Source organism: Limanda limanda, chromosome 4 (genome assembly GCF_963576545.1).
Source record: "Limanda limanda chromosome 4, fLimLim1.1, whole genome shotgun sequence".
NCBI classification, from domain to species: Eukaryota; Metazoa; Chordata; class Actinopteri; order Pleuronectiformes; family Pleuronectidae; genus Limanda; species Limanda limanda.
The window spans coordinates 12608370-12729430 of record NC_083639.1 but is presented as its reverse complement, the minus strand read 5'-3'; the positions used below and the strand labels follow the sequence as shown (position 1 = coordinate 12729430).

Sequence of the window (121061 nt, the reverse complement as noted above, 5' to 3'; positions counted from 1 at the left end):
TCTCATCCTCTTGAGCAGTGATCCCACAGGATTTAAGTAGTAAGCAAGATTATAACAGCCACAAGGAGAGGAGCTCAATGAATAACTCAGATATGGTGCCACGCTTTATTTTGTTTGTTTGTTTGGCTTTGATTCAACTGCTATTGTACATTGGCAGTATTTCTACTTAAAATTTTGAACTCAAGGTCCAGTTGTGTAGAATTATGAGGGGTCTATCGGCAGCAATGGAAGATGACGTTCATATATTGTTTTTAGTTATGTTTTTTTATACCTTTAAATCTACATCAGGAGTAGGGCTAATGACTCCGCCATGCCACATCACCATTATTCTTTTTAATGGCCCAGAACAGACAAAGCAAACATTAGCTCAAAAGAGGAACATTCATATTTTTAAGTTTCCTGAAATCCACGAAAGGTTCTTCTAAACCCGCTTGTAAGGTGAAGGTGAGGTGATGTGTCGTCAGTTGGTTGCAATATGGAACCCCACCACTGGACGGCACTAAATCCTTTACACTGTGGTTTTAAGGGAGAGATGGCACTATTTTTCAAAATAGTGCAAAAGACAAAAGAGACAAAAAGCAGCCATACACAGCCGATTTGCAGTAATTGCTTCAATTTGGCATCGTCGTCTTGAGCATGTTAGCATGTGGATGTAAGCTTTTAGCTCAAATCAACTCTTTCACATGAACTTTTTCTAAATCCCACTTTGACTTTTTCCATCTTTGCCGTTGTTTCGCAGCAGCCATCGTTCTCTTAATTATTCCCGCTTCCCTCTGTTGGGTTTACGAGATGAATCTTGTTCCCCTCACTCGTGTGGAGAGTAAACAAATGCAAAAACAATGCTGCAGTGATGATAATGGACTGTAAAAGCTGAGAGAGGAGGCAAGAGCGGAAATAATCTGCACTGAAAAGGTAAAATTCAATGTCTAATGTAGCAAACTAAAGGCCTTAATGACATGAGAGGCAGTCGCTCCATCTCATTTAGTCCTGTATTGAAAAGCAGTTCAGGTGGAGAAGCATGGCTCTTAAGTGTAAGACGGATGATTAGTTAATAGGTTAATGGTCAAAATGGAAAAAGAAGCAATTTGCTTGTATTTGCTAGTAAAGAGTAAGAGAATAAAGACTTAACCGTGAAAAGATAAGAGTGGATTCCTGTTAGAATGTAAAGTGTGATGATTTCAGCTGGCTTTACATATGTAGATCCCATCAGCACTTTATCCTCGAGAGATGTGCTTGTTGTACAGCCTATCTTTGATATATTTTTGGGAATATTACTGTATTGAAGATATCTATTTATTTATTTTTGGAGTGTGTATGAATAAGCCATCGCTCCTTCTGTCCACGACAGTACGGTTGCTTCGTCTCCTCCTAAAGCCCGGGTTTATTCTGGCGCGATGGATCGGCTGCATGTCGTGCAATGACAGTGTCGTCATCTCTAAAATAGTACCAGCGCAACCAGATAACATGCATGTCAGTGCCAAACATGGCAGTGTAAGCTCTGTGGACAATTTCTTCTCTCTTGTGCCTGGTTCTGCAAACATTTTCTTATTTCACCATGTGGTTCAAAAGCTGTAGCTAATTAGCATGTTACAGTTAACACATTTCTTTTCTTTCTTTGTTCTACATTCATTCTTTTCTTAGTCTAATCCCCACTTTGTTGTTTCTGTCTCCTGAGTTTTCTGATTTGCATGACTCCCTACTTTCCTCCAAAGGATTTTTACTGTTCATGATTGTTGTCATATGGTGGGTTGTGAAATGCTTTGTATTGGATTGCCTTAAATGAAAATGAATTAAAAAATGACTACTTTTATAAAAGTCGTTGTGCTTTGATTTCAGCCGTCTGTTGTAACATGTGACTCCAAAGACGAAATGATGAGGTTATTTTTAGGCTGCTGGCTGCTGATTCGCTGAGAGGGGCTGAGCGCCAACAGCTCGAGGGAAACTCCTCATGAATATTCACATTATTGTCACTTTCAATAGGCATTTGCTTTAGGAATCCATCATCATTTGAGTGTCATACCCACATACCACATGAAAGAGTTCTGTTTTTAGAAGAGAAGGACAAGAAGATATTTTGGTTTCCCTTTATATGACAATGTTCATTCAATTAAGATTAAAATAAGTGTAATTTCTCTGCTTGATACAACTCAATATTATCCCATAAAAAGAAGAAAATGTGGGGAAACTCAATAACAGCATGGCTTTCATCAACTTATTTTTTAACATGTTTATGTTTTCACCAGGATTCTACAAAATGTATTTTGGATATCATCATTAAATCAACTAACAAAAATGTAAAAACGTTCATTCATGTGAGTAATTCTTTCACTGAGAATCACAAGATCTTTCTTCTTGCTTCACAAGGACCCTGCCTGTTGTTAATACTCAGACCTTTAACAAGCTGCAGTGTAAAAGTATCATTTGCTTTGCACCATAATAAGATGTTGATTTGAGCATGTCTAAGATCTGATAATGAGACCACAGAGTGCAGAGGATATTTTGCTAACAGGTCATTACAATCAGCGTAAAACAGAGTGATCAGGAGTAAAGGCACTTTGTCTCTGAACTGTAATCACTGAGTGTTAAGACTCTGCAAACATCTCATCATGAGATTTCATGTTTGCCTGCGTCATAATTAGTCCTTATCCAATCTATCTAAATCTGCTTCCAGACTGATTTATGCTGTTGTCACACTTTGAACCTTGATTAAAATGGACTACATGTCCCCATATTGCAATTCACAAATGACTCCTTATTGTTGAAGAGAGAATGGAGGCTGACACAGCCATAGTGAACATTTTTAAAAGAGGGATAATAAATCCATAGAAAGTCCAAACAATAGAAATACAATGAATATATAGAGTATTCCACAAAGAACAGTGTTTGATCCCCTCAATTCCACAGGTGCTAAAGCCCACTGGAGCAGCCTTGGCAAATCATGCTGGACGATCACCATAGTCAGACAAGGTAAATGTTGAGTTTTTTTCCTCCATTGGTCCAGGCCATTATTCAATGTGCCCAGAATACTTTTGTATTTACATGAATAGTCAACATACTGCATATTAAGCAGTGTGGTCAATATTTACTAAATGAAATAAAAGTCAAAAGATACAAACAAAGTGACGTTCTTTAAAAAAAAAGCAAACAAAGGTACTTTTCTGAAACTGAAAATGTATTATTTATCATCGCTCTTCCCCTGACTACACGGTGTCTTTGATGGATGTAATGTATTATAGCACAGTGTAAGTATAATACAGCACAGTCTCAGGGGACAGCATGTCCCAGGAGGTAGAGCGGCCATCTAGTGGTCAGATGGTCTGTGTGTGTGTGTGTGTGGGAGAGAATGGGTGAACGTTACAGTGTAAAGCACTTTGAGTGGTTGACTGACAGGAAAGGTGCTGTATGAATCCAGTCCATTTACAGATTAAACAAGACTGGTAGATGTCCAACTGTCCTCCATGATCCTCCAACTTTGTGAAGAAACTTGGAACTTGCATTCAGTTTCTGTTCCACCTTAAAAAAGTTGGACCTCCTCAAATTATTCAGTTTGCATTATGTTCTATGTGCATGTCTTCTCTCAGTCTATACTGGGGGTGGCATTGGTGACAGCTGTCATAAAACTGAATCAAACCCAAAACTGACAGCAGCCTCTCTCTGCAGTAGAGCACTGCTGCTCTCAACAGCAGGCAGTGTATGCTACCCTTGTTAAAATTAACAATGTACCACACACTCATCCCATCAACTTTAAAAAAGAAGTAGAAATATCTGAAAAGTGTAATACTTAAAGGGATAGTTCAGTGAAAAGGAATGTTTTGTGAACTCAAACACTTCACCCAACCCTGGTGGGGAGTAGATAATGAGTGAATTTAAATTTTTGGGTGAACTATCCCTTTAACAGCCACTATTCAAGTAAAATTTACAGTCTGAAAGGGACACACCTCAACGCACTCCAGAGATTTCTGGAGTATATTTAGTATCTGGGTCAAGAAGAAATAACAAGGCAGTAGTGGGGGAAAAGAAGAAGTTTTTGGGTGCAGTTTTTTTTCACCTGACAACTCACTTTAGCATTTCCTTCCCAGTGAGAGAATAATTCATACTGAGGCAGAAAGGTTATGACTGTCATTTATCGTTCCAGTGTGAATGCCACACCTGCTGGACAAAACATTTGTATGTTTAGTTGTTAAAAAAACACTTTAGGATATGAAATGTAAAGAACTGCCAAAGTAAAGACTAAAAAAATGGAGATTTGCTTATTCCCTGCAAATAAACCGTCAGAAAAAACAGTAAAACATTTACTGTATGTTGCCGGTGTGATTTAGAAAGCAAATAACTGTTTAAAATGAGACCATTTTTTAGCATGTATGTTGCAACTTGGAGGTTGCAGTTTCCCATTGAGAAAGGGGATTTTTTAAATGGCAACATAGTGGAAACTGAAGAGGAGGAGAACCATGTATCAGATGCATTGTCAGCCTTATACCCAATACGTTTGAAACTATACCACACTATAGGGACAGATGATTGTCACAGAACTGCAAAGAGTAGTTTCACTTTTGGAGTAACACATTTATTTGCTTTCTTGAAATGACAGCATTTGAGCTTTCGAAGAGCTGGAAGGTGAATAGAGTGATAAAAACCTCATATTAATCTTAACAAGAAGGCTAATAACATAATTTCCCAAATTACAGGGTACATTACACAACTCTAGTCTCTGGAGACATTCACAACCTCACTTTTTATTGCAATATTACCCAACAAAGTGATACATCCTCTCGTCGGTGGATTGTGTAACATCTATTTCAGGTTTCATGTTTTCTCATTTAAACTTAATTTATCAGTTCAGTGATTTCGGTTTATGAATTTAATTGCTTTGAATTAGCACCCTAAGTGTTTTTATGTTTCTTGTGAAAAAATATGCCGGACCAAATTAAGTTCCTCTGTATTATTCAGTATGTGATACCTAGTTAATCAGCATGTATGTTAATATGGGGTCTGAATAATAAAGGACTTGGATAAAGATTCTTTGTTTTCAATCTGACGAACAGAAAAACTCCAAAAAGTCAAATCCAACAGGATTAAGTATTTACTACATCAAGAATGACAAGAATGTCTTTTCCCAAATTTATTATCAAGGCCCCTCCAAAGTCAAAGTCTTCCCCAAAGCCTCCTCTCAGACCACCCGCGGGCTCTACAGAAATTAGCACCTCGAACAGTTTCATGCATCTATTTCAGGACATCCACTCCCACTTATTGTCCTCAGTGTGTGTTTGTGCATTAAGCAACACTTGTAGTTTGGCACAAGACAGCAGATTAGCCTGTTAAATCTCTCCGCAGTAGTTCTGTGGTCGATTCACTCGGGCTTCCTGAGTTTCTCTCACATGAGATGACGGTGACAGAAGCAGCTGGAGCGTTAACAATTATTTGACAACTGCCAGAAAAGCAGTTTTATGATTTGGCAGTAAGAGGAGTCATGGAAAGAGGGCCTAATATCCCAGATGTTCATCTCCATTAAGCCCTGAGCATCTTAACCGAGGCCTAAACACACACTCAGCAGCCAAAACTCTGACATCAGTACGAACGTCAACCCACTAAAAATGCCACACTGCAAATGTCTCGGCATAAAAGTAAATACAACTTTTTGTTTGGGTTGTAAACTAATCTCCATGATCATTCAGCTGGGCAGACATCTTTCATGTCAGAGATGGAGGTCAAACCCTGAGCATTTAAACCAGCCATTTTATTGATAACCTGTGTAATAAGTGTATTTTCAATGGTTTCCGTCAGGCTCTTGGTTTTGATTCCACTAAAACACACTTTCAGACGTCATTTATCAACTGTGTGCTATTGATTCAAGTTCAACTTCATTGCTTTCACTGATCAATTTGAGACTTTGTCAGCCATAACATTCTTGCATCATCCTGACAACTAATGTTACCGTCCAACAGCTGCTGTTTTTATGCCTGCACAGTGGCCAGCGGCATTATGTGGTTAGGTTGTCAATCAGAACGTCGGTCCCATCCTTGTGAACATTATGTTTTAAGAACGCCTTGAGGAAATCTTGTGGTCCAAATTTTCACTTGGCCTCGATGAGGAAATGATTTGATTTTGATTTTGCCTAGACAGAATCCTTTTGAATTTGACTCACAGATTAACTGATTCAATTTGGGCAGTCAAAGGTCAAAGGCATGGTAGTGATACCTCAAGTCGGCAAAAGAAATTCTTTACATTTTGACCAGTTGTCTCTTGGACCCAAGGATGAACTGATAAGATTTCAGTGGTCAAAGGTCGAGAAGACCTCATATTATTGTGAATGTCACAATAATAATAAAGACATGCTTAGGGTTATGGAATACTCAGTAAACCTACAGCAGTCTTCTGTGTCAAGTGGTTTCTTTTATATCAATCCATGCACCCGGGCCCTCCTCACACAGACTTTCTGGCTCTTGATACCTGAATTCCTCATTTACCCCTGTTATAATAAAATAAATGGCAGCTAGAAGTCACCGAACAGTTACACAAGTCTGCACAAGGACAGTCTCTGCAGAACATGTAAATGTGTAACAATTGTTGATTAAGAGGAATAAATAGTCATTGTGTTGAGTAAGATACGAGCCAGCATCAAGTTTACTCTTCTTCTATTCTGGCCAAGAGCAGACGACATTCTTCCTAATTGTGTTTACCTGGAGATATTCAAATCCCTGGTCATCATTATGATCCAATACACTTTTACTTTTAACACATTCAGTCATACAACAACATGTTTTAACAATAATAAGACAGCAGCCAACTCTGACTAAAGTAATATTCTGATCAAGTATGTTGACAGAAAGTAATAAATCCCTCCATTAATCTTTTTTCAACACTTGAGCTTTCATTAGCACTAAGTGTGCTGAAGGTGTGTTGCTAAGAGCGACTTGTTTGGTGCCCCGGTCTGCCCCACGGCACTTTTTAACTCAGTATGGATTCATATCTGCCCTGGGACCTTCATCACTTGTCATTCTTGTCACAGTGAAGCGTCTTCCTCCTCCCCTTCACTCCACTGTCTCTAGTCTGTCTATCTTGTGCTTGTCTTTAACAATCCAGTTGGTCCTTGTTCAATGTCCTCAGAGACATTCAGCCCCCCCAGAGAGGTTTGGAAAATGGAGGGATAGATGGAGGTTCCATCTTAGATGACAGTCACTCCCAGTCATTTGTGAGGTTGTCTGTGTTGATGCATGTCCATCACAGACTCAAAATTCAATCTTACATTTATTTGATCCTGTCTGCAGTGTCCTTCGTTTGGACCTGAACAGTGTATTGATCCCTTCCTGGTCTACATGAGGGTCTAATGAAATCTCAAGGTCACAACTTTTTGGACAAATAAAAATCTAAATCAGGGTTTATGGTTGTGTGTCTTTGCAAGACAAATATATGAAAAAAGGAAACAATAGAAAAAATGGGTGTGATGTAAATTATATATACAATTTGACCTATGTAAAGTACAACCGTTATTGGCCACGGAAAGTTAAAGTTTTACAGTCACCGATGAGGCTATGAATGCAGTGGAATTATTGTGTCCCGGACCTTGTTGATGAGGCCAGCACCAGTCAGTTCTTGTGGCGTGAAGCTTTAGTCCTTAAGGTTACGGTATGAGAAACCAAACAAGGATAATTGGGAAGCACAGGCCCTGAAGGGATTTTCTGTTGTATAGAGATGGGTGAATTACAGTATTCAGTGCAACTCCAGAATGTCCCTCTCCATGCTTCTGTTGCTCTGACTATGAGAGTAAAAAAAGATTTGTCCCTGCAGTAAAAGCCCCCGGTTAGCGGTAAAAAGAAATTGCAAATCCAAACTACTCGAGGTCAGGCTCCTTTCTGCATGATATGAGGAGCAGAGTTCAGGGGTTTCATGCAGCTGCTCCCCACACAGTCAGAATGTCAGCTGAGGTGACTTAAACACCTCCTATAAGGATGTGCAACCTTTGAAGCATGACCTACATGGAGAGGATATCAGGTAGACCCATACCCAAGTTGGTAATGGAGTGGAATTCCACAGAAGTTTTGATATCACATTAAATTAGCGAGCTCCACAAAAAAAGCAAAATGTGTTCGACCATCCAGAACTACAAGCGAGCTGGTTTCTGATTTAACTGGTGACCTTTGTAGTTATATGTCATATTATACTCATAGTGGTGGAAGATATAAATAATCTTTTTGAATCATGTTATATTAAATATTTCTCTCATGATGTTTGTTGAGTAAAAGTGATCTCAGAATGAGAAAGATTTACCTTTTCAATATTGAGTAAAAAGGTTTATGAACTGGTATCATTGACGATGTTTCTTCTTTTGCAGCGAAATGACAGAACCCAATGAAAAAGATAAGGAAAAATGTTTTGATCTGCCATTTGAAAAGGGCATCGGCATCCAAAGAAAAAGGGCAGCTACTAACTCCATGTGGGACTAAATATCATAAACAACATATTACATGTGAGGTGACACAAGATACAATGGTACAACGAATAAGTCACACAGCAGCACAACTGTCCAAAATTCCTCAAAATAAACAAGATTAGATACAGAGTTCAACAACAGTTATTAGCAGAAAGAATGAAAACCTGAGCCACGCGTGGTGTATCATTTCCCAACAAGGCATCTCCGACTGTTGTGCAGCATGTAATGAACTTGATAAATCTAAACATGGTAAAACACCCAGTATCCTCAGCAGGCTAATATGTGTCAGATATGCAGAAGATTTCAATCACACGAAACACAAAAAGGCAAGAAATGTCATGCTCAGCAATAAGACAAGGCCTGGAGGAGACTATCACTTCTTATCAAACAGTATATAACAGGAAAAACTGTAGTACATGAGCTCCCAGTTAACACTAATCTGCTAATAATGTTAATAACACAGCTGAATATAATGTGTGTATAGGAAATCCAAACTCCCACAGAGGTTGTGTTGAGTTTCCAATATGGACTAAATAATAAAGAAACGAGGATGTCTCTAAGTAAAGTATGTTTGTCTGCACAGGCCCAACATTCCCCTTATGAAACCACATTTAAATTCACCAGCTTTTTAATTGGATTTGCACCATATTATACACACTTACAAATACCAGTCCCTTAAACATGCCATTTTCATCATTTTCATCAAGATCCATGAATTATTCTCTGAGAAATGAACAAAATTGTTGAGAAACTGGGTTTGCCCCCTGATCCGAATCCTCACCAAAATGTAATCGACAGACAAACACAGATGAAAACACCCACGTGAGTGTAATAATTATGTAAACAGTGTGTTCAAAACAATAGTTCATATCTCTAAATTCAATATGAAACGTTAACTTTGACCCAAAACCTGAGTTTTTACCGAGCGAACAGAAATTCCCCTACAACAAAATTGTCAACCTGAGAGGAAAATCAGTTCAGCCCATTGACTCCTCTCACAGAAATCAAATGTGAATATTTATATTTCTCTGTTAATTAACAGCAGGGAAACTTCCCGATGAAGAGTCACTTAAAAGTCTTGAATTGCCAAACACAGCTGCAGCACTACAAACACTGCAGCAGCAAATGAAGACATCACAACCAACAGGCGGTTTTCCTGCTCTGCCTCATACTACTGTGGACACTGAGCTCAGAGAGACGACAGCAAACACCCTGCCAATGAGAAGCACTGCATTTCTCAGAGGATTAAAAAACCTTTGGCGGGAACCGAAACACTCCAACTTGTCAAAACACTACAGATATGTCGTTCTTAGACCAATAATGCAGCTGCATCATGTGACAAGAGAGTGACAGGGTGATATATTTTGATATATTGATGTTGAACTTGACCTTTGACCCTTGGCCGCTCAGCTCCGAAAGGTAATCATCTGGATCCAACCAGGTGATATCCCTACCAACTTTCCTTGTGATGCTACGTTATTTTGTTTCACGGACACGCACGCACACACACACACACACACACACATACATACACACACACACACACACACACACACACACACACACACACACACACACAAACACACACACACACACATAGACAGATGACAACACCCTGCTCATGTGGTGCACAGGGTAATAAGGTGAAATTATTGAGGGTGACATGCTGGGACTGTAGTGGCAGTATTAGAGATGAAAAAACATTGACACTGAAAAGCTAATGAAAAAGAAACAACACCTGCAGCTATTGATCAGGTATTTCATTACTTGGAGCCAAATGAGAAGATCCCAGCTAAGCTGAAACGAATCGAAAGCCTCTGTGGCTCCTCTTGTTCTCATCTGTACTGATTCTGAATTTTCAGAAATGACTCCCTTTGGTCCTACTATCACGTTCCAAGAAATCAAAGTAAAGATGGTGATGCTGCTGCAAAAACATCCGCAGCCTCATTTCATGGTGACAGACACACACAGTCAGGCCCCCCCGTCGTTACCACACAGCAGAGGCACTCCCATTTTAGATGATACTCCATGAAGTGCTGATAGACAAGACATCTCTCTCTCTCCTTGTTTGTCTTTTGCCTTAGTTCGGATCATAGACTGTATATAAAGATTGACGACGTCTCTCTACTTCCTCCAGAAATATCCTGGATACCAACGCTGCCATCTTGTGCATTTGGAACCAGAGTCAGCGGCAGCGCAGTAGTGATCAGGGGGATGGAGCCGGGGTAGTAAGGTCCCTTCGAAACCCATGCTTGACCGGTCATGAGCCAGTCTCAGCTGTTAATCTTAACGTTTTTATAGCTTAAAATAACTAATTAAAACCAAGCCTAAGGGGACACTTAAGACTTGGACATACATTAATGGGATGAGAGCTAGCCAAAATGAGAAAAACCATCAATGAGAAAAAATGATTTGACTTGTAGTTTAACTTTTTAATTTGGCCCATGTCCCATCTCCTAACATGGATGAGGTGGGATATATGTATACTGCAGCCAACCACCAGCTGGCGATTGAAATGCTTTTGCTTTACTTTTGGGGAGCAGTCATGTCGTCCATCTTTATATACACAGTCAATGCTAACGTTGCCTCTGTCTTACACTAATAGTCGTCAATATTATTTGGTTCAATTACTTATTTAAGTCATCTTTACCTCCTCTGTTTCATCACCCTTCCATCATTTCTGACCTGGGTTTTCGCCTTCTAAGCACAAGTCTCCCTCAGTGGACTTCCCATCACCGCCAATCACAGATCACAAATATAAGATCGATATATCTTTACAGTAGCCCAAACTGGACAAACTAAACACCTTTTGGGTTTTTATGAAAACTGAAGTCTACCACAGGTTCCTCCTTCACGTTTGGAAGGGGAGGCTGAGTTGAGGGGTGTTCAGCTGCAACATGCAACTTCACCACTAGATCCTTCACACTGAGCCTTTAAAACATTGTTCATTCGCGTCTTCTCGTCATCTACTCTACAACATCCACATGCTTTGGGAATTGGAAAACTAAATCAGTTTGGCTGATTATTTGCTCTGTAACTTGCAGAGAAACCAGTGTTGTGTGTGATGTGTCAGACAGCCCACAAGTGGCTTAGACATCCCTGCTGATTTCACTGGGGCACGATTCCTAATCAATTCTTTATTCTCTCCAGACCAGATGTAATTGCATGGGCGACCCAATTTTCATCTCATCTCCTGACAGAATTCAACTTGTAGAAACTCAAGCTCTTTTATTGTTTCCATCCCCGGGCCCGGTCCTCATAAGCAAGGCAGCCGCCACAAAACGTTTTTCAGTCAGCAGCTCTTTTTCGAGAAAAGAGAAGAACTCTTGGATGTAAGTTCTGAATAATGTGTTTTAATAAAATGAAGATCAGATTGTGAGGTTTCAATCATCTGATAGTACGTGTGTGTGTGTGTGTGTGTGTGTGTGTGTGTGTGTGTGTGTGTGTGTGTGTGTGTGTGTGTGTGTGTGTGTGTGTGTGTGTGTGTGTGTGTGTGTGTGTGTGTGTGTGTGTGTGTGAGTATGTGTGTGTGTGATCGTAAGGGTGGGGCAGCGCGTCTCACAATGGTCATTAGCTGGTACATGTCGCCACCTTCTGGAGATAAAATGTATGGAAGTAGTCTCATAATAGAGTGCTTTTCTATATCTTAACCGTGCTTTCAGAAAATGATGAATGTTGCCTTGTGCGAGCAACACAAAAATATGCATCACTAGCATCTGATACAGTTTATTATTTTTCTGTGGGTGTCACCCACACTGTGAATTAATGTTTCCATGTTGCAGCATCTTCATATGCATTTAACCAACAGAATAAACCTATACAAAGGTAAAGTCTGTGCACGATTCCCAATTCCCAAGCCTCCCTAAGCTTCTGATTTTCATTCAGAGCTATAGAACTTACAGTAAACGTATTTTGACTGAAATGTGCTTCTTACTGAATTTCGAATATTGCATTAACTTTAATTGGGAACTTCCACATCCATGAAGGTCTCACCCATCTGTTGAATCATTAGCATGAATTTAAAGATACATGCTAAGTCTAATTGATCCCAACACAAAATTGAATTAAATTAAATTAAATTAATTAATTAAATAAAAAATAGATTAAATCAAATTAAAAACAACAAAAAATGTATAATAACAAAAAGCCAATTCATTTGCCTGAAAAAAAAAAAAAATAATAACCAGGATTGCTCAACCCTTGAAAGTACCAACTATAAAATACAATTTCTAAAATTTCTAGGACTGCAAAGCAGCACTGAGTGAGCCGAGCACATGCATTTGAAGCGTTGCATGCGTTTTGCAAAAATAATAATCCTTACAATTTCAATAGGGCTCACTGTTTGTCAGTGCCTGTCAGTGCTCAGCCCTAAATACACTTATTTGGTTGCCTTCCTCTTAGTTATCCTGTGTATATTCATAATCTTTACATTTTACACTCAGTAATTATTTATCCTGAATGATGGATTTATTTATTTGAACATTGGTGTTATTCATTTGAACATTGGTTTCAGGATTTAACACTTTATTATTTTATAAAGTTTATTATTTATAGCGTAATTATATCAAGTATTCATATTGTTATTTGTTCTTTTTGATCATTCAATTTGCTGTGATACCAGAAGCATAATGTTTTGTCCACGTGTTTGTCAGCGATTCAGTGTTCAATAAAGGTCTGATAAAAAAAGAGCAGGTACCCGCCTCCTCTTGCTTGCGGCTGCGCCTTCACGTCACCTCTCGGCCGGGTACAGTGAAGAAGATGGCTCCAACCGATAAACACACGTTCGAGTGGCAGACGAGTGAAATTATTAAATGTCTGCTAGACGACGATGAGGCGGGTTCGGCAAATCGATCATTCGATTCAGATTGTGGTTTGGTGACTGACGGTCCAGGTTAGATTAACTCTTGTGTTTCCAATGTTAATGTAGCCTAAGCGTGTGTGTGTGCGTGTGTGCGTGTGTGCGTGTGTGTGTGTGTGTGTGTGAGAGAGAGCGTGCGCGTGCGTGCGTGTGATGGTTGATGCAATGTAACACATACAGGAAGACGTCTTACTAGGAGATGACTTGCAGTTTACTAAACAAGAAAGAACTCGTAGTGTAGCTGATGTTAGATAACACACCCTGACACACATGCATGCACGTCTCTCTATCGTTGTGAGGACACTCAGCCCAACCTCTAACCTTAACCATCACAACTGAATACCTAACCCTAACCTTAACCTAATCTAAACGTAATTCTAACCCTAACATCAAGTCTTAAAGGGATAGTTCACTGAAAAATGAAAAATGCACTCCTTATCTCCTCACCACAATGCTGAAGGAGGGGTGAAGTGTTAGAGTCCAAAAAACACTTCAGGAGTTCAACAGACATGAGCACTCACACGCTGCAGGTATGTGAGTCAACCGGGTGTGGTGTTTCCTTGTCACACAGTTTATATCCACTATTACTTTTGTTTCTGAAAAAAACGTAAGTCTTAATCACGAGCAGCTCAGTGGGAAGAAAACATTCAGTCTAGACTTTGAATTTCAGAGTCCTGTTACTATGTGGGGTTCAGTTTTAGTGGCGAACAGCTGCAAATACACACACTACAAAACCTGCTTTCACTAACTATAACTGACTTAGGGCGGCTGTGGCTGAGGGGTAGAGTAGTCGTCCTCCAACCTGAAGGTCGGCAGTTCGATCCCCTGTCTGACCCATCCGCATGCTGAAGTGTCCTTGGGCAAGATGCTGAACCCTGAATGGCTCCCCATAGAATAACAAAGTGCTGAGGATAGATGCACTGTATGAATGTGTGTGTGAATGGGTGTGTGAATGTGTGTGTGAATGGGTGAATGTAAATCTGTACTGTAAAGAGCTTTGAGTGGTCATCAAGACTAGAAAAGCGCTATATAAATACAAAACAATTTACCATTTACTTGGGAAGATGTAAGCTTCTCATCAGTTGCATCTTTTTTTTTTAAATAATCATAATAATAATAATTTAAATCTTATTATATAGTACCTCTCAAAACACAGTTAAAAAGTGCATGACAAATATCATTAAACAACTTAAAACTCACTTATAATAGATTTAATACACCAAACGTGGTACAGAAATTTAAACATGAGTTCCTATCACAGTAATTAACACTAGAATTAGGTAAAATTTTGGAATGCTGTATGGCTGTGATTCAAAGGAAGCTACTGACTCAGCCTTTTGTATCTCCTCTGACAGGGTGTTCCTGAGCTTCTGGGCTTTTATTTCAAACGCTCTGGCGTGCGTAGTCTTCAGCTGAGAGTCTGGAACAGTTAAACGGCTCCTGACAGACGATCTTAAAGTGTGAGCAGGGTTTTTGTTTTAATGTTTTAATGTTTGTCAGTTTCAGATGAGTTTGACCCAGTTCTGATAGCTGATAAACTGAGAGGAGTGGCTGATTCCCTGAATGATGACATGACTTTTAAAGCTGCACTCAATGACCTGAAGAAAGCAGCAGCACAAGAGGTACACACACACTCACACACACACACACACAAATTATGCAAAATAAAAGTAATGCAAAAACTCTTAAACTAACCACCAAAACTAAATGGTAAAATATTTTATTCTCATTTTGCACTCTATAAACATATGTGATTAATATAGGCTGCTTCTCAATACATTAATTGATCTGCAGCATAGACTGTACATAAAGATGGAGGGTGCGTCCCAACTTCACCTTAGTTTATCCAGAAATTAAGCCAAAATATTGGCGCTGTCATCTGGAGCCTGAGTCTGCACAGTAGTGATCATGGCGTTCAACACGTGCTCGACCAATCATGTGTCAGTCTCAGCTGTCCATCTTAAACTTTTACCCAGGCTCTATATCAGCAAATAACTGATAAGAAAATTAATTTGTCAAAAAACCCTTTCGTTGGAGAAGTTAACTTATTTGACTTTTGTGTAACAATAAGTACAACTTTTCTCTTCTCTTCTCTATAAGAGCAATAGTAATTATAACAGTTTGAATATCTCATTATCCATAGGGGAATAGAGTTTGAATCTAAATGCCATCAGGACCTTTACCTACATGTCTACGGTGTTGATAAACTGGCTGTATTTTTGGATTTCCTGCTCAGTAGTGTCTTGATTCTTGTCTCGGGCGTCCCCAGGCCGCAGAAGCAGCGTTTAGCCACGGCGTGGAGGCCTTGTGCCAGGTCGCTCAGAGGTCTGACTTGGCTCCAGAGATGCAGCTCATCAGGGCCTCTGTGGCCTTGGGATGCTACGTGAAGAAGTCTTGCCCAGAGCTGAAAAATAAACTCCAAAGTGCCATGACGGCGTTCCTCAACCGGCGTGTTGGCACATGGGTGGATCAGCAAGGTGGATGGGTGAGTGTTTCTTTATTCTTTTCAACTGCCTGTTGGATTCCTATGAAATGAAACAGCTCTGAACTTTGAAGTTGTAAACAAAGAAGAAGTGTCTGATAAGCCTTACTTGCGGATATATTACTCCGGATTTGCTGAATCATGTTTTAGTGTATCACCAGTACATGAAACAACACGTCCTCACAGATCAGGCCAACTTTGGTCTGAATGCACATGATTTTTCTGGGCCAATACTGATTTTGGGGAGTAAAAAATATCAGATCAATAATAACCAATGAATACAATTTAAAAAAATGGCCATGATTCCTGTCATGTCGTTAAACTGTTACGACAAAGAATTGTAATTGATCCTTGATGTTTTACAGTTCATCTATAAACCTTATTACAGGCAACCATAAATCCACCGAAAACACAAATACAGCCAAATACATACTTGAATTACAAAATTGAACAATGTTTTTTACTTGAAATATAAATATACATTCAAATAAAAGTTTACATATCGGCACATGTAGAGGTCGATACCAATTATGTCTGTGCAAGTCTCAAATCACCCGGTATTGTCAGCCAACGGATGCATTGTTCGGGCTCTAATTATACTGCAATACAAAACCTTTGTGTTGACAAACATCTGTAATCAGCACCACAATCACATTGTTGTTACGTGTTCACACTTCACTCGTATGTCCATTTTAATTCTAGGCGACTGGGGAGTCCCATGGCAGTTTGTAATTTTGCTCGTGTGTGTGTGTTTTCAGGATATAGTATCTGGCCTCTCAGCCTGAATGACCAAGTCCCCCTCTTGTTGGTGAAGCACATCTCCTTGAACAACCTTATTTCACCGGGTGACATCATGGTACACCAATCTCTTCGGGTTTCTCTCTCCAGCAGATGTCTCATCATTACATTACACACAGCTTCTTTATTAGACTTGAGAAAACATTGACACAGGGAATCAGGGGTTAGTAATGGCAGGATGTTAGTGATGCAAGTGAACGTCACAGGACAAAGAGCTGACTTCCTCCTGACTACTGCTCTATTCGCTGCATTGTTTGGCAAATGATGGAGATTCAAAACTTGTAGATCATTCTAAAGTAATCAGTCACTTATTGAAGTTATTTAAAGTCTCATTAAATAATTTGAAACATTTAATATCAGAACATGACACTACTATATTTTCTATCACAACTATGTAATTTCTCCGTTGTCTTAAGAGTCTTAAGCGTTCTCTGCTGAGTACTCTGGCTTAATGGTGCTAAGATGGATTTTCAATTTGATTTATGTGGGTTATTCTCTTGGACTTGGGCATTTGTCATTAAAGGAAACGTTAATTTAATGTTCATTTAAATGATTCATTCTTGTTGATGCGTCTGTTTTCTCTTACCTTGTCATGTACAATACACACTGCCAGCAATGTTGTAACGTATTTATTTTCCATAGTTACAGCAGTAAAACCACCACTTTCCTATCCATATGTATGTAAACTGTGTGTAGAATAGGACATTTTGGAGCCTCAGTCAAGCTGTGAAACAAATTTTTTTCCAAAAGAATACGGGTGTACTTTTATCTTAGGCTATCAAATTCTGATTTTCTTTATCAGCTAAATGCAGGATTTCCACAGGGTCATACTTGATGTAGGTCTTAAATATAATTAATTGAAGTCTTAACTTGATCAATCACAAAGTTAAATTCAGTTTCTACCTTTCCATCTGTTTTCACAATGTGTGCATTTAAAATGTACAAATTCAATCCCAGATGTCCACGTGTCACTGTTTTTAGGTGTTCGTTCCCACTGAGGTGGAACTATATTAGGATCCTTCATGAACTTTGATATTTTACCGACAAGTTTTAGCCTTTGATGCTGGTGCAGTGAAAACACCACATCATTTACACAGCCGGATTGTTTTACAGGCTGCCGTGTGTTTTCCACTTTTTGTAATGATTTCAATAAAAATGTGAAAATCATTTGTGTATCCGTCAATTAATTTTAAGTGTGCTATTTTATAAATGTTTGCAATATTGTTATTATATGTATGATTAATTTAGCATTAACCAAACACAATTTCAATGTGCTTTCAAAATCTAAGCACATGGAGATCATAACTATTAAAATATTAAAGTGACACTGATTTATTTGTGTTTTAGCAATCTAGAATCCCCTGTATCAAGCTCAGTTTCCAACAGTGACGTCATATCATCGGTAATATGTAATGTGTAGCTCCGCTCAATGGTACAAGTGCATTTCTAAGATACTTGTACATAACATGAATATTTAAATATCATCCTATTTAATACTTTTACTCCGACAATTCAGATGACAGAGCCTGTTTTAAATGATCCACTGTAATGAGCATATCAAACATGATGCACTGTTACATAGTTAATTTAACCAGCTCAACCAAGTGCAACATTAAAATCCTATTTGCATTTTAATGCATCAGTAAAACAAATCCAATAGCGTATAACAATTTTGAATTAAATCACTTTATTTGTATCTAACTCTGTTAATTGTCAATATTATGCTGTCCCAGTGCTCAGTGGTTGCTGATGTACAACCTGTCATTACAGACCAGACTCATTTAGGAGAACTTGGGCCGCAAGTGGGTCTTTTGTTTATCATTGTGAGAGCTTTATGTTCAGAGGAGGAAAGAAGTAGGAGAAATGAGAAATGCCTGACAAATGGATTTGTGATTGTGTGTTACAAGGCAGTATTTGCATTACTTTCTTTCACACCTACTTGTATATTACACAGATTTGAAATATTTTGTAACAATGTGTTTTTGCTTTAAGATTTCTGTGTCGCCTCGTGTGTTATTTCACTTCTGAGCACTAACCAGCAGAGAGCAGCATTGAATACGTTCAATATTGACAACAGTGTGAAAAGCTGGCGAAAAACAAACCCAGGTCCAATGTTATGTGGTGACTGCTAGTTTCTTACCCTTTGAAACCTCACTTTTTTTTATTATCAGATCTTAGCCAATTTCATCAATCCTGAAAATGTATTTGGGATCAGGAAAATGTGGAAGATGTTGAAGTCCAAACACTACAATAGAAAATGTAAGGACAAATTAAGCTGTAAAGTTAAAAACAGGAATTATTAATCAATGAAAAAACTTAAGACACAAACTGACTTTATAGTTCAGTCGCAGATCAGGAAACAAACCAGTTGTTAGTCGTCTCTTTTTCTCTTTTGGGATATTCACACAGTTCATACTGTGATGTGAAGGCGTGTGACTGTAGATTTTCACCAATGTGGGAAAGGAGGAACATCAAGGATGCACATGAATATGTGAAATTCTTGCTGTCAGTCTTGACACGCACACTGAATACCTTCTTCATTTCACTCTGAAACTATAAGATTTTGCCTCTATGCTCCACTCGGACAAATCTATGACTCTGAGTGTATCCGATTTGAAGTATAACAAAGCTTCTTTGAGCCGATATCCACTCCCAGTTTACAGTAAAACTTCTCCCTGCTGCAGTTTGAGTGAATCCATGAGATCTTTGGTTTTCTGCTGATAACTGACATGTCGCTTGGAAACTTAGCACATGAGCACTTATCTTTTCACTAAGTTGAAAAATATGGGACACTGAAATCCCAATGGCATGATTATATGGTGCAGTAAAAATGCAATTAGTGGGGCACTTACCACAGCGGTGGCAGATGGGGAGGGTGTCTCCCCCACCACTCTCCGAGGCCAGCCGTCCACTCTCTGAGCTAAAGGCTTTTAATTCTTCAGGTGTACCAGGATACAGAAAGTCTGACTGACACTTTCACTGGCAGTTAAACCTGTATATTGCTTTACATGTTGCAGGTGTTCAGCATTTAAACTATTGGAAATGGGGAGGGGAGGAGGCTGTGCTGCAGTTTCTTCTCGACGGTTGAATTACAGAAAAAATCACAAATATATTTGAAAATCATGAGGTCGGCCATTTTTACCCAAAATACTGAAATGCTCTTTGAGAATTTCCTGCACTTGTTACCCTTTTGTCATATATATAGGGGTTCTGTGGCTCAGGTGGTAGAGTGGGCTGTCCACTAACCAGAAGGTCGGGGGTTTGAACGCAACACCTCCCTTGTATGATAGAGAGAAAGTTCTGCAGTAGACACACTGTATGGTTGTGTTTGTGAATGGTTGAATTGCAGAGTAAATGTGAAGCACTTCATTTAACTCATAACTAGACCGATTTTAATTTAGAATGCTTAAAAGATAAAAAATGTAAAAGCCATGGGTGCATGCTCATACCTACAATCTACCAGAAGATGGAGACATCCTCATGAACTCAAAACAGACATTTTATTCTTTATTATCATGTCTAATTTAAAAGGATATATTTTGGATTTCCTGTATATTTTGCTTGATTTTCAAAGTCTCCAAAGCCAGAGAATCACCTTCATGGCATTCGTGCCTTTTAACTAAATTAAATTGACCAAGACTGCACAGTGGTGGACCTGTATGAGAAGAAAAAACTACTGATAGTGTACCCCCTACACCAAGGGACATACTGAAGACAACTCTACTGATACTTCCCAAGTAACAACCTCCACAAATGGATTTTTAACCAAGTTCAGTCATCAAAACCAGAGATCATAACTATTTACCTATCTTTACTACAGGAATAAGACACTTTTGTAACAAAGCATGTCATTTACGCAGATGCTTAGTGACCAAATCAGAGATAAAGAGGATGAACAGGGAAGTGAAAGTAAAGGAAGGAAGATAAATTTGGAGAAGAACTAAATTCAGGAACCCTGAAAATGACCACAGGGATGAGTAAGGAGAAGAAAACCAAGATGCCAGTGTGACAGATGTTATGTTTCCTGAGGCCAAGATGCAGCTCAACTCTTCATTCCTCACCGATGCTGCAATAAGTGCTGGAGCATCAGTCAGAAATGAACCTTCTGAACTGGATGTTTCTTTGCCTCAGGAGGGATCTAGGTTCATTGTCATAGTGCCAACAGGTTATTGCCTTCCTGACCTACTGGCATCCTTTACTGACCCACATATGAAGAACACAGACTTATAGATCCTGGAAGAGGGGAAAGCCTCCACCTTCGCTGTGTGACCGCGTCTACAGCAAAAGTTTTGTGTGATAGGCTCGAGCTGTCAGGTACTTCCCACTGCTTCCCCCTCGTTTTTGGAAGAAGCTCTGAATGGTACAAGTGACAGCAGTGTGTCGGATAGTTTGCTGCACTACGTCTCAAAGAAAGACAGGACATTTCTCTTGCACCGAAATAATTTGCGTCTATTGGCGAAGAGGATCTTATGCTAGAGATTCACATAACCGAATCTTTCCTCTGCTTCTGCACAGAAATCTTGTTTGGACACCCCATCATCCTTCAGTTCACGGAGACTTCTGCATCACAGTGTGGACCTCAGGCTCATACACACGTCTCAAAACTACCCAGATCTTCTTATCTAGAACTGTATATCTCATATGACTACCAAAACTCATATCCACTCATTTCCATCTGATCTAAAAACTCTACGCATATATTGATTAATTAACTTAGAATATTGTATTTTTATTACCAATTAAGAAAGAGAACAGTAGTTAGAGTATAACAAAATTGAATTACATGAAGATGCTTTTAGGTGGTGTCCACTGTCCGCTGCCATTTTTTTGCATCCAACGTCCACAGTGGCATTGGAATCCAAGACTGACATTCACGTGTCCATTGAAAAGAGATTGGAGCTGATCCTCATGGTGAAGAGCTTCTGTGTTAGCTTCCCCATTGCACATTTTATTTGATGAAACATTTTTCAGCACAAGGAAAAGCTCTCTGGGTTAACAAACTTTTTAATACTACATTAGCACATTCAGTAGCGTCGCACCATCCATATCTGATCATCTGATCACAAGGATTCCATCGAAATGGATTTCACTTGAACGTTTTACTGTTTTAAAAAAAAACACACAAGAGAGATCAATAAGGTCACATTCAGAGGCCATATTAGTCTCAGTCTCATCTGCTCGTTTCCTTGAGACCATAATAATGTTCACCCTCACCCCCGGAATCCTTCACCCTCCTCACCCACACACACTTACTCAGGCATGAAGCTGCTCTCTGCCGACTGACAGAAGATCCATGTGTGCTCCGACTAAAATGGAGGAGAAGCACCAGTGGTAGAAACAGAGATGCTGTTACTGCCAAAAAGCACAGGGCAGATTTTGATGCCTCTACCTGCTATTGCACTTTCAGCATAAAGAATTCAAATCAGGCCTCACCATATGTTGTGGCGTGTCGTCTGCTCACTGTTTGTCATTGTCATAAAAAATGAAATGCGGTGCTTGGAGGTTGGATTCCCCAGTGTGTTCACTCAACCAACAGCTGTCAGAGGACAGATGGATCCAATCAGCTGTTTGCTCAGTGAGGTGAATTTTACGCAGATGTAAAAAATGTCCCATTACTATTTACACATACATTAGTTACATACAGTGCACATTGTCAGTGTCAGCAGTCCTGTGTCATTATCAGCCCTGTAGGAAAAATGACAGAGAGGATGTGCTGAAGCTACACCATCAAACCAACTTCATCCCAAAGAGTCCAGAGAAGAGGTTTGAAAAAGTCACACTTATGTGTAGTGGATGTATTGGATGCAGGGACATCCTTTAGATTCACAGTCTTCTACTGAACAGCTCTGGTGTAGCGACAGAGTTACAATACGATGCTGTACCATTGTCCATATCCACAGCATTTTTGTTTCAGCTACAACTATTCAGTGCTTCAAAAGATAAAAATAAACCTTCACATGTGGTAACGCGCCACAGGCCACATGTGTCTGATGAGTAACTGCTTAACTTTATTGGGGAAAAAAGCTCTGCACAGTGTCTTTTGCAGAGATTTGTTTTGCAACGTTTTGGTACGAGACCAAGACTAGCAATAACGTTTCTCTCACACACTAGTAAATATCAAACATCAATAAGCTACATCACAGTCTCTAACATGAAATCAATAGCTACACCTTTAGACAGCTTTTAAACCATTTGCCTGATGAAGGCTTGGTAAACGTTGCAAATAAATCTCTGCAAATAAGAAATCTAAGTAAGTCGACTTACTTTTCTCCGACACACCTGACACTTAATAGATGTGCGTATGATTTTTCTGTTATTGCATAACTTTTCCATTAACGCAGATGAAATATACAGTCCTTTTTTTGGTTTTTAATCCATGATGCAGCCAACATTCATATCCTGAATCCTGGAGACTCTCACAGCAGGTTGTGCCAACTTTGTGTTAGCCCACAATTATTAATAAATTGCTGAATGTTCCTCAAGCTTCTCGTCTTTGTTTTTCTTTCCTTAAGGCCACAGAAAGTAGCAAATGTGAAGCAAACATAAGATGCTTAACGATGTGAGAGGAATCCCATGAAAAAGGCGAAAAGAGTTTTAGTACAGAAATAATGAGCAGTTCAGGATCCACTGCTATCGTACCATATGTGCTACAGATATACATTACACTTACTGAATAAACTCATGAGAAGCCCCATATCCCGTAAGACATTGTCATCATTTATTCAGCCGGTGGAGTCCTTAGTAAATCGTACTGATTTAAAATGTTGTTTGTCTCCATGCTGATTTGTCCCTGTCCTCTTGAAGCATGGATGGAGGAAATCCTCCCCCGTCTTTTTAATCTTTCTGACATCCCTCAATGCGCTTTTTTTTTACTGCTATTCCCTCAAGTTTGAGCATAAAGTCAGAGTGCTTTCCATTCTGTGACCATTTGAGTGAAAATTCACAGTTACACAGCAACACAATTAGTTGGCGAAGATCACACATCATCATCGTCATCATCAATCTGCCTCAGCCTCCTGTCATGACTCTGTCCTCTCTGGCTCCCTCTTTGAGGAAGCCGGCCGACCGGATCCTGACAAAGGAAGTACTGTTTCCAGATTTTCCGGAACGCTGTGCGGAATTTCTTGATGCGGAAAGCATAAATGATGGGGTTGACGGCTGAGTTGCCGTGGCTGAGGATGATGGCGATGTAAATGAGATCCTTTGGCTCGACGCGGGTCTGACAGAAGAGGGTGACGCAGTTGAGGATGTGGAGGGGAAGCCAGCTGACTGCGAAGAGGAAAAGAACAAGGGCGAGAGACTTGGCCAGCTTCAGCTCCTTGCCAAAGTAACGTCTCGGGTCTGTGTGGCTTGCGCTCACCTACAGAGAGATACAGCAGGAGAATCGTCAGCTTATGAATTTAATTTCAGTCTAATCACTTCATTTGCATTTGTTTTCATAGCAAACTGTCTTTAGATTGTTTCATGTCAAAGAGAGTGAGCAGGTTTGTCCTCACCTTCTTGTTGAGCTGCTTGTGGATCATGTAGAAAATCTCTACGTAGATGGCCAGCATGAGCAGCAGAGGGGGCAGCACCCAGCCGAAGAAGTTGAAATAGACCATGTAGTCCATGCTGATGACCGTCTCGAACTCGCAGGTCACCAACAGTTCATCATTGATCAGGGAGCCGTTGTCACGGAGACGCTGCAGGTTATTCCAGCCGAACATAGGGATGAGGCCCACTATGAGGGAAACCAGCCAACACAACAACACGGCCGTGCCTGCTCGCCGAGGGGTCACGACCTGCTTGTAGCTATGGCAACAAGGGAGAAGATAAAGTGAAAAGGGGAACAAATTAATCTCTCTCTGTTTTACAATCAGCTCCATCATCTGCTCTTTATTACATATTATTGTTATTTATTTTATTTATCCTTAATTTATCCATAGAGATTCAGTATCTCCCCAGGGCCCTGGCAAGATGGGATGAATAATATGAATCATACAAGTAGAGAGAAATCACCATCATCATAATATGTTCTTGGCTGTTTTGGAGTGTTGTTTCAACTTTTTAAAGTAAGACTGTGTAACTTCTGCATCAACAGTTGCAGCGTGTAACAATGATGAAACATTGAGCAACAGCTCAAATTGAAGTGAGGAAGAGTGATGAAGTCAACTAGAAATGGGATTTGTAGCCTACAGCAACATTTTGTTGAAGTTTACTAAGATTTCGCAGCAGCCATAAGTTAATGCTTATCCAAGATGGGTCAAAGATTTAAGAGTTACGGATGAAAATGTTTGCTTGCCTGAAGGAAGAACATGTTATTTCTATTTTCAAAAGTTACACAATTCAGCTATGAGATGGCAATTTGTGATTTGTGTGTGACTGATTTATGTCACAACATGTTGTAGTTATAACAATTACTCTTTCTGGACTCTCTTGCTGCTTTCAAACACACACCACACCCTCAGATATTCTCCTGAAATTTCCCAGAGCGGCTGTATGTGGCAATGCAAATGTCCGAGGAGTAAGTTGCTGTGGTGCTTTTACTGAGGTCTGGCATGAAACTCTTCATCGGGAGAATTCACTGTGAATTATGAAAAAGACGAAGTTGACAAACATGGCAACCTGGACAGACAACAAGATTCAAGGGTTTTTGGCAATAAGGGCCGACTCCTAGTTGATTTGCTGTAAACAAAGGCATGTGATATTCTGCAGCATAATACTATAAACCATGTCCTGCATCCTCAACCCAGACGCTGGCAACAGACCAATGCACTACCTGTTAAATCCTTCTCTGGAAAATCTCTTCTGCTTGTATCTTAGACAAATCCAAACATGAAGGAGAATGTAGAGTAAACTCTGTAGAGTAAACAGTTGAAGTTGTTGCCTAACCGTCGGCAATTCTTTGGTATTTCAATAAGACGTCATAACCACTGTACCACCCACACAATAGGAAGTTCAGATATTAAGTCATTGTTGAGGGGCTGATGAACTGCTGAGTTGTGAATTCAAACCTCCTGTCTAAACAGTGCGAGCTGACTCAAAGCTGACGAATGGAGCTTGTTCTTCCTCTCGCCCTCTTTCATACGTCAGGCACATTTTTTCTCTGCTCTTATCAATTCTGCTCGCTGGATGACAAACAAACACTGCTGAGATATGTACCAGATCCAAGCATTCATATTCCTTATTTTTCCCTTACTTTGATCAATGTCAGCTGCTCTTGCCTCGCCCAAACTCTCTCATGTAAAGTACACACACACACCATAGACACACACTCCTCTCATAAGTCTGTTTGTACTCTCCTCACTGAGTTTGTACAGCTGAATACAGATCAGCTGTTCATCTGACAAAAATTGTTTTCTGCTTAACCGTTGTCCGTCTGTATCTACCCTTTCCTGTGGAATTCTGATCCCTGTGCGCCCAGACTGCAAAGCCTGCTCTCCAGCTGAGCTCGCCGCTGATATTTTTAAATCTCACACAGACCACTCTTATCATGAGAGTCTGCTTCCACACCACCTCTGCTATAAAAAGCAATTGGGGCTTGTTAAGCTGTGTCCCTCCAGAGTCTCAGGGGTAGTTTAGGGGGGGATCTCATCTGGAGACACAATTTCTGAAGGTTGTACAGATGGAAATGGATTCTTGGTGAGGTGGAAAAAAACAATCTCAGATTTTATGAAGCTATAAAATGTGCTTGTGTTTTTTTTTTTGAAGAACCCATACTTGTTCCGCTGCTAATGCCAACCCTGGAGAGAAACATAAAAGAAAATCAAAGATGTAATGCAGCCTTTTAAAATGATAAATGAAGTTCTCTTGTTCATCCTGTTTTGGAAATAGGAAAAAGTTATCTTTAAAAAACAATCAGTCGATTCCCTTGTGTTGTAGCTGTACAAGTTGACTGTATGATTTTAAAGAGCTGAGAAACACCACATTACACTGATAAGTAACAACCTGTGTGTATCTATTCATATAAACTCATGTGTGTTCATATAATATATATTAAATGATTCCTGTGTAGCGTCACTGTGTTGTCTCTCTCCAGAGTCTAGTGAGTGTGCATGCTTTTGTGTGTGTGTGTGCGTGCGTGCATGCGTGCGTGTTATTTGCCAGTTTACAAAATTATGCAATCCATCAACCATCCACCATGAGCCCATTGACCAATCATGCATTCTCTGCCAAACTGTGCAGGCTCATTGTCACATGAGCCACCCTGAAGTGGAAACTTTAGTTTTAAAGTTAAAGTATGCGAGAGGTGTCATAAACACACAGAAACAGATTCACAATTTTAAAATCTCCTACTTGTGAGATCTGTTACCACACCAGTATATCTCACTACCCACCATGTTGTTGCCTCTAACCAATTGAGAACAGATGGCAGAAAGATCAAGAAACATGTGTGACTCCCACATGTTTCTATCTATCTATCTATCTGTCTGTCTGTCTGTCTGTCTGTCTGTCTGTCTGTCTGTCTGTCTGTCTGTCTGTCTGTCTGTCTGTCTGTCTGTCTGTCTGTCTGTCTGTCTGTCTGTCTGTCTGTCTGTCTGTCTGTCTGTATGTCTGTATGTCTATCTATCTATCTGTCTGTTTGTCTATCTATCTATCTGTCTGCCTGTCTATCTATCTATCTTGCTCCTCTGCAAATGAAATACATCTTCAGATCTCCAAAAACATCTCAAATCTATTTGAAGGAAATATTTTGTTGTTGTAATTAATATAATTTTTGGTCTCTTCCTGCTGCTTTTCAGCTATGATATTTGTTTGGTTTTAGGGGAAATTATGTGCCAGAAATGGCCACTTTTTAATGAAAAGGTAAGTAATGACCAAATTGATTAATGAAAAAGTGATTTTTTTCCTCTATGTGTAAATCGTTTAATCAGGTACAGGCTAAGAAATGTGTCAGTGTTAAACAACAGTGATTTCTCTGCTGTCGTTTCCAGATTATCACGGATTTAGATGTCAGATTATAATGCCAACATTAATGTGACTGTAAATCAATTCAAATGACCAGACAGCCTTTAACCCAACATGTGCTGTCCCACGCCGCACTGCTGGATGGACGTTTAGTTGCATGTATGACTCGTGTCATTGGCCCGAGCAGCGGTCCAGACACAAAGGCTTCCTGTGGCCGAGACAAGATATTGAAAACTAGAGGAATTCACCTTTAGGCCTACCTCATGGGTATTTTCACTCTCAGGTAGCGGTCGATGGCGATGGCCAGCAGCGCCAGGATGGAACTTTGCGTGAGGACGAGCACCGTGCAGGCGACCAGCAGGCAGCTGTAGAAGTGCGTCTTCAGTCCGATGCTGATTGTGATGGCGAGGGGGATGACCAGCGCGCCCACCGCAATGTCAGCCAAGGCCAGGGAGACGATGAAACAAAACGTGGTGTCCCTCAGAGACCTGTTAATGCGCACGGCCCACACCACCATCACGTTCCCGATGACCGAGGACACGGCGATCACCGCCTCCATCCCGATGTAGAGGGCTGTGGTGGGCGTCAGAGCCGAAGTCATGGTCGCGGTCGGGTTCTGGATGAGTGTGCGCGCAACGGAGGAACAAGCGAAGGACGTCGAGGTAGTTCCCTGTTTTAATTTGGTGCCGGCCGAGACCCCCCGACCGAGGCTTCACGTGTTTTATGTCCTGCGAAATTACAGAGACCCGGTCTGTTCCTCGGAAATGTGACGGGATCTGGTCCAGGACGAGGTGCTGTGTGCGCACCAGACGCAGAAGTTGGTCTCCAGACGCTACCAGGCGGTGATTCCGAGAATGAAGCCGAGCTGCTGGCAGGACGCACGGAGCAGGAATACTGAATGAGTCACAGCTCTCCCCAAAGAGCGCACCACCACCCGCGGGTCGCTTCAGTGTCAGAACCTACAGTCTATGGTCAGAATATGTGTCCATGGAAGACAAACAGAAACAGTGCGAACAGACACATCCCACATGTTCCTAAAAGTCCACTCATTGTAATTGCCTTTTTCAGCGAGGGCGTAACTGGTCCAGGACATGGGCATGTTTATCTCCCTTTGCATGATTTGCATTTCAAGGGAATGAATCCCAGTTTAGACCCGTGCGTAATGACCACAGACAGTTGAGATTACTATTAAACCCTGTGTTATCTCCCTGCGCTCACTGCACAGTCATGAGTTGGATGAACATCCGTCCTTTTCATGAATACTTGTATGTGACAGAAATACACTTTCACTGTATTTACACAAGGCTCAAACGGTTCTTTATATAAAGAATATTCTGATATGTGATATTTCCCATGAATGGGTCAAGTATAACTATATCACTCCTGAGAGGGTGCACAGAGAGGAAGCTGGATGAAGACAAATGGTCACCTGCTTCGTGTTGGAGGGCAACAATAAGACAAGAGCGGACTGCAGCTTTGGTATCGGTGGAAAACAGCAGGACAGATGCACACAGATACCAATTAGACAAAAACAACCCAGCTGAATAAAAGCAGGAGTTAACTGTGCACATGCCCACTGCCTCCATGTCCTTGATTGGAACAGGGACTGCACCTTCACAAAGTATAGACTCTCAAACTCAATGTCGAGACCCCCTCTCAACTGAAGGTCTTTCCCCTGAGAGATTTATGACCGCCTGCGACGCCATCAATCATTAGTTTGTTAGTCCTTGATAAACTTTATCCAGATTCTGTCCACTGCTCTAGTTGAGCTGCAGGGACAGTGAATTAATGGTCAATCTGAGCCTAAATTATACTTTGATAGTGTGCCCTAATTTCTCACTTATCAGTAAATACAACAATTTACCCATAAACTGGAGAGAACCCCCCAAATAGTAAGGGTGTGTTTGTCATCTCTTGCCTGTACAACATCATATTATGGAATCATCTTTAAGAACTTGACTGATTTGGTGGTAAAAAAAAAACACAACATAGAAGCAACTTACTTTCCCCTTTTTTATTATTTTATTTTATTTTCTCTGTGTAAGAGTCGCTATACTTGTCATTTATTACTTAGACTTTCACACATAAGCCTACATTAACATTTGGATATGTGCTTTTTATATTTTTTGATAGTTCACAGGTGAAAAGAGATCTGGATGCCCAACAAGTAACTTGTGATTGACCTTAGAGCTGATGTATGGTGGATATAGGCCATACGGTCTATGAGATTGAGGGGTCTTGCTTTTATTCATGTGGTCAACAATGCTTTTTAATTCTATTACTTTCATGTTTAACAAACCTTTTTTTGCTGCAGCTGCTTTTTTTGTGCAGTCAGTCAAGTCAAATGGATTTCAAATTGGAAAATCCTTTCATAGATTGAACAGCATGCTACAACTGAGAGACAAGACAATACTCTACAAGGCTGAGGTTTCACTAAGCCTCTGATAAACTGACACTTATATTTTTTATTAAATTGAATAATCACTCAATTCTACTGAAGCATATTGCATTCACTAGAAAGCAGAGCTTTTCCCACTACCCTTACAACAACAACAACCACTACCCTAACAACAACAACAACCACTACCCCAACAACAACAACCACTTCCCCAACAACACATTTTTTTAATGTTGCTTTCACATTTCTCATGATGCCTTGTATAACATATGTATGGCACTTAGAATCACCTGTTGAAATGAAATACAATGGAATCCAAATAAACTTGTCTTGCCCCATGTGTAATTATTTGACATTAATGTCAATTAACACTTTAAATTATAATCACGGAATTAGCTTGAAGGACTTCATGCGGTGGGATGTTGACTGACAATTAGTCTGTTCTATTGTCAGCTTTATCGGTTTGCACATATTTTTGGTCACTTAAATCTGAATCATTGAAAAATTAGGCTTATGCAACATTTAATATCAGAATCTGCTGATCATCATAATAATATAGCAGAAATGGAAACACACATGCAAACTCCAAAAAATGTGCTGAGGAAAATTCCACTGACCAGTGTCTAGGGTAGTAGAAGTCCCCTGACCAGGTGTCTCACTGCTCTGATACTGTCTACCTGACAGGATGGAACCCATATTTGGCGGTGTCTCACTGCTATGACCTTGATAAACAGGGTGTAGGCCCTTATTTGGTGATGTTTTCTTCGAACTGGTACAGCGGACGGACAAACACAGCAGATAGACAAAGATGATAATTTCATGTCTTTCATGTCTTCTTTTTTTCATATTATATGTTATGTAACACCTCTAAGTTCTGGCTTTTTTGAACTTGCGGCCAGTTGTTCCATTATGAGCACCCGTGCTTGTTGTATAGACTCTGGATAGCTTATTATTATAAAGACTCAAAAGCAGCTCCAGTCTGAGAATTTCATTATTTCAAATCTCAAGATGAATTTCCATCACAAATGTATTCCAGCGACAAGGGAATCATTCCTTTTTGCACACCTGTCCAAAATGTGTCATGCTATTTTCTGTGGGGTCAGTTTTCTCTCATGATGCGTGAGGCATGATGTGTAGCGGAGTGTGAGTTTGAATCTGATGTGTCAGAGGCACCGACAGTCACGATCCCATGTATTTGGAATTAGTTATTATATTTCGAGCCAAAACCTTCTCTTTCATAGTATTACTCTCCCAGGAGATGAGCAGCGTTGTGCTCATTCCTTGTTAACAGGGATATTTATTTATTTATTCCACAGGATGTTGTATCCACGATCATATAGCACCCCTCTGTGCTATGAGCTAATATCAGCTTAATGTGAGTATGGAGACACAGGAGGTTCATAATCACTGAGACTGGTGGGGCCAGATTATTACCTCTCTCTCTCTCTCTCTTTCTCTCCCTCTCTCTCTCTCTCTCTCTCTCTCTCTCTCTCTCTCTCTCTCTGTACGTCTAATCAAATAACATCCCTTTATATAGTTAATACAGCATTTTTTCTCATTAGCAGCCAGTTACAAACAGTTACAGATGCACTATTGTCCATAATCGTAAATGAAAATAATAAACACTCAACTCAGTTGGAAATTCAAATCAGAGGAACGCTGAGGATTTACAGTTTTTCTCAGTTGTTAACACACAAAAAGCAAAAATTCTGCACAATTTGCACAACATTCACTTCATGTACCAATAGCTTGACCCAATTTGGCACTACTTCACACTCCCTTATCTCATTAGACTCTGACTTTCCTTCTTTACACTCTGATGTAAATTACACATCACCTTGTTGTCAAAACACTACACACAATGTTCAGTTGTTGCACACACTTCTCAAGTAAAATATCAAAGCATCAACCTACAACACACAAATACTCAAATCTCTAAACATTCAGGTCTGTTGAGCAATTTGCAATCAGGACTGCAGCATAAAAGTGCCTTCAGCCTCTGTTTTTTTGATGAACAATGGAATACAATAGAATACAGTGTGCTCACAGTATTTATATTTTGCAGGACTGAAAGAGAACCACACCGTGGAGGAAGAACTCGCATTTTCACAGCCAAACAGGAGACTGAAATTGTAGATATGGTTCATGAGAACAACGCTATCACACTCAGATAAATAAGAACAAGGATCCTGGCTGACCATGCTACATTTAGAAACGTCCAGACCGCCAGCCTCTCTACATTGGACCGTATTCTTCATAGGAATGCCATGCGGATGAAACAAGTGAACAGGGTCCCATTTGAACGGAACACAGACCGCATCATGGAGTTACGGCGAGAGTTTGTGCTTGTTAGTACCGTTAGTATTCAGCACTGACACATGCATGTATTTTACCTGTAATCCAATATTGTTCCTTTTCTACAGTGTCTCACTGTAGCCCACTGTGTTGACCTCTTTGTGTCCATACTGTAACTTGCATTCTCATGCTGTCTGTGTCAGTACTGTACTGTTCTCTGTGTGTACCGAAATAAACCTTTTATTGCTGCATATTTGTGTGCTGTTTTATGTTTGACTATGAAAAAGGTAGTCCTACACTGAGACAGTTTACAAAAGGAGAAATAGCTAATTCTCCAGAGTCAGTGTCATTCATATGGTGTGTTCCATTTTGATTATTGTGTTTTCAATTTTGCACTTCAGTGTGCTGTAAATGCTTGGAAGTGTGCAAGCAAATGCTTAGTTGTGTGTACTCAATAAATGGTATGTGTGCGTCATTTGAAAATATGGCTGTGTGTACCAAATGAAAACACGAGTTCTATTTTGCGAACAGTGAAGAGATTTGATGGCAAAGAGCCATCTTGCAAAGGGAGTGTCGGGTTTAACATTTTGTGTGTGAGGTTTTGAGTTTTCTGTGTGCATTTTTGAGAAAGCCGTTATTGTTTTGAAAAACGTGTGTTAACAATTGTGAAAAACTGTAAGAGGCCATCGTTCTGCCAACTAATGATTCTTGTGCATCATATCAACATATCCATATGAACATGTATTTGTATTTATATATATTTACTGTATACATCAGTGCACTCCACATCCAAACAACACCATGTGCAGTGCAACACAAACTCGTCTCCGTCTTTCCAACAAATTAACCTCGGGCTTGGTGAGTGCGTCCCCCCTCTCGCAGTGAGACCCATTGTGTTGGGTTTGTGTGGTGGCTGTTGAAGCATGAACATTTGGGGAGAGAACGTGCAGCTCCTCATCACCCCTCTCCAGCTCTGAATCGAGGGGATTGTTCGGCCACTTTACTGCTGGGACCAGCCTCATATCACAAGTGCTTTGTTTGCTGACCTACAGGACGCAACACAACACAAGCTAAAACTCAGATGTGCAATATGTGCAAATTTCAGGCAGCAGATTGCAACAATTAATCAATATGTTGAATTGTTTGTTTATTTTAATTGGAGAAAACTACGGAGGTACGACCACATTTTGGATTATTACTTTAATTTATAAACACCCAGAGGCCGACCAGTGGGTCCACAGAGATAATCCGACTGTAGTCAGACATGAACAGATCAACATCTCCTCAGTATTACCAATCCATTCTGTCATTCATTTTCAGTAATAAAATATGCAAGACACTTCTGAAATTCTTAAAAAAAGGTGGTACCTCTTATTTTAACACTCAATCCGGACCACCCCTCACTACTGAATGCTAGGCCAACTGTTAGCATCCTTCCAGTGATGGAGTGCTGATCTGTGCACGGCCAGGCACAAACGGTTGCAGAAAGCACATGGAGACGATAAGGGAACAAGAACAAAACAAAGAAACTCCATTCACACCCTCCTGTTATCTTTAATTTTGTGTTCCTGCTCAAAAGTGACCTTGTCATTACAGCTGATTACAAATCCACAACAATACATATATTATTATTATTATGTAACGTTGCACTAGATCCTTTTATCAACTGAATCCTGTTTGAACACTGCAGGTTTTGAAATTTGATTTGCTATTAATGGCCTTGTATGACACGTTCTCTGTTTTGTTAATTAAATCAGTGTTTTATCTGCTCCAGGCCTCTGCCTTCTGTTTCTGCAATTTGAATCCAAAAGTCAATGCAAATCCTAACATGGTCATCGTGTAGCCTACAAACACACTGCTGTCCACGGCTTGCGATAAATCCTGAATCTCCTGAGGCCTGGTTCCCACGTGTAGACTTGAGTGGGCTCACTTTTGAGAGTATTAGAGACACTTAAAGGAGAAATTTCCCACATTTGAAGAATAGAGTTGTAATATCATGAGAATCTAGTCATAATTTGAAGCTACGTGCTAGAGGGAAAAATCAGAAGATCAGCCTGTATGAGATGAGGAATGTGGAACATATTGATAAGCACCACACTATTATAAGTATCAGGACATGAACATTTGTGTGATATTCAAAGGGGTTTCATAGTTTTGCAATAACATTGGTTTAAGATCTTTGGATCCATAAGGAGTGAACTGAGCGATCATGGGTTCTCCTCGGGCAAATTATGAATTTATTATTTTAATATTATGACCTTTTTCTTGTTAAATTACAACTTGAAATCTTGAAATATTGTGAATTTTGTTGTGAGTCTTACAATCGTACATTGTCATCCCAATTTGTTTTATCAAGTAGTGGATCCAAACTCTTTCAATTAACTTTCAGCCGCTGAGTATATCTTAATCTTACATTAATCTCCATTGTGTATAACTTGTTGTCTATTACTGGAATTCTCACTAACTTATCGCAGCTGCTTGTTGCAACTTATTGCAAAACTATTGCATTAATCGAAGTAGTGGGTATTCCAGAGGGGCACATTTCAGTCTCTTGTGGCTATTCAGTTTTTAGATGCCTTTGTTTCGGAACTCTGTTGAAAGTGTATTTTTTGGCAAACAGTTGTGAGAAAATACCAAGACTACCAAAACATGTTTAACTTATACCAGAACGTACAAATAGTGTTCTCGATGTCTTAACCTTTATAATATTACCATCATTTACTGGATCAACATATTAATGACAAATAGTGACATGAACTAACCTCTTCTTAAGAAAACTTGTGTCCATTTTAAGGCAGAAACTGATGAACTCAGAGCAGATGTTTATTCTCAAAACATTTATCAACTGTCCATGGACATAAACATTGACACTAGATGCTTACTTAATCGTGTTCTTGTGCTCCAGAAAAACAGCGTGACACAAAAAGAGAGAAATTGACTTTATTTTTACCCTCTCACTCTTACTGTGAAGTCGCACGTAACCGAGTTACGTGCGAATCTCGCTAAGAAATTTGTCAAGTACCACTGAGTGACCTTGGCTGTGGCAAGTGCACAAGGTGCCCAGAGCAAACACCATTCAATATTAAAGGAGAGGAGTGAAAGAGCAGGTATAGTTGCATCAAGATGGATTAGAGTGGAGATGGAGACGAGATTGAAAATGGCAGTGTCCGGAAAAGAAAACTTGTGCTAGATTATTTAAGGTGGATGCTGTTTGTCCTCTTACAAATATGTAGAAAAACCAGATCAAGTGAATTGATTATTCATTTGTGAAGAGAAAGACGTTAAGCGTTGGAATGGAAGGTGCGTGCTAAGTATTGGAAACAGAGCAGAAGAGCCAGTGATGTGTGGAAGTTTGTGGAGAGGTTTGATAATCCTGAGGTATGTCTGCTGCTGTTTAGGTGATAGGAATGTTCATGTGACTAGAACATATGGGAAGTGCTGGGGTGAAAATAAATTGTCTGACACCAGTGTGATTGTAGCTTGCAAACATGATAACACAGCGCACAGTTGACATTAGATGCTAGTTGAGTTAGTTGAGTTAGAAATTATTTGATTCAATTGAGCTATTTCAACTAACTAACCCTAACCCTAACCCTAACCCTAACCCTAACCCTAACCCTAACCCTAACCCTAACCCTAACCCTTTTTTTAATTATTAAAATTTAATCAATTGATGTTAAACAATTTACTTTATTTTATTGATCATATATATATATATATATCCAAAGTGAAATAATTTTTCACTTTGACATTGTATAGCAACATATTGAACCCAATAAACACAAATAAATAAATCAAATTTGATATAAATGCTCAATTAAGCATTTTCAAAGTAGAAAATGTGAATTCAGGTTGTAAATATGAAAATAAGATTGTAAAACTGATCTAACATCAATCAATACAACTTACAAATAGGTACATCATTATATGTGAGATCCCAAGTGATCAAAAATAACAAATAAAGGTCAAACTGCGACAAAATTAAACATGTTGCATTTTCATGGTGTTGGGTCAATTTTTGTCAAATTTCTCTTTTTTTGTTGCTGACTGTTTTTCTTTCTGTAGATATTCGGGCCGATTTTTGACCCGATTCGGCCCTTCCAACAATCGCAGGGGCACTCCATTTCAGTGAGTGGGGGTAATGCACCTAACAGATGTTTGCCAACCACCATTAAAACACAGAAGCTAACGTTGGGGGAAAATCATCTAATGTGTAGTACCCCCAAACAATCTGTCATGGTTTCTGGCGTTTTTTAAATCTCCAGTGTGAGTCATTTCAGTTTCTTGTAAGAACAACACTGTGTTTTGTTAATGAGTTGCCTGAGAGCAAGCAATGTCTTGATAAAATGTTTTGGTCATGCAGAGCACAGAAGGATTAGGGAGCTCTTCAAAATGCCGATGGCTCACAAGGTTCCATATAGTGTGCTTTTAATGTGGAGAGTCAGTATGTGCAACACAAACAGCCTAACCCCCTTACTTTATTCTATCCCCACAAATGTGCAATATATCTGAAAGCTCATAAATGACGAAAGCTATTACTGTGGATGTTAGTATGATAAACCCATGATTGGCCCAGCATCTCTCTCTACACTACAGGAGTATAAACCATAAAATTGGCCATATCATCATTGGGAAGGGAACATGGCTCAGACCCATCTCCCTGCCCTGCTGGGCTTTTTAAAGACACATTTCAGAACCCGTTCTCTTTTGTATTTGTAGCAAATATGTGGATTGTTCCAGATCCAGAGTTTAGAGTAAAATGTTTATTATAATCAGCTTGTTTCACCATTTAGCTTTGGGTTTCAAGCTTTTCATATTCATTCGTATACACTGAAACATACAATATGTAACTTTGGCCGAGAGGCTGACTCTCAATCAAAACAATTGGCCCAAACGGGCCAACTGGCTAGCTGTTGGTTTTTCCTTCATCATACGGCCATTTGCCCAGGAAGTTATAGCAGTGACAAGCAAAATCCCAGGTAAAGCAGATATGACGCAAATAAAAGGCGACTCACATGAAATATCCAGTTACCTTGTATAAAACTGTGGATTTCTCTTGGTTTAACCATTGTTGGAAACAATTTGGATAATGTTAGGGTACCAGTCAACAAAAAGGATCAAATAGGTCTAGTGGATGTTTGATTTCCTATTTTATTTACCAATTGTAACATATATCTTTAAAATAGGCAAACAGCATTTAGTTTTATACATTTTGTCTGGATGGTCCGAATTTTTTAGCCTTACATTTCCAGATACCCAGATCGTATAGGTTTCTGTTGTTTTGGGTTCATTAGCTGCTTGCATCCATCCATCAATTATCAATGCTGCTTATCCTTTAAAGGTCACATGGGAAAGAATCCAAGCTGGCCAACATACAGAAACTAACCACAACTCTCACAATCATGGTCAATATAGAGACAGAGGGTGTATCTACCTCCTCCAAACAGAAAGACTCCGGTCGAACCAGAATTCAAACCGGGAACCGCCTTGCAGTGTGACTACAGTGCTTACCACCCCCACACCAGCAAGCGGCCCCGGCTGATTGCAAATGAAAACACTATAATAGTTAGACACCAGTTCATCAGTACTGTAGGAAATCAACTATCCTGTGACTGACGTGAAGCCAAAGCAACCCTGTGATCTCAACAGTTAGTCCAAAATAATATGTTCTCATACTATCAAAGCCAAAAATATGAGAACACACTTTAAATCTCTTCTTCCTGTTAAGCAGTTTATTATTTTGCATTCTTTGGAAAGTTTTCATTCTCTTTCACCCACAGTGAGCTATGAGGCTTTGGTTTACATTGGCACTGTGAATCTTTCATTCTGATAAGTCTCTGAAGAAATTAGTTTGCTCACAGTAAGTGGATTCTGAGGATAAGTGGGAAATTGTAAACAGGATTAATTTCTGATAGATTTTTCGGTTGAAAAAACGTCTGGGTTAGATCGACTGAAGTGTGGACGTTAAAATGAAAATGACGAAGGATCAGATTGTGAGAAGTTTGTCTTGAAGATAATATCACACATGTGTTGAAGTTGAGGCATTTAAAACGCAAAACAGACTGTTCTTCTCTGGGACAACAGTTCAAACAAGCAAGTCAGCTACTTAAAAGAGGAATTCAAAGATTCCTTCCATTGCCAAGTCTATATCACTGTGTAATAAGAAGAGGTGAGAAGCCAAGTGGTCTCATATCATGTTGCTGTTTCATGGCTATTTTCTTCTCTCTGAGCCTAAATCACAAAATCGCTCCCTCCCAGTGGTGCACTTTTATAGCCCTGCTGCTGCTGCTGCTCCGACTTATTGCCTCCAGTGTTTGTGTGAAATCCTGCTGCGACCTTTCTCCTCCTGCATTGTCTATTCGTGAGGAACCCTTGGTGTATAGAATGAGACAACGGGCACTATCACCATGCTGAGTCAATATGAGATCACTGTGACAAAACATTAACGAGCTGATTAAATTCCCTGTCTGAAGAATGGTTCAAGGATGCTTATTTCAAGACGGGGTCTCAAGAGGGCACCAAAAAGCTACGACCAAAAATAAACATATCAGCTCCCGATTCTTTGTAATGTCCCGCCAGTGTTACTCATCCAGTACGATATGTTTTTACCCGTGTCCGTATGATGATGTGTTTGCAGGATTGATCGAAAACTACTCAACATACTTCCATGAAACTTTGTGGAAGTATGAGACATGACAAAGGAAAGAATCCATAAATTTCCCCGAAAAACCCGGCCTATTTAGAAGACTTGTAAAACTCGGTGCAGCTTGGTTGAATTAAAGGAGACTGTTGGGCCTAGACGTGGGCGTGCACTCTACTGCGTGCCACACTAGTTACTTCTTGTTTCGTGTCCTGATTTTCATTTTTGGGGGGAAAAAATTTAGCGGCTGTAGCAGGAGCCCCATAGTAGCAATAAATACATCAAAAATTCGAATACACCACAGTGGGACATTTAAACAGGGATAATTGACGTTTTGAAAGGGATGTTCCTGCATCGTGGCAGATTGAATCTATGGTCAGACAGAAGCAGCAGATAATCACAATATAATACAGACAAGTGCTGGCTAGAATCTTTTAAGATTGTTATGGCATGATTACTCATTTCCTCTTAAGTGACCCAAACCAGAAGATAAAAGAGAAAGTAAAAAATGATTTGATTAAATAATTTACTATTCTAGTACTATTGACATTATCATTGACATCTCCATTTTATCCGGTTCCCTTACTGATCCTGATCAATCCCACCAGTAAAAACCTTCTATAGATGCATTACTTCCTTTGTTCAGATTAACAGATTGTCACTGTTACTCAATGTGGATGCTCTCTCTTCTTGTTGTGACTAGAATTTCCTTGGAACACCAGTTTTTTTTTTTCTTTTTGCCTGGTTCCTGCCTGCAGACAAACCTCCTGTTTATGAACTCCTGCCTCTCCTCTTTTCCCTTCTATGGTCTCCCGTGTAGTATCTGCATCAGTCATCGTGTCCAACGATCAGAGACAAATATCCGTTTCTCTGTTGCAGTATCACTGACTTCTATTTTAATCAGAATTGTATGCAAATCGAGTGATGGCACAGATGACATTCTGCTCTGCACTGTGATATCTCTACTCAATCACACCTCACAAGGTCATTCAATGCACACCATCTTTTAGCTGAATGTATAGAGGGCAGCCAGAATATAAATAAATCAGGCACTCGCCAAAAAAATGCTTTAACTTTGAATTCCCCTATAAAACATGTTACAGGAAGGAACTCCCCTCTTGATTAAACATGCATGTCATTAACTTTGATTATTCTTATCCAAGCTGTGTAGTGGTTGGAGCTTTGATTAAATTCTCTACCCTCTGTTTCAAAGACAATCAGACTTCTTAAAAGGAAAACACACATTCAGCAACAAAAACACCACAAATATGAATATTCTGTGTAAAATTCAGTGTTTGATGATTCACATGCAGGTGAAATGTGTTTTTTTCCTTAGGAAGAGTCTGACCTGAGTAAAATGACCGAGAAGGATTTAAGAGCTGTTCAAATTCTCGAAATGCTAAGGGAAGGAGATTCACTTCTCGTTATCTTATCTCCTGTAGTATACACACTGGAGCATCATTTAAGAAAGATAAGAACAAAATGCTGTCCTTGTTGCAGCACCATTTAAAGCGACACAACATTGTAGTTGTTTCAAGGTAGAAATGTAGAAGCATAGGAGAGCCGGGTTTTATTTTTGTGGCACGATGCAAGATGTACGGAAAACCTCACATGATTGTCTGGGTGCCACATCCATAAATATCCATTTCTTTCAGTCCAGACGGGAATGGAGCATATTGATTTTTTTCCACAATGTCATCATCATAACAAAATACTTTTATTTCATTACATCCTCCCCATTGTGATTTTTCTCTGACCAATTGATACATAGAAGAGGTCAAACGCGACCAAAACATTATTTCTCTACTTGTATATGCCTCTCATTTCTTTTATTATTTCAACATTTCAGTCATGTTGTTTATCTATTAGAATTTATCTATTTTGTTTAATTCCTATAAGTAAGCGATAGTTAAATGTTGCATTTGTATTAACTGAAAAAATCCTTTCTCAGGAAGGGTGATGCTGTTCTTGACAGGAAACCTCATCTGAGTCACTACGCTTCTGTCTTCAACTCCTTTTGACTTCTCCTTTTTGTCTTTCCTTGACTTCATGACATTTTCATTCAGGGAGGAACGCAGGGAACATGCTGCATTATGAAAAAAGTTAGATTAAAGGTTTGGATGCCATAAAATGACTTTTAAGCTACTGGTGAAACATTTAAATATGAGTCATCAGAAGGAGAACTGATATACATGCTTTGTGTGTTTGTGTATTGCTGTGTATCTTCTGAATCTAAAAAGACAAGTCTGACATTTTAGGAAACATGCTTGTTCCCTTCACTGACAAACGGTAGATGAGGAGATCGATACCACTCTCAGGTCATGTCAAAGTCCTGACGTCATGCGGGGTTCACCTCTGTTATTCCAGTCTCCTTTCATTCAATCAAACTGCACCAAATTCCACACACTTAGATTTTGTTCCCCTAAATGTGCCAGATTTCTTTCATCAAGATCCATGAATTATTACGTGGTAAAATGATAAAAAAAAATTAACAAATCACACAATGATGAGTGTAAAGTGAAAAGATTAATATATGATCTGCTCCTGATTTGTATCCACATCAAACTTTAGTATGTCCTCCCTTTACCCATAGCACATTTTATTTTCGTGGAAATGCTTCATAAGTTATTGTGTAATCTTACTTAGAAACAAAAAAACATTTGAACCACCTAATTCAACAATCAGACAGGGGTGAAAACATTCACCTTCTTGGCAGAGGTATGAGCAGTTTCCTTTTCATTCTATTCCTTATCTAAATGGAATGAATCTAACAGCAAACTGTTCAGTACGGTGAAGTCCATCAGTTGGTTATTTGCAACGTTAGAAATTGATTTTGAATGAGGTTTTTCTTTTCTGGACAAAACCCCATGTTTTCAGCTTTTCTTTTGCCAAGATAAAGGTGTTTCCACAGCTGAATCAGACATTTTCCTGAAAGTTTAACTATTCCTTTAAATTCAAACAGTAGCAGAATATGTTTGCCTCATGCTGAGAAAACAGTGTAGTCGTGCAAAACTAGCAATTTGGCTCCAGGTCAGTGTCATTGAGAAGTTTGCATGCTTACCTAATATGAACTGCATCAATATGCTGACTCATCACCGTGTTTTGTAACTCTGGTATGAGATTAATTGTAAATTGCAAGCGTCTGGCCGACTCTACCCTAAAACAAATCTCTGCTGTCAGTCGATAGTTTGGAGCCTTTGTTGTGGCTGCTCACTGAAACAGTTGCAGTCCTGTACGTGTATCTGTCTCCTGCAGCCTCCCTACATATTAAGAGCCTGACAGAGCTGCTGTGTGATGGAAGAGTGAACCCAAACAAGATTTGATTGAGGATATTAATTCAAATATTTTTGTTGACAAGAAAAGAGAGAGGTCAATTCATTTTAAGAAAGGATTTAGAAAGAAATTCGTTTGTGAGTATACAGACTTTATAAGTGCAAACAGAAAATAGAGACTGTCTTCCTTCCTCAGTGTGCTATTTGCCTTGTTTTTATCCATAGTCTTTATGGGCGGTGTGGCCTAAGGGGTAGAGTGGGCGTTCTCCAACAAGAAGGTTGCCGGTTCCCATCTGCATGCCGAAGTGTCCTTGGCAAGATACTGAACCCCTAAAACCCCATAAATGTTGAGTGTACTAAAAATGTAAGTCGCTTTGGACAAAAGAGTCAGCTAAATAACATGTAGTGTAATGTAATAACGATGGACGACGCATCTCCTCTTCCTCCCACTATCCATAATTGTCTTGATCCCCGATGTCCCATTGATACACAAGGTCAATTAATCACGAGTCACGGATAAAATTAAGATCCCACCAACTTACATGGTGGAGGCAGGGTTTATGATCTTTACTGCAGCCAGCCACCAGGGGGCGATCAAGATGATTTAGCTTCACTGTAGGCGATTTGTAATCTCTCAGAACAGAATAACAACCCCAAAACATGAAGAAGTAGAAACGATCAATACATGAATAAAAGTCAGATAGAGGGCAAACAAACAAACTTTCTTTCTCATTCTTTTTCCCTTCCTCTACTCAGGGTTTCCAATCATTCCCAGTGTACCTTTTCCTCTCTCCTGCACGACTTCATTTGACCTTTCCATTCCATTCCTTTTAATCTGGCTCAGCAATCGACTCAGACAGACTGAGAGCTGAAGCTCATTCTGATGCGGCACACAGCCGAGTTGGAACACAACCCGTGGCTCTCTCCCCAGACTGCACTTTTACAGTGACCTCCACTGTATCTGGAGTGAATGTAGATATTTGTATCCATTTATTTTGAGTCAAAACACCAACACAGTCACAGGTTCCCTGTGGACAGAGAAGCGTACATGCACTGTGCACACTACAAAGTGGGCTTACTTTATTTTGCAGGTCGGCAATCGTATGTAACAAGCTTATTTTGTATAAAATTATACACAACTAGAAATAATGTAATTAATTATACATTAAATGAACACAGTTGTACTCTAATAAGACGTAACAAGCTATTAGTATTAGTATTATTATTTATTATTATTATTATTATTATTATCAATAATAACTATATAATAATGTTCAAGATATTGTTGGGAAAAAAACAGATATGAAAAAAGGTTTTTCATCACTATTGATGTTTATTTCTTTGAACTTAATTGGAACTGAACACACTCATGCCAGTCTATACAACACATGAGGGGCAGAGTGTTACTGTATGTGTATTTCTTGCACTTGATGCATGTATACTGGTCTTGTTTTCCATCTTTGCAGCGTTTCTTTTTGTTGCTACCTGGTTTGGTCCATTTCCTTGCACCTCTCTCTGAAAACCATGCTGCTTGTGATAAGGGACCACACAGACAAAACAATTTATTTGTTGAATCCCGCCCCAATTTGCAGCTGAGATAGTGTGTGAGAAAATACGGAATGGTTCCCGTCAGACGGAGGTCAAAATATTCATGCGGGGGCAGAGAGGTGTTGGTGCTTGAAATGTGGCAATGTTGTAACCAGGTTGAAAACATGTGCGTGAATAGCAAGTACAGACAGACCGAATTCCCACCGCATGCACACACATATACATTCACTCACACACTAACAGCAGGCCCAGATAGGAGGAGGACAGAGTGAACAATTTCCACACTTTTATTGTCCTCAGCGCCAAAGGATCCAAACACCACATATGTAATATAAATGTTGTGGGATGTGTAGTGTGCAATCATTGGAAATATGTTCCTTCTTGTTGTTCACAGAAAATGAGCCATGGCCAATGAGTCTGAGGTGGAAAAAAGTGTTAATGGCATCAGTTTTCTTTTAGTAAACGTTGAAAACGGATCCCACAGACCCCAACACCACACAAGGGTTTACGAGACTGAATCGTGGAATGGACAATTTACTGTTAAGTTTATGATCCCGTATTTCGAAGGTCAGGTTTCAAACAGCCTGTATTTCCAATGTTAAAGTTTAAAGACGTTGGAAAAAGTAATGGCATTGGCTTCAAGTAGAGAGTGGATATCTGTCACTGGCTTTAAACCATTAAAGCTGTATTCTTTTTCTCATCATAATTCAGCTGTTACGCCGTTTTAGGAACCTGGCTTTTGGCAGGATGCTAGAGAGTGTGCAATAAATTTCTTCCTTCTATTATGTGTCCTAAAGTCTTAAAACCCTTCCCTGTAGCCTGGCCAGTTTGTCTATGGGATTGCTCTTTTAATCTTATTGATTTTGAGGGTAATTCAATCAGCAGAAAAAAACGTATTTGTTCAAGCCTGCCCTCTCTGAACCTCGTCGCCCCACTGGGGTCAAAGCACCAGGGTTGTTAGTGAGTGTCCTCTTTTATGAAGCTTCATGTATAATGAGGCCCACACAACCCAGTGCCCAGTGAACCAAGACTCCCTCACCCTCTCATTTGCTTTATCCCCCCTTTTCTTAGCCTATACCCTCTTTTCTGCCCTCTCCTTCTCTGTAAACACAAATGTAAATGAAAATAATTGTCCTCAGGGTTTTTAACTTCCACTAACGCAAACTAAATGTGAGTTGTGATTTGTTGAGACAGTTTATAAACATCTTGTTAAGTCTTGCGATGACCTAATTCTTGGTCACTATTATCCACTTTCCCTTTTTTTTCTCTCCATCATCTGCAGATGTGTCTGCTCCTAAATGTACCCACACTTTTAATCTTGTTGATTTTATGCACCATGGGTGTGTTAGGGGAGATACAGGTCATTTCCTTAAATACAAAACCACATCAGGGTTTTTATCTACCCAGTAGGACTATATTTACAAAGTTAAATCAACTTGTTATATTCAACATTTAATCTATGATATAGTCTTTTAAGTAACAAAAGAATAATAGATAAAAAAACAAACAAGCAAATACAAAATCTCCATATTGACCGGATGTCTGTAATCATCTAGTAGAAGCTATTTTTAACATAAGGGCCTGCTTGAATTATAACAGTTAAAACCTTTGTAGTATCAGATCATTATATTTCAGACATTTACCTCTTACTTTGACCGCATCATGACAAATAAAATCCTAAAATTGCACATGACATAGTACTTTCAAGATATAAATAAACATGAAATATCATGTGGTGCGACCATCAAGAAATTACCAATTTGGGACTTCGATGATGAAATCCATTCGAAGACAGGAAGTAGCATCATAAACCATTTTGCCAAGGACCCATGGAAGCAGCAACAGGTTTATAACTCTCTCTCAAATTTGGAAAAAAATAACCTTTTTCACAGCTGGTATGTAGTTGCCACATTTGGATATCATGTGGTATGACCTAAAAAAAACTATGAATTCTAAGTTATTTCAAAATATACATATTTTGATTCTAAATGTCATAGTGACCTTTTGTGCTGACCTACGTTGTTTTCTTTATGAGGCCAATTCTGTGACCTTAACTTTTTACTGAGCTAGAAAATGATCATGTTGTTCGACCAAATGTGGTGCGACCATTGCAGAATGTTTTACATGATAGATATATGTCCTAGATTGGGAGTTTTGGGGCTTTTTTAAATTCGATTAACGATTTATACACATAAAGTACTTGAGAGTATTATTTTTTTCTAATATTTCAGAAACGGTTTATGTTAAATTTTTGTACAAAATCATGAATATATACCACCCCAAAAATGTAACATGTAATTTATCTAGGTTATTTCTGAATTTATTAGTAATTTATTATTTATTTATGTGTTTTTTTATTTATAACAGTTTACATTTATTTGACCAGATGCCACTTCCAAGCAAAAATGCAGCGTGTTAATTCTGACCCTGTAACAAGAGCGGAGAACCTTGCTCAGAGAAGAGAAGTATATATAAAACCTTTTTAAAATGAAAACTACAAATAAAGCAACATGAAGTACATATTGCTCTTATGTGTTTTTCATTACTGGACCAAATGCACATTTGCATTAAAATGTTCATCTATCATTAGTCCAAAATATATTTTTGATTTATGGCATGAAATTACATATCTTTTTAAGCTACACGAGAAAATATAACATATAACATATAACCTCTAACATATAACATATAACCTATAACCTAGCAAAATGAAGCAGCAGTTCACCGGGTGAAGAATTGGGGAATATTAAATTAAACTAAAATTTCTAGGGCTGCAAAGCAGTACTGGGCGGGCCTGAGCACATGCATTTTGAAGCGTTGCATGCGTTTTGCCTGAAAGAATTAAATAATGACTGAGGAAATATTGACACATAGAGCTGTTCAGGACTGAACTCTGATCATGAGACAGAAGTTTGGTGGTGATAGGACAATGCAAAGTGGAATTATGACAACATCGTCTATTTTGGCGAAGGATGAACCTACGCCGTACCTCAATGTTTACACGGTTTGAGGAAATGTCTCAATTCTGAGAGAGAGAGACAGAACACACCTTTGTAAAACAAAGATTCCTTTGATATTTGACCACTGTCACTGCAGGAGTGGAGTTGTTCGTTTACGGCTCAGCATCAAAGGATTCATGGTCGATGTATGTACAGAACATCGTGTTTTATTGCCCAGAACATCGTGTTTTCATGGCGTGTAATCAAACTTTGACGCCACGCCACGGTCACACCGTGTGATGAAAAAAAAATCCCTCAGTCAGTTATTATCTCCATCTTGTTGTGATGACACTCATCTCAATTTGAAGTTGATCCGATGAAAGCCCTGGTACAAGTACATCAAAGTAAAAATGTGGAATATGGCCAAAATGGCCACTAAATGCAAAATAGCAGGCTTCCTGTTGTGTTTTTCCAATTGCTCCTAAATACTTTTTTTTTTGTCTGGTCATTATACACCTGTATATCGATTTTTGTGAAGACCGGTCAATGTGAACACGTTGCAGGGGTCTCGGGGGGCTCGGGGGGCTCCGTTGAGCCATTTTGCAACGCCCATTGAAAATTCCTTCAGACTATGTAAGTTTTCACCACTTTCTAACTTTCTGCAAATTTTGGTAAGAACTTGAGCATGGTAAAGCCCTCAAAAAGCCAATTCATTTGCCTGAATAATAATAATAGTAATCCTTACAATTTCAATAGGGTCTCACCTGACTTTTGATGTCAGTGCTCGGGCCCTAATAACTGTAATTACTGTATCAGTCTATATAAACCCCATTCACATAATCACATGGGCACAATTCATTTGTCTATAGTTTCTTTTGCGGGTGTAGGTTTGACGAGAGGGCAGATGGTAAGGGTGGGAAGTATTGGCTGGTTTTTTTCTAAGTGTAGCCTGCTGTTGCTATAGCCTTACTGGAATTACCAACCGTAGCTTTAAAGAGTTTCAGTAAAGCATCATAAGAAGCAATTTAACATGTCAGCAGATGGAGAAACCCAAGATATGACAACTACCATGTTGTTGTTTTTTTGAGCCTGACTGAGATTTTTCAGGACACTTCAGGACACCACCTACATCTATGACCTGCATCCATTGGACGGTACTAGCTGTCAATCACACGGTATCCATGCCCCATTGCTTAAATGGGATAATAATGAATTGAAGTGGACTTAAAACTAGAGATTTTGACCATTAGCTGTATGAAAATTTCCACTGACATCAAATCAAGTGATGAAGACATTTTCCCGTAGACTTCTATACTTCTTTTTGGAACCAGTGGTGCCATTGGTCCTCTGAGTGCTGACAGGTTCCAGGCACTTCCGGGTGGCCTTTACTTGAGTCTGGGTCCATTTGTTTATTGAACAGTCAGTTACACCAGGGTTCCCCGGTATGTTTGCTATGTGAAGTTTAACAAATGAAATTACCAAAACGTTTTTACAGATTATTAGCTTGTTTGCTTTTTTTTAACACAAAACTGTCAAGCTTCAGGAGTGTTTAATATCGTGTGGTTATAATTAGAGCCTGCCATCCCCCCGGAACCACATGCACTATCTAATGCTTATTTTGCATCACTCCCTGTTGATAGGCCATCTGCCAAAGCATCATAAAACCCTGAAGCTGGGTGATTCATTTTGCCACTCAGAGGCGATCACTGCCAGAGGGTGGAAAGACACATATATCTAACCTGGGTAGAGGGACCAGAAATATGACTGTGCTTGTAATCCTGGAGAAGTATGCCCTCAGACAGTACATGTCCAACGTGTCCAGGCAAAGATCAATTTCAGAAAGACCACTGGGAAATGCGATGACAGGCTAAAGAGACGGCTAGACTGCGCTGGAGAGAGACTTAGAGAGGAGGATAAAGTGAAGGTTGAAGGGAGAGGTCGGGAGAGACACAGGAGAGGTGGTGTGGAAAAAGAAGAGAGAGAGTAAATGAGAAGGATATCACCAGTAACATGTGGGGAAAAGAGTATAGATGAATGTGGCTAAAATGAGGAGAATGAAATGATGAAGCCCAGACTCAGATTTGGAAATCAATCTTAACTTTTGTGGCTGTGCATAGAAAATGCTTTGTTAGGATAATCTGACTTTAAGTATTTGTTTGAAATGCATCAATAAGGTTCCAGGAGGTGCTGGTGAAGATGCATGATGCTGCATTCTTGAATTCCTGAACCCATTTTTGTTTACTTTTCATTTTTCTTTCATATTTCATTACTATTTCATTACGCTTTAGGTTTTTCACCTCTGCAAGACTTTTGATAATCTCAATTTCTACAGACCTTACCTAGACCTCTTTCCTGAACCTGGCAGTAAGAGGAGGGAAAAAAGTGAAGAGGTTGATGTACTGGGATATTTGCAAATTAGGTCATTAATCCTATTATGGACAAATGAATTTCCTAGTGCTGGACTATGGATTTTCCAAAAGATTAAATACAGTAATTAGTCCACATGGCAATTGTATTTGTGTAAAGCCACAACTCTTTACAGAGTCTTTAACAGTGCAAGAGACTTTGCTCAAGTTCCATGAGTGAAACACAACCACCAAGTTTTTTAATCTCCACTGTGTGTTCAGTTGCAGTTTAACTGAGACAATATGTAAAGTAATACTGTATCGGTCACGCCACCAGTCTATTTTTGTCGCCTTATCTCTGTGTGAGCGAGGTGGTGAATGAAAGAGTCACTTCATGTGACGTGGCAAATTGCAGAATGGTTTTCTGTGGAGCATCAACTTTGGTCAACTTTGACCTACAATATTTGCTTCTCATTTGCTTATGTGTGGCTGTGCCCAGTGTTACTGTGAAGGACATGGTGTGGTCATTTCCCTGCATTTGCCTAAAAAAGAAAACATTTACTTTTACGTTTACTTTTAAATACTTTAACATTTGAATGTCTAATCCTGCAACTGTTGTGTGTTCACTTAATGTCCTGTGAATAACCCAAAACTTGAAAGACAGTAGAGTGTATACCTCCACTCAAAACTGAATGGATGCATACTTGGCACATGTCCCATCCCTCCACCAAATTTCTGGAAATCCTTTCAGTTGTTTTTGTGTAAACATAACATATATTCCAAGTAAAAGACAAAAACATTAAGTAAATTACACATAACCTATACAACACTTTTCGATCAATACATTTACAAAGTAACTATTGCACATCGATCAAGAAAAAAGCACAAAATAAATCCAAAGCCTGATCAAAGTCTGAGGCTGCCCAGTCACCACATCTAAATCTGCCACTGGAGTATAGACTGGTAGCCAACCTAGCTTCCGGACACAAAAGCATCCTAAAGCCACAAGATAACAGGTAATTATAAGATGAATGCAATATCATTTAACGTCTTCTTGTATATAAGGAGAGATATTGCCTCCACTTATATCGTTCTAATTGATGTCTGTTTTTAGCTTTAATCGGCCAAGTCATTACTTGTCGTGGCGGCGCACCACTGAGTCTACTGAGGAGGGATTACTCATGGAGGCTCTTTGTCACTGGCCGATAAAATCCCTTCAGCTCCATCTCACATTAACTACAGTCCTCCCGAAGTAGTGTTGTATTTTCAGCTAAAACTGGGATCATACAGATGTGAAGAGCAGCTCGATGTGTGAAAGAGTGTTCAGCCAAAAGCTGCAGGATATGAAAAAAAGAATCATTATTATTTCGGCTGACTTGTGATGCATCCTCCCAGAGATAGATGGGAAATGAAAACATCTACAGAGACGTCAGGTCTTCCCACCTGTACCACAGGATCGATTTTTATTTTCACAAGGAAATAACTCATCATCAATCCACCTGTCAAGATATGTATTTGTCCCTAAAAATGTTTAATTAGTAAAACTAGGGTGTTTGTCAATATGTGGTAGAGTAGGGATTTCGAGAGACAGATTATTTTCAGTATAAGTAACAGTTGCCACCGAACTGATATATGATAACAAAATTAATTGAATTTGCAGCTTGTCTTGTGTAAAGGTCACCACGCACCACTGCCCCTTAGCAAATTTATGAAACTTACTATTTGTGCCAGCCTCCTTCGTTATGAGCTGCCATCTTTTCGGAATGCTAAAACCAGAGACCGATCTCCAAATCCTATCTCCCTGTTCACTTAATCAACCCAAAGCTGTCAGACACTGAAATCCTCCCTCGCTCATTAAATATAGATGCTCCCTGCTATTGTTAGATATTAGGAACATGATGATCAATCAAAATGTCTCATCCATGGCACATTAGGAAACCACTGCGTGTTCTTAGAGTCGCTTTGCAATAAATGTCCTTGTCTGTCTAAACTGGCCCTTTTTACGGAATGTAATGCAGCTGTAGTAGAGACTCACAGTAGCTGCAGGGCAGTAACATTTGATTTCTGGTGCTGTTCTCCATTGAATGTTGATTTTTATTATCAATTTTCCCGTTAAAGTCTGGGCAAAGCAACAAATTGAATTTAAGACATAACGGCTCTTTGAAATACCTTTATTTATTTTGCCTCCGGAGAAATCACATAAAACATTACCAGACTGCAGGGACTGGTGATGTGGAAAAGCCAAATAAGATTGCTGTAATCAGTTTGTGTTGGAAGAACATTCCATCAAGAATCAGTCCAGAAGAAAACTGTCCTCAGTGAGACCCACAATGATACTGGTACTGATTTTTCAATGGCAGGTAAAAGTGAATATAACGCCCTCACATTTACTTATCTCCAAATGCAAATCAGCCTCAAGTTATTCCAGAGCAAAATATACATCCATCTCTTATCTATACAGCTAATCCTTTGAGGGTAGCAGGCTGGAGCCAATCCCAGTGGGGCAGGAGGGAGTGTACACCCAGGACAGGTCGCCACCATATTGCAGGACCAATATTTAGATTGATTTACTCACACGTATAGGTTCAATTTAGAGTGTTGAATTAATCCAACCCCAGTCTGAATGTTTTTGGATGCTGGGATGAAGCCGGTGTACCCAGAGAAAACCCACACAGACACAAGGAGAACATGCAAACTCCACGCAGAAAGACTCTGGGCAAGCTGGGATTCAAACCGAAAAACTTCTGGCTGTGAGGCGACAGCTGAGGCAAATGGAAAGGATAAAATTCTGAAAGAAGTATGATTTTTTGGGATGGGCATTTCAAAAGACGACAGACACAGAACCATTTTCTTTACTGTGAGGTTAAAGTCAAATAATATGTGACATTTCTTCATTAGCAAATAAAAGGTGTCAAGACAGAAGAATCAACACTGATGCTCAAACAACCGACAGTGGCAGCTGATTGCACAGCGGGCCAGTGATCTCCCTGTGAGAGCAGAGGAAGCGTCTTTCACTGGGTCGTCTACTAGCAACTGGATTGATCTGCATAAAAGTGGAAGGTTACCACAATAACTTCTGTTTATTCTAAATATATCAGCTACACGTCTCCCTCGGTCGCCTGGCTTAATTCCACTGGACCTCCTGGTCGTTGGTTCTGTGTTGTGAGCATCCACCATATCCTGACACGTCACTGCAAATCCCAGTGACAGAAGGGCCAATGGATTCGATCACTTTTTTCTCATTATTCATGGCTGCTGGCAGATGTAACTTTATTGTCAACACTTACTTAAACAGAATAAATTGTTATGATTGTGATGATGTTCACAGGAATGACTGAGTATTCCTTCACATCTCGAGAGGCACATGGAGACCTCACATTGGAAACATATCGCAGCCGTTGTCAACAATTTTTTTTTAGGTTCCAACTCTTCCTGATGTAGCCAGCTTTCAACCAAATATGGAAATAATGTTTTGCTGCAAAGACGCGATTTTATTTATTTCATTACAAACTATTTGTCTTCTTTTTGTTGAGGTACTAACCCTATTATTAAATAAACGTATTTATGTGGAAAGAACCCCACCAAGTGTTGTATATATGTTACTACAGAGCAACACAGAGTGGACTCTGGCAATGCACCAATAATTTAGTTTTTCAAAATACTTACAAGCTTTAAGCACATGATGTGTTTGAGGACTTGTGTTGACAAATTGAATATTTGTGGGATTTTTGAGGAAGCTGTGGGACTCAATTGCAGTAATTGAGAAAAATGTGCAACTCGTCAGGAAAATGAAAACATCGACAGTAGTCCCAGTAAACCATGCACATTCATGTTTACACCCATGATGCATACCACTGTAACATTTCAAGTTGTCTTTTCCCCATAATATCAATCAGGTCGTATATGAAAAATATCTGTTGCTTAAAAGAAAGAAAAACAGAAGTGTATTGAATTCACTTCAGTAAAAACTTCAGATGTTTTTCTTAATTGATGATACAGCTCAAAATACATGCAGCTTGACAAATCCTGAGGTTCCTGTGATAAGCCCAAAAAAGTACACAGGAGGGTCATGCTTTCTTCAGTCAGCTAAATAAGAGCTGCTCTTGGGATGTTGTATCAGATTCAATTATCATTTTCATTTATCTTTCTCATGAAAACTTCTCTGGAAAACAGAAAACACTTTAATCAAGTGAATGCAGTACACTTTAACAGTCTATTATTATTAATCTCGAAATGAACTTTCTGATGAATGAATAATGGGGGGGAAAGTGAATCTCTACTGTCTATAACAGAGTGCAGACTCAAGTTTCATCAGATCCCTTTCATAGCAAACTTTTAAAGTTGGCTTTGTTCACACACACACACACACAATACAAGGCAATAAGAATTGATACTCAATGACTACTTTATTCAAAAATAACATTTAATATGCAATGATACAACACTGTCGAGTGGAGTGTGTGAGTGTGTGTGCAAGGGGAAGAACTGGTGTCGGAGAGAAGACGTGAAGGGTTGCTGGTCAGCTGTGAGGACATGCTGTAGTCGTCTCATGCTGCATTCATCACACAGGGATGGAGAACTTGGCCAGGATTTGGCATCCTGAGCAACAACTGAGATCTGACACAGTCTGAAGGTTTCATTTTGTTTTGCTCATCTTTATTATAAGCAGGGACTGATTCAATGGGGAAAAAAAACTCCCAAACCCTGAGTTTCTGACTTGTGTGATAGCAGTATTTAGTCAGAAGTTAGTGTATTTGGATTCCCCTTGTGTCATGAATGCAGCTTTAGTCCTGAGAGGAGAAAGGTAACTGTAGGGTCTACTGTTTGGGGAGGGGGGGTCAATCCATGATGGGCAGAGGAAGCACCCAATTCCATCATCAAATCAACCGCAGCGGAGGACAAATCTGAGACCCCTGAAAAACAACAGATATGTTCAACTAATACCGTATGGCCCTAATGTAGAGTGAATGTCTGCATCGTCTCTGAGACTAGTGGTATTTTACAAAATGTCACATTATTTCACAAAATAGTAGAGCAGTCTCCCAAGAGATTTGTCCTCGTTTCAGTGGACGACATGAAGCACTGACGATGTGAGATGGCAGTTTTCAGCTCTGCAACAATGTAACAGCACCGAGAAGAAAAAAGAAACAAACGTAATGACGGTAACAAGTGCGAGATCAGACTCCTTGTAAACAAGTCCAACGTCTAAGGGGGGGCGTTTCACAATCTTTTTTTGTTTGTTAAAATTGCTACATTAAAAACCAACTCTTATTGGCAGTGTTAGACTAATCCAGATAACACACTAGCTTCACCTGCCAATCCTCTAGTTAAGTTAGAACCTGGAGATTATTTCTCAAACAAACCCATTCTTAATTTTAGGTCCTAAAATAATGTGTATGAGATAAATGTCAAGTCTGCAGATTTGAAACTTTGTAGCGATGAAGTGACTGGTTGATAACTGTGCTGGATATTGTTGCATTTCTTAATGCATCTCAGTTTCAAGGCATGTGTGGAAGACTTCATCATGCTAAATAGAAGACTAAGGAAAGGTTATTCAAAAGGCTAGCTAACAACTTGAAATTTGTCTTGGAGATTTAATACTCGGAGACAGGTACAAAATTAAGTAAATGGCGTACTAAACTGGCTAATACAAAGTCTACTGAGGAACTATGGCGTGGAGAAGTATTAGGATAGATTAAAAAAACAATCTTTCTCCAAGAGTTGCAGAATCCCTAGTTCTTGGACACGAGGAAGAAGAAAAAAGCTTCGGTGGCAGCGATTTTAGCTTTTTGTAGAAAAGATTCCCACATCAATATGATTCACAAACTGGGTTTTTCCAATAACACACTTGCATCATTGCCCCGAGAAATATGTTCCCTCGCGACTGTGGGTCTGGAGATGCCTTTTGATTTTGTCAGAGCGGCTGAAGCACTTGCCGCACACGGGGCAGCTGTATGGCTTCTCCCCGGTATGGATCCTCATGTGGACCTTCAGGTGAGCCATCTGCGTGAAGCCCTTCCCACAGATCTGGCACCGGAATGGTTTTTCTCCCGTATGGCTCCGCTGATGCTCCTGGAGTCTACCAGACGAGCTGCAGCATTTCCCACATACACCACAGCGGTATGGTTTTTCCCGCGTGTGCACTTGTACGTGCACGTGCAGGTGGCCAGCGTGACTAAACGCCTCACCGCAAACCTTGCAGCAGAAAGACGACATGTGTGCTTGTAGGGGGGATTTCTGATTTGGGCATTCCACGGCATTGGCTGCTTGGTTGCGCATGTGAGAGGCCGGTGCTCTGCTAGCTCCAGTTCCAGCTCCCTTAGCACCAACCATCTGTCCTGCATTGTCCACGCCAATAATATCAATGTTGTTCTCATTTGAGCAGTTTGGGTTGACCGGGGCCAGAGGCTGGGCACCGCTGTTGGAGGAAGTCGAGCCTCGGTGGCCTCCTCCGCTCTCCGCCTTCACGTGCCTGGAGGGGCCACGGGAGCCGGGATCCCTCTCCCTGTTCTCCACACCCTGACTCTGAGGGAGGTTGGATGTGTGGGGGCCTTCCTGGGGATATTCATTTCCAACACGTGGAGGAGTGAACATGGTCTCCGGTGTGGTGCAAGAGGCGTGCCCCCGAAGCTGCTCCTCTCCTTGGTTGGCCCGGAGATCTCTTTTATCTTTGATCTGAATTGGAATGCGCTCCTCGTGCCCCATGCTGGGACTCCACTCGCGTCGTGGATGCTCACCATCCTCTGCCTCCAGCAGCGCCATGGATGGACGATCTAAGAAAACGACAGAAGGAAAATGTTAACTCTACAGTATCATTGGGGTGTTTGAAGCTTTTAGGTGTTCTGATCCTCTCTGTTCAAACGTGTGACATTTCACTGAACAAAAATGTGTCCACTCAACTCTACTTGATCTACATATGCCACAAGGCCCAGGCACTTCACAGAATTTCATGGTTTGAAAAGAATATGACTATTTACTTATAAAAATGGACTTTGACGTCAACTTAATCGTAGTTAAGCACAAGTTAAGAAACTGTAAATCTAAAGCAAAGCCTCCAAACAAGTGCAGTATTAGGGCTGGGTATTTATTGCAATATCACTTTCAATAGGAGCAGATAGCAATGCATACTGTACCCAAAGCTCAGTATGCATTGTTGGATTGCTTGATGTAATGATGTACAACTCATAATTGGTTTAAATGTTCTACTTCAGACGAGTAAAATGTTTTTTGTCGTCTATCAAGAGCATAAAACTACAACCTTCACTAAGGAGCTAAAATCTGTCTTTAAACTTAAAATAAATAATAACGGTACAATTATCATGATCATTATGGTTATTGACAAAAAAATGCATCATAATAACCTTATATCACCTTATCGCCCAGTCCTATGAAGCATCCTTCTGTAAAACCCCTCTTTATCAATGGAGCAAAGCACTGGACTCACTATCAGAACGTAATAGAAGAACCACAGCTGTGGTGAATCACAACATGTCTAAGCTCTCATGTGCTGTCACCAGGAAACTGAAAAGCAGAGACACACTCATCACACTCACTGTGCATGAAGGCACAGTTCATAGACGTGTGCTAATATGTTAAACGTTACTGTCACTTTTTGAGAAACCCTTAGCAACTATTTGATATGCAACAGTAGTGAATGTCATGTTTACATCTAACATTCACCCGCGTGGACCCATACGTGTCTCTTTACATGAACTCACAGCCTTTAACACTTTGATTTGGACACTGCTAAGCTAAAGGAAAAGTATTGTTTACAATCACAACAACTAATGGCAGCCTCGGCCACTCTTTGGCAGCAGCTTCGGACGCGGGGGGTGTTTTCAACTGAGAGTAACTGACAAACACAAGGAGATGGCGCCTCGGTGCTGCCCGGTGTTCACCAGCATGTGTCCCTGTCAAACTAACTGCGATGTGGACACGATCGCTCCGTCCACACACACGAGGGGGGTCAGGTGAAGATGGACGCTCCCTCTGGTTGCTAGCGAGGGTGCTAACCTAGCTCCCAGGCTAACGAACAAAGGTTGCTAACGCGCTAGCCGCACCACAACAACAGCGGCTAACTAGCTCCCTGGCGGCTAAAGTGAACTCTTTCTGGGGAGTGGACCGACTTTATGTGAGGGACTATTTGTTGTTGCGTGTGCCCCGAGTGCAGCCACTGGAGTTTCACCACCTCACATACTCTGGCTGAGCACACGCCAGCACTGCTAGCTTCGAGCGGGGCTAACCTGGCCAGATCTCGATCCCAGCGTCCCGCAGCCGGCGCCTCAGATGGTCGTTCTCCCGCTCCCGGATCGCGATCTCCTCCTGGTACTCCAGGATCGTGTCCTCCACGGACTTGTAGATCTCCTGCGCAGCTAGCATGAGGCGCTCGGTCAGGAACACGTTCAAAAACTGCAGCTTGGTCATTTTCTTGGGATGCACCGGGCTCCTGCTGGTATCCAAGATGCTCGACCCAGTCACGTGACCCGGACTTTTCAGTTCTTCTTCTTCCTCGTTCTTGACTTACACCCCCCGCCCCCCCCCTTTCCCTCCATCCGTCCATCCTCCCTCCCTCGATGAGGCAGAGATGGGTTCACTCCGGTTGATGTGGACAGGTCAGACAATCTAGTATATTTATAAACCTAATTTATAGATCACACATAGCTGAGAGAATATAGTGTAATATTATATAGATCACACATAGCTCACATAAAAGTGTAATACTTTATAGATAACACATAGCTCACAGAATGTAGTGTTATATTATATGTAGATTACATAGCTGAGAGAATATAGTGTAATATTATATATAGATCACACATAGCTGTCAGAATATAGTGTAATACTATACATAGATCACATAGCTGAGAGAATATAGTGTAATATTATATATGTCATACATAGCTCACAGAATAAAGTGTAATATTATATAGATCACACATAACTGACAGAATATAGTGTTATATTATATATAGATCACACATAGCTGTCAGAATATAGTGTAATATTATACATACGTAGATCACATAGCTGAGAGAATATAGTGTAATACTATATAGATCATACATAGCTCACAGAATAAAGTGTAATATTATATTGATCACACATAGCTGACATTATATAACGTGGCATTATATATAATATGTATAACATGAGACCTACTGCTCTCTCACTGACACCCATGCTAAATGTTGCAGTCATGAAGTTATGAAGTGGTAACATATTTGATCTTATATGTCCTGAAATCAGAAAAAGGTTTTCAGGTTTTCAACATAGGATGAATTTGCTTTGGTGTTTGGTGCAAAACAAACGTATTTGATAGAAATCACATTAAATAAAAAAAGTAGGTGGGGATCTTAATTAAATTAAGAAGATTCAAGATTCAAAGATCATATTGACAATTTTGCAGTTGCAGTCCCTGAGGGTAAAGTGTGTGTGGGGGTTGTTGTGCATGCGTGTTAGTAACAGTCCTTGACCTGTGTTTGTTATGGCTACTCCTCAGTCTTGGGAGGGGTGTTCACCAGTCTTTGCTGTGATGGAGCTCTAGGATAAAAACAAAACTGTTATTCTGTCTCCTGGTGGTGGATCTCAATGTCCAGATGGCAGCAGTTCAAACAGGGGGCGGCTGGGTGTGTGTGAAGAAGCAAGAACTGTAATACAAAAACTGAACTTTTGAACTTGTGGTAACATCCCAGGACAAGAGTTCAAGAGAGATTTTTACTGTCATTTTCCTCGATGACAGTTTCATCTTCAGTAAGGTGTTGAGTTATAAATAAATAAATATATACATATATATATATATATATATATATATATAAAAGCATCATATAGGAAATTTGATCAGCTTATATCAGTCAGATTTTCATTTTATAGATGAACTCACAGCATTCAACACTTTGATTTGGACACTGCTAAGCTAAAGGAAAAGTATTGTTTACAATCACAACAACTAATGGCAGCCTCGGCCACTCTTTGGCAGCAGCTTCGGACGCGGGGGGTGTTTTCAACTGATAGTAACTGACAAACACAAGGAGATGGCGCCTCCGTGCTGTCAGTCAGATTTTCATTTTATAGATATATATATGTAACAGAAGATACTTACAGATAATGTAAAATTATATTTCTAAGGCTATATATTATACTCTTCACCGATTTTATACAAGTCAGTCAACGATGCCTTAAACTTGTTTTTAAACGAAAGTTCAACTTGCAATGTGTGTTTTCACCGCCAGTTAAACTTGGATGACTTGATTTGATGTCAAGTTAATTAAGAATATTATGCAGGGTTTTTTTTAATTTATTTATTAAACTTTCATTATATATAAATAAAATAACAGCCATACCAGCCCCATCACCATCCATAGTTACATTAAAGACTCCAGTTCAGCAGGTGGCGCAGCAGCATCAATAGCAGCACGCATGCAGAAGCGGAAGTGACAAGACGTCACACTCCTGCGCCCCTCCACCACGTGTGAGAGCATTTCAGTCACATTGGCAGATCCTCCGCAGCACCATGAAGCGCCCAAGTAAGTGGACACGCTAAAACAGGCCTTACATTGCTATTTAACCGTTTTGGTGATAAATATTCAGGATTTATTGCTCGATTTATCATCTACATTATAACCTAAGTGCTAACTGCTCTGTTTGGTCTGCTTTAGATTTAGCCAGCTTTTGATTTACCGTGTGTTTTCTCTTTGTGTCTCCAGAGTTAAAGAAAGCGAGCAAACGTATCTCATGTTCCAAACGTTACAAAATACAGAAGAAGGTAAGTGACTATATTTTAACATCCACTTTTCACAATGACCTGTAGATAAAGGTTTACAATTTAGTGGATTTGTGTGAAACGTGTTTTATTGCTTTTAGTTTTTGCACGCAGTTTTATTGTAAAGCCCACAAATTACAGGTCTGTTTAACATTTAGGTCCGCGAGCACCTCAAGAAGCTCAGAAAAGAGTCGAAGAAGAAAGGACCGGGCAAACGGCCGAAGAAGGATCCCGGAGTGCCCAGCAGCGCTCCCTTCAAAGAGGAGGTGCTGAGGGAGGCAGAGCAGCGGAGGCTACAGGTTGGTTCAGGCTTCGTACGGTCATGGAAAACCTGGAAAAGTCATGGAATTTTAAAATGTGTTTTTCCAGGCCTGGAAAAGTCATGGAAAAAAATAATCTCCCCAAAGTTTTGGAAAAGTCATGGAAATGTGTTATATTCATATTTTCATGTCGTACATTTCCGCTTTAAATGTTTTAAATAATTCATATGCTTTTAAAGAAATACGCTAAAAATATAAGCAGGCATACTCGGGTTTGTGTCATTTAAGGTATACTGTATGCCTTGGAATTCTCATTGTTAGTTTGAATACTACATTTTGTCACTTTTTCGCGTATACTCCGAGATTTCATAAAATGTTAGGTCATAGAAATTTGGTTTAAAGTTATTGAAAAGTCATGGAAATTCATTGGTCAAAATGTGTATGAACCCTGTTGGTTCAATCTAGCTGGTTTCACACATCCATATCACTGTCGGATTTTAAATGTTCCCTTTTTAAGATAGACCCTAACCCTAATATCTTATAGATTGAAGAAGAAAAAACGAAAAAGCGAGAAACCGTTAAAGAGGAGCGAGCCAAGAAGAGGAAGAAGGAAAAGTCTGGAATTAAAGAAACTGAACCCAACGCCAAGAAGGCTCGGAAGGTAACAGGATAAGGCAGCAGACATCTGTTAAACCATATTTTAATGTTCACCAACCTAAATTGGTTATTTTATTTACACAGGAGAATGGGACAAAGTTAAAGGCCGGCCCAGACAGGAATTCAAAACAGTTCCTTTGCAAAGAATTAAATAGGGTAAGACCTCCAAGTCCCGGTCAGTGATTTACTGCTCGTGTTCTCTGTAAGAACTCGTCTATCGATGCTTAATGTGACCTCCATCTCTTCAGGTGATTGATGCATCTGATGTAGTGATTCAAGTCCTTGATGCCCGTGATCCTGTGGGGTGCAGGTGTCCCCAGCTGGAGGAGGCGGTGCTGCAGAGGGACGGCAAAAAGAAACTCCTCCTCCTTTTAAACAAAATAGGTAAATGGACATAAGATGGTGCCATGTCAAGTTATAGTTAAATACACACTTGATTAGCAGGCTTGTGGCCTGTTGTTAATCTTTATTGAAACTAGATGGACTGTACTTTTAACTCGTGTATTTCTTGTTGGGTTTTCTGTATTGTAGACCTGGTACCAAAGGAGAATGTGGAGAGGTGGATACAGTGTTTACAAAAGGAGTTTCCAGTTGTGTTGTTTAAAGCATCAACACAAATTCAGGACAAAACAGTGGTAGGACGTTCACTTTAAGAATACGTTATAAAAAACATGTGAAATGCTTTACTGAATTGGTTACTCAGGTCTGAATGCATTCACAAACCAGTTCATCAGAAGATTTTAGTTAAGGTATCCTAAATTCTTATTTAATTATACATGTTTATCCCATCCATATTTTCTAATATATATATACGAAAGTCAGAGTTAAAATTATTTATTCATTTTTTGCAAATGAGTTTGATGTAATATTGCTTGATTACTCATAAATAATGGATGTAATGAATGCTGTGTCTGTTAAAGGAGGACTGAGAAGGTTGAGCAGCTTCTGTTGTGCTGCTATAACTGGTTATAGCCTCCAATAGTAATTTACAAACCACATTTACCAGTTTTGTCTAAACAAAGCTGATGTGTGTTTGTGAACAAAACAAAAATATGTTTTCATAAATCCAGTGTTTATTTTTCATGGTTCTTCCACTAATCTGTCATCTGGTTCTATCTCCATAAGCAAGCAAAGAAGAGCAGGATAACGGCCTCAAACGAAGTCCTGGACAGATCCAGAGCAGCAGCCTGTTATGGAAGCAGCTGCCTCGCTGAGCTGCTCTCAACTTACGCTACCAACACAAAGGAGGAAGCTTCACTCAAAGTGGGTGTAGTCGGTAAGCACAATTTTCGAGTGTCCAAAACTTCATTTTCCGCCTTTTTACAAAGTGTCTTTTTATGATAATAACTTTTATGGAATCCTGTGGATTCAGATGAATGATATTATTTATTAGAGCACTATGACCCCTTTTTGTCTAATGCGCCTCTGAGACAGTCAAACTATTCTTTCTGTCTTTGGCTCTGTTCAATGTACATATCTCAATATTTTTTTGTTTATTTTTACCCTCAGGTTTTCCTAATGTCGGGAAGAGTAGTCTGATCAACAGTATGAAGGGAATCCTGGCCTGTAACGCTGGAGTCAAGAGGGGAATCACAAAGTGAGTGACGGTCATAAAAAGATGAGCTCTAATCGCAACTGTAGCATTTCCTGTTTCACACAAGATGGCTGTAGCAGTAGATATTAGTGCTCAGACACACTGTTTTAAATCATTTTCTGATCAAGTTTCTTAATTAGTAGGACTAATGTTAATAGCAGCAACAGAGCCATAATCCTTTTACAGCTAAATATTCAAATAATCACGTTAACTCCAACTCCGCAGATCCATGCAGGAGGTGCACATCACAAAAAATGTGAAGCTAATAGACAGCCCCGGAGTCGTGGCATCGCCATCCAACCCAAAAGCTTCTATGGCCCTCAGGAGCCTGCAGGTGGAGGAGGGCCAGGAGACTGTGTTGGAGGCCGTCAGGACTCTGCTCAAACAGTGCGACAAGTCACAGGTAGGAAGTGTTTCCATCACAACAGATGTGTTGCATAAGATCTGGTTCTGTCATAACGGTATTTAAAGTAGTCTATTGTCTATGCTCTCACAGATCATGCTTCAGTATACTCTGCCAGACTTCAGAAACTCTCTGGAGTTCTTGACCATGTTTGCCAAGAGGCGTGGTTATCTGCAGAAGGGTGGAGTCGCTAACACAGAGCAAGCAGCTGCGGCCTTCCTTGCTGATTGGACAGGGTGAGTTTGATGCGACCTAAATAGATTTTGAAAGTTGTGCTTCTGCAGTGCATCAATGTGGAAATGAGGACAAAAACGCAATTCTCGATTTTATAATGAAGACTTCTAATCCAACTCTGATCCAAACATGGTGCCTTGAAAAATATATTTACATAATACGAGTCTGGAGAGCTACATGTAATTGTAAAACGTTTGTTGTTCCTCAGAGCAAAGACGAGTTACTACTGTAAGGCAACAGAGAGCAAGAGCCTCCCTGCGTACCTGTCTGCCGCTGTGGTCGCTGAGATGCAGAGTGGCTGGGACCTGACCCAACTGGAAAAGGGAAACAAAGAATGTCTGCAAGGTGAAGACATGTAGTTTGAATTATTCAACCAAATATTTGTTCCAGTTTTATTTAGGCTGACAGAGGTTTGGAAGTGGAGATGATGGATGAATGGTCTGTATGCTGTAGTTTGTCCATTAAGCACACTACTAACAGTAACTACTGCTCTTTTCTTTTAAGCACATTTCATCTTGTCATATTAAGTAACTAAATTGACTAATACGCTTAAACGTATTAGTATTAAACGTGTCAGGTTCTCTAGACACTGCAGGAACACTGTATAGCTTCTTTGTTTAATACAGCAGCACTGATGCAGGTTTTACTTCCATTATAAGACTTGGGTGCAGCACCTAAACCAAATTAACAGAAAAAATACTACGCTGATGTTTGGCTAGTACTCTGGAGAGACAGGAAAGTGGATTGGCTGTGATTTAAGATGTATGTTCCTATTTGTCTTGCTAATGTGTTCAGTGACAAGCAAAAACCTGTGTTTACATCAATATTGCAATGATAATGGTCCAAAATGATGGGAAAACAAATCAGAATTCCAAACATTGTCATAAAGAGTAATATGTGACTCAGGGTTCATCAGTCACTGATGTGAGTGAAACTGAGAACTGTTTTTTTCTCCGGCAGATGTGAAATGTCCAAACCAGGCGAGCAGTATAGGCTTCACGTCTAAAGGGCCGACAGCGGGTCTGCTGAGCGTCAGTGAAGTCAGCGAGGTAAAACCTCATGCTCCAACCACAGAGAGTGAAGCAGTGCAGAATGATGAGGTAACTATAGATGTAATATTAGTGTTTGTTTTGGAGAACTCTTCATAATAAACTGCTATCAGCCTGTTCAAGCATGGAAATGAGGACAAAATACGCAAGTCTGATTTGTTTGTGAAGACTTCTAATCCAACTCTGATCCTGCTGGCTGGACTTTCTTCTTTCAATTCTGTGTATCTTGAGGATTGTTGGCATTTGAATTGAGAAATCTTCTCTTTTAGCCTGAAGAAATGCCCGAGGAGCCAAATAAAACAGAAGAGTTGGAGAAACCAACGAAGACGCCACTCATAAGTAAATTCAGTTTATATTTAAAAAAAAAAAAGTTTTTTGCTAAAACCTGCAGTTGGTCATGTTTACTTATTGCCCTCTCTTTGCAGAAATCCCCCTCAAAGTGCGGTTTCCCATCGACATCAATCTCTCCGCAGCTTCAGCAAATGACGCCTATGACTTCAACATGGACTTTAAATGAGCTTCACCTTTTCACTGCTTCTAAAATAACTTGCATGGTCTGAGGATGTAGACCTGGACTCGTGGCCTCCCCCAACTGCTGAAACCTGGAGGACAGTGAAAGTTTACCATACGAGAACTGACCTTTATTTTAGACAACAGTTTTCATTTGATACCATTGAATTTTGTTTGTCTTCGGTTTATCTGCTCTTCAGAAGATGAAATGCTTGTTGTATGTGTTAATCACTGACTTCTCCTTTTGACATGTCATGGGGTCATTAGCAGTATCTTGTCAATACAGAATCTTGTAAATAGCTGACTTACTATAAAAAGCCCTTTTTCCCCAAAACTGTTTTATGCTAATATTTCAATTCAATGAGCCAGAGTGCTTTACAGTGCAAATCACATTCACTCATACACTCTCTTTCATGCAGAGCATCTATATGCAGCGCTTCTCTATCACAGCATTCATACACTGCCAGACATTTGTGGGGTACATAATGGGGTTCAGTGTTTTCAGGGTAGGGAATTTACATATTTTATTTTACAGTTTTTGCCCAATCCAGGGGCATTTGAAAAAAATTGTGGGCACTTTTGAAACTTATGAAATAACATTTAACCTTTGTTCAAAATCATAAATATACTTATTTAGGCTTACAGCATATGAGCAATTGCCATCAAATGTCAAGACTATTAGGCAGTAGTCTACAGATTCAAAGTATTAGATTTTTTTTAACAAAAAACAAATCAGACAATCCTATTAAATTTTATTTGGATATTACTTTTTCCGGATGGATTTGCAACTTAATAAGTCACTGCTGTAGAAATGTGAAGTGCAGACACTGTTTGCCTGGACACTGAAAAGACCCTAAAGTACATGATAATATCAACAATGATAATGTAAATAATAATTCTTAAAGCTTCACTATAATGTTGGGAATTAGTTTATTAGTGTTATTTGAAAATGTGTTCTATCAAGAAAATACTGTATCCATGCAGTTGAAATTAAATACTGCTAAATTATTGAAGTATTTTTACGATAGTTACTTTGAGTCAAAGTGGCTGGAAACACACATTTGTCATAAATGTTAAACAGCTGAATGTTTTCAATCTGTGTTTCCTAGATAACTAGTGGTCACATATTTGTGTGCCCCCCCCCTAAAAAGTTCATACTTGAAATTCAAAGTTCAAAGTTGATAAACTTATCTTATATTCTCCAAAGGTGTTTGTTTCCATTATCTTATTTGAATCATACGTGTTTTGTGTTGACAGATTATTGTCTACAAAGACACCCAAACCCAACTCAAATTACATAAAAGGACGTGAAGATTATTATATTATAATATTATTATAAAAAATTCACACACAGCTCCGTGGGGATTCATCATGTGATATGCAGCCAAATATTTATGTCCTGACCCATACTGCATCCTTTCTTCAGAATGTTTTAGCAGTCCAGTAGTTTTGTGTAATCCCGCAGACTAACAGAAACACAAACAAAAGAAACAGTATATGTTCGTGCGTATGTCAGCGCAGTGGTGTACAAAGAACTTGAAAGCCATACTTGAGTAAAAGTACAGATATCTTATCTGAAAGTGACTTCGGTAAAAGTAAAAGTCACCCGTCAGAAAATGACTCGAGTAAAAGTCTAAAAGTAGCTAATATTAAAAGTACTTAAGTATCAAAAGTATCTGGTGTTGAAATGTACTTAAGTATCAAAATTAAAAGTACAAGTACCAAAATTAAAAATGCTAAGTGCTTTTTATAGTAGGCCTATACAGACACAAAACAACCCACAAATTGTTCTCTTCAGGATTTATTTCAACTGACTGAAAAATGATAACAACAATATGCATATAATGTATAAGTTTACCAATTTTGAACCCTAGATGCTGAGGTTCAAATAGTAATGGACCAGTGCATCTGAACTTCTAGAGACAACAACGAATCAACTTTAAACAAGTTCCTCTTGTGTCTGCCCAAGAACATTAATAAACCACAGAATGACCACTAAAACATTCTGTAAATATCACTAAACATGGACCTTTCATCAGTAGCAGGAGTGATACACAATGCCCCTTATGCTAACTCAGCAAAGGGAAACTAGGCACACAAAATAAGATAGTTTCTCTTTTGTAAACAGCCTGCACAGGGCTAGTACAGAGAAGAAAAAAATCACTGGACACAGTCTCGTTTTGCTGCCAAATTTCAGACAGAATACTAAAGACTGAACTGAACCGAGCCCCTGCATGAGCACCTGGATCATTCTAAAGGGAATAGATGGATGGGGAATGTGCATGCGTTGATTAAGTCCCTGCCCACACACATCGCTACTCCCCATTGGATGGTTTAGTGAGGTCCTCCTCCGACCGGCCCCTCAAGAGTCGGTCACGGCCCTGGCGGAGCCGATCAAACTGGACTATTCTAGAGGAAGTAAAAGTTAACAAGATTTCTGAAGGTGAACCTGCTGAGGGATAGACCAACCTCTCGCGCTGCCCCACCCCGACGGCAAACACGCGCCCGGACCTGCACATCTCCCGAGGGAGGGGGCAGCGAGTGAGCGAGAGAGAGAGAGAGGTGCGCAGTGCGAGGAGTCGTGCGGCGCCGACCTCCGCTGCTCAAGTAACAAGCCAGTTTTGAGAATGTAAGAAGTAGAAAGTACAGATATTTGTGCTCAAATGTAACGAGTAAAAGTAAAAAGTCGTCAGAAAAATAAATACTCAAGTAAAGTACAGATATGTGAAAAATCTACTTAAGTACAGAAACGAATTATTTCTACTTCGTTACTTTCCACCACTGAGGATCCAGAAGACGGTGAACATGGCCATGAAGCCGTTGAGGACGACAGCACCATAACCCAAGGTGCTTTTATAGAAAGCTGGCCCACATGTAATTTTGAAATGCACTGGTTTAAAAAAGGTGCCTGGGAATGAAAATCACAAGACATAAGTGCTTAAAAATGTATTTTATTTTCCGCACTCTAAAAAGTATTTACACCAGCGAGCTCCATGCTTTTCAGCATCTGTAAAAAAAAACTTGATAAATGATCATGCATAGGCATAGTATGCAAACATTATGTTCTTCCTAAGCTAAGTGTTAAAACACGTCGCTGATATGGGCTTTTGATAGAAATAAAATTCATGACTTTTCCAAAGGGAGTTTTGAGCGGAGTTTCACTATGTGAGGCTTTAGCAAGATTAGTATGATGCCATTTTCAGACAGACATCTGAAAACTGCAGAGAACATTTTTGAAGTAGGTATAATGAACATTGCTGCACGATCAGATCTGAGGTTACATTAAAATCGCATTAAGTATTCAAATAAAAATACAGTTCACCATCGAGCTGCTGCAGGTAAACATACCTACTGAGATTAAAACGAGCAATGTTGTACAAAGTGATCTTAAAGTGTCGCAGATTTTTACTGCTGCATCGGAGTGATGTATTTATGTGTAGTCATGTCACAGTGGTGAGGTGCAACAGCCTAATGTTGCTCAGGGTGAAACCCTGAAAACACAGCGTGTGCCTCTTCAGCAAATCTCTCAGGTTTCAAACGTTAATCTGAATATTTAGAGAAATGAGAGTCAAAGCTATTTCAAGGGAAGGGATAAGGTGAGCTTGGTATAGGCAAAAAGTGGGTACACAGGTTAACATGTTCAGAGGATGGTTTGGCAGAATTCAAACGGAGAGTTGGCTAGTGACAAGGCCGTACGTATTTCCTGAGGTATCACAATGCGTGGTCTGAGCTGATCTGGATGGTCCCGTTTTCAGTCTAGCTGTCCCCCTCGTGTCTTCGCACAGGATGAAATTTGCCCGTTGGGTCTGGAATAAACCACTTGTCCCAAACATCAGTAAAAGACGATGTTCTGCCCCAGGGCTTATAGTGTCCGTTCCAGTGGAGGAGTTTGGCAGTTTTCACAAACTGCGGGGAGTAGCGGTTCCCAGCCCCTGTATTACCTGCAGAACAAAGGTCAGCCATATCATGAGCATTTACATTCATACCATAGGTCAATTGCCAGTACATGTATGTGTGGAGGTGTCCCCCTGACCCCTCAAAGAAACAGTAACTGATTAGGGTTGTCCAAATGTGAAATCAATTTGATCTACTGCCTCTGGTTCGCTGGCTCTTATTGAGCAGAACTCACCGAGGTGCCTGACATGCCACATGGGGTCAATGTTGGAGTGACGTTTGTAGAAAGCAATGAGGAGAGGAGGAGTAATGACGCTCTCTGCCATTGTTTCACCGTACAGATCCTCCCTGCAGAAACAAACAAATGTATATTCACGGTTCCATTTAAATGTGTGTTAAATTAAAGTAAAACCAAAACTGAAATAATATTTTCTACCCCTACCTAAATTCAGCTCCCATCCAACCTTCATTTCACCACTGTGAGTAACCTACTGTGTGTTCAGCTCCATCCAGTGCTCCAGTCGCTGGGTGATGTTCTGGTTCTTCCACTCAGTCAGGTTGGCGATGATGACCCCCGGGTTGAAGGAGCATGTGTTGGCCCTCATGCCCAGCTTCTTTATTGACGCCTTCTTGAAGTCCAGGAAACCCATATAGTTGTTCTGTTGAGAAATATTCATAATCAAGTTTCACCATACTGACTTTAAATCACTGAAAATATTTAGTTCATGCCAGACGTGCCTACCTGGTTCCCAGCCCCTCTCACAATGCCCTTAGCAGAAGCTGAATCACAGTCGTCTGAGAAGGCAGCTGCATGTCCTGATTTGAGGTTGGTTTCATAAAGCTCTTGAATGTTCCCTGAGATCCCAAAGAAACAGGACACAATCCATTCATTAATTCTGATCCAGAGAACATATCTGTTTTTCTCCAAATAATATGGATTTTTGGAAGCTGATGCTGAATTTGGACGATACTGATTCTGATATATATCGGCTGAAAGGTTCCTAAAATGTTGTTATCAAACCCCTCAACCAAAGAAATGTAATTGAGGCTTTATATTTTATGGTGATATTTAAACATAACATCATTATACAGAGCTTCATAAATACAACCAAATATATACAATATGAATTAAGAGAAAAATACATTTTTTACATAGAACTGCATCGTTTATTATGTAAAATAAAAGTTGTCAAATTTGCAAACTTAAACACAGAAACCAAAGTGTCTGTGAAAGGCTCCAGCCATACCATTGAGAATTTTGAGGGTTAATGATTGAAAATAGTGAATAACAAGAAGCTGAACAATACTCATTAGTTTTATTTCCTTGTTTAATCTCTTCCTCCATCCGGAGTCTTACCTTGTACAACGATGTCATCATCCAAATAAATGGCTTTCTCTGCCTCAGGTAAGAATACAGGCAGGTAAAACCTGGCAAAAGTCAACTGTCTGACCAGTTTTGCAGCCTCCGGTGTCTGAGGATCTTTGGATATCTTCCCACTGAGAAGCTCGGGGTTGAAAACAACTATCTTGTAGTTGATGTTTTTCAGCTTGGTCTCACTTAGCCACGCTCTGTCGGGAAAAAAAAATTGAATGTGTCAGACAACATCAATTCTGACCTCCTCAAGGAAGTGGAATACTATGAATGCTTGACACTGTCTTACTTTAGGTGTTCCACTGTGTCATTCAAGGTCACGATGGTGAAGACAACATTGGCTTTACTGTTCTGGTAGACACTGTTCATGGCAGCAACCACGGCACCGAGTCTCTCCTCGGCAGCAGTGATGAGGACAGGGATCTCCTCTCCTTTCCTCGCCGACTCCAGCTGAAGGGCCGGAGACAGCTCGGCCTCGAAGGGAAGAATCGCCCCTGCATCTGGGGGGGGGGGGGGGGGGGGCAGACGTGGTTTTTATGAGAAAGTGGCTTCATGGGAAAGCACAGAATACACACAATAGCAATAGAGTATATGTCCTAGAATGGAGGGGGATGTGGGGGGGTTAAGGAGCAGTAGGCACACAGTAGTGAGATGAACATACCTGGGTTTTCCTTGTGTAGAAAGTCGCTGAGGTTGAGGAGATTTCGTTGGACTATGATCAGGAAGGCCACAGCCAGCAGCAGCAGGACGACAGCGTTTACTGAAACACACGTCCAACAATTGAATTTAAAGGGATAGTTCACCCAAAAATTAAAATTCACTCATTATCTATTCACTGCTATGTCGATGGAGGGGGGGGGGGGGGGGGGGGGGCGTTGTTTGAGTCTCCAAGACACTTAAGGAGTTTCAGGGGTAAATGTCCTCTGATATCCTGCTCTGTAGCCGTGGATCACAGCAGACATATAGGCCAGAAACATGTCTGGGTTTATTACACTTGGATGACACCACAGGAGCAGTCTGGAGGCATTATGTGTTTTTCTCTGTTGTTGTTTTTTAACGTTTGAAGAAGTGCTCACCATTTACTTCATTTGTGTTGGCTGCAACGCTGCTTACCCCTGAAACTCCAGTGTTTGAGTGTGTTGTGGACTCAAACCCTCCATAGGCATAGAGCTGGGTAAATAATGAGTGCATTTTCCATTTTAGGGGGAACTATCCCTTTAATAACAACAGAGCAACAAAATCCGGGACCGAACCGCTGTTTCCTGGAAAGCAATGTTAGTTTTCCACTATTACATTATCAAAGAACTGTTATGAGTCCACACTGTCTCAGCAGCAGTGAGGACATGTCTCAGCGATGCAGATCCACAGACTCACCTCTCCTCAGCGTCATGATGCCCGCCGTGTCTCCAGCTCCTGTGAGGAAGCTGTGGAAGCTCTCCCGACCCGCAGCCTGACGGGACGAGCTCCCCCTGAGGACCGAGGTGAACCCGGGCTGCCTCAGCTGCTGCACCGCTGTGTGGCTCCAGCAGCAGCTCTCAACCAGATGACCTAGATCCCAGACGTGGGTTCGGACGCTTCAATCTGAAACGTGGCGCGAAGGAGTCAGCTCCGCAGAAAAAAACACAAACCCGGCGGCTAAAAGTAAATTACGCTGAAGCCAAAGTGCCAACTCAACATCACCGAGTTCATCCTCCAGAACGGCTGCACGGAGTGATAGCTGCCCTGGTGTTTGCCTGTTTAAAAATAATCGCAATAGTTTGCTGTTTTAAGCCTAAACACATATTGCGAGTTGCATTTAGTGATTCATATATATTCATAACGCAGTACAGAGTAATAATACTGTATCCTTGAAATATAAATGATCATCATACTTACAGGCAAGTTATTTAAGCCGATTTAGCTTTTCACCGACAACCAATACATTTTCTCAACAAAGCACAGCACTGAAGCCTCATCCCGGTACCTTATAGATCTGTGCGCCTGCGCAGCTGACGCAATTTATAGCCTCTACGAGTACCCGGATGGGTCCTTCATAACGTGACGTATCTTTTCTGAGAGCGGAAGTAGAAGTGCATCATTCTGCAGGCGCTCGGACCGAAGTCTCCTCACATCTATCTTTTTCATTCTAAGTGCGAAGATGTTGCCGATATTCAAGTCCATCCCCTCGCACATGGTAAGATCCCGGTGGCTCCTGTGACGTGGAGCTGCGTCATGCTAGCCGTGTTTCATCCATGCTTCTCCGTTGAGCTAACGTAAGCTGGTGGATGCTGTGGTTACACTGGGAACAGATGCTTGATCAAGTTGTGTGTCAGCACCAGAAACCAACCAGCGCAGTCTTCTAACTCAGCGAATGCACGTATTAAACACACAGTTGAACTGGCTGTTCGCTGTTGGGTGATATTTAGTGTGAAACACCGGAAGTTCTTCAGTAAACATAACGGTACTTGTTGTAGTGCAACCACGATATCATGGGTGAATATCACCCAGGTGTTATTTACAGGGCAGCTGAGGTTAGTGTAGCTAGTTAAATAAACCCTTTAAATGTCAACAGCTAATCATTTGCTGAAAGTGACCCACCATGTTTACTGTACTGACCTTCTGTCCTGTGTTTGTTTGCTTGTTGTGTTGCAGGATTACAAAGGCCAGAAGTTGGCTGAACAGATTTTCCAAGGAATCATCCTCCTCTCAGCGGTAACTAACCGGGACACATGCCAACCAGCTGCTTGAATAGGATTGTCTCAGAGAGTTAACTGTTATCCTTTGGTCCTTCTCCCCAGGTGATTGGCTTCGTGTACGGTCTGATCATTGAACAGTTTGGCTGGACAGTGTACATCGTCTTAGGCGGCTTTGCTGTGTCCTGTGTGGTAAGTTGTTGCTTTATGTTGTTGTAGGTCTGGGTAATAAAACAATAGCAATAATTATCGTAATATAATTGTCATTATTAGCAATATTACAAAGATTAAATGTATATATCAATATAATGCTATTATATAAAATAACATTTAATTGTTCCGATTTGTTTATGAAGTGTTTGTCATTCTCTGCCCATAAAGAAGAGTTCAAAACCACCATCACTCAGGAGTGAACATCTGTATTTAAACTTACAAGCAATATCAATTTGTGAGGACATTGATGTGTTTTAAGCCTAAGATGATAAGATAACAAAATGTTTCTGTCAAGACCAACAGGCAACATTAAATCATTCATCTTTCTGTATCTGTCCTCGACTGTAGTTGACCCTGCCTCCGTGGCCCATGTTCAGACAGAATCCTCTGCCCTGGCAGCCGGCATTGCCAGAGATCAGCGGGGAGTCCAGCCAGAAGCCTCAGGAAAGCCTCAAGAAGAAGAAGCACAAGTAGCACAAAAGTGTCCGTGCCCAGGTGTTAATGCATCTTTTTTTATAAGGGATATTATTGGAAGCATTTAGGATGAAAACTTTGTTACAGTGTTTATTAGTCAGTCATGAAATCCTTGTGTCCAAATAATAAACATCTGATACAGTCAACATTTTATAAATGCCGTGTTTTCATTTGTATTTAGTAGAAATTTAGAGACTGGATTTTTAGGGATTAAAAAATCCGACATTAATATTGACGAACATGTTTCATATATTTGTATAAACACACACGTCCACTGGAGGTAACAAATTAAAAAAGCCCAGGATGAAGTCAGTGTTTCTCCACTAGCTGAAGCTCAGTAGCAGTTGGGTTCTGCAGCAGGACAATGACCCTAAAAAATGACGTAAAGCTATTACAGAATTATTTGAAACAAAGAATAGTCCAGTCAGAGTCCAGACTTTAATCCTGAATAGATGCTGTGGACTGAGCTCAGAGCAGTTCGCTCCAGATTAACTAAGAATATGGCAGAGCTGAAGCTGGTCTGTTTGAAGAATGTTCCGAACTTCCTCTTGAACGTTGTGCACATCTGATCCACAGCTTCTAGAAAAACTTGTTTGAGGTTGTTTCTGCCAAAGGATGTTCAACCAGTTTTAAAACCTGACGTTCATTAACATTTTGCACCAGCACTGTGCATGAGTAAGTTCAATTAAAGCATGATAAACATGTTCATGCTCTATTATCTTAATCACCCCGTGTTAATCCATACTTCAATTAATACTGAAAACCAGGTAATTTCTGAGTTCTCTTTCTTGACCCAGTGCATATGTAATATTGAAAGATGGAAAACGTTGATGTTGTTCCTTCTTAGCTTTTTAGTAATGTATTACACAATCGAGTTAGCTCAGCTGTGACGTGTTCTTTGCTTTATGTGCAGCAAAGTGTGCAGAGATTATTGTAAGCAAGGAGCCAGAGTGAGCTCTGCTGGACAAACTATGTAAAGACACCATTTCTAAATTCCACCGAGCCTCTTTTCATGCATTACGTTCTATAAAAAAGTTGTAATGATCAGTGCATACAGCAGGACAACATTTATTGTGAAAATGATGTAACTGATTGCCCTTTATCAGTCTGTATTTATATTTTTATTCAACATGACTTAATATTGTCTTTCACTGTATTATTTGCACAGAAATGTTTTTTCTTTCACAGAAATGCTGGTGTTAACAAAATTCTTAAGATTTGTAGGAATTTATTTAAACATTAATATCTATAAAACATCTACATAACAGTTTCCTGTGTGTATGAAAATACAACAGAGAAGCAGAAGTGAGATCTCATGTCTTCAAAGATACAGTGTAGGTGAAACAATATCAGAATTCTGGTTTGCATTATAAATAAACAAGTGAGTATCGAACCAAGTGGAGAGTCAAGGTGTTAGAGCTTGACCAAAATCTTTGCATAGGCATCCTGAAAATGCAGGATTCAAAGTGTGTTTGTACTGGAATTAAAAAAAAATATACAATTAATTTGACAGGTCATTTCATATGACTAAATTCTAAGGTTGCAATCTCATGATTAAACCTGCTGTCATGTGAGATGCTAGCAGAAGAGGGAAGTGGCTTTATGCCACAAAACAAAGGTGAGGTGTTCTTTTGGTAGGAAATTAATTATCTTTGAGAATGTTGTTGATCTATTTACAGTTGAGAACAACTTTAAATGCTATGTAAGAATGGTCAAAATTCAAAGGTCTCTGCTCCCATAGCCTCTGTGCTCCTACATTTTTAAACCTTGAAGGCAATGTCCTCAAAGAATTTCAGCTGCCTCACCATCACAGCGTATGTTTGGTATTTCTCATCCCCCATCTGGTCACGAAGGCAAAGCTGCAGTACAAATAGAGGAGGGAAAAACCAACTGACGTTACTTGGGAAACAAATTACATGTAAAGTAAGTGCTTGAGTTTTAGGTAAACTGGGTTTTGCTCTTTACAGACAAATGTATTAACACTGCATGGTCAAGCAAGTCTATGATGGGCAGGGAATATTAAACAAGTTGATCTTAACTTCTCATGAACTAAGAAGTCAGTCTTACTTAACTTACAGACTATAAAATAATATGTTCATCCACTTTCTTAACAAATTAATTAAAAAAAATCTGTGCGGCTGATATGTGTGTAACTTGTATACCTGGCCTCTATCTTAATGGCTTCTAATGTACTTGATCTAATGTAATTTAATTTAGGGGAACCATAATATCCCATAATTATCTGAGCATGTGATTAACAAACCAACAAACACACTGCCCCAGCTCCTATTAGTAGTAACTCCTTCTGACCACTTCATAATAGTACTGGAGGTTTCAAGCTATAGCAGTCACACTGAATGGATCTGGTACTAAGGGTTTTTACTTCTCGTATGGTGTCATCCTCCTCCTCCATGATTTCCAGCACTTTGTCCAGCAGCTTGACCCCAAGGCCCTTCACCACATCTGTCCTCAGCTGTTCTATGGCTCTCCTTATCTTGGCTGGGCCGGATGGGGAGCCCTCTGCAAACATAAGGAAGTTAGTGGCTCCCAGACTGCCTGATGGCCAGTGAGTTTGATAATAGTGTCTTACCCATTCGTATTTCACCGATTGACAAGTTCTCTGCTTCCTCTCGGGCCTTCCCGTGAAGCATCAGGGTGTCCCGATATTTCCTGTTCAGTTTAAATTCTGGCAGTGTAGTAGAACCAAATCTGCTTTTGTCCACCTCGCTCACACCATGCCCGACATCCATGCTCAATGTTTGTGTCATCATATGGACTAAATCCTGCATGTCGCTGGACTCGGTCTTCCTGTAGATCATCCACACATCATGGAATACACATCAGGTGACTCTATTTGAAGGGGAGATGAGTTGTAATTCATGTTATTGACTCACCTCTCCCTGCAGTCCCCCTCCGAACGCTCTGTGGAACTCGTGGATGAGCTGCATTCATCATCATCTGATCTTTGCTCCTGCAACTTATCTTGCTGTAATGAAGCATGGAAGACAGACTTATGATGAAGTTCTCTATGACATAGTAACAAATCAGCCTCATGAGGTGCATTCGTATTGTTAACATTCAGAAATTACAGTTTTGTTTCATGGCTGTATGAGTTAAATGGGACAGTGCTGGTGGGTTCGGTACCTTACTGATGATCCCAGCCATAGTGTCTGACACAGATCTACTGGTGACTGGGGCATAGTAGCACTCAGCCTTAGTGGAAGTGACATCATAAGAAGCTCTTCTTACAGGATTGACACCTGGTAACAAGCATTAAAGTAAAAAAGGAAAACATTTAATAACTAAACTCTCTGTTTTTATAGAGCTGGGTTAAAATAATTTCCTTTAAAATCTGCACATTCATGCTTGTTTCTTATGTGATTAAGTGTAAACGTGTCTGTAAGCAAGTACATTCTGGTTCTGGCATCAGTCAGGAAAAGACAGTTAGTACCTGGTTGAATGCAACATTCATGGGACTGTCTCAGTCTCCTTCTCTCTCTGGCGGACAAAGGACGATCCTGTAATAACATCCAGTTCATTTTATTCAAATCACAAACTGTATCTGTTGACTTCAGGGAGGAATTTTTTTAAGGGGGGTATCTAGTAATGTGATCAAATCTTTTAATTGGATAAAAAGTGTATTCTAAAAGAAAACTTGAATCTGTCTTATATACAGGACAGAGGATTGAAATGATGCTTCTCCCACACATATAAACAAAACTTGGTTTAAAAAAAGGTAAAAGAGGTTAAAAAAACAGAGAAAGTCTAAAAATACCACATTGAAAAAATGTGGGTTGAAACAATACCAAAGCACAGATCAAGAACTAAACTCTAATGATAATAGTGGTGTGATGTGTAAGCAATACGTAATGCACATAAGTGATTAGCAGCACTTTCTGTATTATTTATTTTTAAACACAATTTTTCTTTGTTTTCTGAGAATGTGTCTGTTTGTATGATAGATAAGAAGTTCTAATGGCTGCCCTGCTGGACAGGTAGTGGGTGGCATGGGTGGTGGCAGGCTCCCTCTTCAGGGAGGGGTGGAATCAACCAATGCTGGTTGTTTTGCGGGATAGGCAGGTGTAGTAAATGTCCAGGAGGGAGGAGAATGAGGTAGCAGGGTATAATGTTTCAAGGCAGCACAGCCCCCAAACCACACAATGCTGCAGCTGGTCAGGATGCTCTCAAAGAGGCAGCACACACCAGTCGCTGCTAGTTCTCTTGAGAAAACTGCAGAGAGCTATACCGTTGTTGAAGATTTCAGGAATGTTGATAAAGTTTGCTAATTTAAGTGTCTATGAATGGTTTTTGAGCCATGGATACTTTTTTAGCAGTATTTATTTGTAAGGGGAAGACTGTACCTTTACCTGTGGAAGTGGTAACAATCCCTTCTTACTGGAGCTAACTGGTGTGGAAGTCGGCGCCACGTCAGGTTTCTTGCCCTCTATGCTCCTCTTGCTCCTCTTCCTCTCCTCCACAGCTCTGCTCTCAACAGGAGGTGGAGGTAAAGGTCTAGAAGCAGCCACCTTGGCGTAAAAAACAAGATTACAAATTAACTCCTGAATTCATCTACATAAATCTGGAACACAAAAAAAACAATTATATGTAAAAGAAATAATTTCAGCTACCTAATGTTAAATCCTTTACTAAACTTTACCTTGTCCTGATCCCCTTGTGTCCCTCTTGTGTCCCTCGCTCTGAGCTGCTGTTGTACAGAGGGCGGGGGAGTTTGACACAAAGTTGTCGGTCCTGGCTTTTTGACTGGTAAGGGAGTTTGCTCAATCTCGGGCTCCTAAATAAAAACAAATCATCTTTTTTTCGTCCAATGTTGAAAGAAATATCACCACAACTTGTTTTTTGCATTTTTGCACAGTCAGCAAGACAGTGCAAGATTTATAATTCTTACCAGTGTTGGAGTGAACGGCTCTAACAACTTTTCAGTAGATTCTAAGTTTTCCTACAAGAAATAAAAAGAAAAAAATAATGTATGAATGAATATGTTACAGTGAAGATATTCAGTTTGTAGCCTTCCACCTTTAGCTGCAGTATTTCACTTTCTCCATCACGTTTAAAAAAAAACCATGTTTTTGTGCTGCCAAATCATTCCTTATTTGTTGTCCACTGAAGAAAAAAATAAATTAAACTGTAACTTAAATTGAAAATTCCTTCCGAATACGTAAATTTTCACCACTTTCTAACTTTCTGCAAATTTTGGTAAGAATTTGAGCATGGTAAAGCCCTCAAAAAGCCAATTCATTTGCCTGAATAATAATAATAATAATAATAATCCTTACAATTTCAATAGGGCCTCACCTGACCTTTGATCAGTGCTCGGGCCCTAACTAGGGCTGCAAAGCCTAGTGCACATGCATTTTTAAGCGATGCATGCTTTTTGCTTGAAAAAAAATAAATAATGACTGAGGAAATATTGACACATAGAGCTGTTCAGGCTTGGACTCTGATCATGAGACAGAAGTTTGATGGTGATAGGACAATGCACAGTGGACTCTCAGTGTACCTCAATGTTTACAGGGTTTGAGGAAATGTCCCAATTCTGAGCGAGAAAGAGACGTGACCTTTGCAAGACATAAAGTTTCCTTTGATCTAGGAAGACTGACACTGCAGGAGTGGAGTTGTTTGTTTGCGGCTCAGCATCAAAGGATTCATGGTCCATGTATGTCCGCGTTACAGAACATTGTGTTTTAATGGCGTGTAATCAAACTTTGACGCCACGCCACGGTCACACCGCGTGACGAAAAATCAATCCTTCAGTCAGTTTTTATCTCCATCTTGTTGTGATGACACTCATCTCAATTATAATAATAATCCTTACAATTTCAATAGGGCCTCACCTGACCTTTGATCAGTGCTCGGGCCCTAATTAATTAAGACTCATGATAACAGCAGAAACATCGCTCAGTTGTTATCAGCACTTACTTGGGTGTCTGAGGCATGTTCTGTTGGATCCGCCTTGAGAAGATTAATGGTGTCACCTTTGTTGTCCATATTCACTTCCACACCCACTTCGCCAGTTTCTGTTCTAGATGTGTGTGCAGATCTGCTCTCAGAGACAGAAGAAGCAGCCTCTTTCTTGGCTTCTAGCTTTGGCTTCTGCATGTGAGCCTCTTGAAGTAACTCCATCGTATCATCCTTATCACCCACATATGACATCTGCTTCTCCCCAAAAACAGAAAATGTATCCCCGGGCTTTGGCGTGGCCCGTGGCTGAATGTCTAACAATCCGTTGGGTGCCCGTCTCTCGTCTCCTCCCCTGCTGACAACACCTGATACAGACTTCAGAGGGAGCTTAACAGGGGAGACAGGGGGAGAAGGATCTGGTTTCCCTCTTCTCTTGCTGTCTTTGTGCACGCTGCGAGTCACATGTTCATCACCTGCCGACTGGGGCTTGTGCACCTGCCTCTTCGACTGGTCCTCATCCTCCTGCCCTTGGAAATCAATATTGATGTTGCTGATAGTTGCCAGAGATGCATCCGGTGAAGGAGGTTTGGGTGGTGGAGTTGTTGGGACTGGAGTAGAGTCAGTGACGCCATTATTAACTTCAGAGTGCTGTGATTTCTCTTCTTTCTGTGGATGCAGAGTAAAAACAGAGACTATAATAAAACACTGACGATTCCCTGCCTGGATTGAAGTAGACCTCTTCAGCGGTCAATGAAATCCACAAGGCTGTTTCTGACATATTATTATACTGAGAATGAATACACACGAATAGAACTTAGTTACTTTAATACTTAAGTCATTTTTGAGTATTACAAAAAATATTTATATGGTACATTGCTATTGACTCAATATTCATTTATATATAACAAAGAAAAGGACACACTAAATTTCAGTGAGTGCAAACGTATTTCTAATTTTGAATGACTTAGAAAAGACTAATTATTAAATAATATTAGTGATGATGTCAAACATTTAAGAAGTGCTCAGTCTTGCTATTGTTGAGTCACGCACCTGTTTCACCTTGACAAGCGGTTCCGGCTGAGGACTCCGAGGCTGTCTCTTAGATTTTGGCTGAGATGATACCACAGACGATTCACTGTTGCTTCTGCAAACACCAGGGCTGCTGACAGCTTTCCTTCTTGATATTGCAGTTTTCCTGTTGTGGAAAGAAATTAAACAACAACTCAATCTGTTTTATAATGCTAGACCTAATAAATATGGTGGATAGAGACGAATATGAGTGAACAACGATTCCAAAGAAAATGAGAAGATGAAAATAAAAGTAATGTTTTTGTTCAAAATGGTAAACTTTATAGAAATAACCTACTCTTTGGTGGCCTCAAGGAACATGGCAATTTGTCTTTTGATGTAGGGCTGGCGGAGGATGAGTTTGACATCAGGCCGATCTTCGGGTCTCTTGCACAGCATGCTCTTGATCAAATCTCCCAGCTGGGGGTCATATCTACTTGGCATCTGTGGCACCTGATGACAAACCCGAGGGAAATTGCTATGTATTATTGTCAATCTACTTTTCTAACATTTCTAGATAATGAGGTTTCAAAAACACAGCATACTGTCTTCAGCCAAAGTTTGGCTAAAGACAAACTTCATATTCAGATGTGTTCAAAAAGATTGATTTCTGTTAAATGGAGAAGTACAATTTGTTGAAAAATAAAACGCATTGTGCAATTTATTACAGATCAAAGATTGCATACTTCATTTAAAAAATAAAAAGGAAGAAACCCACCTTTCCTTCTACTATGCGATAAACCAGTGAGTTCATGTCCTTGGCGTTGAAGGCATGTTTAAGTGTGGACATTTCATACACACAGCAGCCCAGGGCCCATACATCTGACTAGAGACAAAAAAACATCCAGTGTGAAGCAATTCTTACTGAGAAATAAAGTATACACATTAAGAGCCGACGAACCAAATACCTTGTGGTTATAGGGTTTGTTGGAGAAGAGCTCAGGGCTCATGTAGTATGGCGTCCCTATGAGCGTGCTGGCCATGTCATTCTGGTTCTCCAATACTCGTGCAATGCCAAGGTCCCCGACTTTGATGATATTGGTCTTTGTCAAGAAGATGTTCTGTGTTTTGAGGTCTCTGTGGAGAATGTTCCTCTCGTGCATGTACTGAAAAGCAAAGTGACTTTAAACATGTTGTACTTGTGTATATTAACCTAACATGGACCTCACTTTCATTAGGACAATATACTGTACCTGGAGTGCCATTGCTATCTGGACGAACCACTCCACCACCTGCTTCTCGGGGAGGAGCTCCCCTTTCTGCTGCTTAAGTCTGTGATAGAGGTCACCACCTTCACAGAAACCCATGGCAATGTAGAGCTGGCAGTCATCTCCTTCCCACGATTCCCTGTAGTTCACAATGTTTGGATGTCGCAGCCGGGACAGAAGCTGCGCCTCTTGCTCTGCAGCGCGCCGCTCCCGCTTAGAGGAGGTGGTTAAATTCAGCTTCTTAATAACATACTGAAACAGAAGGAAATTACATATTTACTGTGATTTACAGTCAGTATTAACCTAAGTGCATGAACATGACAAATTCACAAACTAAAGCGCAACAAAGATGGACAAAGGTCTACAACCAGATGGCAATGAACTGATCTCATTATATTGACCGTTGGAGATCTGTGATTTGAAAATCCTGTCAGTGTTAGTTATGCACACATGAATGAGCACATTTCTAAAAGCCACGACACACTGACATTAGTGTGTCTAAGGGATTTATTTACAACAGAACATCTTTCAATGTATCAATCAGTATTAATAATTTAGCAGCTACGATTTCACGGGTACTGGGAAATCAATCATAGCTCTTCAAACCCTTTAAGAACTACTTTAGGAACACTGTAGACAAGAAAAAGCTTTTGTCAACTGTCAAAGAGATGCTGCCCTGCAGTCAACAAAAACAAATCAAAACCCTCCCATCAAGAAGTGCTTTTTATGTGTGATATGGGTATTTTATATGTAAATGTGTGATTAAGTTTGTTTGTTTGTTTAGTTGCGAATGTTAAGAATGTGTTATTGTTTTTGTATTTTAATGTGTATTTATGTGTTTTTCTTATTCCATGTGTCCATGTATGCTCATGATGTGCATTTATATATTTCAGTAACTAGCTCATTAGCATATGTGTGCTTCTCTGTTTTCATTAGTCTTTGAGAACTGTTAAAAGCCCTACATAAATATAATATATTATCATTATAAGTAGTGGTAGTAGTAGTAGTAGTTGTATTATTAGCAGTAGTAGTAATAGTGTTAACATATGTTTATTTAACTAACTGTGATTTAGTTAAATTAAGTCTAAACATGATTATGTCCAACATTATGTCAAACAGCGTAAACAAAGCTGTGAGGTTTTAGTTTGGCTAACTTCAGGCTAGCTGTCTGTAGCTTCGGGTCCATTAGAACATGTGAAGCACGACACACACCTCCGTGAACAACACGTTACATGTTCACTTCTGTGCTTCAGCTCCTTGCGCTGTCGTCGTTTCTCACCTGTTTCCGGTCGGACTTGTGTTTCACCAGGTGCACCTCTCCGTAGCTGCCTTTCCCCACGACCCTGAGGAAGATATAGTTATTCATCCTTCATCAGGAACTCCTCCTAACCCGAGATGCTAAACCCGCAGCACGACCCTCCGAGGTGGGGATCTACGTGTTACTCCGCATCATAGTCCCGCTGTGAACACCAAACAAACAGATCGGTGTGTTTGGGAAACTTGGCTCAAGCTGAGTGGCAGCGACGAGATTTTTTGGAAACGTAGGAAGCCAGCAGCCGTCTGGAGTTGTTCGTCACTAGGCAACTGTCTGCTTGCTGCCAACGATGATGGCAAGAGGGTCCGTCCGGGCCCAAACACTGCAGCGGCCACAGCACAGCGCCACCCAGCGTCCACACCCGCACACTGCAGCAGCTCCATCACAGGGGAAACTGTGTTTCATTTGAAGACAATAACGTTTCTTCTGGGATTAAGGACCAAGCTACTGGTCAGACTCGCAGAACTGGTTGAGAACTGTGTATTGACGTGCATATTTTAAACTGTTATGGCTTAGTTTGTCTTTAGCTCTTGTCTATTTTTGTTGTGTCAAGTTACTTGCCTTTGTATATGTATACATGGAGCTGGGTAGAACACAACTTCAGAGTGCCGTGCACTTCTTGTGTTGTATGTCCATAAAGTTCACTGAATTGACTAAAGCTTAACGTTGAAACTAAGTCAATCACACATACATAAACATGTAGGCTAGGTTTATCACTTCCTGAAAACAGGACTGAATTCTTTATTTACAAATGTAAAAGTGACAACAGGCAAATCAATATTTGCTTGTCCGCCTATATTATTCCAAATCATTTAAAAAATTAAGTAAGTACTCAGTCTAGTGGTTGCATCTGAACTGATCGACATTTTAAATGTGTTAGGCGTCACATAATCCGCTAGATGGCGAACTAAACCACCACAAGCTGACGCCACATAAACGAACTAGTGTTGATTACACTAGTTCCTTTGTAATCACTGAAAAGCTCTCAGTATTAAGATGAATGAACATGGAGAATTCGTGCTGGCAGTCATTTGAGCCTTGTGGGCTTTGATTATACTGTTTTTTCTCTGTTATTCACAATATATACAAGTTACAACAAAGGCCAATGATGACCAACCCATATTTAACTGGTGTATGGGCAGAGAAGAGAGAGAACAAAACAAGAACATAAATAGAATTTATAAAATAAATTCAAATAACTGTATAAAACAAGTAAAGAAGAAGCACGGGAAAGGTTAATAACTAAATATGAATAAATATTGGCCTTAAAGTGTTTCTTAAAGGGATTGTTCACCCCAAAATGAAAATCCACACTACTAGCCACTGCAGACAGATAGGTGGGTGTGTTTGTGTGTTTGAGTCAACTAAACGTTTTTATGAGTTTCAGGGGTAAATCCAATTCAGTTGAATTAAATGGAAACTATTTTATAAAATTTTCTATTTGTTTCTGTTTATTTGTTTGTTTTTTACGTTTGAAGAATCGCTCCCCGGTAACTTCAATTGTATTGGAATTGGCTGAAACCTTGATTTTATACAATGATTTGAATTTCATTAAAGACCATTTATGTCCTTGTTCTGTTCTCTTTGCATGCCCATACTCCATGTATAGTGGTGAGCAGATAATGAGTACATTTTCCTTTTTGGTTGAACTATCCCTTTAAAGTGTTTGTTAAAGGAGTACCTGCAATAGTATTTGTAGAAATTATTAGGCCCTTAAATTAGTTTGCAAAATCAAAACAAAGTTTGTTATAGAAGTTATACAAATCTGTCGTCAAGCTTTTCTCTGTCAATGGAAAACATAATGACAATATAATAATAACAATCTAAAGCCAATATAAAGTGTTACGTGACCATGACTCCAGTCCCATCTGCTGGTTGTCACCCGGGTGGTGCAGCAGTTCTCACCAGAGGCGGAGCGACACTCACCTCGGGGACTCGTACATCAGTCTGCAAGTGCAGCAGGCGGGGAGTCACGCGGGAGGGGGCGGCGACCAATGGCAGAGCCGTTCACCTGGGCGCCACAGCTCGGGCGCTGATTGGCCCCAGCGCTGCGGTGACGTCAGGAGGAGCGCAGGCTGCTGGCGGTGAGGCTGCAGAGGAGAGTCAGTGTGAGAGGAGAGGAGCTGCACACACACACAGACACACACTCACAGACACACACTCACACGCTGACAGACACACACGGAGCCACACCAGCCTCCGGAGCTCCCCGACAGCTCTCCGCTTCTCTTCAGGTAGGTGTCATGACACACACTAACACACACACTAACACACACACACTCACAGACACACACTCGGGGATGTTCGCTGGTGTCCGTGGTTTGACAGCTCGTGTCTTTCGGCAGCTCTTATCAGGGAGTGACACTTCGGGGGGGGGGGGGGTCGTGGTTCAGAGTCAAACGGAGGAACCTCTCTGTCACTTTCAAACTAAACGTCGCGGTAAAGTTGGTTGTGCTACGCAGCTTCACTTTATTTCGCACAGGAAGCGAGAGTGACACTGACATCACTTACTATAGATACTTCGCGTCTGACCCCTCCCCTCCTCCCAAACCCTCCATTATAATTGCACAAAATTATGCAAACCGAGACAAGCTGAACATTGTTTTTGCAACGTGTGGCAGTTTTTATTTCCAGGGAATGACTATGACTGCGCAAAAGACTCACAATTCATATCTCACACAACGGAGCCTCAGCAGACTCCCAAGTCCTAATGTATACAGAGCTGTTTGGAATGTTGTCACATGACAGGAGGCCCAGTATGTCGCTTTGCATCCTTTTTATTCTTTTTATCTTCTATGTTTTGGTGATAACGCAAATTATTTGGTCAAACTTTAGCAACTATTGGACTACTTTGCAGTAATACATTTTTGTAGTTTTTTCTCCAATGGGACAGCTCAATAACATAATGAATATTAAACGTTATTTATATAGCACTTTTCAAAACCCAGTTTGTTAAAGCTGAGGAAACGAGAAAACAATTAAAAAGCAATTAGACAACATTGGAGTACCAACATGAGAATACAAATGTACAAGATGGGAAAGAGGGTAAAACCAAAATGAAGTAAAACATCAAATTATAAAAACAGATCAGAGCCAGATTAAAAGTAAATAAAGTTAAAGATGAATTCACACCTCAAGCACACCTGTAAAAATGTGTAATTAAGAGAGATTTTAAAGATATCATTTTCAAATGACCTCTATTATATGTCTCAGTGAAAGCCCTGATAGTTTTTCTAGTGTTGTTATTCTTTCGAGCAGAAATGGTTGGAAGGATTTCTCAGTCAACTCGAAATGATGTAATTTTCCACTGCTTTCAACCACCGCAAGTTCCTTAAGTATGTTTGGTTTCTCATTTCTCTTGCTCTATCCACTTTCCTCTCAAATCTCTCTCTCTCCCTCAAACACACACACACACACACACTACCTGGGATCTTGTGAGGATCACTCTGCTGATCAATTAATAGGCTCACTTTGAGAGGAGATTTGCTGTGCGTCATCGGCAGCAGCAGCCTGTTAGTAAATCTCTCTCTCTCTCTCAGCCGCTGGGTGCACACAAGCACCATCATGGGATCAGTTGAGGAAACATTGATGCAGATTAGTCGGACCGTTTCTCATACTTGTTATTGTCCATGTTGATTTAATATGTAAGTGAACCATGACTCACAAATGGCCTTTGCACTTCACTGTGTGTGTTCAGGCTTTTAATAACACGCTTCAGCCCTGTGATCTTTGTCTGTTCAATTGTTTGATGAGTCATTTTCATTCCGTGTGTTAAAGATGTGGAATTGGTTGTGCAATTCAACCTAGTTCACATCATCTCTACCTGTTCTACCAATTCCTGACAAACCCCGGGTTTTAATGAAACATTTCTTTTCAGCAGAAGCAGAAGTCTGTCTGTTTGTCTCTGGGTGTTTCCTGTTGCCTAATGTTTTCAACGCCATTGCACTGAATTTCACACTCAGCTACACGCCATTTTCACACATTTAACTGTGGTGGTGTGTTTGTTTGTGTGTGTGTGTTTCTTCTGTCCACTGCACATCACAGGGATGGGAAACCAGTGAGTACAGCGACTCTCTCTTTGTGTTAACCTTAAACAAGGGTGAATGCTGCATGTCTCATAGTACCGGGAATGTGGTTCATGGTATCGTGCACCCCCCCCCTCCCGCTGATCTCCAACCTTATCAGTCCTGTTGCTTCTTGAATTTTAGCAGCTTGTCTTTACCCACCGGCCAACGGTCATGTCATGAGTGGACAAGGAGGGGCTGTTTTTATTTTTTTTGGTCTCCTACATGCTCATCCGATACCTGCATGTGTCTCTCCTCTATTCTTTCTCACATTTTTCAAACTCGATCTCTATCTGCTCCTGCGTGTTTCAAACTTCAACCCTATACTGCTGTCTATCGCATTGGCTGGTTTGAAAAAAACAACTTCCTTGCCTGAATTTGACAAGATCCTGAAAGCTCCAGTAGCTCGAATTGTGTTGTTTCAAATGTGATATGAAGTTGCCCTTTATAAACCATTTCCAGATGTGTGCGCCACTGAATTGTTATGACAGAGAATAACATGTTGGTACAGAAGTTACCTGTAGTTTTCTCAAATGAACAAGCAGCAGTTGATGCATTTTAAAATACGTTGACGTTCGTTATCACCTGTTCTCCGTGCATGAATTAACATGAATCTCCATGAATCTCCATACGAGCAAGGTGAGATGCTACAAACAAGCAGTATGTCAGATGTGTTTACTTCAGCCACAGTTTCCTCAAAACCTGTGCTGTGTCAGTTGTGTCTGACCTCATAGTTGCTTCTTTTTTAAACACAAGAACCGTAACATCCTGCTGAAATAAATCATGTCAAATAGTGGAAATAACCTTAATTCATCCTTGTTGATACATCTGTTCAGTGTATCAGTTCATAATTTGCCTTATAAATTCTCTAAATCACTAATACAACTCCATCATAGTTAACCTGACATAAATCTCCTCAAATTCAATCACTGAAAATGTCCAAACGTCTTTCAGTGTTAAATAAAGTGAAGAAAGTCCCAAACTTGCCACCTAATCTGGATCTGCATCAAAACTGAATGGGTGGCTTCCTTCAACCAAATTTCGTGGTAATGACTCCAGTAGTTTCCGCGGAATCCTGCGAATTATCAAACAAACAAGCTCTAACATTCCCCTCGAAACCACATTTAAATTCACTACATCCTGATTTTTATTTGGATCTTCACCATAATGCAAACACACATAAATATCAGTCCCCTAAACATCTCAGTTTTTTTCATCAATATCCATTTATTATTCTCTGAGAAAACAGGTAAAATGTTGAAAAACAGCCAATCTCACCATGTCAAAGAAAGTGAAAAAATACCCTGGATCCGACCCCTGAAATCAGATCCACCCCAAAATTGAATGAGCTCTTTCCTGACCAATACCACACCCTTCCACCAATACTTACTGATTAATCATTGATAGTTTGAATAAATATTATGACATATCTGTGTAATCCGTAATCGTATCAATTGGTTAATGTCCCCTCCCCCACAAGAGAGACGAAAGAATCCCAGAAATGCTTCAACATTTACAAATCACAGAACCTGTTTTTTGTCTTTTGTTAGTTTTGCAGCCACTGCTGCTGTCACAATCACTCGTATGCCAGATCATTTTTCAGTGAAAACATTGGAGGGGGAAAAATCATGCTTGGTAATGGATCCTCAATTTCCACAGAGAGAGACTGGTGTCAAGTTTAAATTGTATTGGGGAATAGAGTTACAGTCGACTGTGTATTGTTGTTTGTCCCCTACAGTAGTTATTAGACTCCAGGAGGAGCAGAAGCCACCGGACTGCAGATTTACCAGCAAAGCTTTTCACTCATTTGACTGGACTTCCTCTTTCTGCTTCCCCTCAGCACAGACAATCACTTCCTTGTACCTTAGGTGCTTTAAATGGCAAAACACAGCAGAGGAGACAGTGTACTGGACTAGATAAGCATTTAAATGTTATCGGTGTGCTTAACATTGTTCCGGGTGCTTTTTGTTTCCACAGTTCAGTATGTTTAAATCAGATATGCACAAAGTTGTTCCTCCGATTGCACAAAGCTCGAAGTACTTAACAAAACACACTGCCTGTGGATGGACCTGGCACATGAGAACGTTTTCTGTTCTCACACACAGATCAGACCCAAACTTTTAATGAGATCTCAGTAGAGCGTATTTCAGGGAGCGAACCAGCAACTGTTTTTATCCAGGAAGGATAGAAGAGCTTCGGCACAAGTCAACACATACTGTACTTGAAATAGCTCAAAGCAGCCTTGTTGAAAACTGCTCTTCTCATCCAACACAACAGCTTGAGTGTTAAGAGCTAAAACAAGATCTCCAAAATTGTTAATTTTACAGGCAAGGTGATGGCAAGTCACAAAAACAATTTCACAGTATATTTGAAGGTTTTGTACAGAGGAAAATTGCACACATAACTACACATACTTCACACCCATACATGTAGAGTCTGAGCTGCTCTTGTTTGTAGACAAAAAATCTATTGTAGGGCTTTTATTCCTTATACCAGAGATTTCTCTCACACTTCTACTCTACACCACGTCAAAACAAAATACCCCGGGTGTCCACAGACCCCCTTTGCAAACCACTGCTCTATTTCACACTGACATTGAACACTGAATTACGGCATCAGGGACCTACTTGTTATTTAGTATGATTTGTTAACACATTTGCTGGTACCTGTTGTTACTCTATTGTGTATTTTATGTGTGATACATGTCTACTTGTGTGTGGTCATATGTACTGTAATTTGGGATAAGCCAAAGATAAAATAGACAAAACAATCAATGAATCAATTAAAAATCAGATAGTACCGCCTCCATGGTCATCTGGAGGTGTAGATAATGAGTTGCCCATGTAATATTTATCAGAATGGGTTTTTATCACCTCTTCTTGTTTGTGATGTGCTTTATAATCCGATCTGAAAATCCTTTTGTGACATCTTTTCTAACCAAATCATAAAATACTGCAGCCACCCGTCGAAGTGACCAAAATGATACCCACCTTAGCTGCCACCTGCCATTAGACACTGAAGCAATTTAGACTCCGATACCATAGCAGCTCCTTTGGGTTTCCATGACAACACTTATGAAGCCCGACTCCTGACATTAGTAAAGGCAGCCACCGTGTGTGCATGTGCGTGTATGTGCGTGTATGTGTTTGTGTGTGTGAGTGTAGATGCCTCAAAGCAGCTCCAAGAGGCCATGTCCTATTTGTCCTATTAACATTTACTGGGAGATAACAGCAGTGTTGAGCCAGCCCCTGTCTATCACTTGATGCCTCTCATATACACAGCTCAGCATCCAAACGAGCAGACTGTGAACTAACTGGGAGCAGATTAACTGATTAACTGGTGCGATTATTTTGTCTTTAACACAACAGCACTTGTGCCATCCAGAACAATGTGTTACATCATCTCATAGACAGACTGTGAAGTTGCCAGGCAAGCAGCAGGAACAGAGGAGGAGTGAGGCATGCTGATATGAACAGGGCTATTTTAGTCGTCTAGGTCTTGAGTTATAGGCACTTTCTGGGTTCAGACGATGATAGCTGTGACAGCAGGGTCCTCTGTGATCACTCCCACTCTTCAGAGCATGTTGAGGAAAAACATCTGATGTTACTTAGAGATATGAGCAACTGAGACAAAATGTGAGAATGGGAAGCAACTAAAGAATTCACATTGGGTTAAATGCGGCAATGTATTTATACTTGATTCCTGTACATATTTGATTATGAAGCTGTGACACCTTGATTAAAATCAAGCATTATAGAAGCTCAGGGAAGTTACAAACTAACAAGGTGTTACGGTTGTGGTTTAGGGTTAGTTATAAACAGATGAATGTCATAGCTAGAATGGCACTCAGTGCAGCACCTACACCATGGGCCCAACAATCCTACACATTATTGTCTAATTCCTAAAGTAGAATTATACAAGAAAACGTGATCCGTTAACCTGAATTGTTTATTTACCATAAAAAGAGAGACAGAATTATTCCTGGTTCTGCTCCTTAATCCGGATCTGCTCCAAATTTTAATAAAATCTTCCATGTTCCCATAAATCTCGTCAAAAAGTTTTGCTCAATCCTGCCAACAAATACATCAATAACCAGACAGAGATGAAACCAGAAGGGCACTCAGAGAGCTCCACCATGGCTTTATCACCACATTGTATACGTATTGAGTTCAGATACATTTATTACTATGTACTTGTACTTCTTTCTTCAAAGAGTTAACATAAAACACAGTAAGCTAAAATATCTGATATAGTCTGATATAGTTAAATGGAACAAACCTAAAGATTTGAACGTATAGACCCACACAAATATTGCTATGGTTCTTGGCTCTATTTGCTATCATGTAGTAACTGAATTAAGATCACCATTGTAAGATTTTCAACAAATTCACAAAATCTGTGGAATCTAAATAATTATTAACCAAACTATTAACCTAGCACACTAGAATATCATTACTAATTGAAAATTGCGTAATCTTGCCAATAGACAAACAGCAATGGCAACATAACCTCCTTAGTGTAAGAAAACTAAATGCTCCTTTCTGGAGGTGAGGAGCTTTGTTTAGGTTGTTTTTAACAGTTGTTGAGTCATCTACGCCGTTGATGTAGTAAACATGAAAGAACAACACTTAACTGCTGTTCATAGGAATTTATGATCCTGAGTTGTATTATCTGAACCTGTAGCCCTTTGCTTTATCCAGCTCAGACACTGAACTCCGACAGTGGTGTGACAGAACCTTTACTTATTAACCTAAAGTAATCAGATATTGACCATGACTTTTATCCTCCCTGACATTCTTTAGTTGACTATAAAGATACTTGGTCAAAACTTCAGGACATAACTTCCTTACGAGTCTAATTAAAGACAAGTCTGTCATGTTCAAGTAACCACAACGTGTTTTTTATGGCAAAGTTGTATTTAAGAGGAAGCAGGGTTTACCACAATCTTGGGTCCTTGGAGGGACATGCAACTAGTTGTGAAACAGATTGTTGCAATCCTCTGCAATCACAAATGCTGATGTAGTAACAGTTTGGGAGGTTTCCTTTCCTGAAAGTGTAAAATAGAATCAAATAGAGAAATTATTTTTCATCATGAGATTTGATACGGCAGAACGTTGATTACAGCAGTTTTATAAACTGTAGCAGGAGGTGCTCAAATTTATACCCACAAGGCTGATGCAAACCGTAGGTGAGCCACACATGTATAAATAGTCACAACACAACAACACTACTTTCATTTATTACACATGGTTAAGTCCAAAGTACTTTTATTTGCCTATGTATGTGAAAGATTTGCTTCACAAATAAACCTGCCTTGTTTTACAATGAAGGGTTATCTGGATGTGTTTTGCGCTGCAGCTGGCATCACATATTACGTACTATGACAATGTCAACACAAGTGACGCCAAGGAATCCAGCGATGTCATTTACAAATAAATCTCAATTAAATAAAAAGTGAGTGCTATATTTGCTGTATTGTATTTACTGCAGGTAGAAGGCGGTTTTATTAATGTGTTAGTATTAATGAGCACCTCTTCCTTATCCTCTTCTTCCTCACCAGTATTGTATCTGACCGCAACAACAAGAAGATGCCGCTGGGTGACGAATGCCATGAGTGGAAAAAGAAGACCACAGATGTGAAGGAGAACTATGACTTCAAAGAGATCCTGGGAACGTAAGTGTGTCACTGCCGGTGGCAAAAATCTCCTGTGTTTCAGCTTCGCATTACAGCGTTTTCACACTCTGGGAAACATCGCCTTGGTTTAAATTATGGGTGCGTGGCTTTTAGATATTTGATGATGCATATCATGCATATTTGTTAAATATTATAATTTTTTTCTTTCTGAATAGAATTTATCAAATCATTATGAAAGTATTCGTGTGGATGGTTATGGGCGGTAGTTGACTGGCCATTAATTTGATACTGTGCATATATACTCCTGACAAGGTTATTTTTTTTAAATGTGTTGAAAGTTTATTTAAGCTGGGTTACCCCTGACTGTTTGTTTTTCATGGAAGAACTGGTCGGCTATAATGTCACAGCTACTTTTCTGCTGTAGTTGAAACTCAAATAATCATTATTCTTATTATCAGCACATTAAACAATCATTAAACCCATTTAGATGGTCTTTTCAATACTGGTAAACTTTTCTTTTACATTCTACGTTTATCTAGATTCTACAATGTTTTTGAGTACAGGAGTTGTCTGCAGGGATGTGTCTGGAGCATCATAACAGATATTTGTCAGAGTGTCAGGGCCAGGCACAAGAAAAATGGGAAAATGAAGATGTTTTTCTTTAATTTTAAATTTTTTTTATCAAACAAAATCAGAGGAAGATTTGTTTTGCATTTCCAAAATAAAGTGGTTGTAAATAATGCCCACTCCTGGTCCATGATGAAATCAGCTGCCAGAGTTCCATCTCTCAAAGTTTGTGTGATTTGCTTGTGGCACAATCTCTTCAAAGACCTTGTGTTTATGTGCTAAAAAAGAAAGAATATTCTTGTTACTAAAACTGATTCTGAAGAACGATTTCATTCATTCATTTACACAATACATTTAGTAAAGGAAGTCATACGCAGTAACATTAGTAGTTTGATATATTCTCATAAGTTTAACTTAAATTTTACAATCTGGCTGTAAAAATTCCTCTGGTCATTTTTTAAATAGGATTATTTAGTAGTGTTCAGTTTGTGCAGCCTAATGTAATTAAATCTAATATCTCTGTAGTAAATGTTCAGTAGTAAAATAGCACTGCAGTATATCTTCATGAAGCTTGTAATGCTCCACTTTTTGTTTGAACTTTCAAAATTCCTCATAAGGAAATGCAGTTCACAGTGAAGCAGCACGCCAAAATATACAACCTCATAAATTTACTACAGAGTTGAGTCACCACCTCTGACACAGCGTCAACCAAAACTGAGCATGAAACACTCGATAAAGATGAGTTATTGCGGGGCTGCTGCACTGATTATATTAGACTACATTATCATTAAGGACAACATTTAATAAAAACGGTATCACAGGATCTTCAAAGGGCAATGACACATTTTATTAGACATAAGAAATCAACAACATGAAGCTACGCTGATCAAAAGAGTAGTGTCACTGTGATAGTTATCAATGTGAAGTTTTATGATTCAATTCCCTGAGTGGTGCTGATAAGGGGGGGAATGGCTGCTTTGTTATTGTGAGCATGAGTGGAATTTTCGCCAAAGGATAATGAGAATGTGGTTTGGTATGTTGTTTCACACAACCCCAAAAGCCTGACTGGCTTGACTGGGTTTTCACGTAGGACAGCTCTTTTTACCTCTTTCCGTTGTGTGGCTTTTTAACTGGGTTGTGGCTTTTGCATTCGTGTTTTCAATTAAAGGGCTCCTATGAGGTGGTAGTTCAATATAATGACGTTCATCTGTGGTTGTTTCCAGTATTGGGTGTATGCTGGGACAAGTGCTGATCAAAACTTCATTTTGATAAAAAGGGTTTCAACATGGAATTAAATTAATAACCCGTGTGAGACCATGTAAGACAGTGTTTGCCTCATGCAGGACATTTAGCAGGTTAAGTCCAGTATCAGCAGTATTTCTGAGGAGAATTTTATTGGAAAATGCTGCTGAGGTATTTTGCCCGGTGTTCTATGTCTTTCTGTTGTGGCTCCTTAGATGTTGGTCTTCCTTAATCTGTTTACTCAGTCTCAGTATCCATGATGTAAATCCAGACATTTTAAGATTGGGGGTTAGGTAAATAGTAGCTCTGTCTCAAAATGGTCATGGCTTAGTTTTTGGAATGCAATATATCCTTACATCTCCCAAGCCTGACACACTGTATATGGCAGTTTATGCTGTGTGCAAGTGAGTAGGAAAACCATTACTAATTTGGCACTAACAACAATAGAGCACATTCCACCAGCAATACATTTCTGTCCTTGTGACTTCCTGCTGGGGTTAACTTGGTCCGCATGTCTAAATGGTTCCATCCCAAAGTGAAACGTCTGCCCAGTTTCACCATGGCTGGCAGAAGCAAGTTGGATCCTAGTTTGTTCTCTAGGAACACAAAGCACAGATAAATGTCACTTTTAATCCCACTACTCTTTGGGCTATCAGGCAGGATGTTTATCAAAGGTGTCTGACACCAAGCACCCTTTACACACACACACACATCCTTGTTGGTGTAGGATTAAGCTTTGTGAACACCAACTGAATCCAAGATTAAACCCATGCTTATTTTGTGAAGTTGTAAAACCTGTAGCCTCTTAGACACAGATGACACCGATGTATGGCCACTTACCGTCTTTAAACTTCTAACTTCTGATTTAAGGGAAACCTAACACAGACAAACATTTTATATTAAAAGTCATAGATGAACAAATATATAGCGATCATGCTATATAAAAAAAATGACCTTAACTGTTTCTAGCTCCCTATGTGCACAATGACAAAAAGTGGAATAGGAATATAACATCAAATTGATCTAATAAGTGCACACATGAAAACCATCATTCCTCCTGTTCTCCACCTGCCCACGGTTCGGTGCAGAGCTTGTTTATAGAGAGATCACCAGCTCACCGCATCACTCAGCTGCGTGCCTCGTTCCTTTTTGCCATTGCTGGATTGTTGTCTTGGTAACAACAGGAGACACTTTCCATAATGGACTCAAACAGTCACTATGGAAACAAAGTTTTTGATTTGCTATTAATAATCCAGCATCGGGTAAATTGTGCAAGAGATAAACTTGCTATCTTTTATAGGAAAATACTGTAAAAAGAAAGGGACACATGTTTCTCTAGATATGCGCTCATGTGTCAGACCTCCCTCACGGACCATGAAGGACTATAACTGCTATCAATCACCTCATAAGGGACATTTTCATTATCTTTTAAACATAGAACTCCATAAAACTCCTGTCCTGAACCAACACAATAAATTCAGGTATTAATAACCCATAGAGTATTTGTTATGTTTAATTAAGATAAATACACATGGAAAAAGAGCATACTCACATTCTTATATGGCTCATCACTTACTAAAGTATGCTATAAGATTTGTATTTTTTTTCAACAATAATATGCAATGACAAAATTGTCAGTGCATGTTACCATATGAAAAATACACCATTTGTAACAATTAGTTCTCACGTTTCATTATTTCTTTCAAATGTCTTCTGTAACACAATCGTCGTAGATGTTGGCATTTTGACTTGCATACCACTGACATGTCCCGGTTTGTTTGGTGAATCTCCAGCTGCTGCCACATGTCTTTGTAATTAAACCAGATGGGGATTAATAATGCACAAACAGGCGACAGCACTTTCACTGCAATCAACTCAAATCCTCTCTTGCCGTCCTTCTTTCCTCATTTTCTCTTACTTACGTTAATCTGTCTATCCGGGCCCCCCCCACACCTCTCTTTTTCTCTCTGTGTTTGTTTCTGTCTCCGTCCAACCCATCTCTGTCAAAACCACGTCCCTACAGCCAGAAATCCAGCTCCATTCTGGCTCCCCATCCCTGTCACCTGCTCTGTTTCCTGGCTTCATGCTGTGTTCACTGTGGAACAGACATCCCGGTGTGTCCTGCCGCCCTTTGATTTTCAGCTTAAATTAAAGCTTTCCTATCGTACGGGTACACAACTGAGGACACACAACTCTAAGACTGATCCTCCTCTGGGTTATTGTAAATAAGACAGGTGGGTTTATTTTACGAACCAAAGCACATGATATAAAGGACATGGTGCGTTTAGGGTGTGTCCAAATCTACTTTGTTCTTGTTCTGCACTACACGCTATAGATTTGTACATTTACCCTGGGTGTGTTTTGCACATGATATGCAATACAACTCCCACTCCCATAGAAAACCAGGTGTATTTGCACCTTTGCAAATTTGCTATTATAACGGTGGGTATGCCAGGTAGTAAGTGAGATAGCTTCTCTGCAGAAGAAAGATTTTCACTATTTATAAGAGCAGATCATTTGTGTGTGTGTGTGTGTGTGTGTGTGTGTGTGTGTGTGTGTGAAGCAGTGTTTTATGCAACAGAAAAACCAGCTTTTTCTCATCAACGTTAAAGAAAGGATCTAAATTAACCTATTCTATTACTACTTTAATTTTCATACGGCTTTGCTGAACTTTCCTTGGCTTTTTTCCCAATATTGATATACTCTACTCTGTCCGGTGTATGATGTTCAGTGTGTCATCCTGGCTGGTTGGTCACATGATCGGAAAACTGATATTTCCTGTGTAATTGCTGTAGCTCTGTTTATATGTCACCACAAACAGTTATTAGTGTCCACTCTGTCCAATATCCACTGTTCAAATTCATGCTGGGTTTCCATCTGTGAACAACCAGCTCACAGGTCTGTGATCAATGTAGCCACTGTGGATACATAGAATGTCTGTCCTTTAATATTAGTGTAACGATAACAATATAAAAACTAATTTATATAACACTTTTCTAACAATAGAAGATGAAATGATAAAAGCTACTACAAATAATATCAATCAATAATATATCAAAATAAGCCATATATAAGAGAGAAATAAAAAATGACTAATCGTAAAATAATTAAACGAATCTGATAAAATAGGGGTTGCAAGAATGCCATTGTCTGAAAATGAAAGTGCATTTATAAAAAATAAACTTTAAGAGTGATCCGAAAGAAAGAGTTCTAAATTCAATAAAACAATTCTAAGCAAATCGTCTAACCGTTTAATTTGGAAATGTTTTCTAATAAATTAGATTAATGTATACTGCTTATTTGCAAATTCCTTTTCAATCCCTTTGCCCTCATTGCTTTGTCACAGCTGTATCGATGTGGATATTTTTACATCAGGTCTGTAAACAGCTCTTGAGTTTTTCTTTCACTGTTCCCACACTTAGCAGCAGACTTCAAGATTTCTCGACCCATGACATTGGCCATTTCGCCTTTCCTGACTTTTAAATGGCTGCACATGTTCTCATGCCGCGAGCAGTAAAGGGGGAAACTCTCTAATGCTTTAACCCAGAATGCATTTTAAAACCCATTGGGGACGGGACAACATGGGAAAGAGCGCGGAATCATTTAAAATCATTAGGGCTGATGGATTGTCCCCTGCCTGTCTCTGTAAGTTATGTTGACCCTGGTAGCCCAAGCACTCTCGTATGACCAGCTATTGATTTGGGGAGAATAGTGTGTGCGTACATGCATGTGTGTGATTGAGAGAGAGACAGACCGAATGAAAGAGCAAATAAAAAAGATATGTTTTTGGTATTGTAAATTTGTAACTGATTGTTGTCTGCCTCTCTCTCCCCGTCTCTCTGAATGAATCTCAGTTATTTTTGATCCACTGAAGTTTCTCAGACATCACAAGTGAGCTTATCATCCACATTGCCTATATTCAAAATTCATTGCCTCTATTCAGGAGATAGATAAAATAGAAATATTTTTAGAGCTTGATATTTCCATTAGACAAGCGGTGTCTGAGTATAGGTGTTTCCTCGCTGATGGTTCAAATCTTGCGTGCGAGAATCCAGCAAGAGTTTTTGTTGTTTATGACATGTAAACGGTCGTCTGGCTGGAGAACAATCTGGTCGTCAGAAGAGGAACCTTTTGCTCCACTTGTTCCCTCACGCTCGTGCCTCTCGGCTACATTATAAAGGTTTTAACACTGATTCACCACTTTGTCTGAGGGCTCTCTGTTTCTGAGTGGAAGGTTCAATAACTCTCACGTGTGTGTGTGTGTGTGTGTGTGTGTGTGTGTGTGTGTGTGTGTGTGTGTGTGTGTGTGTGTGTGTCAGTGTGCACAAGACTATAGGGAACACTATATATAGGTTTATGTGATGCTGTGTCTGCCTTAGTGTCAAATGCATTTGAATTACAATGATGACATAAACAGTTATTTATAGACCGCACTGAAAGATGTTATAAAATATCCCGTTGCTTTGACAGTTTGTTGAAGATGTTATTACTGTATGAACTGTATTATCTTAATTACAAAGATTTTTCTGTACAATTAGTGGAACTTGCTCTAATACAGATCCTCTGACCAAAGATACTGCATCATTGAAAGTGTTTTAACCACAAAATTTGGACTGTTTCAGAATTTGTTAAACTCTGTTTTTTTTTTTGGTCGAATCGGTTTAAGCAAACTCTCATGTCAGGCTACAACAGGACAAACTTTCACTCTCAGGGCTTTATCACCCTGTCAGACTTCTCTATATGTTACAGCTATTCAACAAACAAAACACACAGTTCATTTGTACATGTCTCAGTAGTGTGTTGATGAATTGTATGTGTTTGGAATACATGAAATGCATGAAAACAGTCAGATGTTACAGTCCGTAAACGGAGGCACAAGACAGAGCAGCGTTTTCTGTGAGTCATCTACAATAATCAGGCATTTAAAGGAAAATTGTAATTCAGTACAGCAGCTTGGGGACGATCTGACCTTTTCTCATTTCACATTTCACTTCATTAAAACCACCATCTACAAATGTCTGGAGTCACTGGAGGGGATCAGCTGAAATTATCCTTCATCTCAAAGTAGAAGTAATGTTTCTCCTGCCAGAGTTTCCAAAATTGTAGGTTTGTGGTTGCAAGTTTCTGAGTGTCATTCAAGTGAAACAAATATTAAGGATTGTGTGGAAGGTTGTATCCTATATGAAACTGGTGTTTTATTACTCCTGCATTTTTTGTTGACCAACATCCCAAATCATCCCCCAAAAATGCACAATAAATGAATGATGTATGGGGCAACACAGTTTTTTTGTATGGAGTGTGCATGTTGTCCCCTCGTTAACATGGATGTCCACTGGGTACTGAGGCTTCCTCCCACAGTTTGAAGACATGCAGGTTGGGGTTAGGTTGATGAAGTAAAGAGACTCTTATTATGTGTGAATGGTTGCTTGTCTCTATCAACCCTGTGATATGCTGGGACCTGTCCAGAGTTTACAACGCCTCCTGTCCAATGTCAGCTGGGATTGGCTTCTGTCACCCCCCCATGACCATTACAGGATAGAGGATCATGGGATATAGATAATCGATGGATGGATTTGCATGATATGTTATGTTTTGAGCTCATTTTAAGCAATATCTTCATCCCATACCAATAAGAAAACCACATTACTCTGCACTATACCCCTGAATGCTTGGTTGCTTTGCTTCCTGATTCCCAGATAGTGAGCGTCCCACTATCAACATGCTTTCATGTCAGCACGCGATTCAAAAATGTAGTTGAGTTGTAGCCACGAAGGAATTCAATGCTTTTCTGGGTGGTATTTTTATTTCTTCTTCATTATTCAGTGCTTGTCTGAGTGAACCAGAATCAAATGAATTCAAAATGATGATGAATATAGTTCGAAAAAAAGGAAACAGCCACCTTTCTGGAGCAGATGAGTCGCTCAGCATGAGAGCTGTCCCACTTCATCTATTTTTCATCTGTCTCTTCCTTAACTCTCTCTCTTTATCTATCATTTAACACGTCATATTTATACAGTTGTATTAGTGACATGTCTTATCACAGTCTCACTTGTCTTCATCCTCCCTCTAATGGCAACGGCCTGTCTAGAAATCTAAAAATAAATACTCTGTCCTTGTTTTCCTTTTCTTAAATTTGTTTCTTTGTCTTAAAGGTCCAGTGTGATCGATTTAGTTGAAAGGGATCTACTGGCGGAAATTGAATATAAAATAATCCTAGTGATGTTATCACAAGTGTGTAATTAAATTGTACGGATTGTTGTTGTCTTTACATGAAAATTATCCCTTTATATTTAAATAGTTTATACTTACATCGTGAGACGGTCCTCTCTAAGGAGGCCGCCATGTTTTTTACAGTAGCCCAAACTGGACAAACTAAAAACCTTTTGAGTTTTTATGACAACTGAAGTCTACCATGGTTCTTCACCATGTTTGGAAGGCGGGGTGAGGTGAGGGGTATTCCACTGCAACATGAAACTTCACCTCTCGATCTCACTAAATTCTACACTTTGAACCTTTAAGGTTTTATTGTGACTGAGCTGTTGGATGAGAGGGAGAGAGAGATATAATACCTCCCTTCATTAGAGCGGAGGAGGCACACACTCCTTTGCGGGAACTCAAAGCACAGGACAACATGTTACTGTGTCTGCCCTCGTAATTCTGTCCCAGACGCAGATAAGACCATACAGGTTATGATTAAGACTTGTGACAGGCTACTATTTCTCTTCCTCTTCCTCCTCTTCTTTTTGATTCAGTGCATAGACATTCGTATGCTCCTCACCATAAAAAGACACATTCCAGAAATACCAATCAACAGAGCCGCTGATAGATTCTGAGAATAACTACACATTCTACACTCTGAGGCTGCAGCGATCGACGGAGTTAAGCTATTCTTTGGAAAAATGACAAGTTGGAACCGTTACCAAGTCTGACCCAATCCTGAAAATCCACCCCTGCTTATGGTACCCTCAGCCCTTCAGCTCTGCCCTGACCTAATTCTCATCACAGCTCAGCTCAGCATGGCATAGCCTGCAGTTCCTCGAATACACACACACATATATTTGCCCACTGCCTGGCCCAATTATGCAACCCCATCTGCACACAGCAATATACCCCTCCCCTAACATTTTTAAGTCAACTTGCAGGCTTATCATGACCATCTTCCCACAGTCTTTATCCATTGTCATAATCCCTTATTATCCATATCCCATACTGGAAAAGGTTTCCACATATCAGCTAACTGTCTCGAAAAGACATTCCCTGTTTTGTTTTTTTAATCTCCACTCACAGAGAGCCTCAGGGAAGCATCCTCTTCGCTTTGCAGCTTAATTACACAAATATACATTCAATAGGGACTTTTTTCAAGTAGATTCAAAACTGAAGAAAGTTTGATTTATTATTTTTTTAGGATTCAGTGCTTTTAGTTGTAATAGCTAAGCTTTGTAAGCAGACAATTTACTGAACGTTCACCACGGAGCAATATTCTCCTTCCATTTGTTGTGTCTGCTGACAAATTCAAGTCAAATGTCTCCACCAATCCCTGAGCAGAATGTTTTTGTTATTATTGATATTAATAATTCAGTCACAGTAGTTGGATGCAGTGAAGTACATTTACTAAATTACTGTACTTAAGTAAATTTTTCATGCACCGGATTTATTTTCACATGTTCACATTGTTTTTTGCATTCTTTAAAGTGATATATAACGAGAGGGGAACTGATCCGCTTTAAGTATATTTGTACTTTTACGCAAATAAATGTTTGAGTACTTCCTCTATCACTGTTCTTTAGCTGCATGGTGAAAACAGCTGCCGGCTGCTGGTAGAAATCAGACTGGTAAACATCGTTATAATGAAAACTGGTGTCTCACACTAACCAAATTCACAGTGTAAAATGTGCTCACAGTATCTCACACACCAGATGTCCAGATGTAAACTTGCCACATTCACACACTCCTTTTCCATACTCTCTAAAGAACTGATCATAGCTGTCATTTTTAAGGGTAATATTTGTGTTAAATTATTTTAATGTTTTTTTTGTAAAAAGAATGAAATCACTTTATTTCTGCTAATGCATCCCCTATTGCTTTCTTAGTGTAGCCGTTCAGTTGTCTTGATATGGTTAAGCAATTTACTCTTGGTGAGCCAAGTGTGGAGTTCACTGAGGACTCCAACCAAAACTCACTGGCAGTGAGTCAAATACAGCAGCACCATGGCAACACTCATATTCAACGATTATTAAGAGGAAAGTTAACGAAACATGATGGTATCAGGAGTTGATATTTGTTATCAGTTAATTAAATAAATCCTTTTTGTATCACGGTTGGGATTTTTTAAATGTCATTATACATGTATTCATCCTGAACCAGTTCATACCACAATTACCTATTGTATTATCATAAACAAATTGAATCATACTAAAGAATATCTCTTGCCTTCATGTAACTGAAACCACAAAATGACAGGATTTAAATTTAGAATCTAATCTAGGTCCAGGCTTTAAAATAAGTTGTTAGGCTCCTGGGGCCATGCAACAGACTTTAAACAACGTTGAGATATCATCTGATGTACCAAACGTGTCAGTAAACATTTGCTGTTTTACATATTCAACAGACGGTGGGGGGGGGGCATTAGCATTCATTTGAAGTATTGCCTCTGGCCTCCTGACAAATCTTAATCCAAATCTTACTTTTCATTTCGCTCAGTTTTTTGTTCCACTATATTCACCAGACATTAAATTAATGTTTGTATGTCAGTTTGCTGGGCAAGGTAGCATACAGTGAGTCGCTGGAGCTTGTTGGTAGAAAACAAGAAGCTTGCAGATTCTGGAAACTGCTGATAAGAGCCGCGAGAGTGAATTGAAACAGTGACGTGGACTTAAAGAAAAAAACAGTCAGCTTCCGAGGATAATGGTTGAGTTAGGTTGATGAATATCTCTGGGTTCACATAGAAACCTCTGTCATTTTACACATGGCCATTTCATCCATTTTAAACATACAAATATTGATAAGCAGCTTTAAGATCTTATACTTAAGATCTCATTCTCTTACAATTCTATATCTTAATAAAACCAGTATCATGCTTACTTATACAAAGCTGATTTGGTTGGGCAGGTCTTTATGTTTGGAGGGCCCACTGGGCAAAGATGGTCTTTTTATGTTTCAGGGCCAGTTTCCCAGTTGGGCGTCTCTCAGCTCTTATTGGACCAGATGGTGCTTCCCTATGTCTCTCTGCCCTTTCCACAGTTACCATTTTGTCATGTGTTTGCATAACTTCTTGACCAATTTCTCAGCAGGACAGATGGCGCGGTTGGTTGTAGCTTGAGAAATGATGGATTTAAAGGAACACAAAATACAAAGTGAAGGGAGGTTTCAATTCTGGAAAGACCACAATATATGTAGCAAGTTTCCTTGCTTCTTTTAAAAAAATGTGTACATGCCTGAACACGGCATTTGTACTGTACATATTTGTATTGGCACAGGCACCTATGTAACAGTAACACAGCAGATGGTGAGAGCAGACACTAAGAGTGGGGACTGAGACCGAACTCCCATTAATACACATTCTTAATGAGACTGTTATAAGAAATAAATGTCATTGGAACTCATTAGCTGGCCTGGTTTTAACTCTGTTCATGTCATTATTTTGCGATCGTCTGTTAAACACTTATATCTATGTTTTATGGGCCTGTGCGTCTATTGTAGTGGGCTTAGCACAAAAATATGCATGATGACATGTGAGATCCTTATTCCTTGGTTTTAATTTCCTTGGTTTTAAAATCTAATTTTTGGCTGGGGTGTGGTCAGTGTGTGAAATCGAGGATGTAGTTGAAAACTGTTTTGTAACAGCAGTTAAGAACTGACATTATTGGGTCATATTCACATTCTTCCTGGAGTCAGCGGGTTTATTTGTTTTTAAAATAGCCATGCTCCATATAAAGCTGTTCTCATTTGCATTTTTTTTCTATTTCGCGTGAGACAACAGATCAAGTGCGAAATAGCGACGGAAACACAACCCATCAAGACTACAGCAGCAACTTTACAATGACATAAATGCATAAATTAAAGATGATGGCACTATAATCTTGGATGTTTTTACAAGCGAAATGTATTTTCTTGTTCAGAGAGAAAGTTAGAACTCATTCAAGTCTATGTTATCTGCCATGAGGTTAAGTGAATTTAACGCATGAAGAGGTTTGCCTGCAGAAGGAAAGACTGGTGACTCTCCTCTACAGAAAGAAGCTCAGGTTTGTTTAAAGCGTTGCTGGATTGGTCTCTAAGTGCTTTTTAAATGAGTTAGTAAAGGGGCATGAAATGTTGAGTGACAAAGGCGCTAAGTTAACAACACTGGCTGTAAATGCTCGCCTGATGTTTCAGAAGCTGTTTGCACAAATTGGAGTGGTGAGAGCAGTTCCAAACCCACTCACACCTCAATCACAGCCCAAAAGATTGTTTGTAGTGACAGAAACTAAGCAACACAAAGTCTGAATGTCTGTATTGTTAAGAGACAGAAACTGGTCTGAAAGATCTGAATACAGATTTTATACACAATGGCGCAATGTTGGCTACTAAAGTTCATGCTGTCTCAATTTCATGTAAATATTTACTCTGTTCGAGGCTCCCCACATTTAAATTTTGTAGCTGCTTCTCCGTGTTTAAACACTTGTGTAAAGTATTTGCACAGTGACTGTCTCTTCTGTGAACACGCCCTACTGTTTGGATAGTAGCAGTGAGCTTGTCTCTATTGTTTTAACTTGCTAATTACTTTGCAGTAGTGTGTTTGTGTATGTGTGTCTGTGTTTGTGTATCCTCTTCCTAGACATGGGCCCCCCACAGGTGACAAGAACATCCTGTTAAGAACAGGAACTGCTCAGTAAACACAGTTGATTACCTTATAATCCAACCGAAACCCATTCTGTCATTAAGCCATCAGCCAACTAACCACATGACTCTGACTCCTTCAAATAGTCATCACAATCATACTCTTTATTTTCTGAGCCTGTGCTGTGTCGGTGACAGGCAGAAAATTCACTTTAGGGATGTTTTGCCCTTGCTTTCTACTAGAGATTTTTCATTTTCCATTTGGACAAGACATATTGAGCAGTTTGTAGCACTTAGTTTACTGTAACATCCATCTTCTTATTGTCTCTTGCATAACTTGCAATAGAATATTATTCTTTTCTACAGGACAGGAATATTGATGAGTGAGCCTTTGGTGTCAATAGGAGACAGAGGACAGGGTTTAATCCTGTTCATCAGGACTGTTTCTCCCTGCAGTGTTTCAGCATTTCTATCAAACATGAAAGATTAGCGTTATTCTCCTCTGCCTCCTTTCAGCTTTTTAGTAGCTTTCGAATCTCACAATATCTCACTTGGATAAACAGTGACTTGTTATTGTAAATAAAAGTCATTGACAGAAGAACTAAGCAAACCAGGTTTCGCATTGTCAACGATTTGTGACATGTATCTGGTTTGTAGCAAGCTTTATATTAATAATTAAAACATATTAGTATTTTATACAAATGGCAGCAATACAATGTACCTTTTTAAATTGGATACACTCAGAGGCCTTCAAACCGGGGTTATTTGGTCTGCTCTGACCAAAGACTTTATATAACGATGGACATAACAGCTCCCCAAAAGTGAAGCCAGAGCATTTTCATTGCCCTTGGTGGTTGGTTGCTAAATCCTGCCTCCTCCATGTTAATGTTGAGATAAGAGATAAAAAATATGGTGTCTGTCATTTTAATTAGACACTGATGTCTGTACAAGTTCTTTACTCCCGCTAAGTTTGCAGACATGGCTAAAAACCAGCTGCATGTCATAACCTCTTTTTTTGTCAATGCAACAGTAACTGGTCCAGAACAGATAAGCAGACTATGCACAATCAAAGACACATTAGTGTTCTCAGATTTTCTCAGGGTTTATGTGAACCACTGTTGACACTTTCCCAGAGCCCCTTGGTCTGTCAGTGGGTGCATGGAGAATGTCAACCAAATCCCCCAGATGCGACAGAGGAATTTGCTGCACTGACACCCTCCTCCACACCGCTGGATTCCTCCCATAACTAATGGTCTTTCTGTGGCAGTTTTTCTTTCTAGTTGAAATGTGACCACAAGGCCTCACTCACAGGGTAATTGCGAGTTTGATCAGTGTTCCCTAAGCTTTGAGGTTAACGACAGAAGAAGCAGAATGTAGGTCAATTTGGATGAGGTGGGTTATGGATCAGAGACTAAAAATGCTCTATGACACCTTTCACTTCTGGATTGAGCTGATCAATGTTGACTTGCAGGTTTCCTTGATGTATAGCTGATCATGAGACATTTGCAAAGACAATATGTTATTACTCTGTATATTTAAACAAAACCGGCTGCAGTGAAGGATAGAATACAAATTGATACAGTAACACAACATTTTGAGACACCCACAATGATTTGATATAGCAAAACTAAAGTGAATATATACATGCACATTGAATTTCATTAAATGTATGAAACATTTACATGCATGTCAGAAAGTGCAGATTAACCAGCTCTGATGATATCTTGTCAAAAAATGTGTTACAGGTTTGTCGGCAATCACAAAAAAGCAAAACAACATGTTCGATGAATTTCGGTCTGGTCTGCTTTTGGCAAACTGTGTTGAGCTGCTGAGACGTGTTTCCACCACAGCGTCACTCAAGGGGATAGATGTCCTGCTTGGTAGCAAGTATCGTCTCCTTCCTGAACAGATGTTTTCAGCAGACAAGTCAGTTGTGTCTTTGCTGGAGACTGCAGAGAAAAAGATTTGTGTTCAGATTAAAGTGCGTTTTTAACACCCACCTGGATCCCAGTGGTTTGGAGTTTAGTTATAATGCTGTGATGTGTTGTTTTTAGAGATCAGCCGTATTTTACTGTCAACTTTTAAATATTCCACAGCTGTGTGCTTGCCGATGCAATCAGAAACGTTTTCTAACGTAGGTATTTACCAAGTTAGTGGAAATGAATTAGTGCTTAAATAAAACAAATCTAATCAATAAGACATGGACATATGTTAGACTATTTGGTCAGGTTAGTTTTAAATAATGAAGGGAGGAATAACTAACAACAGAACAGAGCTGCCGGTGACATGCTCTTATTGTGGTTTGTAATCCTCACACCTCCTAGCCCATCAGTCTCCACTAACATCTGTAGTCCTTCCTTGTTATAATTATAATGACTGTGCAGTCACGGTTGTGGTTCCTCTTTGTCCGCTCGCTGCAGAGAAACTGTACGGCACAAACCGTCAGCTGTCGCCAGTCAACATGTTTACAAATATCTCAGTCTGTCTCTGCCAACATTCTGACTGTCTTGTCACGTAGACCGATTAGATAAAGGCCTGTTCCAAAATAAACATGCATTTGTTCACTGTGCTTTGAGGTAGTGTCTGCGAAGGATGCAGAACCTGAGGAAGTGCATTCATTCAACTGTGGCTTTGCTTAGAATATCCTAAAGCACCCACCCAGACGGTGGCTGTTCAACTAAAACAGCCACAGTTCAACTAAAAAATATATAAAAGTTACTGTAGCTTTAATCTGATTTCAGTATATGAGCGTGTTGTCTATCAATCCAGTGTAATACATATGAAAAACAGAGGTTATAGTATTAAGTGGTAACTTTATTTTGATGAACTTGTGAACATTTTATGACATGTTGATCATATTTATTGCTCAATTATCAGGCAGTTGTAGCATTTATTTTATTAGTTTATTGCACATTGCAGTTTGTTACGTATCTTATCTTCACTGCCTCAGACTTAGTTCTGTAAACTCTATCCATCTATGTTGGAAACTTACTTTACTGCATTGATGCAGATTCAGACAACTTTGTGAATCCCAAGAAGACAAATAATTTCCACAGCCTTGTCCATTCATGTAAATGATACAAAATACAGAATTAAGAACACAAACTAGTAGCAGCACCAAACATCAACATCAGACATCAGCAAGTTTAATACGTCTGCATGATAATAAAGAAGTCTCTTACATTACTGTGACGACTCTCAGAATGCAATAGCCGGAAAGTGTGAGGAATGAAAGAATTTAAGTTTCGGTTTATTTCCTGTAGGGCCGCATATTATCTCTGGCCTGAGGGGCTTACAGTGAACTCCCTGAGTACAAGTTCAGACTGAAGAAAGGTACTTCCTTTTGCCTTCCGGACAACTTGCTTGATCCAGAAAGAGCACAAGTAATGTTGTATCTCAGTTATTTGATTTACAAATGTCTAACTTGTAAATAGCTTTTACACCAACGTCTTAGGTGCAATTAAAACTGTTTAGCGCTTAATAATATCAAAGTGTCTGAAAGCAAACAAATATACTACTACTACTTCTCAGTATTTCTTTCATCTTGAGTGAACTGGTGACTTGAAAGCTTGCAATTCATGGGAATCTTCTTCCATCAAAATCCATCTGTGATGACATGAGCACAGCTTTGAGTGTTGTTTGTTTGATACACATTATACATTGGTTGTAATTACTGGAACATCTCTCTCTATATATATATCTTTATCTTTATATATACACAGTTGAGTGGTTCTTCACTCTTCGTTTGCTGTGTACACCTCAAGGGTCTATTAGCAAAGGTGTGTGTATGAGAATAGAGTAAGCAGATCCCAGTGTGTGGGAGATCTCCCTCTTGCTTATTGTAACAAACAATATAAATTGTGTGTGTGTGTGTGTTTTTTGTGTTATCCTCCATGGACGTGCACACGTATAGTGCACCTGAGAATCTTGTATTACCATCACATCAATGCTCATTCTGCTTTACCTTCAACAAACAGTGTTCCGTCGTCTTCCGGATGTTCATTACTTTCCGTACAGTCTGTCACTGCTGTTGTATTATTAAGCCTAACATAATATTGATTTTAAAATCTATGATTCTAGTCCTTGTACAGCTTTGGCTCTGAGTCAAAAATCTCTTGACAAATGGCTAAAACACCAAAAGTGACTGCCTCTGCTGAATTGTTCACAGGAAATGTGATTTAACTACTTTGAGTTCTGCTGTTGTACTTTTGTTGAATTATTTATTTGGTAGGGAGACACAAGCAGAGAAAACTGAAAGAAGTTAAGTGGTTTTCAATAACATTTAAGTGTCTTAAGTGTCTTTAGATAAATGGCATATGCTCTTTATTTATTTAGAGCTTTTCTAGTCTTGATGACAACTCAAAGTGCTTAACAATACAGTGTTGCCATTCACCCACACATTCATACAGTGTATGTATGTGTCTTTATTAAACATCACTCATACACTGTTGGCCAAGCTATTAACCTTATGATTAGTGGACGACCTGCTCCACCTCCTCCTCCTCTACCTGGCCGATGAAAAGATAATATCACTTCAACCCCAGGAATGTGCAAAAATGGAATAAAGCATTAAGTTAGCTGCTCGGTTATGTTAATAGAAGTTGTGCTAAATGTCTGAACAATTTGAACATTCATACACATACATTCATATATAAACTACTGATCTGGACACACACTCAGACACATTTATGAAACATCACTTATTGTAGGTTTTAGGTGTTGCAGTATTATCATCACTAAAATTAAGTCCATAATCATGTTGAAAGCTAACGTGGCCAGAATGTCAACTGTGGTCATACAGTTGATTGATGCATGGTTGAGACCTTTCAATTTAAATTTAAATGACTCTTTGGCTAGCATCAAAATGTGTCCCTCAGATAAACATCATATCTGTGTTACCAAATCGTTCCACCGCATTGTAGCTTCTCAAAAAGCGGCAGCAGCAACTCAAAGACTTCAGGTGGAGGCTGAAGTTAAAAATAAACATTATCTGGCATCAATAGACCAAAATTCTTCCAACACTTACATGTAAGCAGCCAAGATGTCACGAAAGCAGGAGTTATTTTTTCTCTGTCACAGATCCACATGAAAAGCTGTGTCTACACACACACACACACACACACACACACACACACACACACACACACACACACACACACACACACACACACACACTGTGATAAATGACAAGAGGCTGACCTGTGTGTTTGTGTCTCAGGGGAGCGTTCTCTGAGGTGGTCCTGGCCGAGGAGAAGAGGACTCAGAGGTTGGTGGCTATCAAGTGCATCCCTAAGAAGGCGTTAGAGGGCAAGGAAAACAGCATTGAGAACGAGATAGCCGTCCTGCACAAGTAAGTGGACTTCAGAAATAAATGACGCTGTATTTCTTTGCGATGTAGCATGATGTTAAGTTGGTAACATGTAAAAACTAGAATGGAACTCGGTAGAGAGCATACCTCTGCCAAGCCCCAACAGTCCCACATTAACTCGACTTGATCCACATTTTTATTTGGATTCACATCCAATTTCACACACTCATAGATAAAAAGTCCCTAAGTATTTTCATCAAGATCCATTTCTTATTCCTTTGTCTGGATCTTCACCAAAATCTAAAGGGTTCTTGCTTGGCCCATGTCCCATCCTTCCACCCAGTTTCGTGGAAATCTGCTCAGGGACTTTCTTTCGTACTCCTGCTGATAAAGCAAATGTGGGTGAAAACATAACCTCTTTGGCAGAGGTAATAACCACAATGTTCAGCATTAGCCTTCATCTGAAATACTATCTACAAGGTTCGAGATGGTTAATTTTTCATCACTGTATCGCTGTTACTGCATCAAGTATGTTGTATCACATTACTGGATATGATACATGTCATATATGACTGTTGTAACACAATCTAGTTTGATACATGTAATATGCATCATATTGAACTGTATCTAACTTGACACCTGAACTCTATGAAATTTGCATGTACATGGCTTTTTATGCATCAACACCTGGAAACTAAATTTGTGTGATAACGTTGCGCCAGAAAAGGAGCAGCACCAGAATCTAGGCTGCCAAAATAAAGAAGAAGAATAAATGTGCGCAGAGTCATGTGACCTGGGAGTGAATGTTGATTATTCTCATTGCTGAAAAAAGCCAGATGTTAAGTGTTTTTTTTTTACCTGTTGAAAAGGAGCTCTCGTATACACTTATATTATCTTTCTGAAATCATGGTGTTATATAATCTGACCTCAAACCTGAAGGTGTTTACCTTTAGCCCTTGTTTCTGCAGGGTTATATCATATCACAGTGATAAGAACTACTGCACGCGCTCTCTCTTTCTCCACCTGCACAGGGCATTTAATGTGTATTATATTAAGACAAAGGGAGGTGAGGATAACACAGCTGGTGATTTCGGAGCACTTCAAACTTATTTCTCTTTAGATGTTGGGGAATTACAGGCCACAGTGAAAAGGGCTGATCTACATTGGGTCCAAAGTTATTTTTAGAACTCTTGTTGCCTGGGTTACAGGAGACACACACACAACTCAAGCCAATATACAGCTATGATCCCTCCTGAGGTGAGCGTGGTGGAATGAGGGTGGGGGAGAATGGAGTAAACTGAGCAAAAATTGACCTGAAAAACGTGGCCCCCTCTTCATCTGTGTGAAGTTCATACAGACTCATGATTCTTCATGATTCTTGACGGGAAAAAATCTGATATGTTTAGGTGACTGATATTTATGAGTGTGTGCAATTTGGTGAGGAACCAAATTAAATCTGAATCTAATGAGTTTAACTGTGGTTTCATGAAGGACTGTTGGGCATTGATGGAGGTATATTCTCTGTTATTCTAGTTAAATTACACTTTTCCTTCCTGTGAGGCAAGAACTTGTCATCTTCATGTTATTTTAAATGACTCTTATGTGTTTCCAAGTTGCATGTTCTTTTATTCAAACTCTCTAAGAAGATTGAAATAGAGCACCTGGTGGTTCAGTTTGTGTTGAGACAGATGGAAAGCCAGATGATCCTCAGTCTCTTGACTGTTCTGATTACTGTCAGATTGCTGGCCAGCCTAGTGGTGGTTTGATAAAGCACAAATAGCAAGTGAGATCATCACATTGATTCGCTGGCTGCTCGTCTTCCTCCAATGAATCTAGACCAAACATTTACTCAACACACTGATGTGCAAATCCAGTGACTAAGCTCCCTCTGCTATAGGCATGTGTAGCCATGTCCAATTAGAGAACTTGCTTTTGAGGAGCTGATAAAAGGCCAAGTTGTTCTATCTCAGTAAAGACTTAACTGTGAAAGGTTTGTTTCAACATTTTTCTGACCAAAATTATCACAATTGTCAGGGTATGTTAAAGTGTGCTTAAATGTAAGTTGAATAATATACACCAGGTATTTACTGGGTATTATATTATTTGTTTATTATATTATTTGACTTGCTAACTTTGGTTGATGCTGGAGAGTATCAACCAATTAACCAAGGTACTTACACTTATTCAGGATTGAAACGGTAAAACTATTCATATAACTACCTTAAAGCAGTAACCGTTTCATTTCTTGTCTCCTTTTTGGAATTTTTATGTTTCTCACCACACGTTTCTCGTCAAGTTATTGACTCAGTTGTTAAAAAGTTGTCTAAAGTCTTCTAAGGAAGGAAGTTGTGGAACTTCTTACTCAATATCCTGAGAATGGTAACATTATGTCATTCTGTAAAAGCAGTAAGTAAGATTACTACTACCTGAATGCAGCTGAAATTAAACAACATGTAATGTAAATCATCATTCTAATATGGTTGATGCAGGTTGAGTGTTTTAAATGAAGATTTCTCTTGACGTTTATGGTTATATCTCCTGAAACTTGCATGATCTCTTTTTTGTGAAGAAACATTTTACAGAAACCAGATTTTAGAAAACACTTCTCCCTCCATGTGGACTTTAAGATCCAGGGGTATGATGCATCCATTTGTTCATTCATTAGCCCACTAACTGATCTGGGGAAAAACTCAATCGTGGATGACAAATCTTAAAATTTGAATGTCAAAGTTGCAAACAAAGGAAAATAAGAGTGATGCTAGTTGGCTGGTAAAAAATAAATAATCTGTTACAAAGACAGCCTTTTCCAAAAGGTTCATTAAATGTGTGTGTCATTATGTGAGAACCTCAACAGACTATAGATCTAAGAATTAGTAGATTTGCTGGTTTCACCCACGTGTCAGATACAGATGTTACAGGGTCGACACCGCTGTTCTCTCATTTGCCGACATCTGGGCTCTGATGCCTTGTCAGACTCATGGGTGCTGACAGAGGTTAGCAAATGACTCACCAGCCCTCAACAGACCTTTCTCTCTGACAATCACTAGGGCCACTGTCCACCATCTCTGTGGTCGTCACCCACACAAACACATCTGCTCAGAAATCCATATCAAACACAGGGACTCGGCTGCATCATGCATCTGACCTTCTCTCATTGTGTGTGAAAAGTGCACGCTCGAGCTGGTTTCACATGCGTCTGCTCACTGAGCAGGTTTAATCCATCATTCATCCTCCACTGGGTCCATCTCTAAGCAGATGAATGAAGGTGTCCGTGCATTGTTACAATCTGGATCAGACTCATTGCTGTAATCCAGCATGAGCTGAGGCCGACACATACTGTACCTGAGGTACAGCTCAGACACGTGGCTCTGTGTTGCCTTTCAGCCCAGCAACTGTAGGGTAAATTAAAGACACCGTAATACAGTGTGCATGATGAGGGCAAAAAGAGGATATCATAAAAGAGTAAAAAAAGTTAAAGGCACCCTGCGGAGTTCTGATCTAAATCTGGGGAGTCACCTTCTCACCCCTGTCAATGCACCCACGGGTCTCGGGGGGGCAGCAGCTCACGGAGTTCAGCCAATTAGGGAGCTGCATGCCACCACACAGTGAAGCCTCGCCTACAGCCTGTAAACAGTACATGTGACTGGTGGAGGAAGCTGCATGATGGGTGCATGCACAACCATGTATCTACTCTGAATAATGGAAAATGACAAGTCAAAATGTGGTAAAACATTAGGAGAAGAATCAAATGAACAACTCATTGTCTTTCTCTTCTCTCCCTCCTCGCAGGATTAAGCACGCCAACATCGTGTCTCTGGAGGAAATATTCGAGAGTAAATCACACCTCTACCTTGTCATGCAACTGTGAGTATTCACATATGTGAGGGCTTGTGTGATGTGTGTTTCATCTCCCACACACTGCATGTCACACGCCATTAATTGCACTCTGTAGCTCACTAGCGCACAAACACACACACACACACACACACACACACACACACACACAAGCAAACCGTGTACTATGCCTACTCATGAACACCAGTGGGGAGTTTGCCCTCACACCTGCAGCCTGACAGCCTCCCACCCACCTCAGCTCCTGAAATGTCAGCGAGAGAGCATGAGAGAAAGAAGAGATCAGGATCAGCAGCATTATTCACCCAGAGGCTCCTGACAACATCAATCATTCACAAATTAATCACAGTTAGTGGGAAATCAGAGAAATAAAAGCCGGAGGCAGAGAGAAAGGGGGGTGCATTTATGAAAGAGAAGGATAAGTGGGGAAATTCTCTTCTTTTATATTTGTGTTTATTTTTAATGACTGTTCAGACCCTTTCAATAAAATATGTTGCTTCATAAAAGCATGTGTGTGATCTTGCAATACTTCCCTTATTTAAGGTTTCATTTAACACCCGGTGCCTCTTCAGTTTTATGTCAACATCACAAATTCAAAAACACGTTTCAGTGAGATGTAAAACTAATGAGGGGAACAACGCTGCGTCATGAGGGAATAGAAAGTACGTGGTCAAGGTGACGTAAAGGATATTTTTGTCCTGACTGAGCCTGACACCTAAATGTTCAGTGATACTCAGTTACCCTGCAATATTCCTCACCTTCCCTCTACTTCTTCTTTCTTTTGCTTTTTTCCTTTCCTTTTCTCTGTAACTGTCCATCTGTCTTCTATAAATGTTTTGAAGACGTAGGTTAGGGTAAGGTGTGTGTCTGTGTGTGTGTGTGTGTGTCTGTGTGTCTGTGTGTCTGTGTGTCTGTGTGTCTGTGTGTCTGTGTGTTTGTGTGTGTGTGATAGAGAGAGACAGAAAAAGAGTGCTTACAAGAAAGTTCACTAAATGAGCAGAGCAAAGGCTCCCTCTAGTGGCTGCAAGCTTGATCACAATGTTTTCTGTGGTTTCATTCCTTCTTCCACTTTCTTAATACATTAATTTATTACTTCTGCAGTTTATCCTGGCATTTGGGAAAAGTTTTGAATTAATATCTCCTCTCTGGCCTCTTTAAATACATCTTCAAATCTGTGTTTGCTCCCTCACATTGATGCACAGATGTCTCCCTTTTCTGTGCAGGGTGTCTGGCGGGGAACTCTTCGATCGCATCATAGAGAAGGGCTTCTACACAGAGAAAGATGCCAGCAAACTCATTCAGCAGATTTTGGATGCAGTCAAATATCTCCACGATATGGGAATTGTGCACCGGGACCTCAAGGTCAGTCAGTAGTCATAGATATATATTTTTACACCCAAACAGAAATGTTTTGTTAGTATCTGTAATTTTCCACTATGCTGTACTATTTGCTGAAAGTAAACTCAGGTGTTGTATTTGCAGCCGGAGAACCTGTTGTACTACAGCATGGATGAAGACTCTAAAATCATGATCAGTGACTTTGGTCTGTCTAAAATTGAGGGATCTGGCAGTGTGATGTCGACTGCCTGTGGAACACCTGGATACGTTGGTAACGAAAATCAAAAACTTTGTAAACAATCAACCCGTGTTCCATGCAGTATAAGATGGAAGAACGAATTTGTTGATTTTGTTGATATAGCGGTTAGGAATCCTGGTTTTCACTCTGGTGGCCGGGGGCAGGACATAGAGCGAGCTGTCCTCTAATCAGAGAGTTGCTGGTTCCATCCCCGGGCAAGGCAACTGAACACCACATTGCCCCTGCTAACAGTATTTGATAAAGTGCTGCAGATAGATTCACTGTATGTGTGAATGGTTGAACGGCAAAAATGATATTGTTACATACATAAAGTAATTCAGTATCTAATAGACATCCACAGACTCAACAAATTAGTTATAGCTAATTTTGTTCGAGATGATACATGGATGTTGGTTTTGGTTCCTGTGGACATCTGTAGCTGGTAGTAGTTGATTTAAATAGGTACGGTCTAGATGCACAGATGGAAAATCGTGCATATTTGTCATTATTTTATTTTAACAGTATTACCTTGTCTTTATTCTCTCAGCCCCTGAAGTGTTGGCTCAGAAACCCTACAGTAAAGCGGTGGACTGCTGGTCTATCGGTGTCATAGCCTATATTCTGTGAGTACACTTTTAAGACACCGGCCCAAACTAACTTTCAGACTGAAAAATTCTGCACTGACACAAGATTTGAATAGTTATAAAATCTTTATTTATGTTCCCAATCAATCAAGATGCTTCACCTTAACGTGTAATATGAAACATGACCCTGGGCCTGTGTCCTGTGTCTCAGGTTGTGTGGTTACCCTCCCTTCTACGATGAGAATGATGCCAAACTGTTTGAGCAGATCCTGAAGGCAGAGTACGAGTTTGATTCTCCTTACTGGGACGACATCTCTGACTCAGGTATCAATCCAGTTTTTGATTGTGATTGGTTAATAATGTAACTCTCTTCTTATTGTCCACTACGACTGATTGTTTTTTCAACAGTTAGACACTGAATTATTATTAAATTAATAAACTGTATCCGTTCTTTAACTGATGTCACATTGTAACTCCTTCATGGATAAATAGACTGTCCCAGTTCTGAGCAGCCGCTGTCTTCTCGTGAGTGTTATAATCTTTGTTCTTCATTACAGCTAAAGACTTTATAGTCCACCTGATGCAGAAAGACTCAAACACACGTTACACTTGTGACCAGGCGCTGCAGCACCCTTGGTACTGCTCCTGTACTCAATCATACATTCACATTACAAAGTGCACAAATCTAGTGCCCTGTGTATTGCACTATACTACACTTATGACACTCATTGTTTCCTCTCTTTGTCAGGATTGCTGGAGACACAGCTCTGGATAAGAACATCCACGAGTCCGTCAGTGCTCAGATCAAAAAGAACTTTGCTAAAAGCAAGTGGAAGGTGAGTCAGACCCCCGGTTTATTGTTGACACAATTTGTGGTTGTTGAAGTATACACTGCTTTGATGAAGATCCTATTTGGAAATTACAATGAGATTCTACTGTAATTCATGTTGGGTTGTTTGTGCGGCCTTTCCTCTGCAGCAAGCGTTCAATGCCACAGCGGTGGTTCGTCACATGCGGCGTCTCCAGCTAGGCACCAGTCACGAGGGACCCAGCCCCACCCTACCAGTGGAAGAAGGTATCAGCCATGGCTCAGTTTGGGTCCTCCGCATTGTTTTGCTTATCTCGCCAACACGTAGTTGTGAGAAGTGTAAATATAGCGGTGTCATGTGCAGTGTCAAACAGCAGCACCGATAACGTGCCTTGTCTCTCTCTCGCTCTCTCTCTCTCTCTCTCTCTGTCTCTCTCTCAGGGGCTTGCTGTGAGGGAGGCTGCTCCCCGAACGTGGACGGTGGTGCCGACCCCGTGTCCAGCTGCACGTACCGCTGCCACCCGACCAGCAGGGTGTGATCCCTGCACCTGCTCCGCTCACCTATCTAATCAGTCCCACTGACTTTCCAATTTTAACCCCCACGGTGGAACCAGAGGCACCATCTGCCCCATTATCTGGTTAGGAATACAGTGTCATTCCAACCTGTCGCCTGCAGGGGGAGCAAGCCTGTCCAGCCTGAGAAGGAAGTCATAGAAGGTGAAAGAAATGGAGGAGGAGGAGGAGGGAGACTTGATGACAATGATGATGATGAAGCACCACAGTGAATCGTTTTTACAGACTGGGCTGATAGTTTGGGATGAGTTGAGATGGGGAGACAAAGCTGAGGAGGTGAAGAAGCTCCTCCTCAACCAGCTTGTCAGGTGACATGTTTTTGCTGCAGCAGGACAGAGCTTGTTGGACACGGTTTTTACTCATCATTTTTTTATTCAACCTGTCTCTTTGTTTCTTTTATTGTTCCTTGTTATATATTGTTATATATTTTTGTGTTGTCTCTTTAACCTCTAGCTGTTAGACTTTGTAGTGTAAATCCAGAAACAGCATTTGCATGATTAGAGACATAGATTTCCCCCCCATGCATGTTTTGTTATCTATTGCAGAAATGCAGCACAGCAGTAAAATGCAAGTGATGGAGTGTTGTGCGCAGAGTTTATCAAGGGTTGATAAGGGCAGAGTTTAATATACAGAACTACAGTTTGTCTTCAAGTCACGCTTTTAGACAATCAGTGACATCAGAGTTTATGCAATGAAAACTCCATCCATCTACTATGTAGCCTTTCTTCTGGTGGTATGGTGTTCCCACGCAGTGGTTGTGCATTTTTCAAATTTTCCCCCAATTTCTTAAATTTTTAACCCCGAACCTCTTCGAACACTCCAGCACAGGGATATACCTTCGTATAAGGTGCCTTTAGGATTAATATATATTGTACAATGGGTTAATTTCCAGGTAGCTTCTGAAAGGTGTTGTCTCTTTCTGCAGGGTTCTTGCAGAACAGGCATTTTTCTGTAACTTCAGATTTTGTATGTGTCACATATTCAGCTTTAAAATGCAGTTTGTATGCTTTTTTTGTCTCAAAGTTAAGTACTGTGATCTCAGACAGGAGGCCTGCGCACGTACAGTGCCGGTTGTCATTACATTCAACCGCATATTGTTTTTCACAGCATCTACTTTAAATTAAAATAACATTTAAGCAAAGCACATGAAATTATGTTTTCAAGGCTCGTGAGCTTTACCAAGAGCAGCATTTATTTAGAAAAAAAAATGTGTTCATGTATCTAAATACAGTTTTTGCAAAAAGCAAACAAACCTGCAAACCTGAATAGTGAGCTTAGCGATCCTCCTTTTCCTCAAAACTAGTCCGACTGTGGAATTGTGGAAATCCCAAAATAGAAAAGCAGCAAAAATCTGTTTTCAGGATACAAACAATTTGAATATGCATCTGATTGAACCACACCATCTTAACAATGGTAAATACAGAGTGCATTCTTTTTTTTTCATTCACACTTCTTACAGGTGGCGCAATGTGGGTTATTTTATTGGTATTTATAAAAAATCCTATGCTTTGAATTGTTGTCGTGGAGAAAGGCATGGAGTAACAAATGCAGAGGAGCTTAATGCACATTTGTTGTAGTCCTCTAGGCCTTTTACAGACATCCTGCATGAGGACCATCCATCATCTGATCACTCCATCCTAAACTCTGTAAGGAGAACGGTTTTTTTTTTTTATACATTGATGGATTTAAAGCATTGGTGTGTTCTGGGTATATTTGCATGATGTAGCTTGAAATTTCTTAAATCCCATGATTAATAATGAATAGTGCTCCTCGTGATGATGTTACAGTGGCCAACAGATGCTGAAAGTGATGGCAACAGGAGACATTTTTGTCAGATTGTCTTCAAAACATCATGCAGATGAGTAGAGCAGCAGAAGTGGTCATATTATTCCAACAAGACAAAGTAAATCTTGGTGTTGCTGCTTCAAAAAGTACTTTCAAGCTTTAGTCAGTATCAAGTCGGCGCTGTAGTGTATTTGAACAGTAATTTGACTGGTGACTACAAACTGTAAAGCATATAGTCAAAAGAGTGGTCTCCAGTGTGAATTGTTTGTACGTCCTAACTGTGACAATGAGACACCCAGTCAAACACAGGAAAGCTCATGCATAGAGGCAGCTGTCATCCCCAGTCCTATGAATGTTGAGAGACTGATTATATATATGGTTAATTATATAATATGAGTAATGAAGGCAAGTCTGTTAACTTGATTTGTTGCCACAAACACTGATCATTGGCTGAGTCTCCTGCGCTAGTATTTAGCTCCTGTACCGTTTGGAGATGATAAACTTATTTATCGCAATAAAAACAAAAAGTCTTTACCAACTATAAACACAGGAATGCACTACATCCCACGTAGACCAGATTAGAAATATGTCCGATAAAACTATTTCAAGGTATAAGGCAGGGTTATATTTAAAGATAAACGATTCTGTTTGTTCTTTGCTGAGGTGAAGAACCAGGAAACAGAAAAGTAAAGGTTTTTACATTCCAGTGTGGTGAAACGAGTGATTATGAAATATATAACCATATCCCATGACCTCACCTCTCAACCACCTCGGTATGAAAATAGCAGCGGTGAAGTAGAATTATAGTTGAGCAGAAGTTACACTAACCTTGTCCTCAGAGTTGGGTAACTACAGGGTATATTATAATCAACTGCCACAGCTTTTGCATTAAAAAGTGATCATTTTTACAGCATTTTATCCATGGGTTTTGCAGAGGGAGCAAAGAGATTCTTTGCGTGAAGGCTTCTCCTTTGATCGCTCATTGAATGAACAGTGTCTGGTGAGATTTGTTGTATAAATGAGAATTTTTACCATAAATATGTTGCCTTTTAAATAAATGCTGTTTGGGGCTAGAGTACCTCCTGTATACACCAATGCAATGCATCAGGGGTTTTTGAAAAGTGAATATTGCTCAGTGTGAAAGCCAGTGATTTGTGCTTGGAACATATTTGTAAGTGAGACATTCAATAAAATCCCTGTCTATGCATCATGGAACCGAACAGAGTCCTTACCTTCCATTTGTACTTAATAATGTGTACATATAATGCAATACATGATGAAAGAAATATTGAGCAAATGGCTTATGCACAACCAGAAACGGTGAAAAAACAGATAGCTAGGATTTTAATATCTTTATTCCCTTACATGTTTTTATAATATATATTATTTTACCACACAAAACAAAGCTGTTTAGAAACAAACTCAAGGGAACAACCTGTAAATTAATATTACTTAACTTACACTTCAATAAATTTAAATGGAGAGTTTAATAGGAGGCTAAACCGCAGTAAAATGCAGCTACTTAGCTAAGATACGCTTGTTAAATCAGTCGGGGCTACTTAAGGTGGCTGTTTCTCTTCTTTTTAAGATTTCCGTCACATTTGTAATACAGGAAACGCCAAGAGGCTAAACATTTAGCGTCAGTCAAAGTGGTTTTCTCCGTCTAACTTTAAATGAATCAGCCATTTGATTTTAGCTGTTTTGTTGTAACTGCAGACTTGTTGTGCGTCCACTAATCGTAAAGTCATCAAAGAGTTGGTG

At 39.8% G+C, this 121061-nt stretch overlaps 7 protein-coding genes and 3 non-coding genes across 11 annotated transcripts; 6 read left to right on the top strand and 4 right to left on the bottom strand.

The window, feature by feature from the left end:
* Window positions 1-23353: 23353 nt before the first annotated feature.
* On the bottom strand, window positions 23354-28054 carry LOC133000484 (adenosine receptor A1-like). Its single transcript, XM_061070431.1, has 3 exons — window positions 27714-28054; window positions 24063-24357; window positions 23354-23926 (listed from the first exon to the last, which is right to left on the bottom strand). The coding sequence occupies exons 1-3, from the start codon at window positions 28052-28054 to the stop codon at window positions 23543-23545; spliced, it is 1020 nt and encodes a 339-aa protein (XP_060926414.1). The 3' UTR covers window positions 23354-23542.
* Window positions 28055-53277: 25223 nt separating this feature from the next.
* Window positions 53278-57362, bottom strand: LOC133000313 (zinc finger protein with KRAB and SCAN domains 1-like). The gene is made up of 2 exons (XM_061070211.1): window positions 57134-57362; window positions 53278-55663 (listed from the first exon to the last, which is right to left on the bottom strand). Exons 1-2 carry the CDS (start codon window positions 57312-57314, stop codon window positions 54744-54746), a joined length of 1101 nt encoding a protein of 366 aa, XP_060926194.1. The 5' UTR covers window positions 57315-57362; the 3' UTR covers window positions 53278-54743.
* A 1892-nt stretch (window positions 57363-59254) lies between these two features.
* Window positions 59255-64690, top strand: gnl3 (G protein nucleolar 3). The gene is made up of 15 exons (XM_061070348.1): window positions 59255-59413; window positions 59594-59652; window positions 59808-59948; window positions 60454-60570; window positions 60651-60722; window positions 60815-60950; window positions 61098-61201; window positions 61692-61842; window positions 62076-62163; window positions 62386-62563; window positions 62657-62799; window positions 63006-63142; window positions 63758-63897; window positions 64116-64185; window positions 64272-64690. The coding sequence occupies exons 1-15, from the start codon at window positions 59401-59403 to the stop codon at window positions 64361-64363; spliced, it is 1641 nt and encodes a 546-aa protein (XP_060926331.1). The 5' UTR covers window positions 59255-59400; the 3' UTR covers window positions 64364-64690.
* On the top strand, window positions 61485-61612 carry LOC133000739 (small nucleolar RNA SNORA47). Its single transcript, XR_009678222.1, has one exon. It is a non-coding gene; the product is annotated as a small nucleolar RNA SNORA47 (small nucleolar RNA).
* Window positions 62858-62932, top strand: LOC133000736 (small nucleolar RNA SNORD19). Its single transcript, XR_009678219.1, has one exon. It is a non-coding gene; the product is annotated as a small nucleolar RNA SNORD19 (small nucleolar RNA).
* On the top strand, window positions 63972-64040 carry LOC133000737 (small nucleolar RNA SNORD19). Its single transcript, XR_009678220.1, has one exon. It is a non-coding gene; the product is annotated as a small nucleolar RNA SNORD19 (small nucleolar RNA).
* A 2601-nt stretch (window positions 64691-67291) lies between the features above and the next one.
* On the bottom strand, window positions 67292-71559 carry glt8d1 (glycosyltransferase 8 domain containing 1). Of its 2 annotated transcripts, none has more exons than XM_061069697.1 (9): window positions 71498-71559; window positions 70997-71355; window positions 70284-70382; window positions 69912-70122; window positions 69608-69819; window positions 68993-69105; window positions 68743-68909; window positions 68486-68598; window positions 67292-68297 (listed from the first exon to the last, which is right to left on the bottom strand). In XM_061069697.1, the coding sequence occupies exons 2-9, from the start codon at window positions 71010-71012 to the stop codon at window positions 68113-68115; spliced, it is 1116 nt and encodes a 371-aa protein (XP_060925680.1). In that variant the 5' UTR covers window positions 71013-71355; window positions 71498-71559; the 3' UTR covers window positions 67292-68112. The 2 variants fall into 2 exon arrangements, with proteins under 2 accessions (XP_060925680.1, XP_060925681.1); XM_061069698.1 differs by having other exon boundaries at window positions 70997-71203; window positions 71498-71546.
* Window positions 71560-71657: 98 nt separating this feature from the next.
* spcs1 (signal peptidase complex subunit 1) lies at window positions 71658-73127 on the top strand. The gene is made up of 4 exons (XM_061069811.1): window positions 71658-71795; window positions 72254-72313; window positions 72400-72486; window positions 72856-73127. Exons 1-4 carry the CDS (start codon window positions 71760-71762, stop codon window positions 72979-72981), a joined length of 309 nt encoding a protein of 102 aa, XP_060925794.1. The 5' UTR covers window positions 71658-71759; the 3' UTR covers window positions 72982-73127.
* A 1011-nt stretch (window positions 73128-74138) lies between these two features.
* nek4 (NIMA-related kinase 4) lies at window positions 74139-84484 on the bottom strand. The gene is made up of 17 exons (XM_061069953.1): window positions 84418-84484; window positions 82456-82519; window positions 81162-81428; window positions 80877-81074; window positions 80687-80794; window positions 80267-80421; window positions 79951-80095; window positions 78919-79566; window positions 77888-77938; window positions 77639-77773; window positions 77343-77507; window positions 76433-76499; window positions 76126-76241; window positions 75876-75967; window positions 75572-75789; window positions 75365-75501; window positions 74139-74840 (listed from the first exon to the last, which is right to left on the bottom strand). The coding sequence occupies exons 1-17, from the start codon at window positions 84432-84434 to the stop codon at window positions 74742-74744; spliced, it is 2682 nt and encodes an 893-aa protein (XP_060925936.1). The 5' UTR covers window positions 84435-84484; the 3' UTR covers window positions 74139-74741.
* A 95-nt stretch (window positions 84485-84579) lies between these two features.
* camk1b (calcium/calmodulin-dependent protein kinase Ib) lies at window positions 84580-120515 on the top strand. Its single transcript, XM_061069440.1, has 12 exons — window positions 84580-84725; window positions 92116-92229; window positions 110033-110164; window positions 113912-113986; window positions 115198-115336; window positions 115457-115583; window positions 116098-116173; window positions 116346-116458; window positions 116692-116770; window positions 116883-116970; window positions 117113-117209; window positions 117384-120515. Exons 2-12 carry the CDS (start codon window positions 92144-92146, stop codon window positions 117479-117481), a joined length of 1110 nt encoding a protein of 369 aa, XP_060925423.1. The 5' UTR covers window positions 84580-84725; window positions 92116-92143; the 3' UTR covers window positions 117482-120515.
* The last annotated feature ends 546 nt before the right edge of the window (window positions 120516-121061 follow it).

Excerpts from the sequence above, each read along its gene's own strand:
- LOC133000484 (XM_061070431.1), bottom strand. The coding sequence starts at position 28,054 with ATGACTTCGGCTCTGACGCCCACCACAGCCCTCTACATCGGGATGGAG. Across the intron at positions 24,358-27,713 it reads AGAGTGAAAATACCCATGAG|CTACAAGCAGGTCGTGACCC; the intron begins GTAGGCCTAAAG and ends TTGTTGCCATAG. Across the intron at positions 23,927-24,062 it reads ACAAGCAGCTCAACAAGAAG|GTGAGCGCAAGCCACACAGA; the intron begins GTGAGGACAAAC and ends ATCTCTCTGTAG.
- LOC133000313 (XM_061070211.1), bottom strand. The coding sequence starts at position 57,314 with ATGACCAAGCTGCAGTTTTTGAACGTGTTCCTGACCGAGCGCCTCATG. Across the intron at positions 55,664-57,133 it reads TGGGATCGAGATCTGGCCAG|ATCGTCCATCCATGGCGCTG; the intron begins GTTAGCCCCGCT and ends TCGTTTTCTTAG.
- gnl3 (XM_061070348.1), top strand. Across the intron at positions 59,653-59,807 it reads GTTACAAAATACAGAAGAAG|GTCCGCGAGCACCTCAAGAA; the intron begins GTAAGTGACTAT and ends TTTAACATTTAG. Across the intron at positions 62,564-62,656 it reads AACAGTGCGACAAGTCACAG|ATCATGCTTCAGTATACTCT; the intron begins GTAGGAAGTGTT and ends ATGCTCTCACAG.
- glt8d1 (XM_061069697.1), bottom strand. Across the intron at positions 70,123-70,283 it reads TCTACACAAGGAAAACCCAG|ATGCAGGGGCGATTCTTCCC; the intron begins GTATGTTCATCT and ends CCCCCCCCCCAG. Across the intron at positions 69,820-69,911 it reads GACACAGTGGAACACCTAAA|AGCGTGGCTAAGTGAGACCA; the intron begins GTAAGACAGTGT and ends TTTTCCCGACAG.
- spcs1 (XM_061069811.1), top strand. The coding sequence starts at position 71,760 with ATGTTGCCGATATTCAAGTCCATCCCCTCGCACATG. Across the intron at positions 71,796-72,253 it reads AGTCCATCCCCTCGCACATG|GATTACAAAGGCCAGAAGTT; the intron begins GTAAGATCCCGG and ends GTTGTGTTGCAG. Across the intron at positions 72,487-72,855 it reads GCTTTGCTGTGTCCTGTGTG|TTGACCCTGCCTCCGTGGCC; the intron begins GTAAGTTGTTGC and ends CCTCGACTGTAG.
- nek4 (XM_061069953.1), bottom strand. Across the intron at positions 80,096-80,266 it reads TTCCTTGAGGCCACCAAAGA|GAAAACTGCAATATCAAGAA; the intron begins GTAGGTTATTTC and ends TTTCCACAACAG. Across the intron at positions 76,500-77,342 it reads TACCACTTCCACAGGTAAAG|GATCGTCCTTTGTCCGCCAG; the intron begins GTACAGTCTTCC and ends ATGTTATTACAG.
- camk1b (XM_061069440.1), top strand. The coding sequence starts at position 92,144 with ATGCCGCTGGGTGACGAATGCCATGAGTGGAAAAAGAAGACCACAGAT. Across the intron at positions 116,174-116,345 it reads GGTGTCATAGCCTATATTCT|GTTGTGTGGTTACCCTCCCT; the intron begins GTGAGTACACTT and ends CCTGTGTCTCAG. Across the intron at positions 116,971-117,112 it reads TTGCTAAAAGCAAGTGGAAG|CAAGCGTTCAATGCCACAGC; the intron begins GTGAGTCAGACC and ends TTTCCTCTGCAG.